General features: G+C 38.9%; 7 protein-coding genes and 1 pseudogene across 13 annotated transcripts; 2 read left to right on the forward strand and 6 right to left on the reverse strand.

Moving 5' to 3' along the window:
* The first annotated feature begins 25,366 nt into the window (after positions 1-25,366).
* Positions 25,367-53,309, forward strand: adam28 (ADAM metallopeptidase domain 28). Its single transcript, XM_059338073.1, has 22 exons — positions 25,367-25,424; positions 32,152-32,240; positions 32,358-32,434; positions 32,687-32,765; positions 33,824-33,900; positions 34,181-34,370; positions 34,509-34,571; positions 34,703-34,774; positions 36,631-36,800; positions 38,627-38,708; positions 39,495-39,628; positions 40,523-40,700; positions 43,808-43,897; positions 45,163-45,358; positions 46,885-46,990; positions 47,067-47,226; positions 47,355-47,435; positions 48,655-48,748; positions 49,378-49,483; positions 49,585-49,651; positions 50,708-50,803; positions 52,817-53,309. The coding sequence occupies exons 1-22, from the start codon at positions 25,367-25,369 to the stop codon at positions 52,847-52,849; spliced, it is 2,298 nt and encodes a 765-aa protein (XP_059194056.1). The 3' UTR covers positions 52,850-53,309.
* Positions 53,310-56,620: 3,311 nt separating this feature from the next.
* Positions 56,621-58,647, reverse strand: LOC131975413 (natterin-3-like). The gene has a single exon (XM_059338087.1). The coding sequence runs from the start codon at positions 58,035-58,037 to the stop codon at positions 57,000-57,002; it is 1,038 nt and encodes a 345-aa protein (XP_059194070.1). The 5' UTR covers positions 58,038-58,647; the 3' UTR covers positions 56,621-56,999.
* A 2,860-nt stretch (positions 58,648-61,507) lies between these two features.
* LOC131975414 (natterin-3-like) lies at positions 61,508-72,781 on the reverse strand. 2 transcript variants are annotated; one of them, XM_059338088.1, is made up of 3 exons: positions 72,696-72,781; positions 65,579-65,613; positions 61,508-63,240 (listed from the first exon to the last, which is right to left on the reverse strand). In XM_059338088.1, exons 2-3 carry the CDS (start codon positions 65,592-65,594, stop codon positions 62,237-62,239), a joined length of 1,020 nt encoding a protein of 339 aa, XP_059194071.1. In that variant the 5' UTR covers positions 65,595-65,613; positions 72,696-72,781; the 3' UTR covers positions 61,508-62,236. The 2 variants fall into 2 exon arrangements, with proteins under 2 accessions (XP_059194071.1, XP_059194072.1); XM_059338089.1 differs by lacking the exon at positions 72,696-72,781 and having other exon boundaries at positions 65,579-66,257.
* LOC131975532 (U2 spliceosomal RNA) lies at positions 67,304-67,476 on the reverse strand (annotated as a pseudogene).
* A 4,756-nt stretch (positions 72,782-77,537) lies between the features above and the next one.
* Positions 77,538-78,656, reverse strand: LOC131975416 (natterin-3-like). Its single transcript, XM_059338092.1, has one exon. It carries the CDS (start codon positions 78,649-78,651, stop codon positions 77,674-77,676), a length of 978 nt encoding a protein of 325 aa, XP_059194075.1. The 5' UTR covers positions 78,652-78,656; the 3' UTR covers positions 77,538-77,673.
* Positions 78,657-81,535: 2,879 nt separating this feature from the next.
* LOC131975411 (natterin-3-like) lies at positions 81,536-84,735 on the reverse strand. Of its 6 annotated transcripts, none has more exons than XM_059338085.1 (3): positions 84,598-84,694; positions 83,196-83,232; positions 81,536-82,838 (listed from the first exon to the last, which is right to left on the reverse strand). In XM_059338085.1, the coding sequence occupies exons 2-3, from the start codon at positions 83,206-83,208 to the stop codon at positions 81,859-81,861; spliced, it is 993 nt and encodes a 330-aa protein (XP_059194068.1). In that variant the 5' UTR covers positions 83,209-83,232; positions 84,598-84,694; the 3' UTR covers positions 81,536-81,858. The 6 variants fall into 6 exon arrangements, with proteins under 6 accessions (XP_059194068.1, XP_059194069.1, XP_059194066.1 ...); XM_059338086.1 differs by lacking the exon at positions 84,598-84,694 and adding an exon at positions 84,499-84,573; XM_059338083.1 differs by lacking the exon at positions 84,598-84,694 and adding an exon at positions 84,499-84,517 and having other exon boundaries at positions 83,109-83,232.
* A 3,842-nt stretch (positions 84,736-88,577) lies between these two features.
* LOC131974956 (natterin-3-like) lies at positions 88,578-91,374 on the reverse strand. The gene is made up of 2 exons (XM_059337464.1): positions 91,300-91,374; positions 88,578-89,566 (listed from the first exon to the last, which is right to left on the reverse strand). The coding sequence occupies exon 2, from the start codon at positions 89,553-89,555 to the stop codon at positions 88,578-88,580; it is 978 nt and encodes a 325-aa protein (XP_059193447.1). The 5' UTR covers positions 89,556-89,566; positions 91,300-91,374.
* A 6,805-nt stretch (positions 91,375-98,179) lies between these two features.
* On the forward strand, positions 98,180-100,563 carry LOC131975410 (natterin-3-like). The gene is made up of 3 exons (XM_059338080.1): positions 98,180-98,283; positions 98,544-98,598; positions 99,309-100,563. The coding sequence occupies exons 1-3, from the start codon at positions 98,281-98,283 to the stop codon at positions 100,400-100,402; spliced, it is 1,152 nt and encodes a 383-aa protein (XP_059194063.1). The 5' UTR covers positions 98,180-98,280; the 3' UTR covers positions 100,403-100,563.
* Positions 100,564-144,179: the final 43,616 nt, after the last annotated feature.

The following is a 144,179-nucleotide window of genomic DNA, read 5'->3' on the forward strand; positions in this document are numbered from 1 at the left end:
TAACAAGGGTCAACCTTGACTCACTAAAAACAGCTGAATTATTTGGTATTTGTTGTTGTATCAAGGGTCTTGTGAAAGCAGGGGGCACAGTGAGGCAATAAAAACTGGGCCAATTATGGTTAATAAGAGTTGAAAATAATAGTTGCAAACTGCAAATCAGGGTCAGATTTCCCAGAAAAGAGTAAAACGGGACCATTTCACTAGAAGTATATTGTGACACAGACTATAAACCCAGCAGGACTCAGAGTTTCTGATTATCATCAGACAAACAGAAATATGTTTACAGCTGCCTCATAAAGAATCTGTTTGGTTCTGGTTTTATGTCTCGCTTATTTCTAACCTAGAATGCAGTTAAAGAGCACATCTCAGGGTAATTATTGTGAGACCTGCAGAAGGCTGAGAGGACCTGGTGTTTCATGTTTAATGAGGCTGCAGGTCGGAGAGGAGCATGGTTCACAGCACCACAGCCTCAATAGAGCAGGCAGCGCTATCACTGGCACGCTAACACTGGCACGCTAACGCTAACACTGGCACGCTAGCGCTAACACTGGCACGCTAACGCTAACACTGGCACGCTAGCTACAGCTCATGTTTCCTCTTCCCTCGGCCCCTCCCTCTGACCGGCCCCCCGCCCAGGGACCGCTCTGTGCAGATTAAATGACTGAACCACCGAGGCAAGGCAGCGCTACACTGAATTTTATATTAATATAATAATGTAATATTTTGTGTCTTTTTTTAGTCATTTTGTGTCTTTTTTTAGTCATTTTGTGTCTTTTCGTGTCTTATTTTGGTCATTTTGTGTCTTTTTTTAGTCATTTTGTGTCTTTTTGTGTCTTTTTTTAGTCATTTTGTGTCTTTTTTTAGTCATTTTGTGTCTTTTCGTGTCTTATTTTGGTAATTTCGTGTCTTTTTTTAGTTATTTTGTGTCTTTTTTTTAGTCATTTTGTGTCTTTTTTTGGTAATTTTTTTCTTTTTGGGGTTATTTTGTTTCTTTTTTTTGTCATTTTTGGTCAATTTGTGTCTTTTTTTGGTCGTTTTGTGTCTTTTTTTGGTCATTTTGTGTCTTTTCTGGTCATTTTGTGTCTTTTTTTAGTCATTTTGTGTCTTTTTTTGGTCATTTTTTTCTTTTTTTGGTCATTTTTGGTCAATTTGTGTCTTTTTGGTCGTTTTGTGTCTTTTTTTGGTCATTTTGTGTCTTTTCTGGTCATTTTCTGTCTTGTTTTTGTCATTTTGTGTCTTTTTTTAGTCATTTTGTGTCTTTTTTTGGTCATTTTTTTCTTTTTTTGGTCATTTTTGGTCAATTTGTGTCTTTTTTTGGTCGTTTTGTGTCTTTTTTTGGTCATTTTGTGTCTTTTCTGGTCATTTTCTGTCTTGTTTTTGTGTCTTTTTTTGGTAATTTTTTTCTTTTTGGGGTTATTTTGTTTCTTTTTTTGGTCATTTTTGGTCAATTTGTGTCTTTTTTTAGTCATTTTGTGTCTTTTTTTAGTCATTTTGTGTCTTTTTTTTGTCATTTTGTGTCTTTTTTTGTCATTTTGTGTCTTTTTTTTACTTTCAAAACACTATCATGCTCAAATTTTTTTTTTAATGTTGCAAATGTGAACAAAGGTTGCAAATCTAACATATCATAGGGTTCCATCCAGTTCTATCATTTGATACTAAATATATTTGAGCTTGTCTCCAGTTTTAGTCATTTTGTGTCTGTTTTTAGTCCTTTAGTCCAACATAAAATGTGATTTTTGATCTTTTTTTTGTGAACAAAGGTGTCGAATCTAACATATAAGAGGGTTCCATCCAGTTCTATCATTTGATACTAAATCTAAGCCTCAATAGAGCGAGCACTAACACTGGCACGCTAGCTACAGCTCATGTTTCCTCTTCCCTCGGCCCCTCCCTCTGACCGGCCCCCCGCCCAGGGACCGCTCTGTGCATGCAGATTAAATGACTGAACCACCGAGGCAAGGCAGCGCTACACTGAACCGGCTCCATCCGGCTGCTGCTGCTGCTGCTGCTGCTTCATGCTCTGCAGGGGCCCGAGGGGATCAGATCTACTGTATCTGTCCACATGATGCTCAGTCAGCTCTGAGCTGCATGTCCAGCCCACTGGTCAGGTGGATCAAATTAAGGTCACGGCTCTACGAGGTGGCTGCTGGAACATCCATGCACCCATAGCACATATTAACTCTGTGGAGTCTGGGGCTGTTTTGGCCATTTTTGAATCATTTTCATGTCTTTTCATGTCTTTTTTAGTCATTTTGTGTCTTTTTTTTTGGTCATTTTGTGTCTTTTTTGGGTCATTTTGTGTCTTTTTTAGTAATTTTGTGTCTTTTTTGTCATTTTGTGTCTTTTTTTAGTCATTTTGTGTCTTTTTTTGGTCATTTTGTGTCTTTTTTACTTTCAAAACACCCGTTTCACACTGGACGGCACCTTTTCAAAATAAAAGCATCACAAATGTACATACATGAAAAACAAGCTATATAATACAAAAACACAAATAGGAAGCTTACTAAAGGACATTTACAGTTGTGTTTAAAATAAATGTTAAAGTGATATAGTGATTGGAGTATTTACTACTTTTTACTGCTATATTTGATTTACTCCACATTAACAGTCTTATCATAACATGTATTCCTATCAGTAGCAGCTCAAAACCAGATAATTTACTGTATTTTATAAAGCGATTACATTAATATTTAGCAGAATTTAGTTCAGAGTTTTGGTCCGGCCCCTGCAACCTTCGTGGTGTTGGTCATGTGGCCCCTTGGGGACATTAATTGCCCACCCCTGCTTCAGGCTGTATTTACACAACATGCACACCCTCATCAGTTCACAGCTTGTATCAGTATGAAGCTATAAACACACAGTGTTACAGTTTGTGTTGATGATTAGCTGAGCAGCACGGTGAAGCTTTCTTCACCCGTGGGTGAGCTAACCTTGGCTTCACTGCTGCTGATCCCTTACTGTCTCCATGGCAACATAGTGGAGGGCAACAAGACAATAAGTGGGTGGAAGTGGAGACAGGGAGGGTTGGACTGGGTCACCATAACACCACCAGCAAACAACCAGTGACTCAGTGTGTTCCTGTTATCCTGGAGCTGGGTGAGTCTTATACTGAGGGAACTGGAAACGCTGACAGGATCATTATGTTGCATTTATTCCTAAATTAGGTGTACAGGTGGTTGATTTTCAATTACTTACATACAGTTTGGCTCATAAATAAAATATAAAATATATAATAATAAAATACATAATTGGTATGAACAACTGTAAGTCATAAATAACTGTAACTTAATATTTCCCCTGTCATTTTAACCCAATCATTTCTTCATCGTATCTGTTTTTCAGTTGGTTGATTCACATGTGAAATCAACATGTGACATCAGTAGAGCAATAACGGATTACCTTTTTTTTTTTTTTTTTTTTTACATAAATGACTAATAATTATCAGGTTTTATCATCAGCACAGAGGCAGTATTGTTTATGATTTTTCTACTGATGTGATTTTATTAGGGCCAGGACTCGATTAAAAAAATTAATCTAATTAATTAGAGGCTTTGTAATTAATTAATTGAAATTAATCGCATTTTAATCATATAAATATTTGACCTGAGAACAGTGAGAAGTAATGTTTTTCACATGGATTTTTAGTATACCATTGAATAATGACTGAATACATAAGCTTAAGCAACAAAAATATTGTTTGTTTTTGTTCAAGTCCAACAGACCAGTGACATTTTTGCCATTAAGTGTAGCAATAGCATATTTATAAATATAGTACATTTCATAAATCCAGGTAGCCTATAGGTAGGTAGACCTTCTGTAAACTAGAATACTTTGTTTTTTTTAATTACTTACATACAGTTTGGCTCATAAATAAAATATACAATATATAATAATAAAATACATAATTGTTATGAACAACCGTAAGTTATAAATAACTGTAACTTAATATTTCCCCTGTCATTTCAACCCCATAATTTCTTCATCGTATCTGTTTTTCAGCTGGTTGATTCACACAGACACTGGTAGATTTCCAGTATAACCACTTTCTTGGACTCGACACATATTCACGGATGTGAGACGGTCCAATGTGCCGACCCCACATCAAGTTAATAGTCCAACAGAGAGCCATGAATTGATGGGTTTGGTCCAGCGCCAGCTAAAGGAAAGTGGTGGAGCCGGTCGACAGCAGGCCCATTGTTCCTGCTGGCGGGAGGGCAAGGTCATACTGGAGAGACTGGAGGGAGGAACACGCAAGTCTGAACTGATGAACAAGTCATCTGCAGCAGGAGTCCTGATAAATCTAAGAGAATACTCCCTTTCACAGGAAATGTCCCGCTGAGTGTACTCGTGTGTCTAAAGTTGTCTTTTTAGTTAAATGCTGAATGAAAACAATGCTAACAGGAATCTAAGGGCAAAACATCCAATTCAAGCAGAAAGCTTCATTTTACACACATTACATTAAAGAGTTTGATTTTAAGTTTGTTACCATTCTATGTCTGTATGCAACATAAGAAGCTGCAGAGAGTTAGCCTAGCTAGCTAACAGCCTGCCTGGCTCCGTCAGCAGTTCTTCTTACGGATTGGAAAAACATAATGTATAATTAATAAGCTTTAGAAGTGCTCATAGATTTCGTTAACCTAACTGTAGCTTCTTATTGAACAGACAGATATAATAATAATAATAATATAACAATAATAATAATAATAATAATAATAATAATATAATAATAATAATAATAATCCAATTCTTGGCAAAAGATTGTTTTAAAAAGTGTGTTTCCTGAAATGTACTTTTTCTGGTAGTGTGTGTATGGCAGGACGATCATTCACTGTATCCTGTCACCACAGGGGTTCCCCAGGGCTCAGTGCTGGGCCCCCTGCTATTGGCTATCTACACCACCTCTCTGGGTCAGATTATCCGCTCACACGGCTTTCCCTATCACTGCTATGCAGATGACACTCAGCTCTATCTGCCATTTCCTCCTGATGACGTCCAGCTGGACCTTCCAAAAACTGAACTGCTGCTCCTCCCTGCTAAACTTACAATACACATCAAAACTGACTCCCTGTGTCTTGCCCCCAGGGTGCTGAGAAATGCCTCAGTTACCCGGTCATGCCACTTTGCACTTTACAACATCAGAGAAATCAGACCTTACCTAACTCAACATGCTACTCAACTCCTGAAACAAGCTGTTGTCATCTCAAAACTTGACTACTGCAACGCACTCAATGTAAATTGTTTAACTAAAATGCTTTAAATTAAGATGTACAGACCAACCATGGTTAGCTTAGCAAAAGATAGTTGAAAAAAGCTAAATATATGGACATAACCATCAAAAGTGAGGTCATTACGTATGTGTCAAAGGGTGATGAAAGTTAAATTACGTGGCTTCAAATAACTGTTGAATTTTTGTTTCACACAGGATGGTAAATGGGGTGCACTTATATATAATAGCGCTTTTATCCAAAGAGCTTTACACGACACACTATACGCTCATTCACCCGTTCACACACACATTCCTACTGGTGGCAGAGGCTACCCTAAATGGTGCCACCTGCCACCAGGATACGCTCACTGGGCTCCTTAGGTCAAAGTCCTTTGTAGACCTTGTAATTCTTCATATTGCATATTCTTCTGCCTCGGCATCATTCATAATTATTGCTGCCACGGGGCGCTGCTACATAAAAACTTCATATTGGCTGCTGTTCAAACAACACATGGTTTTGTACAGCAGCTGTGCTGTTTTGAAAAGAAAAAAAGGAGGTTAAAAAACTTCAAATAACATGGAGGTTAATGGTTTTGCACTTGCCACCACATCTGTTAACCTGAAGCAGACACACAGGTACCAAGAAACTGACTCATCTCTTTTTAAGAGGCATGAAGGTTAGTAATACAATTAAACTGCTGCTGAGACAGAAAGGAAAGCACCACTTGTGTTAAATAAACCACTTCTCATTTACCGTCATTGGACATGTATTAGACTGAAGTGAGACTGACTGTAATGTTGGATATTACGTCTAATGTTGGCTTGAAGTGACTCTTGCTGCCAGACAATCCCAGTTTCTGGACGCCAAATCAAACAAAGGCAAGAGTAATTTTTAATAGATAATAAACATATCTATGAACATTCCCTATGTGACATCAGTACTGAATAATAAACATGAAACTAGACAGATTTAGAGGAAGTTCATCAGCTGTTCTTTTAGGAAACTGTATGAGCTCAGGGAGGTTTAATGATGCTTACTGTGGTAGCCTGCATGTGGAACTGAGAGCTCATCCAGTTTCAGCTCCAGGCTGGTTCAAACCGGTTTGTAAGAGGAATCAGTCTAGTGTTTGAGTTAACTCACCACTAGGGCCGTGTGCATTGTGTTCATGGCAGAGAGAGAGAGAGAGAGAGAGAGAGAGAGAGAGAGAGACAGAGAGAGAGAGAGAGAGAGAGAGAGAGAGAGAGAGAGAGAGAGAGAGAGAGAGAGAGCTGGTAGGAACAATGGGGGAAGCAAAAAGTAAATCTCTTATCTGAGCTTTGGCTTCTTCATCTCATGTGAAACGCATTGTAAAATATGTGAGAACAACAAAGGGGAGAAGGGCAGAGAGGAGAGAGTGGAGGTGAAAGATAAGATGCAGAATGAGGTCAACAGTCACTCAGTTATCCAGCAGCAGGGAAACACTCAGTCAGTCTGCAGACTGTGATGCCTCATCAGGCAAAAGGTTTAGCATTAGTCTAAAGGACTTCTGACTCATCGTCCATGTTTCTGCAGGAGAACGGACAGCAGGCATCATCATCCCCGTGCTCCAGTTTGGGCAGCAGCACGTGGCATGAATAAATAAATAAATAAATAACAGCCATGTGCACTGTAAAAAAAAATCTGTTTAATTTACGGTAAGATACCAGCAGCTGTGGTTGCCAGAACATCACCGTAAAAAATACAGTGAGCGTATGTAAATGTAAATATCAGCAAAAACTGTAATTTATACAGAATAATCCCATTACTTTTAGGATAATTGTTTCATCATGGTATTTCTCCATTAACTTTACATGAAAATTTTATATTTTTACAGCAAAACTGTGTGTTTTTACAGTTTATGACAGTAGAATTTAAAGTTTTTTACTATTCTTTGATTGACAGTAATTAAAAGTATCTACTACGGTGATGTACAATGTTTAATTTTACAACCTATTTCTGATGCAAATTGACAGTTTTTTATTGTAAATTCTACAAACATTTTTTACAGTGTGTGTGTGTGTGTGTGTGCTAATGCAGAGCGAGCTTTCATCTTCAAGCTGTCAGCAGCATTTCTCCAGCCAACATCTAGTAGAAATACAGAGAAAACATCACTTCTCCTGACATGTGTATTGTTATACAACCGTTCAGGAATAATTGCACAAAGGACAAGGGATAGATAGAAAACAAGCCAGGAATGTCTCCAGGATGTGTCATAAATATAGCCACTTATAAACATTATGAAGCTGATCCTGCAGGGGCAGATTTCTAGCAGAGATTGCACACGAGAATGGCCAAACAAAGAAAGACAGATTGATTTCTGCAGGCAGCATGTGTGGTGTTACATATTTACAGCATCCAGGCAACAGAAAGGCTGTTAGTTATTGGGCAGCTGTAACATTCTGCACTAGATCATCACAAGGAGTGTTTTGACATGAAAAATAGGCTTCAACTTCAGCTTCCATTCATTTTCCTTTTGCTTGTATTTCTCAGTTTATTTTGGTGTCTCTGCCCTGCAGGGTTCATAAAATGTTGAATGACTAGTAGTCAGAGCATTACTTCACTAAGCCGTCAGTCCCTGCTTTCATGTTATCTGCTGCTTAACCGTCCAGAGCAGCTTTCATCAGTAGAGCAATAACGGATGACCTTTTTTTTTCTTTTTTTTTTTACATAAATGACTAATAATTATCAGGTTTTATCATCAGCACAAAGGCAGTATTTTTCTACTGATGTGTTTTTATTAGGGCCGATCTAATTAATCTAATTAATTAGAGGCTTTGTAATTAATTAATCGAAATTAATCGCATTTTAATCGCATATAAATATTTGGCCTGAGAACAGTGAGAAGTAATTTTTTTCACATGGATTTTTAGTATACCATTGAATAATGACTGAATACATAAGCTTAAGCAACAACAATATTGTTTATTTTTGTTCAAGTCCAACAGACCAGTGCCATTTTTGCCATTAAGTGTAGCAATATCATATTTATAAATATAGTACATTTCATAAATCCAGGTAGCCTATAGGTAGGTAGACCTTCTGTAAACTAGAATACTTTGGTTTCTGAAGTAAAACACAATCCACGCTAGCTAGCACACTAGCCGCTAGCTGCTATATGTTTAGCATTGAGGTGATACTTGAGGCTGGATGTGCTGCTATGGTGATATGTGAATTCCTTGTTGCATAGCAACATAACCAAACTTTATTGTCATTTAGGCTAAAGTACATACAGATACACAGCAGTGTAGTTAATAGTAGTGCAGTACCCTTAGGAGGTATGAATACTATTCTGTGGTGTGAACAAATCCATGCAGTGATAGTGTTGCTAATGCCTCTTGCTAGTGTAACCTTAAATAACACAGAAACACTATCTTTTCATTCGTATTATACTTAGCTGTCAGTTAATAAAGTTTTGTTTTTACTGTTTTCAATGGATCAAACTGATCCATTGCAGAAGAAAGGGCTTAAATCTTAGCTTAGCTTAGCATGCTAATGGTGAGATAGCACATTACACAGTATGCTGCACTAAAAGTACATTAACATGAACCCAATTAGCTGATTTACTATATTGTATGTAAGTATCTCGTATCAAATGATTATGGGCATTACACTAAGCAACATGAATGTCATCCCTGAATTACATAGTAATGCAACATAAGAAGTAAATAAAGCTAAATCTCCGCTTAGCATGCTAATAGCGCTACATCTGCAACTCCATTAAACACTTTTAATAAGGTACCACACCATCCAGCACATACACATTGAACATTGATATTCACTGGTAACTATTAGAATATTATTGGGAAACCAAACCTTGTAGCCACTTTAAACTCCTAAAGATAGGTAGGCTAAATAGAGTTCAGATGAGATGAGTCAGGGTGTAAATCCAGAGAGAATGACTGTGTTATGACCAGGTGGAGGCCTGTCACACAATGGGGCGGAGCTGTCAGGGTTTCCAGCAACTCTTAGTTCAATTCAGTTCATTTTGTTTTCATGCTGTATCATTATTTCCCCTGTCATCTCAGATCCTGCCAGGTAATCAGTTCATTCCCTTCACCTGGTTCCCTGCTCATCTCCTCACCTGCAGGCCGCTCCCTCATTAGTTCTCCTGTATTTATACTGGTCCACTTCCACTGGTTCTCTGTATTTATGCTGGTCCACTTCCACTGGTTCTCTGTATTTATACTGGTCCACTTCCACTGGTTCTCTGTATTTATGCTGGTCCACTTCCACTGGTTCTCTGTATTTATACTGGTCCACTTCCACTGGTTCTCTGTATTTATGCTGGTCCACTTCCACTGGTTCTCTGTATTTATACTGGTCCACTTCCACTGGTTCTCTGTATTTATGCTGGTCCACTTCCACTGGTTCTCTGTATTTATGCTGGTCCACTTCCACTGGTTCTCTGTATTTATACTGGTCCACTTCCACTGGTTCTCTGTATTTATGCTGGTCCACTTCCACTGGTTCTCTGTATTTATACTGGTCCACTTCCACTGGTTCTCTGTATTTATGCTGGTCCACTTCCACTGGTTCTCTGTATTTACGCTGGTCCACTTCCACTGGTTCTCTGTATTTATACTGGTCCACTTCCACTGGTTCTCTGTATTTATACTGGTCCACTTCCACTGGTTCTCTGTATCTATACTGGTCCACTTCCACTGGTTCTCTGCCAGATGGTCTTGTGTTTCACCAAGCCTTCCAGCGTTCCCTAGTCTGTTTTTGCCTGATCTACCTGTTCTGAACCTGCCTGTTTATTGGATGTTGGATTCCTGCCTGCCCCTTCTCGGATTAGTTTGCCTGTTTGGACTGATCTCCAGGTTTTTACCTTTTTCCTGAACATTTAAGTAAACAGAGTTTCCTGCTGATTTACTGTCTCTGTGTACTGGTGATCTTTACAGGAGCTCCTCTAAAAGGCGTCTGATCGGCAACGGTGCAATGACGCAACGCGTCCTACGTAAATAATGATATGTTGAAAAATGAATTCAAAAATCTTCAAAATCAAGGATGCACACCTACGAAATCTGAGGTCAGTCTGACTAACGGTCAGAGAGATATGCCCTAGACACACACACACACACACACACACACACACACACACGCTTCTTGCTTTACAGATGGATATTGTCACATCTGGTCAGACTCTATAGACTCCCATGTGTAAGACATGTTTTGATAACGATGCATGTACACTGTATGATATTATATTTGGTTGTGTATCACTTGCTCCTTTTGACATAACAAGTAGGAAACAGACGGCAGCTGGCAAACCTTATAGTGGCAACGCTAAATCAGTTACTAACTTATTAACAAGAGTTTGGCTCCCTCTTTCCCCAGGCTGTGATGTATCTGGGACCCTATATGCATGGGTTCCCTATTCGCCTTTAAAGCTCCAAATTTGATGAAAATAACTGAAAATGTCTTTAGAATACAGTGAGTACAAGTGAAGCAAAGGGGGTTTGTGCCCTTTTTGCAATTAACAGGGAAGAGATTACATCTGGATTACTGTAGACTAAGATTTGTCCATTTTGAAAAGTGATTTGAGGCTGTTGAACAGAATGATGTGATATGGATCAAGGCCTGCAGGGGAACTGGAAAAATCCAGCAGCCGGTTCATCTGTGATGACCAAGGTCAGACTGGCAGGAACAGACTGTGTGTCCCTGGCAGGACTCCATCAGGACTCCATCAGGACTCCATCAGGACTCCATCAGGACTCCATCAGGACTCCATCAGGACTTCATCAGGACTCCATCAGGACTCCATCAGGACTCCATCAGGACTCCATCAGGACTCCATCAGCATCATAGTTTACATTGTCACACTTTCTGTGTGTTCAGTCAATAAAGTCACATTTTTCCACAGAGGCCTGGTCACGCAGGCCAGTTGTCCTCTCACAGCCACCAGCAGTGGTGGAAAGTAACTAAGTACATTTACTCAAGTACTGTACTTAAGTATAATTTGAGGTACTTGTACTTTACTTGAGTATTTCCATTTGATGTAACTTTATACTTTTACTCCACTACATTTAGAGGCAAATATTGTACTTTGGTAACACTTTACAATAACCATCTAAGTGATGTTTATAGATGGTTTATAAACCAATTATTATTAACCATTTACAAAATTCTATACATATTTAATCTTTAAATGGTTTCAAGCAATTTCTTAAAGGTATAAGAATCATTTTTAAATAATTTACATACTTAATATGGTGTTAAAAATGTTATAATGAGTGTAAAGCTATTAATAAACTAATAATTATGCTTGTTTATGGTAAAATAATCTATTTGGCATTTATAAATTATAGTTCAACCGTATTACATTTTCTATTCACCATTCTAAATGGCGTATATATGGTTTATAAATGATGATTAAACATTAATAGACTATCTGTTTACCATTTATAAATGATCTATTTACCATCTATAAATGATGGTTATTGTAAAGTGTTACCTGTACTTTTTACTCCACTACATTTAACTGCCAGCTTTAGGTACTTTACAGGAAGAGATTTAACATAAAACATTTAAGAGTGATTTTTCTAAATGCTATAAAGTAAACAGTATATTAAGTAGTTAAAATGAGAACCAAGTATCTTGATAAAATCAAATGCTGCTTACATAAATGCATTAATAATAATAATCCAATTATATATTTGGAATGTATAAAACAATATGAGTGGGTTCATTCTGCATAATGAGTACTTTTACTTAAGTACATTTTGACACTGATACTTTTGTACTTGTATTTGAGTAAGTTTTGAATGCAGGACTTTTACTCGTAGTAGAGTAATTTCACAGTGTGGTATTAGTACTTCTACTTGAGTAGGTGATTGAATTTAACTTTTCACATATTAATACAGTGACACTGTTGTAGGAAAATGGTCATAAAAATTACCCACATTATGAAATTATTGTTGAACATGACCTGAAGACTCCTGATGAGACGTTTGATGTGTGACCGCCCCCTGCAGGAAGCACTGACTCACTGCAACTAGTGGATATTAAATGAAGAGAGCGCCCTCTGGTGGTGGAGTTACACACATACACAAAACATGGTATGAATAAACACTCACCAGCCACTTTATTAGGTACACCTGTTCACCTGCTTGTTAACTCAAATATTGAATCAACCAACCACATGGCAGCAACTCAATGCATTTAAGCGTGTAAACATGGTGAAGACGAGCTGCTGGAGTTCAAACTGAGCATCAGAACGGGAAAGAAAGGTGGTTTAATGACTTTGAATGTGGTATGGTTGTGGCAGTTCTCTGGGCCAAAATGCCTTGTTGATGGAACCAAGCTAATCTATTTTAACCCATTGAGGCCTGAAAAATTGCTGGGCGATTTTAAAATAAGCCTCTAATTTTCTGGAAATTCTGGAAAAATTCTGAGGAAAAAAAATGTCAACTCTTCTACTAAATAATAGATTTTTCAGCCTCTGTAGCAGATAGAAATGAAATTCAGAAAGTATTTGAGAGCTTATACAAATACTACAAAACGACGTAAACGCTTTCCATGCATCAATGGGTTAATCTATCTAATTTGGAATATCTATATTAAATCAGTCTCATAATGAATAAATAAAACATAAATATAAAAAAAGAAAATATGTTGTGTTATGTAATAAAAATATTCAGTTTAGATTATACACTTGAAAGAAAGGAAAGGCTTCTGAGAAACAACATGCATTTAGTTCATCAAATGAATCTTGTTTATATGATTTATTATGATGCTCTCATCACAGGTAAGACAAATATCAAATCAAATCAAATCAATCGCAAATATTGAATCAGCCAACCACATGGCAGCAACTCAATGCATGTAAGCATGTAAACATGGTGAAGACAAGCTGCTGAAGTTCAAACTGAGCATCAGAACGGGAAAGAAAGGTGATTTAATGACTTTGAACGTGGCATGGTTGTTGGTTCCAGAGGTCAGAGGAGACTGGTCAGACAGGTTGGAGATGATAGAAAGACAACAGTAACTCAAACTAGAAAATTTCCTCTGGGGAAATTCTGAAAGGGCCACGGGGGCTACTGCCGGTGTGTGTACACTATGATGAGACTCTTCAGAGATTTAAAACTATGTCCTTTAACCTCAAAGTGTGTGTGTGTGTGTGTGTGTGTGTTTGTTTGTTTGTTTTTACTCTTCCTGTAAGTCGCTTTGGATAAAAGCGTCTGCTAAATGTAAATGTAAATGTAAATGTGTGTGTGTGGGTGTGTGTAATTAAAATCACATAAAGTTACTGTGTGTGTGTGTGTGTGTGTGTGTGTGCGTGCGTGCATGTGTTTGAAGCATGTGTATGCATGTGTGATGAGTGTGCATGCTTACGCATGTGTGTGTGTGTATCTGTAACTGTAATCACATCAAAGATCAAAGCAATCAACTGAATTAACGACACCTGTTCCGGCATAGTGACAGCAGAGATAGACAGACTGGAATTTCTGGCCTCGAACAGAAAGCATTTTTGGCAAAACCATAATACCTATCATTGATCCGACTTCACTTTGAGCGTCCTGAGTTCTTCCTCAACGTCTACATATGGGTTTTTTTTAAAGAAAAATGAAAAAATAGCTTTGTTAGAGCGATCTAAAAAAACAGTTTTTTTGCCTTTTTCAGAAATCTTCCTGCGTTTTTAATATGGGAGCCAATGAGGCTGTTGGTGGTGTTGGTGGATCATCTCTGCGTCTTACGCCCAAACTATAACTCTGACAGCTTTACCAGAGGATTGTGAGGGAGAAGACAAATTTTCCTACGTTTCTATGTATAAATTATTTCTGTAGAGTGGAATTTGCGGCCTGGAGCGCAGTTTTAAAATTTATTTTTTGACAGTTTTACCTCTCCCTCTACACTCTGAGCGATGACATCACACACTCTGACACGAACATTCCGTGCAATACACACCCATTATAATCTCAGAATTTCTCCCAAAATAAAAAACTATATGACCTATCGAAACGTGGATTAATACACCGATACACAAGACTTGTGTCTACTGTTTAAAGTTTAAATGGAGTCTCTAGGTGAAATTATGCCGGAGAAGTAGACGCTTAAAAATCTCCAATGATTGTTCTTTTTTGCTAATTTTTTGTCGGCCGTCCCATTCATTTCAATCCAAAATTTTGAGCAGTTTTTCGCGACTTACGTCGCGAAAAATTTGTATTCTGTAGAGAAAAGTAATAGCACACCGATCCCGATCAAACCGGACGTTTTGATATATAATTTGTCTACTACTACTAGTCCGCTACTAGTCCTGCAACTCTTCGAGTTGTAGGACTAGTAGCGGGACGAAATTGCGTCCGCAAGAGGAATAAGAAGAAATCCACAGTATAACAGTAGTGCTCGGTGCGATTGCCCCGAGGCCCTAATAACCACTTGTTACCACCAAGGAATGCAGAAGAGCCTCTCTGAACGCACAACGTGTCCAACCTTGAAGCAGATCGGCTACAGCAGCAGGAGACCACACCACCACTTTATTAGGTACACTTTGCTAGCTAATAAAGTGGTCAGAAGTGTATTGGTTTCTAGCTGCCGCCATATTGGGTTTTTGCAACCAGTCCATCTGCTGCTAATTCATGTTAGCATTAGCTGGAGCATTAACTGGGATGTTAGTTTTGGCAAAAAACAAAACTAAATGTTTGTTACTGACCTCAGAAAACTGAGCAGCGACTCCCTGGAGTGTCTGTTAGTCCAACCAAACACTGAACAAGACATTTAATGAACAAAACGTTCAAATAAACAAAATAAAAACGTTCAAATAAAAGTCATTAAGTGAAAATACAGTGAAAGGGTCAAAGTTATGAAACCGAACGTCCTCTTTTCTATCTATATATAACGTTATATATAACTTTATTGACACGTTGCCGTGGATACGCATTGTTCTGCTTCTCTCCTGGTGACGGCTCGCCTTGTTAGCTACCTGTCAATCAAAGGTAGCCCCGCCCCAAATCATACGATTCTTTATCTTCTACTTTCTTCTAAATGGGGCCATTATTAGAACTATTGACATCAAATTGTCTTGAAGAAGATGTTTTACTAGTGATTGAGACCATAGTGTTATCCTGAAAAAAAAATCTGAGGTTATAAATTAAGGGAGAAGTTTTCTCATTTTGCATTGAAATGAATGGGCAGATTTTTTTTGCAGCCAAACTTAGCGCCCCCTGCTGGATTTTTTGGTAGAATGCAGCTTAAGTCACTTCCTGGTTGGCCTCCCTGCTCAGACCAGGAGGTTACCGCCTGGTTGGTACATCATGTCGACATGTGACATGATTTGATGAAACAGCTGCAAGAATAGACGATGTTATAACAATGCAAATAATTAATGCATGTTTGTACTCTTCGCGTACCTTTTGTTGCACACCAGCCTCTGTCCTCTCATCACACTGCTACTGATGAGTTTACACTTGTCATCATCAGTGAAAATGCTGGTCAGTCTGCCCAAAATTGCATCGGCAAGGGAGCCGGCCAGCTCCAACTGAGTCTGTGTAGAGACGTCTGTGGTTTCATCTGCTTGAATTGCCAATCGAGCCAATTTAACTTCTTCCACGATATGATCTCTGATGACAGATGACAGTTTCACTAATGATGAGGCTGCTATTAAACACCGTAACTTTGGCAGGTTTAAAATGTAATATATATACACCCTAAACATAAAGCTGATATAAAAATGACAACACTACATGCTCTCTGCCTGCAGGTGGCACTAATGTCAAAATTACAACTACAGTATTAATGAAAGCCTACAGTGGGAGTACTACTACATGTGAGTGTGTATGTATGTATGTAGTCTGCCTCTTTCCTGTCAACACAGCATTGACACCTGCGTAAGCTTTTGATGACACTCATCATCAGTGGTGGGTTTGATTGGAGCATGAACCGCTCAGACGGCTTTAATGACAGTTTGACAGAATCTATCACCAGCCAAGCAAGGAGTCTTCATCAAACATCATCAAACACTAATCTGTCCCGCCACAGCCTCACATTTCAAGCTAGTGAAAGTATATCTACACTATTCATAATATAAAGTTATTTGGCATTGTGTTCCCGTTTCCTCAGCAGAATGTCTGTCAAACCCCGACCACCTCTCTGTCTGCCTCCGAGACATGTGAGCATTAACACACTAAGGCCCCGTTTACACCAGGACGCTTGCAGGTAAAAACAACAAAATATTTTATCGGAAGTGCCTTTCGTTTAGGCGGTGACGGTGTTTTTAGGGCTTAAAAACTCAAAAATGTGAAACCAGCCTCCAGAGGGTAAAACTTAGATCCTCTCCTCCGTAGCGTGTCGTCTACACTGACAAGACACAAAACTCTGATCTGATCTGTACGTGTTTACGTCACATACATGCTCCAGGACAGGAAATAAAGAAACGTGGGATTATTTCCATGGTGGGACCTTCAAGCTGCTCTGGCAGCTCTAATAAACTTACAGGAGTCTTTCCACCAAATGTCCAGGATATGTACAGATAGTATTAGTGAACAGAGAAGGATCTGGAATTACCTCCATCACATTCTGGATGCAGCGATTGGTGGGAGGAGCCAGACGGCTGTGAACGAGACCTGGGAGATCTAGTGATGGAGGAGAACTTTGTGGAAGGAGTAGCTGATGAAAATGTGTGGCATGAAAACTTCTGAATGCCCAAAGATGCTCTTATGGCTTTAAGTGATGCCGCCTGGCTGCATACAATCCAATTTCACACACTTTAGATCACCGTATCAGCAGATTTCCTCCTGGAAACACTCGTCTAAACCAGGAATAAAAAGTGAAGACGCAAAGCCACTTTTGCGTGCCCTTGCGTGCGTTGCCTGCCCTCCTACCTGTCTGTATCAGTCCCGTCCCCACATCATCGCTCCGTGTCAAACCGTCTGCATGTTAGCGCGCCCAGCTAAATCCTATCAACCTGTCCGGGCCATCAGAGGTCCAAATGCACTGTTGAATATGCTGTTCGTTAGCCGCAAGCTAACATTAGCTAACAGTTAAAGTTATTTTAATCACACTAAACTGTAACTTACTGTTGAATAACTTCCTGTTGCTAAACGCATGCAGCTTTCAAAAGCGCAGTGTGTTAACAGAATCAACCACAGAATTTAGACTGTCCAAATAAGATGCCTTAAATAAAATATACAAGAACCCTTATTCTCCTTTGAAATAATTCTTAAAATATACAATGATTAAGATCCTTAAATTAAATATATATATATATATATATATATATATATATACATAAATATATTTATACACATACATACTTAGAATTAGTTATTGATTCGTAAATTAACTAACTGCTAGTGAACCAGTTAATGAGTCATAGTCATAGACCGCAAAAAAAAGAAAAGTTGGGTGAACTCAAAATTTCAAGGCAACAAACTTCGATAACATTTTAAGTTGGACAATTAAACTAAATATTCTAAGTTTTGTTTTTGAGTTTGCTCAACTCCGAATTCAGATTTTTGTCAAACTTAAAACTAAGTACTAACTTATAATTTTACATTGTAATAACTTTTAATCCTTACTTCTGCTAACTTCTGCAATGTGCTGAATTGGCACGATTGTAACGCCGCTATGAAATGTCAGCTAATGTTGCGACCACAATTTTGAGTTAGCATTGATACGCTAATGGCTACTCTTGTAGCTGTAACAAGCAGCGCTGCTAGCATCTGTTAGCCGCTAGCATCAGTTAGCCGCTAGCTTTCGCTAATGACCTCTTTTCCCAACAAAGAAATAAGAGTTATCAGAACTATTGTCCCTTGTTGTGAACCCCAACTTAAAGATATAAGTAACAACAACTCACCAACTTGTTTTTGAGCAGACAACTGGCTTCCTTTGTTGTGCTAACTTACATTATTGCCCTAAATGTCAATAATTTATATCTCCAAGTTTTACCAACTTAAATCACTGTTTTAGGCCAAAAAATACAAGTTGGCTTTTTTGCAGTGTAGATTAATCCTGAACTAATTATGTTATGAATTATCAATGTAATATCTTTTTGTCGAGCAACTCATCATTACATATTATATAGTGAGTAAGTTGGAATCATAAAGGAAGTACTTACTGAGGGTTTATCAGGTATCAAGTCATTACTGAATTGTTCCTCACACATTCCTCGATTTGAATGGTTCACTCACAGTTTCTTCCTTATTCATTCCTCATACCTTTCTCAATTAATAAATCATTAACTATTCAGAGATCACTCTGTGTGATAAGGAGTTCCTCACTAACTAATGAGTCACTAGCAGTTAGTTCCTCACTCATACTGAATCAAAAACCACTAACTAATCATTAGCTACTCTATACATTTGATCATTTATTTATTATCAGTTATTCATTAACTTTTCTGTTCGTATTTTTTCGTCATGGTAACTACTCAAAATGTGTGTGCCTCAGTTTAAAGGGTTACCGAAATGTGTGAAAAACCTAAAAAAAACAACAACAAAAAACTTTTGTGGTCCTAGCAGCTGTTTGAAATCAAATGATTTTCCTTAACTGACTTAGCACTGGTTCAGTCTGAAGACTACAAGTTTGAAAAAGAAATGGAGATGTTTTATTGATGATTAGAAAAAACTGAGTTTACCAGAAATCATAATTCAAAGATTCCTACAACACAAGGGCTGTCTGCACACATTGAGTCATTAGACTCAGTATGAATGATTAAATAGGATAGGTCACCACCAAATAAACTACAGTTTCTAGTTCTACATCTATATAGTTATGTGACATATGTTTCATTTATTGGTAAAAACTTGAATTTGCTGTGACACCTGTCTGAACCTGCTGCAGGAGGAGGAAACCAAATAACTGGTGGCATTCAAGAAAGGGCATTAACCGAGACTTTCTTTTATCTATACTGAATATTGTCAGTTTTGGCTGACTTTGTATACCTGTGCAACAAAAAGAATCATATACCTTGGTTGCTTCAAGAACTGGCTGCTTTTTCACATTTGGCTTCCATATTTAGACATTTGAGTGAATAATTTTTTTTGTTGGTTTTTTTTTTTTTTGTTTGTTTTTATTGTATTCATGCATATTTTATTTTGTGCGGGCAGTACATTTTACATTTTATTTTATTTATTTTTATCCCATTTTTAATTTATTTTATCTTATTGCATCTTACTGATCTATTGTTTACTACATCTCTTTGTATTGTGTTATGTATTTATTGTTGTGCAGCACTTTGGAAACCTTGTATTTGCTAAAATTGTGCTATATCAATAAAGTGGATTGGATTGGATTGGATTGGATAAATAATTATGTAGGCCGAAAAACATAGTTCAGTATAACATCTGCACTAAGATGGTGATGTCTGAATACATTTTTGTACCTTTATTTGTCAGTAGTTGTGACTCTTGATGTGATGACAGCGTGACAGTCGTGGATGTGAAAATTATCAAAAAAGCTTTGTTGGGTTTTTCATATGGCTCAAACCTGAGCAACACGTATGTGCATTTCACAGTCCAACTAGCTGACTAAATTAATAATTATGATCAAATTACCATATTCATATTTAGTAATGGTTGAATGAATTTGGAGTTATTTTCATAGAAGAGGTTGGCATCTTACTCATACAACATTAAATGGACAGCATGTGTATTTCAAAAAGGTATTTATTCTAAAAAAAAACAACAAAACAAAGTAAAGCCAACAAAACACACAATATGACATATTATTCATAATGTGAAGTGTGTGTGTGTGTGTGTGTGTGTGTGTGTGTGTGTGTGTGTGTGTGTGTGTGTTTGTGTGTGTGTGTGTGTGTGTGTTTGTGTGTGTGTGTGTGTGTGTGTGAATGTGAGCATGTGAGCATGTGACAAAATGGCCGTCTGAGTCAGGTCAGAGCAGCTGCATGGTCTCAGTCACAGAAATGAAGGTGGTTGAAAGTGGGATGGTCTTTTGTCTTGCAGAAAAAAGGAACATGCCAACTTTGAATTCTTCTTTAAATATATGTGTCTGTTTGACAGCCAGTTCAAAGTATACTGCCTCAAAGTATAATGCCTGATTAAACTGATTTAGTAATTCAGAGTTTAATTGCATGCACAAATGTATGTCCTTGTAAAACAAGACTGCAGAGACTGCAGGAGAAGAGAGTGAGGCAGTTAATGAACGAGGCTTTAACTTCCTTTAGACTTCCTGTGATGTCAGAGGTTTTTGTGGCCAATGTGGTTCTCACACCTCTTTTAGATGCAAATATCCTTGAGCTGCGACAGAGGCCCGGGGTGGTGTCCCTTTGTTCTCCATTTCGTAAAGGCTGAGATGAAAAATGGTGCTGCATTTTCCATTCAAATCAGTTCAAATACACAAATGAACAAAATCCCATCCGTGGCTCACATGTGATTCCAACAGCTCACTGTAAATCAGTCATCCACTACACAGGATCAGTCAAACTGCTGACTTGTGGCTGCAAAAAAATAGCTATCATTTGAAGACATTTGAGTTAAGACTGAATAATGACACGCTCAGACTGAAAAGACTGCTGAAGCCTCATATTAACTTCAGATAAAGTTAGTGCATGAAAATAGAGCTAAATGGTCCATTTTTTTCCTTTGGCAAGTGGCCACCATATAATTATAGATATATTTTGTTGGCTGCAAAGAATGTAATGCCCAACTAACACATCTCAAATGTAAGACTTTGTTTTAAGGTTCAGATTCACTAACATGAGGCTGCAGCAGTCACCAGTAAGTAATGAGTCAATGTATTGATGGTAATGTCTGTTGGACTGGTCAGCTGATCAGTTGGTCTATCCAACTCCCAGGTAAAGACTGAAATACCAACAACTGAATGATTCAAATGAAATGTGGTTTAGATATTCATGGTCACCTGACAATGTTTTCTTTTTATTTTGTGATCAACTGCCTATTTCTTAAACACTGTCTACTAATTCTACAATTTGTAGAATTAATAGTTTTTTTCATTTGACCTCTGAACTAAAATGAAGGAAAAGAGCCAAAAAGTGATTGCTGGTATTTCTTTTCCTTGCACATAAAACCTTAACTGTTAAAAAAAAAGGATGTTCAGTGGTTTTATTTAATGACACCTCAGTACGCAACTATTTTCTGTTGCTACATGTATGTTTGTCATATCAGACTGAGTCGAGTGCCATGAAATTTGGGGTAGACATCCATTTCCCTCACAGGATGAATCGTTTTCTTTGGCAATCCCCTGACTCTTCATCTTCTTCCATCATCAAACCAGATTTTTATTTTGACCAAAACTTGGGTTCATAACTCAGCTGATCTTTGTGTTTAGTGCAGCAGCTTGTGTCTCCTTTCAGCTGTTATTCCACTCCAAGATACTCTAACAACATTCGTCAATTCAGTTACATTTCTTGGTTTTACTTCAGAAACAGCATTTTTGATGTCACCAACAAGTTCTCAACTGGATGAAGGTCCACTCCATAACATCAATGTTGCTGGTTTGAACCAGATTCTGCTGGTTTACTAGTGTGTTTGGGCTCATTGTCTTGGTGAAACACCCATTTCAACGGGATGTTTGATGTTTTATTAAAGGATCCCTGTTATCTTCTACCATGGCAGTCCTCCTGGGGTCAAAACATTCCAACAAGTAACACTCAACAGTCCTACAACACCTTTTACAGTAAAAATACATCAGAAAAGTGCAAAACATGGTGCATTTAATCAGAAAACAAATAAAATACAAAAAAACCCAAATCCAGCTTTAACCAGAATCATTGGTTGTAATCCTGGACATCATGGATCCAGACAAACATCTCTTCTATAAGAGTCTCGTCCTTTCAACCTAAATAAATAAAATAAAACACCTGACATTAACCACTGACAAATCCATCTTTAATTCCTTTTTGAAGGATGTTTTGCTTCTTGTCCTCTTCAGCAGAAGGCACCATGACCTCTTCAAGTATTCTGACATATCCAACTGATCCATGATCCTGGTATGAGATAAACAGGCCCAGCACCATAGTAGAGGAACATCTCATGATGCTTCATGTCTTCACTGTGTGCTGGGGCTGAATTCAGAGTTTGGGCTCGTCTCATAAACTGTCTGCGGCCCTCGGACCCAAACAGAACAGTTTGACTCTCATCAGTCCACTAAATGTTCCTCCGTTTCTCTTCAGGCCAGTTGATGTGTTCTTTGGCAGATTGTAACTCTTCTGCCTGTTTATAGCAGAGGGACTTTGTGGGATTCTTGTAACTAGATTATCTTCACACAGACGTCTTCTACCTGCCACAGCACTAACAGGTAACTCCAGACTGTCTCTGATCATCTGGAGCTGATCATTGGCTGAGCCTTTACCATTCTGATTATTCTTCCATCATTCTGATGGTTTCTTCTGTTTTCTGCCACGTGTCTCTGGTTTTCTCTCCATTTTAACCCATTGAAGCCTGGAAAGCAGATACGTCGTTTTGTAGTATTTGTATAAGCTCTCAAATACTTTTTGAATTTCATTTCTATCTGCTACGGAGGCTGAAAAATCTATTATTTAGTAGAAGCGTTGACACTTCTGTTGAATTTCCAGAAAAACTTCAGGTTTTAGGGGCTTATTTTAAAATCGTCCAGAAAAAAAAAAAAACCTGATTAATCTGGTTAGTCACACTGGACTGCTGTTATATTGAACACTACTGTATATAGGCTATAGGTATAATATTTTTTTATTTTTTTATTTTATCTCCTATACCTCTCTACTTTTCATTTTGAGATAAGTTAATACAGCTTAAATTACCTTTTTGTGTAAACGTGTACTTGTTGATGTGTATGGTGTCTGTAGTGACTGATATGTTTTAGTTTTATGTTCAAAATGAGGAAAATCAATAAAAAGAGTTGGGGAAAAATATGTCAGAACCAGTGTTTGTGATGACTTGCACATTATCTGAACTCATATTCCAGATGTGCTGTTTTCAATCAGAGTCCAGATCCATAAAACCAGTGATTGTGACTTTAGGTTTGGGTGCAGTGTGGCACAATACTCTACTATAGTGTGTGTTATAGTGTGTGTTGTGGCACTCAGTGAGACAATTGTTCAGTTAGGTTCAGTTAGGTCATGTCCTCAGGAAATGAATCATGAAATCATAAACGTGGATAAATAAAAAGAGCACTGACTGCAAGATTCTCTCTGATTGCTAAACTAATCCAACCAGCCCTGTTTTACACAATTTATTCTGTCACAATATATCCTGTGAGACAGGATGTACAGTTGTTGCTGCAGTTGATGTGAAATAACTGTGTGTCTTATTGGTGCTTTCTAAGAAGTTCCATGAAGTGATTGTTATTTTGGTATAATAATGGTGCAAATTCAACTAAGACTACTTGAAAATTACTTTTTATTGCACAGTTAGGTGCTGTGTTGTGTGTGTCTTGTCTCCTCTATGTGTATCTTACTACGGGGGCCCTGAAGGGCAAAACACAACAGCAAATCAGAAAACACAACAAATCAAAAAACACAACAGCAAAACAAGAAACACAACAACAAAACAGAAAACACAACAAATCAAAAAACACAACAGCAAAACAAGAAACACAACAACAAATCAAAAAACACAACAACAAATCAAAAAACACAACAACAAAACAAGAAACACAACAACAAATCAAGAAACACAACAACAAATCAAAAAACATAACAACAAAACAGAAAACACAAGAACAAATCAAGAAACACAACAACAAAACAGAAAACACAACAAATCAAAAAAACAACAACAAAACAGAAAACACAACAACAAATCAAAAAACACAACAACAAATAAAAAAACACAACAACAAATCAGAAAACACAACAAATCAAAAAAACAACAACAAATTAAAAAAAAAAAAACACAACAACAAATAAAAAACACAACAACAAATCAGAAAACACAACAACAAATCAGAAAACACAACAACAAATCAGAAAAAACAACAAAAAATCAAGAAACACAACTGATTTGTCGTTGTGTTTCTTGATTTGTTGTTGTTATTTGCACTTCAGGGCCACCGTATCTTACCTATGAACTTGCTATCTTTTATATTTGTATTTATTTGTATTTTTTTAGGGACTACAGATGCAGCTTTGCTATAATCCTGCATGTTTACAAAGATGTTTTTCGATGTTCATTAATGTGCACTGTCCCTATCCAACAATAAAGTATTAAAAAGTAAAGTAGAAAGCCAACCTGACACTTGCTGTATGTATAAATGTAAATGTATGTATGAAGTGTGACCCGGTGTGACTGTAGCTCCAGATGCTCCACCTCCTGAGACTCTCTGACTCTCTGATCTGTGTCCTGAGGCGTCCCGGTCACTCCAGGCTGCAGCACATTGGCCTTATTGTCTTCTGACACTTTGTCTCGGCTGAGACCAGGCATGTGTTCAGTGGGAGCAGCAGCAGAGGAGCATGGAGCAGCATCACAGCGGAGCAAAGGGAGATAAATATTAACACCTTTATTTGGATTGAAGTTGTGACACTTTGTGATGTGGTGATGACAGCACAGGAAGTGATGTATGAGACGTATGTGGAGTTAGTCAGCCACAACACCATGAGTCAAACTGATTATTTATGGCTCATGTGCAAAAAAAGAAGAAGCGGCTAAAATTTGATCGAGCGGAAAGGTAGGAGCTTTATTGAGAGAAAATGTGTATTATTATTATTGCGCTATAATCCTAAAGACTGTTTGTTTGTTTGTTTTTATTGAGATCCCCATTAGCTTTTGTAAAGCAGCAGCTAATCTTCCTGGGGTCTAGCATCAGATTTCAGTTTGACAAATACAATGTTGGAATACACAGAATGATAACAGACATGACATGCATTATATGAATACATAATGTGAAACAGAAAGAACAAACTGACAATAAGTAATTACATGTCACATAAAACATAGTTGACATCATAAATCAAATACAAAACTGTCAGACCTGAACGTGTGTTATGGGATTATATTTTAAGAGACTGCGTGTTAAGCTTTAACCACAGCGCTCTCAGTAGTATTCTTCCTGCATTCTTCAGGAAGCAGGGCGTGTTCAGACCAGTTGTGAGCGTGCCGTGAGTTTCTGTCATGAGGAAGTAGCTGTGACAGGTTGAGGAGCAGCAGCGAAGGTGTGGCCTCACAACAACAGCAGCACAGCTCACAGGTAGAGAGCATAAAGGCTGGTCAGAGCAGCGATCTGCTGTTACAGCGACTGTCTGCACTGGGACAATGACGCCAACGCTCCTATTGTGGCTCCTCATCCTACATGCCTCCCTCCAGCCCTCAGGTAAGTCACTGGATACTGCTGCCTACTGGCTAATTAATAACTAAAGCCTTGTTTACCCTATCCTACTTATTCATACCACTTTTACCTGTTAGTCTGAGCGTCTAAGGTTCAAAACGTCTAAAACACGTGATCAAATGTGATGAGATATATTGGATCTTAACCCTATAAAGCCAAGTGTATCATATTAGATACAGTAATTTTTGAGGCTTCTACATCATCATAAACCTGATGTATACATGTGTTGAAGATAAACAAACTGAGCAACAAATTGCACAAAAATACCGGATGTAGCAAAAATGATATGCAGGTTCCACGAGTGGATCAGTCATTGCTGCATTAAAAAACTTCATATCAGCAGATGTATGATGTTGTGTTATATGGAAAAAATATGTATTTTGCATGTTTGAGGAAAAAGGAAAAGTCAAAGTCTTAATAGGTTAAAAATTTTAGGTTTTATATGTTTTTGTTAGTTCGAGAAAAACAAACTGTGAGCAACAAAATGCACAAAAAGACCTGATGTATCAAATATGATACAAATTAGAATTCATATGCAATTTATTTATTTCTTAAAATTCGTCAGCAGGTTAATAAGCACTCGGTTTTAAAAAAAAAATTGAATTTTCTGGCAATTATTTCATGGTTCAGGCTTTATAGGGTTAATTAAAATGACGGTGGATTTTCAATCAAGAGCTAAAGTTCCTATATGCATGTTACTCTCCATGAACATATGGTTACGGTATGTTTATCTGCATTCCTGATGATGAAAATGTTTGGCCTCCAGGCATTTGTTTGTGTGACATATAATTAGCCAGGAGCAGATTGTCTATGAGCCTTTATCCTGCTGATATAAAGTCCTCCTAATTACTGTCACTACACTGTGAGCACGCTGAGTACCACTTTATAAAGCCCCCTAAGCCAAGACAAGTAGGTTTAGTAGGGATTACTTTAAACGCATTGCTGATGTTGATACACTCCCGAGGCTGGAATTCACAACAACGCCACCAGCCTGATCAGGTGCTGCACGGCGGCAGGTAACCATGACTCAGAGCCACCAGCCTTCTCCTGCTGCACACTGGGAAGTGAGACAGCAGCTGGTAAAGACGACTGGAGATGTCAAACCAGCAAAACAACACTTCCCTATTTCAAAATCAGGAACTTATGAAATCTACAGAGAGTGCAAATATTTCAGAGACTTGTGATTGTTTTCCCATGAAGTCTTATTAATATGACAGACTCCAGCTGCAGATAAGGGGTGTGCTTTATTTCTCTTTTCCCAGATAAGTGGATAAAAATGGATGGATTGATGGATTTCTCTTTTCATTTTACAACTACAGTGTACCAGTACACTGTAAAAAATGTTTTTTAGAAATTACAGTAAAACACTGTCAAATTGCATGAGAAATAGGGCGTAAAATAAAAAAGTGCATATCACCATACACTGTAAGAAATGTCTGTAGATTTTACGGTGAAAAACTGCCGTAAAAAAGAGGCCGTAAAATGATAAATGGGTTAATTCAGTTTCAGTAACAATGAAACACTGTAAATGTATAAATCAGCCAAAACAGTATTTTTTACAGGTGTAAAATACACTGGCAATATACTGAAATATATAAATATATATAGCTATAACTGTTATTTTTGCATTTTTGTAAAAAACCTTTTTCTCACTGTTAAATGTACTAAACACCATATCTCTAACAAAATATACTGTAATATTTAATGGTAAAAAAAAGAAGTAAATTCTAGTCAATTATATGGCAGAACAGCGTTTGTTTTGATGGCAAAACATTTTTTTTACGGTAAAATATGGAATAAAATGGCAATCTTAAACATGAAATCAACAGTGCTAATATCTTTTTTCCATAATATTAAAAAAAGTTCTACCGTATTTATTACGGTAAAGTTCTGGCAACCACAGCTGCCAGTTTTTTACCGTAAAAACAAAAAAAATGTTTTCAGTGTAGAGTGAAGTTACACTCTTATTATTAAACTATACCAGGGGTGGGCAACCTGAGGCTCCGGAGCCAAATGTGGCCCTTCAGGCCGTCTGCAGTGGCTCCCTGTGGCTGTCACAATGTTTTTTAATTTTTATTGGTGTAGGCCCAAAGCTAGTTGTACTCTTCAACTGTAAAAATGTATAGCTTTTATAAATTATTATTATATTGTATTTAAAAAACATTTTTTTTTACATTTTAGTCAACTAAATTGTGTATTATAGCTTACAGAAGTCACCTTAACCTCTAAATGTTGCCAACTTCAAGTGAAGTTTTGAGTTTTCCATAACGAGACAAGCTTCTGATTCCACATTTGCACTTGGCTCCTCGCTGCATTCTGATAAAATAATATTAATAAATGCCCATTATGACCTATTAGTAATGTTTGTAGGCTAATTTAGACTCAGTAGGCTGTTTCATCTTCATTGCAAGGCTCAAAATAAGGTTCCAGCATGTTTTCTCTCTTTTTGGGCAACAATGGCTCTTTTAAAGGTTGCTGACCTCTGACCTCTGAACTATAAACAGCCTGGTCACAAGCCTGTTAGTGTATTTTCATATATTTACATATAGTTAATATGTTCTTTCATTCCAGTGTAGCACATAAAACATTTTCTATATTAGTTACAGTGAAATAAAACATAAATTAATGCATGTAGAAATGTTATATTTCCTTAATGTATGAACCCTACTTAAAATAATGTAGTTTCATTGATCACATCTTTATTACGAGGAGATAAACACGCTAGTTTGTTTTCCTTCTGTTCCAACAAAATAACAACGTTGTCATATTTCCAGTTTAAACTACAAAAGTCTGCATGTTCTCCATGTGTATAACCCCCACACACATTCTTTCACACGAGCAAATTAACCTTTATATTTAAGATAAGATAAGATATGACTTTATTTATCATACTTGCCATTGCTATCATGATAATGTGGCATTATGAGTATGATGTGGCAAGTATGATGTGGCATTATCATATCCATTGGTCAACGATATGGTCATTTTAACTTTGACTAAATATACCGTTTGCTATTTGTCTGAAAAATATGCAAAGTAGATGGTCTGAAATGTGATGAAAACAGAATGCAATGATTTGCATTTCCCTTTCAGCGCACATTCTATTGAATACACACTTCCTGTTTTACACGTCTTACCTCTTTTGGAGTCGGGGTTGTATATATATTGTCTGCAGATATTCCTTTAGGCTTGATTACAGTCCCATTAACCTTCACCAACCAGGTAGAGCCGTCTGTAAGCCAATGTAACCTGAGAACGAGGCCATTAGAGAACAATGTTCAAAGAGATCTCAGGAAGAAACTCAACCAGAATGAATAAAAGGAAGAAATGGGATTTTAAAAAGTGAGAGCACTGCAAAAAAAGAAAAGTTGGGTGAACTCAAAATTTCAAGGCAACAAACTTTGATAAAATTTTAAGTTGGACAATTAAACTAAATATTTTAAGTTTTGTTTTTGAGTTTGCTCAACTCTGAATTCAGTTTCTGTCAACTCAACTGTTTAATTTTACATTGTAATAACTTTTAATCCTTACTTCTGATAACTTCTGCAATGTGCTGAATTGGCACGATTGTAACGCTGCTATGAAATGTCAGCTAATGTTGTGACCACAATTTTGAGTTAGCATTGATACGCTAATGGCTACTCTTGTAGCTGTAACAAGCAGCGCGGCTAGCATCAGTTAGCCGCTAGCATCAGTTAGCCGCTAGCTTTCGCTAATGACCGAATTTCACCGCTTTCCCGCATTTGAACCCCAACTTAAAGATATAAGTAACAACAACTCACCAACTTGTTTTTGAGCAGACAACTGGCTTCCTTTGTTGTGCTAACTTACATTATTGCCCTAAATGTCAATAATTTATATTTCCAAGTTTTACCAACTTAAATCACTGTTTTAGGCCAAAAAATACAAGTTGTTTTTTTGCAGTGAGTGAGGTGTGGCCATCATACAACAAGGATACAGCATGCTTCACTGATTAGTCTGATATGAGGCTGTACACTTTTTTCCTGCTCACAAAGCCTTTGCTGTTCCTGCTGATAAGGTTTTCAACTAACTCCTTCATTACTAGTTTCCATGGCAGACCTTCGGGTGCTGTGTTGACACTGTATACACCTCATATTAATGTGTCATGGGCTGGTAAGCAGAGGCAATAGAAAATCCCATAATTACTGTAGTGGTTGGTTGCCCAAGTGTTTGAACTCCAGCCAGAAACACCCGAGGTCATCCAGACGGTTTAGAAACAGTTTTGCATGAATCCTCTCCAGTGAGTTGTGATAGACAGCAAGGTTATGATAGTTAAAGAAATTAATGAAATAACGAAAACTAGAATTGAAAAAACATTTTCGTTAACTGAAATAAAAATAAAAACGAGAGTTTTTAAAAAAAAAAACATAATTAACTGAAACGTTATTGTGAGGTTACAAAACTAACTAAAACTAACTAAAATTATAGTGAAATGTCCTTCGTTTTCTTCTTTGTCAATTTTTTTCATACATAAACCTTTTTGGTTGATATGAAATCTATTTCATCTATCTGGTTTTATGACTTAATAAACTTATTGGGGCTGAGATGGATCAGACAAAGGAAATAAAGGAAACATTTATTGTGACCTTATTGAATCTGGACCCAACAAATACCCCATTACAAAACAACTACAACTAATAAAAACTAAACAAAAACTAAGCATTTTCCAAAAAATAAAAACTAATTAAAACTAGCTAACTCACTCTAAAAACAAATTAAAACTAACTGAATTTGAAAACAAAAAATCACAACGAAATTAAAACTAAAACTAATGAAAAATGTCTTATTAACTCCGTTTCACCTGTCCTCAACCTACACACGATTCTATCAATTCTTCCTGGACGCATGAACCAAAGAGCCTCGTAGCCAGCCATGGACTCGTGTGTTTTCCTTCCGACTAGTCAAAACCCAAGGACCCCGCAGCTACGCTACCTGGGGCTGTCCTGAAAGGTGCCTGAGTGAAATTAGCAATACAAATAACGGACAGAACACCTGGACACTAGCCTCACTGGTGCAGTTAATGTGCGCTCAGTGCCGTTGGTCCCACATGGCATTCTTTTTTTTCTTTATATATTTTTTATTGGAAATTAGCATTCATTAGCATCAGTACAAGACATAACTTATTCCACAGCTGTTTTCCACATTTCTGTTTTTTAAAGGGTACATTAGAACAAAGAACCACAAAAGAAAAATAAATACAATACAAAACAAAAAACATAGTATTATAATAATATATAATAATATATAGGGAGGCAAAAAAGCAGAGAAACAGAAACATTAACAATTATGCTAATAATACCAATACATAAATAAACACAGGATGCCAAGTATGCTCATTAAAAAAAAAAAAAAAAATATATATATATATATATATGTATATTTTAAAAAATACCTTAATAAATTGAATTAAAATTGGATGCATCAGGTCAACTCAGTGGGGTCCAGAGAGGTGAGGGTTCTCACATATGTGATGACAGGCTGCCATCTTTTATAAAAAATTGGCTGCCCACATGGCGTTCTTAGCTAAAACATAACAAGTCCCTCAACGAACTCCAAAGCTAACATGCTCCCTTCTCATCCACATCCACCCACTTCCTTGCTCTGCTGCCGGAGACATGTTTTTAACTGCCAGTTTCAAGCTCCGTCCATGAATACCCAACTCGCTTAGCAGAGCAAACACAGACTTTGCAACAAAACCACGACAGCCGACTTCTACCGGTGGTACACAAGCCCTCCAACCCCTCTGCTCTGCATCTGCCGCTAGCTCACAATACCTATTTTTCTTGCGCTCGTTGGCTTCCTCAACTCTGTCTTCCCAGGGGACAGTGAGCTCAATAAAGTACACAACCTTCTGTGGATCAGACCACAATAATGAATCTGGTCGTAGCTTGGAGCTAGCAATATGATTTGGAATGGTTAGCTTCCAGTCTCCGCCCCCTATTAAAGTGTTAACCATTACAGCGTACAGTACAGGCCAAAAGTTTGGACACACCTTCTCATTCAATGCGTTTCCTTTATTTTCATGACTATTTACATTGTAGATTCATCAAAACTATGAATGAACACATGTGGAATTATGTACTTAACAAAAAAGTGTGAAATAACTGAAAACATGTCTTATATTCTAGTAAGCAAAGGGTGGTTACTTTGAGGAATCTAAAATACAAGACATGTTTTCAGTTATTTCACACTTTTTTGTTAAGTACATAATTCCACATGTGTTCATTCATAGTTTTGATGAATCTACAATGTAAATAGTCATGAAAATAAAGGAAACGCATTGAATGAGAAGGTGTGTGTCCAAACTTTTGGCCTGTACTGTAGATTAGAATCAGAAATATTGATTTAATAATAGGCATAGACATGGGATGACATGCAAGTGTCTTGTAGACACATTTAGTGTCTTATCTACTGAAACATATGCTCAAACCCTGACAGAAAAAATAGATCAAAAGTAAAATGGTTTCCTTGGCTTCCTGTAACCTCTATACCAACAATATCTCTCTAACCTCTTCCGTTTCCTTTACTTAACCAAGAACTCTCTTAACCTAGCTATGATTTGAAGGCACTGCCAAACAATGTATTTTTTTTTGTTTAGTTTAAAATACTTCTAATTTGTTGTACAATATATCTCCTCTGACATCACTTCAGCATTATCTTTCTTGATATGATGCATGTTGTATCTCCACAGGAAGCCATGGTGGTGACTTTGAGGAGGTGAAGGACTATGAGGTGGTTCGACCTGTCAGACTCCACACAGTCAGAAAAAGACATGCAGAGGTACATTTTACCTTTTCACATTTTACTGTCAGTGTCACAGAGACACATTGGTGCAAACATATCCAAGCTACAGTCTGGTTGTGATGTTAATCATGACTTAATCCTGTTTCCCCACAGAATATCAGACCAGAAACTCTCAAATATGCAATGACGGTTGGAGGAAAGGACATTGAACTGCAACTAGAAAAAAATAAGTAAGTCATCACTTCCCTAAAAGCATGCATGTGAGTAGTATCAGGAACAAATAGATACTTAATGGTTATAATACCAACTTCAAGGTTCACTCTATCATAATGCCTGAGACAAAGCAGGTCCTATTGAGGTTGAGTCAAGGGTTTTTGTCATTGTTTTGTATCTTTGCCATTAGACTCACTATTGGTGTGTTTTCCCAGATCCTGAACCAAGACAGATCATAAAATCACATGTTCATTTCTTTTCATCATCAGGGAACTACTCACCAAAGACTACTCTGAGACGTATTACCGAGAAGACGGGACTCAAGTCACCACAACTCCGAATGACATTGTAAGTGTTTTTCATGAGTAGGCAAGTTTTAGTTCCTCATACTAAAAATGTAACTCAAAAGAAAAACATGTCCTTGACTTTTGAATGGTTACATTGTAGTGTAAATTACTACCTCTCTTGAGTGAGACGATGAATCAAAGATCACGTCTGGTTCCTTTAAGCTTTCTTTATTATCAGAAATCAGAATACACTGCCTAGGTACAGGAGGAGAACACTTTTTTCAATTTTTAAGGCTGCTGAAAAAAGGTGTCCCCAAGTCCAATGAAGCCTTGTTCTCTCTGCTTTTTCTCTCTGTGTCAGATCACTTAATCAAGTCAATTGATACATCCCACACCCAATGTATGGGGCACGTTTTACGTGAACGTGCACGCTGCTAGGTCTACTTTTCACCTTAAAAGGTATAAACTTATACTGTTTATATTCTGCCCCCATTGAACAAGACAATATTTAAAGTCTGATGCCAAAAATGTGATTGACATCCCCTCAAACCCCTGGAAAGCCACTAATTAAGTATTTCCAACTTCCAATTTTAGGGGAAACCCTGTTTTATTAAAAAAACTACAACTCCCTAGACCTCTCTTCAGTACTTATGTCGACATCAGCACCATAGTTGTAGTTCTTCCGTTTTAGGGTTGTGCTAAAATGATGGCTAAAATGTCACTAAAAATGAGAGAACTGTCCGCCATGTTTTTTATTTCTGACCGCCGGAACCTTGAAAGTCACGTGACTTTGAAAAAAAACCAATAGGAAAAGGCCACGGGATATGACTGTCATTAACTTGCATTGTGGAGAAATCCGTGTCAGTTTCACAGAAACTTGAGTGATGCCGTGGCTATTTCACGGATTCCTGTGAGACCATGTTGAATGTCTGACAAATCCCAGATCTTACAGCACGTTATCTCTGGTTTAAACCGGCTGTCACATGATCTGGAGGTCAGACTGGGGCCTTTTAGTAAAGCAGAGGACTTTAAAAAAATATATACCACAAGATAGTTATAGTAGGATAGTTTGGATTTTCTTATTCAATAACCCAGTCATCATGTTCATGTCTTTATCAGGATCACTGCTACTATCATGGGAGGATTGTGAATGACAGCCAATCATCTGTTAGCATCAGCACTTGTGACGGACTCAGGTGAACCATCCTCTATTTATTACTCAATTACTCAGTGAAAGTTAAGATAAACCAAATATATACCAAAATAATGTAACTGGCTGAACTCCTCAAAGATGACAGAGGTCTTGATACGGACTGACAGCAGAAATAAGCTGTGTAACAGTGGTGGAAGTAAATTTAGCTAGTTAAAAACAAGTGTGTAGGTTTGGTTTTCTTTTCCTATGAGACCCAACCGATTTATTTCTGCCTCAGCAATGTCTGCACAACTAAAAGACTAACGGACATGATCTTGGTTTAGGGGTTACTTCAGAATGTCTGCCCAGAGGTACCTGATTGAGCCCCTGTCTGGTGGCGATGAGGGGGACCATGCTGTGATGACTTTTGATAACAAGACCTCCACGTTCACGCCTGCAGTGTGTGGAGTCACCAACACCACCTGGGATGATGACTTTGAACCTCCAACAAGCCGGAGCCGCTCCAGATCAGCGGTAACACCACTGCACTGTCATAACACGCTGCAAAGAAAATCCTATTCTGTCTTGACAAGACAAGACGAGACAATCCTAAAGCCTAAAGAAGACATTAACTACAGCCGTCTTTATCCGTTGTTCTCTTTTGTCCTGCAGGGTATATCCATTGTCCAGCAACAGAAATACCTTCAGCTCTACCTGGTGGTTGATAATCGTGCGGTAAGATTTACACATGGAATATTACTGTGAAAACTACAAGTACAGATAAAACAGGAAATCAATTTCTGGATAATTCCACTGTAGCGAAACAGGATGTGGGCTTGTTGTAACATGTCGTCATGCTATTTCAGTATGTGAAGATGAAGCGAGATCAGACAGAGACAAGAAAGAGGATATTTGAAGTTGTGAACTTCGTCAACATGGTGAGTCAGTACTTTATTATTTCTGGGAAAATTCCAGAGCACAAATGACACATAACCACTGTCAGCTGTGTATTTCTTGTGATGACATGCAGTCTTTTCTATTTTTGTTACATTCAAGCCACAGATGTCTATATTTATTAGCCTGGCTAACGCCAGACTATATCACAAATGAGATCTAGTCTGGATGCCACCAATTCATTTCTCCGTAGAGGAGGTGTGGTTTACGATCCTCCAGAGCCGTTTATTGGGCGCTTAGAATGTCTATCAAAGCGTCTGTAGGTAGCTCTTAGCCAATCAGATCAGTTATACCAGATGACGTACACTGTAAAAAATGTCTGTAGAAATTTAAGTAAAACACTGTCAAATTGCATCAGGAATGGGGCGTAAAATTAAAAATTATGTATCACCGTAGTAGGCACTTTTAATAGCACAATTTTTACTTTTACTGTCATGAACTGTAGGAAACTCACAGTTCTGCTGTAAAAATATAACATTTTCATGTAAAGTTAATGGAGATTTGCTATGATGTGTGAATGAATGACACAATTACCCTAAAAAATACGAGAATATTCATTCTAAATTTCAGTTTTTGATAGTTACATTTAAATCTACAGTAGAAAACCCCTTCACTGTATTTTTTACGGTGAAGTTCTGGCAACCACAGCTGCCGGTAATTTACCGTAAATTTAACAGATTATTTTTTAGAGTGTAGTAGAGCGACAGAAATTGATGTTTACATAGCCAGACTAGCCCATCTCTAAAATGTTAAATTCTGCTTCTGCAACGTTTTTCTGCAGCATGTTCTGACTCTGGCTGCTCACAGTCTACCAGCAGTGTGTGTGTGTGTGTGTGTGTGTCAGAGAGAGTTGCTTGCTGCTTTGCTTCTCCAGTTCTCGCTTTCTGCAAGATTATTTATTTATTTATTTATTTATTTTTTAACCAATATTTTATTCATTTTTAAACAGACACAAAACAGAGAACATGCATGACAGCAGAGGCAATTAAATACTTCACATAGACTGAATGATATATAGAAAGAAAAAATAAACTAAAATAAATAAAATGAAATGAAAAACAAATAAAATAAAGATACAGGTTGAATTAAAACAAACACAAGAATAGCAATACTATAATGGACCTTACATGGAGAGTTCTAGATTATTTATTTTTACTCCTTATTCCCCCTCATGTCATTCAGCCTCACACATCCACTGATTTTATGGTCAATAGACGAGCTGCTAGGGGTTACTGGGGGCTCCGCTGTCCCCCGGCTCGTAGCCAGATCACCGTGGTTACAGCAGCGAGCGCTAGCGGGGCTATTAGCGGGGCTATTAGCGGGGCTATTAGCGGGGCTATTAGCGGGGCTAGTTGGTAGATTAGGCTTTGGCCAAATCCTGTCTGAAGCAAGGCTAAAACATCCTTTTTGGTGGTGAAACAGGAGTTTAAAGTCAAACGTTGTTCTTCTTTTAAAATCAACTTTCGCTCTAAACTATTTAAAACGCTGTCTACAGCTAGATCCAAAGAGAGTTTTGCGTCTGCTGCAGCCATGTTGGATCCGTAAGGAAACTACAAAACTACTAGCTTCCGTCTGCCGAGTAGTACACGTCATCGTCTTGCCGTCCCTCCCCGCTCTGTGATTGGATCCTAAAACAGGGCTAAGAAACGGCTATAGATGCCAGACCGCCTGCAGGTCCGAAATGAAATCGAGCGTGCAAGGCAGTCTGGGTAAAACCAGGCTATGTATTTATAGCAAAACCTGTAAAACTTTCCTGAAGATTTAGTCTCCTTTTTTGAACAAAGTTAACAGTGTAACTTTTATCATGATTTATTTCTGGTGATGTTCTGCTTGTTTGCAGGCATACAAGCCCCTGAGGACCTTCATCGCTCTGGTGGGGCTGGAGATCTGGACTACGCGTGACTTGATTACTGTGACGCCCCCTGCTGGCGCCAACCTGGACGCTTTCAGGAACTGGAGGAACTCTGAGCTGGTGTCAAGGATAAACCATGACAACGCACATCTCATCAGGTCTGGACGGGCTCTATAAGTAGAAACAAAACAAATTATTAATTGATTAATTAATTAATTCTTTCCATTTTCAATTGGCAATCAAAAATCAAATGATGAAAAATGTACTGGTTATTTTGTTATTTGTTTTTTATTATAAAACAAAAAACGGGAAAAAATGCTTGTTTTTTCATATTTCAATATTATGGAAAAACGAGCACCAGGACTAAATTTGATTTTAATATTTAATTAGTCGGGTTTACGTGACCTGGAAGTTTGACTGAGGTCAAGTGAGCCGTCACTCGCTTCTCTGTAGTCAAACCAGCCGTCTCTATATAATGTAGTGACCCGTATTGTGATATTTATGGTAACTATATAATGTAGTGACCCGTATTGTGATATTTATGGTAACTATATAATGTAGTGACCCGTATTGTGATATTTATGGTAACTATATAATGTAGTGCACCTGTATTGTGATATTTATGGTAACTTTATCATGTAGTGACCCGTATTGTGATATTTATGGTAACTATATAATGTAGTGCGCCTGTATTGTGATATTTATGGTAACTATATAATGTAGTGCGCCCGTATTGTGATATTTATGGTAACTATATAATGTAGTGCGCCCGTATTGTGATATTTATGGTAACTATATAATGTAGTGACCCGTATTGTGATATTTATGGTAACTATATAATGTAGTGACCCATATTGTGATATTTATGGTAACTATATAATGTAGTGACCCATATTGTGATATTTATGGTAACTATATAATGTAGTGACCCGTATTGTGATATTTATGGTAACTATATAATGTAGTGACCCATATTGTGATATTTATGGTAACTATATAATGTAGTGCACCCGTATTGTGATATTTATGGTAACTATATAATGTAGTGACCCATATTGTGATATTTATGGTAACTATAAAATGTGGTGACCCGTATTGTGATATTTATGGTAACTATATAATGTAGTGCGCCTGTATTGTGATATTTATGGTAACTATATAATGTAGTGACCCGTATTGTGATATTTATGGTAACTATAAAATGTGGTGACCCGTATTGTGATATTTATGGTAACTATATAATGTAGTGCGCCTGTATTGTGATATTTATGGTAACTATATTATGTAGTGCACCCGTATTGTGATATTTATGGTAACTATATAATGTAGTGACCCGTATTGTGATATTTATGGTAACTATATAATGTAGAGACCCGTATTGTGATATTTATGGTAACTATATAATGTAGTGACCCGTATTGTGATATTTATGGTAACTATATAATGTAGTGACCCGTATTGTGATATTTATGGTAACTATATAATGTAGTGACCCGTATTGTGATATTTATGGTAACTATATAATGTAGTGCACCCGTATTGTGATATTTATGGTAACTATATAATGTAGTGACCCGTATTGTGATATTTATGGTAACTATATAATGTAGTGCACCCGTATTGTGATATTTATGGTAACTATATATTGTAGTGATCCGTATTGTGATATTTATGGTACTATATAAGTTTGACCTTGAAACTTCCGGGTCACGTAAACCCAACCAATTAAATATTAAAATATTTAAACAATTTTGATCTGATTTGATTGCCAATTGAAAATGGAAAGAACGAATGATACACGGATATTTATACAGTAACTCCTACTATTTTGTTTGCACACTGTTGTTACTATCAGGGTAAATAGTTAATAGTTTTTCATCTTAAAACTGCACAACCATGTGACAAGTCATGTTTAAGCACTTTGGTGCATCCGTTCTGCAAGTGTTAGTGTTTCTAACGTTGCTGATGTCTGACTTGTCTTTAGTGGGATTGACTTTGAAGGATCCACTGTGGGACTGGCCTACATCGGGACTCTGTGCTCAGGTCACTCTGTTGGAGTAGTACAAGTAAGTAAGGTGTCCTGACAGACATCAAGATTTGTTCCATCTGTTATTTGGTTGCTATATCTTATACACCATAGCCTTAGCTGGGTATAATGTTACCAATCAATGAATGTATGTTTAGCCATGCAAACTATGGTCCAGACTGATAAATATCACAAACTGTTGGATGGATTTCTTACAGACATTGATATGTATCCTAATGGCTTCATTAGTTTTTCTGTAGCACCATCATGAGTTTTACATTCATGGTTTGTATTAAAATACTGACTTGTTATTCTAGGAGCACCAAAATCTGAGACAGTACAAAAACTGAAGACAATTTGCGTCTCTGTGTTTAGTGGATGTAACTCTCTCTCTTCTACAAAGTTACTTTAGTATCAGAACATGATCAAATATTCATAATACATTCTTTAAAATGTCATTATCGTATTGATTTCACCAACAAGGAACCAAAATCCTAAGCCTCTGTTATCTATTATTTAAAAAAATGAATAATACATTCTTTAAATTGTCATTATGTTGTTGTTTTCATCAACAAGGAACCAAAATTCTAAGCCTATTATTTTAAACAGGAAGTACTTTACTTTTAGGTGATTTTTAAGCCTTCCTGCAGTGCTGCCTACGTCTAAACTCTCTGGTCAGACAATCAAGAACAAACTAGATTGAGGAAGAAATATTTCTATCTATCTATCTTTAGTTACTAGGCAACCATTGGTGCATGTTTGCTTTCAACCAGTTTAAAATGCTGATAAAAGTAAAGCACTAAATGTAAAGAGTTCCACCTCTCAGGATCACAATGACCGGGCCATAGCAGTGGGAGCGACGCTGGCCCATGAGATGGGCCACAACCTGGGCATGAACCACGACGACTCCAGCGGCTGCGCTTGTTCAGGTGATAGCTGCATCATGGCCGCAGCACTCAGGTAAGCACAGCTCTTAAAGAAAAACTCAATCAAAAGGCTTATTCACACAGGTTGGTCAGACACTGCATTAAAAAAAGAGTTGTTAGTATATAAGTATATAATAACAGATAAGCTCACCTAGCGGTAACTTCACCTAGCGGTAACTTCACCTGGCGGTAACCTCACCTGGCGGTAACCTCACCTAGCGGTAACCTCACCTAGCGGTTACCTCACCTAGCGGTAACCTCACCTAGCGGTAACTTCACCTAGCGGTAACTTCACCTAGCGGTAACCTCACCTAGCGGTAACCCCGTATAAATATAGCTTAGAGTTTAAGATCCTCACAAATCTTTACAACAATAAGGAGAAGAGAAAGAAAGAAAAGAGAGAAAAGGGAAAAAAATTGTATTCGATGACTTGATGTAACTCTTTGTTTAACCCTTAATAGGACACTCATTGAAATACATGCAAATTCCAAATTTCAACCCTAGAGAATATTGGAGGATATTACATACTGCCAGAATGTGTAAAAAAAAACATATGGACCTGGGGAGGCGGGTCTTAATTTGTGTGGCAAATCTACGAGAAAAAATGCGCAGATTTATGAGATTTAAAGTGGTGAATCTGCGAGAGAAAAAGCTTTTTTCTCGTAAATATGCAACTTTTTTTCTTGTAGATTTGCCACTTTAATCTAGTAAATTTGCAACTTTTTCCTCGAAATATTTTTATTTTTTATTTTGGACATCCGCTGAAGTTACCAAATACGGTTCTTTGCCCGATAAAGGGTTAACGACTCAACAATATCAATTGAGTATTCTTTCAACCATCCAGATAGCAGAAAATACAGAAAATAGAAGCTCATAGAATGAGACTTTGAGCGTCAAAGTTTGTTTGTGTTGTTGTTTGTTTCCTCAGCTGGAGAATCCCTCGTACATTTAGCAGCTGCAGCAGCAACAACTATGAGAAATACCAGCTGAGCCGAACGCCCAGCTGCCTGCTGGACAAACCTGACTACCACACTCTGCAGACTCCGGCCGTCTGTGGGAACGGCTTCCTGGAGGTTGGAGAGCAGTGTGACTGTGGCAGTCTGGAGGTAAATGAACCAGCTAGCATCATCCTAGCATCATCAGCTAGCATCATCCTAGCATCATCAGCTAGCATCATCAGCTAGCATCATCCTAGCATCATCAGCTAGCATCATCCAACACTGATCATCTGCTGGAGGAACTTCTTTAACTTCTCCCTCTGCTAGTAGATCAAAGTGTTGAAGAATGAACCTGGTCTCACAGGAATCCGTGAAATAGCCACGGATTCGCTTAACTCAAAATCCGTGGAAAAGCCACGGAATCACTCAAATTTCCGTGAAACTGACACGGATTTGGCTACAATGCAAGTTAATGACAGTCATATCCCGTGGCTATTCCATGGATATTTGTTCCTATTGGTTTGTTCCAAGTCACGTGACTTTCAAGGTCCCGGCGGTCAGAACAAAAAACATGGTGGACAGTTCTCTCATTTTTAGTGAAAAAAATCAATATTTTGACTTAGTTTCTGCATAAAAATGGATTTTGATCACATTTCTAGTGAGAAATATGTTTTATTTTCTAAATATTCACTCAGTGAATGTACATAATCACTTTGTATGTTGGAATAGCCACGGGATATGACTGGCATTAACTTGCATTGTAGCCAAATCCGTGTCAGTTTCACGGAAATTTGAGTGATTCCGTGGCTATTCCACAGATTTTGAGTTAAGGGAATCCGTGGCTATTTCATGGATTCCTGTGAGACCATGTTGAAAAGAATACCTTAGGGCCCAGATTCACGGATAGGGAGTGTATTATTTACATATAATTTACATATTGAAATTAGCAGGATCGTAAAGGCTTCATGGTATAAAATACTATGCAAGCTGCTCTGACAGCAGACTGAATTAAATTAATTCCCTGGAATAACATTGGAACCGTGTCTGTAACAAGGTTATTATAGTTAACAAAAACTAATAAAATAATGAAAACTAGAATTTAGAAAACATTTTCATTAACTGAAATAAAAATAGTTACAAAACTAACTAAAACTAACTAAAATTATAGTGAAAATTTCTTTTATTTTCGACTTTGTACATTTTTTTCATGTATAATCCAGTGTTTCTATTCTCCGCCGCTGAGTTTGTGTATTCCTGCTTTGTGGGCAGAATACATATCGGGTTAACACTGCATAATCCTTTTTGGTTGATATGAAATTTATTTATTGAGCTCCGACCAAACAGCTGCTGGTTAGTGAACCTGCAGGGAACAAAATTCAAATCACCCAGAACTGTAAGAGTTAACAACCTTATTGGGGCTGAGATGATAAACCAAAGGAAATAAAGGCAAAATGTATTATGACCTCTTTGAATCTGGCACCAACACATAGCCCATTACAAAAAAACTAAAACTAAACTAAAACTAATAAAAACTAAACTAAAACTAAAGAATTTCAAAAAATAAAAACTAAACTAAAACTAGCAAACTCACTCTAAAAACGAATATAACTAACTGAATTTGAAAAGAAAAATTAAAAACTAAATTAAAACTAAAACTAATGAGAAACCCAGAACTATTCTAACCTTGGTCTTAGGGCTATTCTTTTCTCAGTCTCAACACTCTGTTGTCCTTGTCTGATCTTGACACTTTTAGTTGCCTGGAGGGTTTTTAGCGAATAGCTGTTTGACTTGCAACAGCATGTTTGAGTCTTCTCTTTAAAAATAGATGAAGGCAGACACATTACAGCTTTTCTCAATTGCTTAAACACATTTTACAAATCCTCCTGTTCCTTTTCTCAGAATTCTAAACCCAAATCTCTTTCCTCACACTACATTCACAAAACGTCTGATTCTTTTAGTAAAACCATCCCATCACCTCAAAATAGTTTGACCTGTTCTCAAACAAAACATGTTGTCAGATCTTGAACTAATTGGTTAAAATAGAAAAACAGCTGAGCAGTCATTACACACTACACCAAAACACAGTGGCATGTAGCTCATGGAGTTTATTGGTCACATTAAACTATAGCACATGCATTTTGAATCTCAAAAGTAAAAAAAAAAAATATTGCACAACTCAGTGGATTCAGCATTTACTCTGCATTGAAACATAGCTACTGTGAAAAAATCATCCTGAAATTGACAAAAACAAATGAAAGTGTACAGCCTAAAATGTACTGTAAAAGGTTAAAAATGTAAAAAATAAAAACCCTCAAACCACTTTACACATTTGATGGGATGGGACCAACCTGCTGCACTCTGAACTGGTTTATATTGGTTCATGTTGTCTTGACATGATGAGAAACAATTGTGATCAATTTTGAATCGTTGTGTTCAATGGATGACACGTGTTTCATTTGTGTTCATGTTTTGTCACTTGTTGTTTCCGTTATGTATCATAGTGCATCACAGTGACAACTGTGTCTTATTGCAGCAGAATTGTGTTTAGAGTTTTTGCAAAAGGAACGACTGAGATCTGCAAATAGTGTTTTACTAGATGAAGATAGTTTATGGTTTTGTCAAAAGGATGTTTGATTCGGGGAATAAGTTTAGACAACTGAGCAACTGATTCACACAGCAGGAATGATTAGTGTTTTAGCAACTGAGAAAAACTGTAATGTGAACTAACACAGTGAGCTGATATGAAGTTTTAAAACAATTTTACAGATGTTTGGCTTGAACATTAAATGTATAGAATGCAGGAAACAACGTGTTGACTCAAGAAGAATCCCTTCATCACTTACACACAACTGGATGACTTATATTATATTATTATATTATTATATTATATTATATTATTATTATTATCCCAGTCACCACTGATGCAGCACCACCAGTGTGTAGTGATGTGTGTGTGTTGTGTGTAGTGATGTGTGTGTGTTGTGTGTAGTGATGTGTGTGTCTCTTGTGTGTAGTGATGTGTGTGTGTTGTGTGTAGTGATGTGTGTCTCTTGTGTGTAGTGATGTGTGTGTGTTGTGTGTAGTGATATAATAACTTGTGTGTTGTGTTGTAGGAGTTACCAGTGTGTAGTGATGTGTGTGTCTCTTGTGTGTGTGTTGTCCTGTAGGAGTTACCAGTGTGTAGTGATGTGTGTGTCTCTTGTGTGTGTGTTGTCCTGTAGGAGTTACCAGTGTGTAGTGATGTGTGTGTCTCTTGTGTGTGTGTTGTCCTGTAGGAGTGCACCAACCCGTGCTGTAACGCCACCACCTGCAGCCTGAAGGAAGGCTCCCAGTGTGCTGAGGGAGAGTGCTGTGATAACTGTAAGGTGAGTGAATATGAATAATAAAAGCTGCTCTACCTCTTCTACTGTTGTTTGAGCTGCTGCAGCCCTCTTGTGGGGATTTAAGGTATTACACATATTGAACTGGAGTTCTGTATTTCTTACAGTGTTTTTTTACAACCGCTATGACCCGTTGGTCAGAACCTTAAAAACTTTTTCAAAACTGTTAACACACATCACACCTGAAACACACAATTCAGAGTTACACAGTTCATTTCATGCTCAAAATCACACAGTGTAACTAAACACAGACACACACTTCCAACATACAATAATACACTAACACACTTTTTTCCCATCATGCTCTTAGTAAAAACGTACGAATGGAGAAGCAGCTTGTGGCTCCAGCTGCTCTAGTGTGACTCAGTGGTTTGTGTTGAAAAAAAGAAAAACAAAGAGGAGAAGACGCCACAAAATGCCCCTCACAAAGCTGAAAAAGTTTCTGTTTTTATCACATAAAAAGTTGACTATTTTACAGTAAAAATAGTTATAAGGAAGAATAAAGGAAAGGAACATTTAGAAATGAATTCATGATATACATGTATGTCCAATTTAATTATAATGTGTTTAATTGAATACTTATATTTATCAGCTCTATTAACTTTCATTTAGTTAATCATACATTAATCATTGATTATTTATTACTTATTTATGTATACATTTATTTATAAATTGTAACTGGGTCTCCTTACTGTTCTCTTTACTTAGAAACATCTAAATATATGACATCACTATATTTTTATTGAGGCATTATTGTGATGTTCTTTTTCCTGGTGAAGTGGTTTTACTGGTTTTACTGGTTTTACTGGCCGGTCTGAACCAGGACCTTTCCCTGCTCATCTATTGGTTGGTGGTTGTGTGACGTCACTGAGACTTGAGATAATATCAAACACGTTGATATGATCCAAACCCAGACTATAAAGACTGATATGAACCAGATTACTGCCTTAAAGTAACCATGGAGATGACTCCAGTAAAACTAGATTTACTAAAGACGTCCAGTTTCTAGTCTGGGACTACTGGGGACATCTGTTGGTGTAACTGAACTTCAGTGACTGTTAGTGTACAGATGAGATCATCTCAGAGCATCACAGCTGGTTTGTGGCCCAGTTTGCTAATTCCAGATGTGACAGATGTGGGAACATGAAGCATCCACTGAGAATATTATTGATATTGAGCCGACAGCTTGTATCCAGCAGCTGAACTTCATAAAATAATAATAAATGAATAAAGTGCCTGGTCCTCCTCAGATCTCTCCTCGCAGCGTGGAGTGTCGGCGGCAGCAGGATGACTGTGACCTGGCAGAGTTCTGTGATGGGAGGACCAACACGTGTCCTGAGGACGTCTTCGCTGTGAACGGCCTGCCCTGTGATGAAGGACGAGGCTACTGCTTCAATGGCCAGTGTCCTCAGAGACCCAACCAGTGCATCAAACTCTACGGACCCAGTGAGTGTCCTGTTCTACATGATGTGTTGTTGAGTTCTGTGTCCTATAACATTAGCTTTTCATTAACCCATTGACGCCTAAAACTTCCTGTTAAACCTCTGGGCGATTTTAAAATAAGCCCCTAAAACCTGAAGTTTTTCTATAAATTCAACAGAAGTGTCAACGCTTCTACTAAATAATAGATTTTTCAGCCTCTGTAGCAGATAGAAATGAAATTCAAAATGTATTTGAGCTTATACAAATACTACAAAACAACGTATCTGCTTTCCAGGCTTCAATGGGTTAAGGAAAAGAGATTGTGTTAGTGTTAGTTGAGTGTTAGAATAGGACAACTATCCCTCTATCTAAAAAGACTTATGACATATAAAAGGCTATCGTATTTTTCGGACTGTAAACAGGATTATAAGGTGCATTACAGTTTTTCTCGATAGCTCTTTCTCGAAGAACAGAAAACCCAATTTACAAGCTACTTTCACAAAACGTCAGACTCTTCTTGCAAAACCAAACTTTCACCTCAAAACAGTTCAATCTGTGCTCAGAACTGAACTGAATGTTGTCAAATTGTGCCCGGAGTCAATCAAAATTAAAAACACTGAGCAGTCACTAAACATTACATAGAAAAATAGAAAACACAACTCAGGACATGAAGCTGGAGAAATACATGTTTATTGTTCACTGGAGGCTAAATGCATGTTGCAAAACTAAAAACCTGCATCTAGCACGTGCACAAAAAGACAAAAAACTGAAATCTTGTGCACTCAGATTTCTATCCATTGTAGGGCCTCACAAACCAGTGCTCTCCCTCACATCAGGGGTCTCAAACTCGCGGCCCACGGGCCAATTGTGGCCCTCGTGGCGATATTTTGTGGCCCCCACCTTGATATGAAAGTTTAATGTGAGTTTTATATGAATGGCACTTTACTGTGTTGTGTGTGGAAGGTCCCTTTACAGTTTTTGAGCGCCGTGCACCACATTAAATCAGTACGAGGTCAGTAAGCACAGCCAGAATTAATACATAAGGCGCACTGGTAACACTTTACAATAACCATCATTTATAAATGGTAAACAGAATGGAATGGTAAATAGAAAATGTATTAATGTTGAACTATATATATATATATTATATATATCCTTTATAAATGCCAAATAGATGGAAAAATACTATAGTATATATAGTTACTTTACCATTAACAAACAATTACATTATAATTATTAGTTTAATAATAGTTTTGCACTCATTATAACATTTTTACCAACAATGTTAAGTATGTAAATTATTTCAAAATGATTCATATACTTTTAAGAATGTTTTAAAAAACATTTAAAGATTTAATATGTATAGCACTTTGTAAAAGGTTAATAATTGGTCTATAAACCATCTATAAACATCATTTAGTTGGTTATTGTAAAGTGTTACAGGCGCACTTTCCATTTTTGAGAAAATGAAATGATTTTTTAAGTGTGCCTTATAGTCTATATGTGATATAGTATAAACACACAGTAATGTAACCCCCTCCTGTCTCCAGGTGCTACTGAGGGCAGTGCAAAATGCTTCAACTACAACAAGAGACCAACTTACTACTCCTTCTGCAAACGCACGGGACAGGACACGTACATCCCCTGCCAGCAACAGTGAGTTTCACTCAGTTGAAGTTTGTCTGCAGAAACAGTAGAAACAGAATTGAATCAAGCAGGTTGTCCTCTGCAGAGACGTGTACTGTGGGAAGCTCTTCTGCCACAACGGGAACGTGAACCCGAGCTACGGCCGCATGGTCAGAGTCGGCGGGGACTGCAAGGCAGCGTTCTTCTCAGACTACACCAAAGACTACGGCCAGGTCAACACAGGCACCAAATGTGGGGATGGAAAGGTAAAAGTTATAGAGCAGTTACTCATTTATGTTCTGAAAATGATCGTCAACACCCACATGGTTGAATGTTGCATCACTCAATCTACGAGTTGTATCAAATGAAGAAATCTCTTTGTTCTTTTGTCAAGGTGTGCAGCGAGAATGAGTGTATGGAGCTGGCAGCAGCATACGGGAATGTAAACTGTTCAACTAAATGCAGAGGCCATGCTGTAAGTACACACACACACACACACACACACACACACACACACACACACACACACACACTAAACTGCTCTGAGTTTGTTTTTAGGTAACAAGAACAAAACATTAACCCTCTGGAGTCTCCAAAATCCAGACATGCAGCGTGGAGCCATACTGTAAATTTACCTCTAAAGTTCTGGCTGTAAACTCCATGAGGCCAGTTTCAGTTTGATGATGATATACCAAGTAAAACTGGAGACAAGCTCAAATAGATTTAGTATCAAATGATAGAACTGGATGGAACCCTCTTATATGGTAGATTTGACACCTTTGGTCACATTTGTAACTTTTAAAATTCTTAATTGAGCATGATAGTGTTTTGAAAGTTAAAAAAAAGATTAAAAATCACTTTTTTTGTTGGACTAAAGGACTAAAAAAGACACAAATGACCAAAAAAGACACAAAATGACTAAAAACAGACAAAAAAGACACAAAATGACCAAAAAAGACACAAAATGACTAAAAACAGACAAAAAAGACACAAAATGACCAAAAAAGACACAAAATGACCAAAAAAGATCAAAGGGTCAAAATCACATTTTATGTTGGACTAAGGGACTAAAAAAAGACACAAGATGACCAAAAAAAGACACAAAATTACTAAAAACAGACACAAAAAGACATAAAATGACTAAAAAAAGACACAAAACGGAAATGACGCTCGCGACAGCCACCGCAGCTCGTCACCCGCCAAAAACATCCCGATTTGAACGGCGAAAAAATGACCCTTTGTGTTGTTTAATCTTTACTTCTACAATCTGGTAATATGGCTCCATTAACGCAGCAAATGTGGAGAATGTGCCGGCGTCGCCAGCAACGTTACCTACCGCTCCGCTGTCATTTCGGCCGCCATTACAAACATTGTTTTGGAGCTGAGCAGCTCTGCCTGGCTCCGCCTCTTCCGCTACGTAGACAAGATGGCGGCCGTTGAGTGCGTATAGTGAACATCGTTGCCAGTCAGCGTTTTGACCGTTCTGAGGGCAACATCCGGGTCCTTTAGGTTCACTTCTTTACGCCGCGATCAGAATCAGAACACCCTGCGTACTCAAACTGAGTATAGTAAGTACAGGAAGTATGGGTATACACGGAACACAGCACAAGAGAAGAAACCTTGTAGAAAAACAAAATGCTGGAGTATTGATCATGTGATCAGGTCTGATGATGTAGACTTCCTCTGTGTTCCAGGTGTGTAACCACAGGAGTGAGTGCCAGTGTGAGCCTGGCTGGATGCCTCCTCACTGCAGCTCCACCGATGAAGCTTTCACTTCTCTCTCTAAAGGTATGACCTACAGGTGGACATCAACACAGAGAGTATTAAAAATAAAAATGGCCATTCTGCACAACTAATTAGGACTGGGCGATATATGGATATAAAAGATATATCGATATCTTTTTAAATGTGATATGGAATTAGACCGTATCGCATATATCGATATAGTTTTATATATAAATGGTATGTAAATGGTCCTTACTAGGGTTTGTCATATTTAGTTATTTTGTAATGTTCGTTCATCTTTTCTTATATCAATATTTTTATTTCAGAAAAAGATTGGCCTATTTAATTTAATAGGCTATTTTTATTTAAGATATTTTTTATTTAAATGTGCACTTTATGGCGCCTTTTTTTTCTCATCTTCTACAGTATTTATGTTCAACTTAAATAAACAGTTTTAATAAAACTACTTGTGACATGTCATATTTGACTTTTACTGAACATTTGCTTTCACTTTGCTATAAAAATATCAGGATATATATCAAATATCGGGATTCAGCCTGAATATATCAGGATATGACCTTTGGTCCATATCGCCCAGCCCTACAGCTAAGACTGAACTTCAGATTGAAATGTAAGAAACTAATGCGCCTTGTTGCATTCTAACAAATCTGATTTCTATTCCCTTTCTCCAGGAGCAACTATTGCCATAGCAATCTCAGTTGTCCTGGTGGTTTTAGGTGCTGTTGCTGGTGTGGTAGGGTTCATGTGGAAAAAACGACAAAGCCCCATGTTGCCAACGTAAGTAACAATCCCCCCATGTGTGTGTGTGTGTGTGTGTGTGACTTTGTAAATGTAAACTCAGCTTCAGCAGGCAGACTAAGTCTCTCATGTTATAACAGGTCACACACTCCGAGGAAGCCGCCAGCAGTGAACAGCGCCCCCCACCGCCAACCCATGCCAGTGCAGGTAATGTGTTGGAATAAACAGTATGACAAGCGATGAGCTATATCCTATGTCGTTAGCCTCGTAGCATATTTGCCTAAGTCATATTTGAACGTTTTCAGGAAACAAGAAAAAACACAATTTTTAGTGAGCCCATTGGTATTTTTAATTGATATTGATATTAAGTGTGAACAAGTTTGCATAAAAAATTAAACACATCGATTTCATAACAGATAAAAGTGACTTAGGCAGAATATGCCCTGACTAAGGCCATTTTTCTCTTACGTATAAATAATGTAGTTTGGTTTGTACACTACTGGTCAAAAGTTTTAGAACACACCAACTTTTCCAGAATTTAATTGAAAATGATGCAGTTTAATGTCTCAGTTTACTCTGAAATTAATGCACATTTGCAACATTTAAAATTCTTTATTGAGCATGATAGTGTTTTGAAAGTAAAAAGAAGAAAAAAAAGTAAAAAAAAAGATTAAAAAGCACATTTTATGTTGGACTAAAGGACTAAAAAAAGACACAAAATGACCAAAAAAAGACACAAAATGACTTACAAAGACATGAAAAGAATTCAAAAATGGACAAAATAGCCCAAGACTCCATAGAGTTAAGTTGTTAACCCATTTCTTGTTCCCTGAAAAAGGCCTACTTGTATAATTCTGAAATGTACATTATTTTCCAGTTTTGGTTAAGCTTACCTTTTTTTATTTACCTCTGGCAGTTCACCACTTACCTTTGGACCCTTTCAAGCTGTTCATTTGACTTGAACTGCTTGAATTTCAATAAAAAACTGGAAAAATTGGAGTGTTCTAAAATTTTTGACCGGTAGTGTATATAGCGGCAAAAATGCCTAAATCAAGGAGATGACTAAGGCAGAAAGTGATTTTGGACTCTAACAAGTGTTCTGATAGGCTGAGAACATTAGGCAATGAGGCAGAAAGATGCAGCAGTGGTAGGAGAGAAAAGTTAGGCAGATATCACAATTTGGCCAAAGAATGACATAGGCAATTATGCTATGAGGCTAACGATATGATGAAATTAATTTAATAACAATGCTTGACGTTTTAGGCTGGAAGGCCAAAACCCAAAGGAGCTCCTCCTCCACCACCTCCAGCAGGGAACAGACCCAAACCTCCAGGCCAGAACTACACCGCTGCACGGCAGGTAACTGTTCAGTCATAGGACTCTGACCAAGGTTATAGTAGTTTTAAATTTTTCATTAGTTTTAGTTTGAATTCCGTTGCAATTTTTTGTTTTCAAAATCCAGTTAGTTTTAATGAGTTTTTAGAGGGATTTTGCTAGTTTTAATTCGTTTTTATTTTTGGGAAAATGCTTAGTTTTAGTTTAGTTTTTATTAGTTTTAGTTTTTTTTAAGGGCCGGGATTCGATTAAAAAAATTAATCTAATTAATTAGAGGCTTTGTCATTAATGAATCGAAATTAATCGCATTTTAATCGCATATAAATATTTGACCTGAGAACAGTGAGAAGTAATTTTTTTCACATTTATTTTTAGTATACCATTGAATAATGACTGAATACATAAGCTTAAGCAACAAAAATATTGTTTATTTTTGTTCAAGTCCAACAGACCAGTGACATTTTAGCCATTAAGTGTAGCAATAGCATATTTATAAATGAACCTGGTCTCACAGGAATCCGTGAAATAGCCACGGATTCGCTTAACTCAAAATCCGTGGAATAGCCACGGAATCACTCAAATTTCTGTGAAACTGACACGGATTTGGCTACAATGCAAGTTAATGACAGTCATATCCCGTGGCTATTCCATGGATATTTGTTCCTATTGGTCTGTTCCAAGTCACGTGACTTTCAAGGTCCCGGTGGTCAGAACAAAAAACATAGCGGACAGTTCTCTCATTTTTAGTGAAAAAAATCAATATTTTGACTTAGTTTCTGCAAAAAAATGGATTTTGATCACATCTCTAGCGAGAAATATATGTTTTATTTTCTAAATATTCACTCAGTGAATGTACATAATCACTTTGTATGTTGGAATAGACACTATTTCTTACTAGCCATTATAGACTTGAAATGTAGTATCCCAGAAATGCAACTCCTGCAGGGTCAAATCTCTTTTTGTACATTTAATACTAGAATTGTATCTCACCTTTCTAGAAAGGGAACATAAAATTCAGAAAGTTTTGTAGAGACCATATTATTTGTAACATTATAGTACTTTAAATGAACATTCTTGAATGGTAACAAACAAAAAAACAGTAGTATCATTCCTCTCATCTAACATTTGATACAAAGGTAAATACACACATTTCAGAAAATGTCAAACTATTCCTAGCCTGGCTAACACCAGACCAATCACAAATGAGATTAGTCTGGAAACCAGCCGTTCATTTCTCCGTAGAGGAGGTGTGGTTTACGATCCTCCAGAGCCGTTTATTGGACGCTTAGAATGTCTATCAAAGCGTCTGTAGGTAGCTCTTAGCCAATCAGATCAGTTATACCAGATGACGTAGTAGAGCAACAGAAATTGATGTTTACATAGCCAGACTAGCCCTCTAGCATCTCTACTTTGAGACTAAAATGCTGATTTCTGCTTCTGCAACGTTTTTCTGCAGCATGTTCTGACTCTGGCTGAACCTGATTTCCTCATGCTATTCAGCCTCACACATCCACTGATTTTATGGTCAATAGACGAGCTGCTGGGGGTCTCTGGCGGCTCCGCTGTCCCCCGGCTCGTAGCCAGATCACCGTGGTTACAGCAGCGAGCGGTAGCGGGGCTAGTTGGTAGATTAGGCTTTGGACAAATCCTGTCGGAAGTAAGGATAAAACATCCTTTTTGGTGGTGAAACAGGAGTGTAAAGTCAAACGTTGTTCTTCTTTTAAAATCAACTTTCGCTCTAAACTATTTAAAATGCCGTCAGCTAGATCCAAAGAGAGCTTGGCGTCTGCAGCAGCCATGTTGGATCCGTAAGAAAACTACAAGCTTCCATCTGTCGAGTAGTACGCGTCATCGTCTTGCCGTCCCTCCCCGTTCTGTGATTGGATCCTAAAACAGGACTAAGAAACGGCCCTGGTTGCCAGACTGTGTTGCAGTTCGAAATTAAATCGAGCGCTCAAGGCAGTCTGGGTATACCCAGGCTAAACTATTCCTTGAAGTTTAGTCGATTCATGCACATATGTCTGGTTTGTCTTCCAGGCTCTGAGGCCAGTCCCTCCTCCAAAGGCCTGAGGTCTGACACATCGTAGTAAACCTGGGCTCCACCTTCGTCCACTGACCCCAACAAGGTCTTCTGGGAACCCAGACACGTTTTTGCTGGAGGTCTCCTGCCACAACTCTTCCTCTGAAGTGTTTTTTCTGAAGCACAATGTAATGTTTGTACCAATGATGTGCAGAGAAGAGACTTTCAGGTGTTACTTGCTTGCCATGCACTGAGGACTTCTTGTTACAGGGATTATCTGTTTGTTTTTTAAGGCACTTTTTATACTATAAGGTTCGGGTTAGTGCAACAAGATACAGCTCTGGCCCTGAATGTGAGCCATATCATTTCATACATGTTGTTTGATTTTGTGCATTATTCTGCACCATAAATGTGACGAGATTGGATATAAATGTCAAACAGTATTCAGAGACTGCAGTAATTTGTAAATGTTTTATTTTTGTGTTTCAAAGATATTCTGAACTGCTTTAAGTCAAGTCAATTTTATTTATAAAGCCCAAAATCACAAATCACAGAAGAAGAAGAACATTATTATTCCCACAATGGGGAAATTCAACCTCTGCATTTAACCCTTTATCCTTTTTACACACAAGTGAACACACCATGCAAGGACATTACTGCTCCCGGGGAGCTGTGGGGGGGTTAGGTGCCTTGCTCAAGGGCACTTCAGTCCTAGACCTGTCAGTACTGGGATTCAAACCGGCAACTCTCCAGTTACAAGCCAGATTCCTAACCTCTAGGCCACGGACTGAGGCCACAGATCAGCCTCAAAGGGCTTCTCAGACTGTACATGGTAGGACATCCTCTGACCTTAGAGCCTCACAGAAAAACTCCTCAAAAAACCCTTTTAACAGGGAAAAACTCCTCAAAAACCCTTTTTAACAGGGAAAAACTCCTCAAAAAACCCTTTTAACAGGGGAAAAGAAGAAGAAACCTCAGGGAGATGTCGTTGTACAGATCAACAGAGTAGAATAGAGTAGATAGAGGATGAGGGGGGAGAGGGAGGAGACAGAGAGGAGCAGGAGTTCTGGGAGGAGACAGCAGCAGGAGGTGAAGCGCCACCATTGGCCAGTAGTGATGGTGAGTGGACCAGGAGAGGAGCATTCCCATCTGGGGCCCAACCAGATCCACAGCAGTGAGACCAGCAGGAGTGATGGAGATAGAGCAGAGAAAAGTGGAGGACTCTGGTAAAATAAAAGCTTGTGTCATGTATTATTGGGACAGAGAGAAAGAGGGCCCCGGTGTATCGTGTCCCCCGACACATTGGGCCTATAGCGGCATAACTAGGGCCTGGTCCAAGGCAGGCCTCGGCCAGCCCTAACTATAGGCTCTGTCAAAGAGGAAAGTTTATAGTTTCTGGGAGATGATTCCACAAGAGAGGAGCTTGATAACTGAAGGCTCTGGCTCCCAGTCTAGTTTTAAGAGCCTAGTATTTTGGGAGCGTAGTGCTCTAGAAGGGTAATATGGCATTATGAGGTCTTTAACACATGATGGTGCCTGACCATTTAGAGATTTGTAAGTAAAAAGAAGGATTTTAAACTCAATTCTGGATTTTACAGGGAGCCAGTCAAAGCCTCCATGGGGCCCGAAGCAAAATCCAATTTTGGGGCCCTCTGTTTCTGCCAATAATATTGATTGTTGATCATTCACACACCTACTATAAACTCATTGCGGCTCTAGCAGTGTTGTTACATTATCCTATTGTCAGCCTGATATGTCTTCACACATTCAGGGGGTGGCCCAGTTAATTACATCAATAATACCAATAAATGAATGATGTCCAGGGTGTCACACATGGTTTTTAATCTCAAAATGTAGCACATTCAACTACAAGAGTGACCTGGGGTTAAGATTAAGATTAAGAATTCTTTATTGTCATACCAACAACACACGCATGCACATGATGAGATGAAGTAGTGAGGCCCGGTCAAGCCAAACATACAAGTAAAAAGAAACACAATACAATACAACACAGTGAAATATAAAATACATATAAATATAGTGCACAGAGTCAGCTAATCTAACCAATTGCACCTGTCCATGAGGGGGGCATGGTGATCATTGCACATGTTCCTGGTGAGGGGGGGCAGGGGTAAAGCTTGGGGGGTGGGGGGCCTTCAGGGGGGTTGACAGAGTCCAGCAACCTAACAGCCTGGGGATAAAAGCTGTTGCTCAGTCTTGGTGATTTACACAACAATCCAAATGGTAAAGCATTGTATTTACTGTAACAGTGTCATCTGGTTGATTATATGGCTTCAAAAAACTACAACAGCAATGTGCAAAAATAAGTTGTAGTGTAAGAATAACAATAAAGTGCAACAACAAATAAAATCACTTAGAAACATCTAAATCTATCTATCTATTTATCTATCTATCTATCTATCTATCTATCTATCTATCTATCTATCTATCTGCCTGCCTGTCTGTCTATAATATATATATATATATATATATATATATATATATATATATATATATATATATATATATATACAGTATATGAGCCCATTATGAAGTATGTATTATGGAGTGCAGGATAAGATAAAGTAAAGAAGAAACAGCAACTTCTCAGTAAGCTCTGCCCTCCAACCGATCACACTGTATCAAAGACCTTTTTTATATCAGGGACTCATCACTTCGCCTGTAAAACAACCTAATAAATGTTGAGAAATCACTATCGACTCACAATAAAGATTTACTGTGGACCCTAAAACTCCACACTTTAAGGAAATGGTAAAAAGTCTGGCAGGAGTAAACAACCATACATTATTGAACAGATAATTCCTTTAAAAATATTATATACAGTGAATATCTCTGTCGAAATATAAATCTAGAATTTTCGTTAACTTTTATATGATTATAAACATTTGGCAACTTTTTCCTGCCAGACTATATGGACTTTCTTAAAATTATTACTTAGTAAAAACAAATTACATTAAATTTAGAGTTTTACTCTAAGAAAACATTTGTCTTACTTTCAACAATATGAATTGTGTATTTTTTATTTGATTTTTTTAAAATTATTTTGATTTACAGATTTCACCTTCCATTTTATGGTTAATATTTGTGATAAAGGTAAAATGTAAAATGTTTTATGGCATTTGCACTAAATGTAAAATCCTGTCAATCAATGCAGCACATTTCTGGAAAAATAACTTTACATTATGTAGGCCTTTTATAATAGATTATGCAACCAGACAGTAAGGTTTTTAAAACTAGCTTTTACCAGCTACAACATTAGTGATGCTCACATTAAAAAGCACCAATAACAGAAATCATTATAAAATATTTATTAAATTATTGGTTGTCCACTTGTATTTTTACTACTGCTAATGTACTTGAGATATTAAATGTTTTACTTGTAACAGAGTAATTCTACACTGTGATATTACTACTTTTTCTCAAGTAAAACATCCGAATACTTCTTCTCGCCTGCATCTGAACCTTCACCATGTAACTCAAGAATAAACTAACATTGATATTTAAGGGGAAACAGGGAACTTAATTTCAGTAGCTCTTCAAGAAACACAAACATAATAACACACGTTTTAAAATTATAATTTGTAAGTATTTGTAAATGTAAATGTATGTGTGAATAAGCTTTTGTTATGTATTATATTATTTATATGATACACTGCACTGCTGTATGAGATAATTAGCTCTAACTTTTGATCCTTCACTGCCACCTGCTGGATATCTTAGATATTTCAGCTCGGGCCTTATTTCTTTGACTTTATATTTTGGCTTTGAAGCTGTGATTTGTCTTTTTGAACTTCCTCTAGGGAACATCTAAAGAATATAGTTGCAAAATGTCATGGCATTAAATAGTTCATTGTTGGACCACAGGACACAGGAGGACAGACTTTACTACAAGCAAATATTCTGTTTAAAATGAAAGAACAAACACAAAAAATTGAAATCGTTTGATTGTTTATGCCTCAAAACATTCATCAAGACACATACAAACACAGAATAAACTTCTTTTGAACAATGTGAGTGTATTGCAGCATTTCAAAATGTGTTGTAGTCTCAAAGAATAATCTTTTCATCCAGGATTGACTTCTTTTAGCAACCACCGTGAACAAGAACAAGTAGTGATGGAAGGAAGATGGCAATGCAGGACTGTCATTTAATAGATTATTTTTGTGCTCCTTATTATTCTTAGGGACAGGGTTTAGGATGAGGAAGAGGTTCACATCGGTTCACCTCAGCCCGGATTTCTCCCATTTGGACGCCTCTGTAGGTCCCAGAGATGGATGTGGAAGTGGTCCTCCCGTTTCTGTAGGTACGTTGGACATTTGCAGTGAAAGGGAGGTCTGCAGTGTGCTTTCGTCCCACCATATTGACAGAGCACGAGTGGTTTGGTGGGACTGTGTGCTCAACAGAAAGCTTGTAGGTGGTTGACTTGGAGATGGTGGTCCCTGTGGTGAACTGGAAGGTTGTCTCGAGGCTAAACCCAATAGTAGTAGAGGCGATATCAGGGATTCCTGCAGTCATGCTAGTCGTGACCCCCGTTGTGATGGAAAAGCTGGTGTCCCACCTTTGGTCCTCTTGTTTCTTCTTTTCAAGGCTAGCTGTCCCTGTCACTTCCTGGCAGCCACTGTTAGTGATGACTGACGTGTCCAGGGACTCTGGAGGATCCTGAATGATTTGAACCCCATCTGTGATATACTTGACATCAAGAATATGCTCCCTGATAATATCTCTGTTGACGGTCAGGACCTGGTAGTGCTTGTACCAATACTCAGAACCTCCCCAGGCAAGGAAGAAGGCCTCATTTTTAACATGCACCTTTCCAAGACCATACTGGTTCTTCCCAACATATATGCCTTTGTTGGAGGAGGTGTAGACTGAATTCTGAGGAACTGAACCATAGGAGCCGTCCTTCCATTCCAAAATCTCAAAGTTGTCTTTGTTCACCAGGATCTCAAACGGGGTAATACGAAGCTCGTGTTCTGCGTAGGGGTAGTGGCAGTAAGGATCCAAGCTAGGACTGTAGAAGCCGGCCTGCACCCCGTATTTGCAAACGTAGTCGGTGCGTCTATCGTTTTGAATGTGGACTGCTCCATTGGGGAGAGACCCATCAAAGGTCTGCCATTTCAGGTTGGTCTGATCAAGGTCCAACATTTCAACCCCCTTGAGAAGAACCAGCAATATGGAGAATCCATACTGAAATGGTAGTTTTAGTTTACCCGCCATTATCAGCAGCACTCACAACTTCAGCTGTGAGTGCTGCTGATAATGCTGCTGATAAATCAATGTTATCTAGCGCCAGTTTGTTGCATTAAACCAACCTTAAAATCCAGCCTTGCTAAAAATATCAGAATGTTGAGATACAGATACAGCTGAATATGAGCACATGGGAACAAAACTTTCATCATGAGAAGGACCAGCATCTTTAGACTGTCTGTTGTTGGCATCTTTTCAGTTAAATGTCGAACACAGAATCTAATATTAACCATTAACCCTCCCAATTCGTATTTCAAGCAGTGTTTAAATGGTTGCTTTTGAGTTAGTTTAATGGAATTCAATTGCTTGCTTAAAATGATTTTCTAAGACTAACCTAGAACTTCTGAACTACGAGATTTCAAACAAGTCAACATATAGATAAGTGGTTGAGATCATAACAAATACTCACTAGATAATCAGAGGACTCATCAGATTTAAGAGCCAGTTCAGTGTGTGCAGGTTTATATAGCTACCTTATCACTGAATAAACCAAATAAGCAGTCTTACCTAATCTGGACTTTGACTTTCAAATATTGGAGAGACAGTTTAGTGTGTGTAGGTGTAATTACCTTATTGCTAAACAAAACAAATATGCACTTTCCTTCATCTGGACTTTAAATATTGTGTCCAACCTAAGGTGACCAGGTTTCTGAAATGAAAATTTTAATGTTATCAAGATGAAATGAAGAAACTGGGACAATTACGGTTTTACTTATTTGGACATATTTATTTATATTTAAACAATAATAATCAAGTGCAGTGTTTCCTCAAGGATTTTTTTCAGCAGTGGGGGTAAAGGGTTACTTGTTCCCTGGATGGTGTGTCAGTATCAATCAGCAATTTAGAGAGCATAGAAAACGACACTCGGCTGCAAAACAAGCTTTAGAACCAGTGTTTCCCACAGGATTGTATGAGACCATGGGGCAGGGAACTGAAGTAAGTCGGGAGGTACGGGGGCATCCTTCCCAACTGAAAATGTTTGCTCTAAAGGATAAATTAGGTGGCCTCTCGCACATTCTAATGCCACTATTCCATCAATATATTTTTCAGATAAAAAATCTGATCTCATAAAAAAAAAAGTCTTGGATATTTCAAATATTAGCAACAAAATGTATTTGATTGCATTAGTGTTTTTATGTAGTGCCAGATATTCCCTCTGGTGACCCTCGTTGCCATAAAAGGCCATGCATGCTAAAACTGCAATTAAATCACCATGCATCAAGATGTTTTTCAGATCATTTTTCATAAATCTCTTGAACAATGTAAGACTTTTTCAAAACTCCCGAACATTGAATCATTTTCAGAATTTTAACCCTTTATATGCCAGTTCTCTCGTGACCATCGTGGCCAAAAATGCCTCATAGACTTCCATTCAAACCATGTTTTTTTAATCTCACTGCCATTATGATATAAAACATGCATTCTGTAATGCCAGCATTTCATTTAGAAGATAATTAGTGATAATTACTGACATCTTTTGAAGGGTGTGTTTCATGTGTCTTTGAAGAGGTGCTTGAGTTAAAACATGGTCGTCTGCCTTTGCTATACTCAAAAACAACTCAATCATCAATTTGCAGCCTGATCTCAGTTTCAGTGTTATATATTTAGGAAACCAAATGAGATAAATAAACAAGGCAGATACCTATTACAACTATTATTGGCTAGTAGCAAAAAGGCAATAACCAGGAAATGGCTGAGCAAGGAGTGTCAATTCCAGACTGGATAGGAATAGTTGAAGAAATCTATAATCTGGAAAGGTTAACATTTTCCCTGAGATACAATACTGAAAAAGGTGACCAATACTGGAAGAAATGGAGGGACTACATATATGAGAGGTGATTACATATTCTGTGTGGGAAAATCTGTATATTTTATTTTATATTATTTTATTTTTCCCCTGGGTCAGGAGTGTTTCTCCCCTAGTATAAATATGTGTATATATATATATATATATATATATATATATATTCCATTTCCGCTTGTTATGGGGTATTTTTTTTTGGTACCAGTGACCTTGTGGACAGCACAGAAGAAGGTAATTTGTGTCACTGTGGACCGAGAGAGACTAGAGAACTGTGGGTGCCTCAAAACCTCTAGACCCGATTCATCAGCCTGATTTCTGCCAGCCCTTTGTTTAGAACAAAACCTGCCATTGTGTTTTGCTGTAGATGACTCTGTCTGATGTACCTGTTCTGTGTGTATAATAATATGCTTGTGTTTTGTTTTTTCACTGAAAAATCAATTAAGAGTTTTAAAACAAAAACCCCAAAACAACTGTTAGTGTGTTTATGAACCTGGCTGCTTTCACAGTCGATAGATAAACCTCAAGCTTGGCCCTGGCTGCCCTGCTGGTGGACTTACAGACCACTTGCTGCCCTGCTGGTGGACTTACAGACCACTTGCTGCCCTGCTGGTGCAGTTACAGACCACTTGCTGCCCTGCTGGTGCAGTTACAGACCACTTGCTGCCCTGCTGGTGCAGTTACAGACCACTTGCTGCCCTGCTGGTGCAGTTACAGACCACTTGCTGCCCTCACAGAAAACCTCCGACACCATCATTGCCACTGCTGTACCAGCTCAACCAGAAGGAGGTGTGTGCTGGTTGTGCACACACCTAAAAAAGAGGTTTTCTATTCCTTATGGTTGGGTCTTGAATCCCTGAATATTCCCCCTGTCATCTCCCTCCATTCTCCCCTGGCTCTGAATCCAGATTTACCAGCACAGATTGGGAGTATTTGTTTGATGGAGTGGGCATCTAAGGGCCTGTCAAACTTTACTGACTCTGTCAAGTCATTTGAGCAAATCAGGGCTGATTTTAATATCCCCCACACAAATTTTTATAAGTATCTCTCTATAATTCGTCACTTTATACGGTCTCAAACACTATAGTTCTGGCCAAATCTCCCAAAGGACTGATTTCCGAGATCCATTCATCGCTACTTTACTCTGATTCTTCAGGCTATGACTCTCCGAACCTGTTGTGGGAGCTCAATCTGGAGGTGACATTTAATTCTGTAGACTGGGATAAGATATGCAGTGGAATTTTCCCTAAATGTACTTCCATCTCTGTACATGAACAGAACTTTACATTTTTTCGCTGAACTTATTACACACCAGTTCACCTCCAGAGAATGTTCCCCAACACCTCCAACCTTTGTTATAAATGTAAAATACACAAAGGTACATTTATCCACTTGTTTTGGTCATGTGAGCGCATCCAGACTTTCTGGAAGGGGGTCACTCTGTAATCCAGGAGGTCACTGGTAGACAGTTTTTATTGACTCCTTCTTTCTGTCTACTTAATCATGCTCCAGACAATTTCTCTGGCACAGACACCAAATCTCTGTTGATAAATCTTTTGTTTTTGGCTAAAAAATGTATCTCGCTGCAGTGGTCAACTCCCCAGATCCCTACAGTCAACATGTGGTAATATTTAGTATGAGAATAACGATAATAATAAATCAATCCATATCATAATTATAGTATTGTAATAATAATGCAGTGATGCTGTTCTAGGAATATTACCACCACAGTGGGTGAAATAGAAACAATAGTTATATTAATGATAATGGACTTTATTTATTTTAGTCACAACTTACTGCTAGGAGGTCCAAGTGCTCAATCTCCTTCAACTCCTCATAAAAATGTAACAATAATAATTAAAAAATAACTAAATAATAATAATAATAATAATAACAATAATGAATTTAGTTACAAAGTAATAATTTCTTACAAATACCTTAGGAAATAAATAGGAATAACGACCAAAAGAAAAATAAGTCTTTATTTGTAAAGCACCTTTCAAAATAAACTTACAGAAAAAAATTGAGTTTATGACAAAGCCATTAAAATAACAGTAAAACATCAAAGTAAGTATTATTTGTTTTTAGTCTGTTATAAAACTAAATAAATTACATTTAAAAACTTCAGGTGCAGGTGTGGACATGAGTATAAACTTGGGCGTCATGCTTCTAAAAAACATCCCATCTTTCCAAACAACATATATAAAATATATGACTTCTTAGCAAAAATGAATTTTAGTTTAACTTTTAGCTCCTCTAGAAACACAAATATCATAACTCAAGTTAAACCAGCATGTTGTCTTACAATGTGTGGTGACCAAACGGTGATCCTTCCCTGCCACCTGCTGGATATCTTAAATATTTCAGCTCAAGGCTTATTCTTTGACTTTGTAGTTCGGCTTTGGCCAGAATCAGGTAGAAGTTCACAGCGACCCACATCAGCCTGGAGTTGTCCCATTTGGACGCCTCTGTAGGTCCCAGAGATGGATGTCCATGCGGTCATCCCGTTTCTGTAGGTTCGGCAGAGACGTGCAGTGAAAGGGATTTCTACTTTGTGCTTTCGTCCCACCATAGTGACAGTGCAGGAGTGGTTTGGGGGAACTGTGTGCTCAACAGAAACAATGTAGGTGGTCCACTCGGTATGGGTGGTCCCATGGGTAAACTGGCGGGTTGCCTCTATGCCAATCTCAATATCTGTAGAGCTGATTAAAGGGATTCCTACAGTGAATTTAGTCGTGGCCCCCACCGTGAAGGAAAAGCTGGTGTCCCACCCATGCTCCACCTGGATTGTCTTTTCAATGGTAGTTGTCTGTGTCACTTCCTGGCAGCCATTGTTAGTGACGATAGACGAGTTCATGGTCTCTGGAGGATCCAGAGTGACTTGAACCCCATTAGTGTTATACCTGACATCAGAAATGTCCTCACTGATTATATCTCTGTTGATGGTCAGGACCTGGTAGTTCTTGTACCAAGTCTCCTTCCCTTCATAGGGAAGGAAGAAGGCCTTATGTTCAACATGCACCTTTCCAAGACCATACTTGTTCTTCGCAACATATTTGTCTCCGAGCGGGGGGGTGGAGACTGAATTCTGAGGTACTGAACCATAGGAGCCGTCCTTCCATTCCAAAAACTCAAAGTTGTCTTTGTTCACCAGGATCTCAAATGGGTAACCTCTCCTCTCCTCTCCTGCGTATGGGTAGTGGCAGTAAGGACCCATGCTAGGGTTGTAGAAGCCGGCCTCAATCCCGTATTTGCTAACGTAGTCGGTGCGTTTATAGTAGTCATTGTAGATTGAAACTGCTCCGTTTGGTAAAGAGCCATTGAAGGTCTGCCATTCCAGGTTGGTCTGATTAAGGTCCAGGTTCTCAATCCCTTTGAGAAGACACAAATAGGAACAATGTTTAAGTATAAACCATATGGCATCAGTAAGTAATCATGGAACCAAGTTGGGCCCAGACTGTGGCTGTACCTGCTGCTGTGCTCCTGCTAGACCCACTACTACTATCATGGTCCTGCTAGACTCCCACTACTACTATCATGCTCCTGCTAGACCCACTACTACTATCATGGTCCTGCTAGACTCCCACTACTACTATCATGCTCCTGCTAGACCCACTACTACTATCATGGTCCTGCTAGACTCCCACTACTACTATCATGGTCCTGCTAGACTCCCACTACTACTATCATGGTCCTGCTAGACTCCCACTACTACTATCATCGTCCTGCTAGACTCCCACTACTACTATCATCGTCCTGCTAGACTCCCACTACTACTATCATGGTCCTGCTAGACCCTCATTACTACTATAATGGTCCTGCTACTCAGAAATGTTGCAGATGATGGTCTACATATCACCACTTTAACAGGACACAGTATTGAAAAGGTTTCAGAATTCAGATATCTGGGCATCTGTTTAGATCACAAACTCACATTTAAATTTAATATTGACATAATTGCAAGTAAATTAAAACAGAAGATGGGACATTTATACAGAAACAAAACAAACTTCCCCCTGTTCTGTAGGAAACGGATCAGTTCTGGATTATGCTGATGTTATCTATAGACATGCTTCTGCCTCCACTCTCGCCTCACTGGACTCTATCACTCTGCACTCCCTTTCATCACTGGTGACAGTTACTCCACCCATCATTGCAAACTATCCAACAAGATGGGATGGGCACCTTTATCTGTGAGATGAGACATGCACTGGCTCTAGTGATTGCTTAATGCTCAATGTTCCCCAAACTAATACTGAATTTGAAAAAAATTCTTTCAGTGCTGCATCCATCTCACTATGTACACTCAAACTCAACACAATTACAACTATGGGCCAGTTTAAAACCATGATAACCAATAACTTTTGACTGTAACTGGCTTTAATGCTTTCAAGTGTTTTGTCTGCTGTTGTTTGTTCTTTTTATTGTGTTTTTTTCAGAGCTCTCAACATCATTGTAAATGAGGGCTTGCCCCCAATGATTCCTCGAGATATAAATAAAGGAAAATGAAAATGAAATGCTCGTCTCCAATTACCAGGATCCAAGTCCTGCTAGACTCATACACAAGTAAAATTGCCTTGTTGTAAATAGAAAAATGTTATAATTGATGATTGATGTATTCTTTCCGCATCTTCTTTCGGCAATTTATCTTCAGTTGTTGTTGCTGAAAGATTGTAAGTAATCTTTTTTTCTAGTTTTACTGTTTCAAGGGTTGATTTAAATTTACTGTTAAAGTATCTACAATTAAATCACACGTGGTGGATAAAATGTCTGCAGGAGTTTCGTGCAAAAATTAATACAATTTGCAGCCATTTCAGTAGTAAGATAGCGTTTCCTGACAGTTTGTTCTGGAAGATCTTTGAGTATAAAACCATTGACAGTAAAAAAAAATAAAACAAAAAAGACACATTCCCAGGTCTAATGTGGGGCCTCTGCCATGAGTGGGCTGAATATTAGTGGTCGACCGATATGGTATTTTAAGGCCGATACAGATTATTTTGACATCAGTCTTAACCGATCCCCGATATGTGCTGCTGATTTTTTTGGGCTGATTCTTGAAGCCGATATTGCCTTTTCTCCTCCATTTACATGATAAAAATGACACAATGATAACAAATGTTACACAAGTCTCAATTTCAACAACAAAAGAAACATTTATTAACAAAACATATTAACATATTAAACAGTGTGCATGTAGTTCTAGGCCTGGAGGTGGTGGCGCCTCAGATGATCCACATATTTGATGTGTTTTTCTTTTTTCTGGTATCAGCAGCAGCTCACCAGAGAATGGAGATGTTGCAGTGAAATGGGATAATTGATCGGCGAACGCACGCACATATCGGCTAATGCCGATACAAGTAAAAAACGCAAATATCAGCCCGATATATCGGCCGGCTGATATATCGGTCTACCTCTACCGAGGTAAGTTAATAAAATACAAGTACAACAAATTCAAAAATTCCGAAGCAAAAGAGTCTGATTGATTGTTCATGTGCAGATTAAAATCACCTAAAATAGCAATTTGTGATGGTTTATATAGCACTGATTTAATTACCACTGAGATGTTAAGCTTGGATCCAGAGAGGTGTTTTGGTGAACTGACCTTCAAAGTAAAAAAGTACACCCCATTTAAAGTGACACCCAAATGGGGGTACTCGGAAAAGAACCAGCAACATTGAAAATTCATAATGTAATGGTAGTTTGAGTTTACCTTGGCGGTCCATCATCAGCAACACCCAGTTTCAGCTGCAGATGAAACACAGAATAACATCAATATTATTTAGTGGCATTTTGTAGCATTAAACCAACCCTAAAATCCAGCCTTGCTTAAAATATCTGAATGTTAAGGCACAGAGACAGCTGGCAGTGTTTGTGTTAAAGTACGTGAGCACAGAAGAACATACTTTGACCATGAGAATGATTCAGAGTCTGCTGAATCTAATATAAGACAATACGTCTCCAGTTCTAACTTTAAGCAGTGTTAAAATAATAGCTTGCATAAATGCACAGTGAACACAAAGATGGCTAACATAAAACAAAACCACATGTGGCATTTTTGGCATGTCTGTAAATTTAGATTGTATGGACCCAGTTGAAGTGAAATGATGTCCCTTGTCTCTGACTCTGTTTGTGGTCTTCATGGACAGGATCTTAAGATGCAGCCAGTGGGAGGAAGGGATCTGGTTTGGTGACCTTAGAATTGCATCTCTGCTTTTTGCAGATGATGTGGTTCTTTTTTGCTTCATCAGACCAGGACCTCCAGCACTCACTGGGGCGGTTTGCAGCCAAGTGTGAATCGGTTGGGATGAGAGTCAGCCCCTCCAAGTCTGATGCCATGGTTCTCTGAGGGAAAATGGTGGACTGCCCCCTCTGGGTGGAGAGAGGTACTGCCCCCTCTGGGTGGAGAGAGGTACTGCCCCCTCTGGGTGGAGACAGGTACTGCCCCCTCTGGGTGGAGAGAGGTATTGCCCCCTCTGGGTGGAGACAGGTACTGCCCCCTCTGGGTAGAGAGAGGTACTGCTCCCTCTGGGTGGAGAGAGGTACTGCCCCCTCTGGGTGGAGACAGGTACTGCCCCCTCTGGGTGGAGAGAGGTACTGCCCCCTCTGGGTGGAGACAGGTACTGCCCCCTCTGGGTGGAGAGAGGTACTGCCCCCTCTGGGTGGAGACATACGCTGTGTCCCAATGTCAAGGAAGGATGCTCAAACGGCTGGATTTGAAGGACACTACGTCATCGACATCCGCCGAAGGACTGTCCCAATGTCGAGGATGCTCCAGAGGACAGAGTCCTTCTTTTGCCCAAATTCCAAGGATGCATGTGTGTATCCTCCGTGCGCTCCGACTACCCATAAAGCATTGCGCACACCGGTCTACCGGGAGATTTAAAAATGGCGAGCGTAAAAACAGCGACGCCGGCGGCACAATATGCATTTAAATATATATAATAATAATAATATAATATAAGTATTTCCAGTTTACACTGAATGTTATCACATAACTTACAAAACGTGTGTTCAAAGTCAAGCAAAAACGAATAAGCATATGCCAGAATATTAAGCTAAAGATAATAAACGTCATCTTGATACATTGCTGGTTAAGTTAATTAATGCCGTCTCAGTCGCTAAAGTTATTGTTTATTAATTTATATGCGTCCGATGATGATGTACTATGTGCAACTATGCCATTCAGAAAGTTATACATTTCTTTATTGTGTTTACAGGGACCGAAAGTCCGCTATTATCCGTTATTGTTATTTATAAATAACTGTTATTGTACTGTACTGTAAAATAAAAAATCATAGAACATATTTCCATGATGAATTATGCGCCGCTGCATTCATGGCACTAAGTAGCGGCCGAATTCAGCCAGGATCAGTTAAATATTCAGGTTTAATCCACTTTATGGTTTTTACTTGATAAATCGTGGAGATTCAACCTTAAAGCATCTTCTTCCATTTTCACAAATATGTGTCGGATGTGTCTCTGGCATCAGCACTCTATGTCGTGAACTGATTTTGAAATTGCGGCGCTGAATTTATTTATTTATTTTTTATTAAACTGATAAGAACAGATACTACACTTGATCTTAGCCAAAGGGCCGAGATCGGCGCTGAAGTTAAGCAGGACGTCCAATTACACAATGATGCACAGCTGCACACTCCGAAGGCTGTCCCATTTGTGCATTACAACAGTCAAAGGAAGGACTCTTGCCTTGCCTTCGGAGGACCCGACTCTGAAGGAAGCATCCTACCAAGGAAGGATCCTTGACATTGGGACACAGCCAGGTACTGCTCCCTCTGGGTGGAGAGAGGTACTGCTCCCTCTGGGTGGAGAGAGGTACTGCCCCCTCTGGGTGGAGAGAGAGGTACTGCCCCCTCTGGGTGGAGAGAGAGGTACTGCCCCCTCTGGGTGGAGAGAGGTACTGCCCCCTCTGGGTGGAGAGAGGTACTGCCCCCTCTGGGTGAATAGAGGTACTGCCCCCTCTGGGTGGAGAGAGGTACTGCCCCCTCTGGTTGGAGAGAGGTACTGCCCCCTCTGGGTGGAGACAGGTACTGCCCCCTCTGGGTGGAGACAGGTACTGCCTCAAGAGAAGGAGTTCCAGTATCTGGGGGTCTTGTTCAGCAGTGAGGGTAGAACGGAGCGTGAGATGGACAGGCGGTTTGGTGCGGCGTCAGCAGTGATGCGGGCGTTGTACCGGACCGTCGTGGTGAAGAAGGAGCTGAGCCGGAAGGCAAAGCTCTCGATTTACCGGTCCATCTACGTTCCAACCCTCACCTATGGTCATGAGCTTTGGGTAGTGACCAAAAGAACAAGATCGCGGATACAAGCGGCTGAAATGAGCTTCCTCAGTAGGGTGGCTGGGCTCAGCCTTAGAGATAGGGGGAGGAGCTCAGACATCCGGAGGGAGCTCGGAGTAGAGCCGCTGCTCCTTCTCTAAAGGAGCCAGCTGAGTTGGTTTGGGCATCTGGTAAGGATCCTGCCGGGCGCCTCCCGTTAGAGGTGTTCCAGGTCCAACTGGTAGGAGGCCCCGGGGAAGACCCAGAACACGGTGGAGGGATTATATCTCTCTCCTGGCCTGGGAACGCCTCGGGGTCCAGGAGGAGCTGGACGTTGTGGCTGGGGAGAGGGAGTCTGGAATGCCCTGCTTAGCCTGCTGCCCCCCGCGACCCGGCCCCGGATAAGAGTAGGAAAATGGATTGATGGATGGATAATAATAATAATTGTGTTGATAGTCAGCGCAGACACAACAGGTAGTTGAGACACCTGGATCATCTGACAGATCTGTCACTTCCTTTGAGTCTTTTCCACAAAACTCTCCGTAGTCAGCTTGTTCATCAACAGCCTCTCTCTTTCTGCCTCTTCTTCTTATCTCCTTTGGCTCCACCCTCATATTCTGTATTGGTACTGGCACTGAACTTTGTCTTGTCTTTCTCTCCTGAAAACCTGACTTTCTCCCCATTGGCTTAAACATGGTGCTGCCACAGAACCGGCACTCCTCCTGCACACTTCCCGCCAGCAGGAAGCACATGTGCAAGTCTGCAGGACCGTGTGTGTGTGTGTGTGTGTGTGTGTGTGTGTGTGTGTGAGTGCAGAGCTGATTAGAAAAATATCTCGGAGATATTATGCATTTCATTTATTTTACCCAGCATGCTTTGCGACCGCATGCTAAATGTTGTTGCAGTGTTTTATTACTTAAAATATTGTTTTAAATGGTTCGCAGTGTTAGTGTTACGGCTTCCTTTCCAGAACTCGAGCTCTGGAAAGGATGTGCACAATAGCAAACATTCTTGATAAAACCATAGGCTACAAAATATAGTCATGGGAAAAAGATATTAGACGACCCTTGTTTTCTTCAATTAATTGGTAATTTAATGCCAATGATCAAAAGATTTGTGCGTAAGGTCGACACATGATTTCCTGTTTTGTTAGAGTCCCCTTATCTCGATCAAGCAGGACGTACAGGGAGTACAGCAGTGGGCAGGGCTGGGGAACTTTTCCTGCTTTTCCTGAGAGCCACTGAGTTTAACTCTCTCTCTCTGTTGCTGCTAAATACTTTTATTGATACAGTCATGGAAAAAAATATTAGAGCGCCCTTGTTTTCTCTAATTTTTGTTCATTTTAATGCCTGGTACAACTAAAGGTACATTTGTTTGGACAAATATAATGATAACATCAAAAACAGCTGATAAGAGTTTAATTTAAGAGTTGATATCTAGACATTTAACATGGTTTTCTTGATAATGATTTTGGTTATTATCAATAAAAACATGTTAAATGTCTAGATATCAGCTCTTAAATTAAACTCTCTTACAATATATGTCTAAAAAATTTCACATAAATGACATAAAAGCAGATTTTACCCCAAAACAATAGTTATGGTAGCTACTACCAAGAATATCTCATTTCCTCACACTGTTAAAATAATCAGCTATGTCATTTTTTGACAAAATTGTTTTTTTTTTGCCTAAATCATCTCCTCATGACGCTGGCCAATCTCCTCCATCCTCAGTTGATCAGATCATGTGATTTTACCCCTTTAAGATAATGGCATAATGGCATGTGACATAAGCAGATTTATTATAGTCAAAATAAAGTCAAAATAAAATGTGACATAGGCAATTTTTTGAACATGCCTTTGTGACTTAAGCAAGATATGGCAACACTTTATTTTGAAGGTGTCTACATAAGAGTGACATGAGCGTGTCATAAACATGACATGGGATGTGTCATGAACATTAATGACACTTTGAAGTAACATTAATGCTCATGATACTTGTCATGCCATGTTTCTGACAGGCTTGTGTGACTTTTCATGTTCACCACCACAGGGCCACATAGGAGCATCACTTCACCAGATATGATGAAACTGACATTTTAAATATGTTTACAGTGCAGTAACTTCACATATTTCATGCTCAAATGCATGTTTAACAGTATAAATCTCTCTCACCCCCTCTACAAAACAATGGACAATTTAAAAAAACAGCTTCAGCAACAGACTCATCCAACCTGCTGCTCCAAGGAACCAGACAGGAAGTAGTTCCTTCCAACTGCAATAAGACTCTATAACTCATCTACCTCTGTCAGAGCCAAAATACTGAAATGCACTAAATCTACGCACGACACATTGCTATGTTATTATTAGGGCCTCGGGGCAATCGCACCGAGCACTGGTCCCATACAGCAATATCTGTAGGGACCAGTGCTGCACTACTGTTATACTGTGGATTTCTTCTTCTTCCTCTTCCGGACGCAATTTCGTCCCGCTACAAATTATATATCAAAACGTGCGGTTTGATCGGGATCGGTGTGCTATTACTTTTCTCTACGGAATACGAATGTTTTGCGACGTAAGTCGCGAAAAACTGCCCAAAATTTTGCATTGAAATGAATGGGACGGCCGAAAGAAAATGAGCAAAAAAGCAAAAAAGCAACATTAATTGAAGATTTTCAGACGTCTACTTCTCCGGCATAATTTCACCTAGAGACTCCATTTAAACTTTAAACAGTAGACACAAGTCTTGTGTATCGGTGTATTAATCCACGTTTCGATAGGTCATATAGTTTTTTATCAATCCCTGTTCAATGACCATGATCATTTTTGGAGAAATTCTGAGATTATAATGGGTGTGTATTGCACGGAATGTTCGTGTCAGAGTGTGTGATGTCATCGCTCAGAGTGTAGAGGGAGAGGTAAAACTGTCAAAAAATAAATTTGAAAACTGCGCTCCAGGCCGCAAATTCCACTCTACAGAAATAATTTATACATAGAAACGTAGGAAAATTTGTCTTCTCACTCACAATCCTCTGGTAAAGCTGTCAGAGTTATAGTTTGGGCGTACGACGCACAGATGATCCACCAAAACCACCAACAGCCTCATTGGCTCCCATATTAAAAACGCAGGAAGATTTCGGAAAAAGTGAGATTTGAAAGTTTTTTTAGATCGCTCTAACAAAGCTATTTTTTAATTTTTCTTAAAAAAAAACATATGTAGATGTTCAGGAAGAACTCAGGACGCTCAAAGTGAAGTCGGATCAATGATAGGTATTATGGTTTTGCCAAAAATGCTTTCTGTTCGAGGCCAGAAATTCCAGTCCACCTCTGGCTGCTGTCACTCTTTCATTAACAGGTGTCAGTTATTTCTGTTGATTGCTTTGATCTTTGATGTGATTACAGTTACAGATACACACACACATGCGCGTAAGTGCGCACACTCCTCACACATGCATATACCTGCTTCAAACACGCACACGCACGCGCACACACACACACACACACACACAGGTAACTTTATGCGATTTTTCGCTACACACACACACACATTTTGAGGTTAAAGGGCATAGTTTGAAATCTCTGAAGAATCTCATCATAGTGTACACACACCGGCAGTAGCCCCCGTGGCCCTTTCAGAATTTCTAAAAAGGAAATTTTCTAGTTGTTATTATTATATACAATATGATTTTATTTATTTTATTTTATCATATTGTTACTATTATTATATTACATATTATTTACCGTACTATTATTATATACTATCTAGTCACTATAGCATTGTTACCATCATATTATCAGTATAATTACCATCATCTTGCTCCTGTAGCAACTCATCTTCTTTTTAACGTCATCATTCCTTGTTCTATTCTGTGTTTTTTTCTATTGTACTACCTCAGTATTTTATTGTACTTAAATACCGGACTGCTGTGACAACTGAATTTCCCTTCAGGGATGAATAAAATTATCTATCTATCTATCTATCTAAATAGGAATACAAAAGGTTTGAAGCAAATAAAAAATAACAGCTTACTGTGATGTATTTTTTTATCAGTGCAAGAACAGCAGACCAACATTAATTACAAGAAGTATTTTTTTTACACTGCACTTTTAAGATTTCATGCTCAAATGCATGTAGTTGTACTGAGGGCCACTTCAGGTGACGGTGCGGGCCGTATGTGGCCCCCGGGCCTCCGGTTGCCCATCCCTGACCTAACTATTCAGATAGAAAACAATGTTCCTCTGATGACTTATGGACAGCATTGTGAATATTCTGAGGCTACCAAACACAAAAAGTTTACTCCATTCTCTTCATTTCGACTTTTTCTCGAAATTGTATTTCAGCTTTATTCTCGTTATTTCAACTTTTTTCTAGAGCTGCATAACGATGAAAAAAAATCCTCCTGTCATCATTTTCCCCCCAAATCCTCTTCTGTATTTAATGCAACAATCCCACCACCAGAGCACTAAACAGAGTTTCTATTGTTATTATGTATTACTATTGTTAGCAGCACGACTGAAAGCTCCTTTTCTCTAGAAAGAGGAGAAACTCCCCTACCTTTCCTGTTTGCGCTCTTCAGCCGTACCTGAAGGGGGCCCGACCCCCCAGACCACCGGAAAGAGAGACTACGGTCCAGCGATCCGCTCCTCCGGAGTCAAACAGAAACTAACTACTAACGGCTGCAGCGGGGGGCGGGGCTAGACCGTCCAGCCGGTCAAGCCCCGCCCATTACACGCACGTCACACGCCAAGCTCTGCCTAGAGTGCGCTACGTTATCGTGGTTAGTTCAGGGACAGTCGGGATTTCGGAAACTCCGTAGAAACAGCTCCTGGATGGAGTATTTTCCCTACTGCTGTACATTTACTAAACGACTATTTGACTGAAGATTGATCTAAAATTTTAATAAAACTGCAGTGAACATAAAAACTTTCTTTGCAATGTCTTTTGCAGCGACATATTGTGTTTTTTATTAATATTAATAACTAGGTTTGCCATTGTTTATGTCATTAACGGAAACCCGAGAACAGCAAAATGCAGAGAAGTGAGTGATTATTTTATAGGCTACATAAATGATCATGTAGGCATCATCAATCAGCAGACTGTACAACAATCAAAGAAAGCATGATATAATATTCCTATCTTCCAATGATGTAGGTCTGCATCAGTCTAAAAAACACCTTGGAAAACTTTTTTAACCACTTCTCACCTATGCAGCGTCATGTCCTGTAATGATGTGTCATAGCCTTTGTTACTGTATGTGCCTGTTTGTGTGGAGTGTATTTTGGGACTTGTCCAGGTAATCAAGAGCAGTCTGTGGTTCTCAGCTGACTGGTTAAGTAAGTAAAAAAGTGTGGAATTCACTGTGGAAATTCATAATAACATTTTTAATATAATGTCACATTTTACTGTACAGTAAATATACAAGTGCATTTTATTCTTATATTCCACTGTGAAACGTTCAGTAAGTTTTTTAGAAGATAGCTGAGGTCCTGTAGAATGTAACTGAAGTTACTAATGTTACATTTTTACTGTACAGTAAACATCCAAGTGCATTTTAATCATGAATTTCCAAAGTGAAACGTTCTGTAAATTTGTGAGAAATACCTGAGGTCCTCTAGAATGTAGTAGACATGGCATTATTGATTGGAAACAGACAGTTTTATTATATTTATTTTTTTTAATATAATGTAATATTTTACTGTCCAGTCTATATCCAAAGGGGTTTTATGTTTAAAAAATCCACAGTGAACAGTTCTGTGAATATCATGACATTAATCTTATTTCCATATTTATCTGGTATTTGGGCCTGGTTGTGTAACACTTTATTCTGAAAACTGAAAACCGGACGTCGACATAACAAATACATTTTCGGCGTGACGCAATCTGATTATTTTATGTGGTGTGTTCATGTAAAGATAATACTTCATCTCCTCTCTGCAGATAAGAGTTTTATACTTACTACTACTCCGAAGGATGGAGGGTTATGTGTTTGCCCAAACAATATTAAGTCACAAATCAAATAATATAAAGTTAATAAACAAGACACATTTATAAGTCTTTATAGTTTGTCGATGATTTCCAGTGACGTCACACATTTGTTTCAATATATTTATAGTATATTACAATTTTAAAAATCCCGAATTAATTTCTCATCAACTAAAAGGCCTGATAAGAGTTTGAGATAATTCCCTGCAATAATATGTATATAATACAAATATATATATAATTAATATCAAATGTGATGATTGAGTTGAAATCTACTTTCATCATTTCCTCAATTCTATTGTTATTCTGGGTTATATTATTATTATAAACAGTCAGTTTGTGATCATATAATGTTTTATAAGTAACAACTGCTCTCAGCTAACTGAATATGAAATAAAAAGTTCAATATTTGAGTTTGAAATGTAAAAGAGAAAAACAGCAAGTAGCAAAAACTGGAAATACTAAATTAACAGTGTAAAATAAAAGTAGCCAAAAAAAACTTTTACCTCGAACAGAATTTTTAATGCTTCAGTATTAATAATCTAATCGTATCATATATAATAATATATCAGTCACAGGAGATATTTACTGCTGATCTGGTGGTTTTACTTTGATGCTTTCAGTACTTTTAGCTAATAATGTTATTAATAAAGGACCTTATAATGGAGTATATACTACTGTTAGTTTTTCTTATTTAAAAAAAACTCATCACACTCATAAAATCCTTAATTTATTCTATTATTTTTCACAATAATCTATATAATAATGTATAATGCAATAAGTACTTTTTGTGCTATGTGGAAAACGTGTCAGTCTAAACTCTCTGTGGAGCATTTACATTCAGATTTCCATTCAAAAGCCAGAAAAAAAACATATTTGATATCAGAATCAGATTGTTTCTTTTCCCAAAGAGAACAACAATGTGTGGAGACTAACTAGTGATCCTTCACTGCCACCTGCTGGATGTTTTAGATATCTCAGCTCAGGGCTTATTTCTCTGACTTTATATTTTGGCTTTAAAGTAGAAGATTTTCCCTCTGTTTCTTCTGCAGGAGAAGCATAGTGACTAATCCAAGTAAACTATTTTCAATTAACCTCCAATTACTGGAGAAATAAATAAAGCACTAGACTAAAGTATAGCTGAGGCTGAGGATGTAATGTCGTGATGGGAATGCAATTAGTTTTGCAAGTTCTTAGTCATTAACTAGAGTACTGAGCAACTTAAATTAATAATTCATCATTTTGACCTGATGATGGTGCAAGAGGAAACATCAGAAGATCACAACAGTCATTGCAATTTATCCTTTTTATTATAAACAAAAAGTTACAGCCTGACAAAAATGTTTAAAAACACACAAAAAAAATGTTGTTTTTGTCTTATAACATTTATAAAGGCAAATAAAAACAAAGAATAAACTCCTTACAAACACACAAATATATACAAAAAATAAACCACAGCGAACCAGAATCAACTTTACTTACACTCTTAAATATTTCAAATATTAAACAATATGTTAGTTTCTTTTTAGATTAATTTTGGGCACTTTGGCATTCATTCAAATGTTTTTTAACTGAGCGATATATCCTTTAAACTATTTATTAAGCCAGTAATGAAAGTGAATCATGTACATGGACCTTAATCTGATCAGAAATCACAGTCTGTAAGACAGTTAGCTGCAGCCACCGTCAGAGAAAGGACGACTATCTGACTGTTACACAAAGTTATATAATGTGAATGTACAACTATCTTATCGGTCAAAAAGCCCTTCGTCTCCTGGTGTTACTGCTCAGCCTGTTACGCACATTTCTCCTTATCTGGCCTTCTCTATCTCTACCTAGTCTCCCTCCCATAACACTGGGAGTATCTTTATGGATGTGTCTCTGTCTTACATCTGCTTTCCCTCAGGGATGTGCAAAAAGTGTTGTATGCTCTGTTATATTGAATCTGTTTTTTAAGCTCTTGTTAGAATAATTTGAATATTATACTTGTTGAAAATGAAATGTTACTGTCTTCCTCTCTTTTCCTCTTTGTGATTTTTCTCCCAACAGTCATCACAGGTCACTATGCATGCGTAATTCACTAAACCTTGATAATGTCTATCTCTATGCATTTATATTAATCAGGTAATATGATTTTGATACATTGATTGTGTTTGTGTGTTAATATTGATGTAGAAAACTATGATTACTTTAATTACATATATTCCATTTGCTTAAACTAATTAAGATTCTATAATCACAAAAAATAGTATTGTCTGTTTACAGATTACAGCGGTCCACTATGGCCCAGACCTCTCCCATGCTGATGCCGTGGTACGTCCCCGTGACGATGGACCATGAACTTAGTGTTGTTGCTGCTGTGTTTCTTAATAGTATCTGTTCTTGTGAAGACAGTTAGAAAATAATAAAACGAGAATTTGAAGTGCAAGAAACGTGATGACACCTACAATTATACATGCCCTTCAGGGAAAAGCTGAAAAACATGATCATAAATGATAAAAAAGTAAAGGGCAACTTGTTGTTTCCTAAGGAAGTAGAGACACATGATCACGTTTGGATTTTATTAATTCCAGCCAGGTGTCATAAAGGTTGTAAATGATTTATGGATTAAAGAAAACCGAAAGATTAGACACACAGTAACCAATCATTGATTAGGTTTGAATCAATCAAAACAAAACTCAGGTGCTACTTGACAAACTGTTAAATGTAATAACAATTAATAATTAATACAGTCTGGCATGCATTCTTGCACATGTTGAATACACATACAAAACATTAAGGACATGGATTGTAATTATGGTCGCAAAAAAAAAATGTTGTTCTACATAATATAATATAAAATGTTAAAAAACATTAAATTTGGAGTATTTTGTCTTTTTTTTTTTGGCTGAACAAAAGAAGACTGTGGAAATTGCGACAAAAGAAGTGACAGAATACTTGATAAAAATTGTATTTGTCTTTTTTAAATACTTGAAGTGTATTTATATTTATTTTCACATCATTCTCAAATTACCTTCTTGCTCAAAGTATCAACAAATGACCAACCCATTATGGTAAAGCAGGCTTCTGTTGTTATGCACCTGCATCTGTAATAAGAGTTATTCAGTGTATCAGCGTTTAGAATATATGAAAAATGTATGGCTTAATTACATTTCCATGCTCAATAATGTCCCATAAATTGCAGCAAGTTTTGGGTTAATATCATTTGCTACACACATTTGGTGTTGATTTTAACAATTTTAATGAGGAGTACATGTAACAATGACATTACATGTACTGTGTTTCAATCAAGATACATAATATGTTAATTGTTAAAATAGATATTACAAAAAACATTCAATGCCAGTTGTAACAGAATACTTCTACTACAATTTTTTTAGTTAATTTCATTTGTTGCTTGGAAATAAATTTAAAGAAAATCTGAAGAGATAGATACATGTCATGTCTTATGTTATGAAAGACGTTAAGACATATAAAATATACAAGCTAGTTTATTTTTAGCTTCTCATTACAATGTTTCAGGTATCTGATATACAATATGTCAGATATTCTATCTCTTGGATCGGCATGCTGCGGCACCGGGTATAGGTACACTGCGACCCACCACAGACTGGACTTCTCCCATTTGGACGCTTGTGTAGGTCCCAGAGATGGATGTCCAAGTGGTCTTCCCGTTTCTGTAGGTGCGGCGGAGACGTGCAGTGAAAGGGATTTCTACTTTGTGCTTTCGTCCCACCATAGTGACAGTGCAGGAGTGGTTTGGTGGCACTATGTGCTGAACAGAAACCTTGTGGGTGGTTGTCTTGGTGTGGGTGGTTCCTTTGGTGTACTGGCGGGTTCCCGACATGTTAAACCCAACATTAAAAGAGGCGATGCTAGGGATTCCTGCAGTGATGGTAGCCGTGGCCCCCAGTGTAAAGGAAAAGCCGGTGTCCCACTTTTGCCCCACTTGGCTCATCTTTTCAAGGGCAGCTGACTGTGTCACTGGCTGGCAGTCTTTGTTAGTGATGATAGATGTCTCCATGGTCTCTGGAGGACCTTTAATGATTTGAACCCCATTAGTGTTGTACTTGACATCAGAGATGTCCTCACTGATAATATCTCTGTTGATGGTTAGGACCTGGTAGTACCTATACCAAGACTCCTTCCCTTCACAGGGAAGGTAGAAGGACTTATGTTCAACATGCACCTTTCCAAGACCATACTGGTTCTTCGCAACATATTTGTCTTCGAAGGGGGAGGTGTAGACTGAATTTGGAGGAACTGAACCATGGGAGCCATCCTTCCATTCCAAAAACTCAAAGTTGTCTTTGTTCACCAGGATCTCAAATGGGTAACCTCTCCTCTCCTCTCCTGCGTATGGGTAGTGGCAGTAAGGACCCATGCTAGGGTTGTAGAAGCCGGCCTCAATCCCGTATTTGCTAACATAGTCGGTGCGTTTATAGTAGTCATTGTAGATTGAAACTGCTCCGTTGGGGAGAGAACCATTGAAGGTCTGCCATCCCAGGTTGGTCTGATCAAGGTCCATGTTCTCAATCCCTTTGAGAAGACACAAATAGGAACAATGTTTTTAGAATAAACCACTGGTCATCGGTAAATAATGATGGAGCCAGGTTGAGCCTAGACTGTAGCTATACCTGCTGCTGTGTTCCTGCAAGGCTCCAACTACTACTATCATGGTCCTGCTAGATATAATTATTAATATAATATAATAATTAACTAATATAATATAATCGTTAAGATAAGATAGTTAATAATATAATTATTAGAACCTGGTCTCACAGGAATCCGTGAAATAGCCACGGATTTGCTTAAATCAAAATCACTCAAACTGACACGACAATATAGTTACAATGAAAGTTAATGACAGTCATATCCCGTGGCTATTCCAACAAACAAAGTGATTTTGTACATTCACTGAGTGAATATTTAGAAAATAAAACATATTTCTCGCTAGAAATGTGATCAAAATCCATTTTTATGCAGAAACTAAGTCAAAATATAGCTTTTTTCACTAAAAATGAGAGAACTGTCCACCATGTTTATTGTTCTGACCGCCAGGACCTTGAAAGTCACGTGACTTGGAACAAACCAATAGGAACAAATATCCATGGAATAGCCACGGGATATGACTGTCATTAACGTGCATTGTAGCGAAATCCGTGTCAGTTTCACGGAAATTTGAGTGATTCCGTGGCTATTCCACAGATTTTGAGTTAAGCAAATCCGTGGCTATTTCACGGATTCCTGTGAGACCATGTTGAAACATTAACTACCCTATCGATGAAACAAATATGCAATCTATCTGGAATGTGACTTTTAAATATAAGAGTCGAAGTATTTGCTAAAATTATAAGCTAAGACTCAGCATGTAGCCGGGAATAACACATTGCACCTATATTGCCTGTTCGTCCCATCATTATTATTACTCACTATCAGATTTAAAGATAGACAGATGTATAGTCAGTACAGTTAGTTGAGACACGTTATTAAACATAAAACAATTCTTGAAAAAATAACAAGAATTAAGTGAAAGTAAAACATTTCTGTTATTAGAACATCTTCTACTATTACACTCTGTGCATGCACGTGTGAGAGAACAATGGAAAGACGTAAACTCAAACAAAAGCAGAAAGAAAGAATCATTCAAATGGATTTATGGAAAATCTTGCAAAAACATACTCTTACAAGGGTGGAAAATCCAGTGAATAAGGTCAGGCAGGTCAAGAGCTAGGCAACAGGTTACAGTGTCCCAGAAAAGTAACAGAAGCTAGAAAACAACAAATGGTGCAACTTTGCTCAAAGGTCTGTGACTGGGGTGAAGAGGGTGATATAAGTACTGCAGAGCTGATAAGGAAATCAGGTGCAGGTGGGAGATGGGCGGGGAAGCTCAGCTGGAGGAATCTTTATGTTATCTTCTCCCTGGGTCATGCTCGTAAAAATGTCTGAATAATAAACTTTGATAAAACGGCATCTGCTCGCAAGAACACAATGATTTAAAGATTTAATCATCCATGCATCCATCATCCATTTTTCATCATCATTGTCATACTTTATTGACCTTGTCGTGGCAATTTTGACAACTGCACTAAGTTAATGGGTGAGCTGGCTAAACACAAAGCACTCAATACTCTTTTCAGCAAGTTTTATTAGCACCTTCTTGTTCCATACACCGCACAATCCCGAATGGCTATTTTACAGTACAACAAAGTCCCGTACACCGCTCGACTTATGACTGTTGCACTTTTCAGCATTGGCTTTTCAGCCAGACTCAATGTGGCCCTATCTTCCTGCCCTATACATCACATCAGGACAGAGCCCACTGGTCTACATGTTCCCCTCAAACATGGTGTTATCAGAGTTAAGGCCCTAGTGAGTTCCCACAAGGCCTTGTGTTTTGAATATCAAGTAGGTCGCCGCCTACTTCTTGTACCACCATGACAGGAAACACCAAATTTCCTTCACAACCATCAATTGCTGGGGTGGATGTATAAATATATGGAGTAATAAAACCAAAACTATCATCATGATATATAGAAGTGTGTTTAAATGTCAACATGCTAACAACTATATTGTAAACAAATATGTGCATCATCTTATAATTGAGCGTGTTGGGTCGGTGTTATTTAGTTTATTTGTCTTTTCAATTCATAGTCACAGAAAGACAATAAAACAAATATGCCTATTTTCCGAGTGAAGGACACATACAGTCGCTATGCACTTTATGTGTTTTTTATGCACACTGTTCATTGCATCTTATTTGTTTCACGGCACCAACATTTTTAAACTGCATATTCATATTTATTCTGCACTGGAATTCTACTCCTTAATGGGCCGGTGGAGAAAGAGGAAGAAGATAAGGGGTGTTAGCTCCTTATAGTAGACCACCTATGGTGTCATATGTCTCCTGACCAGTAACTCATCTGGAGGTGTCATAAACGCCAAGCATCATGGGAGAAGAGACATCTGACTGTCCCTTGTCAGAGAACCAAAATAAGGTGAGATGCCATTTCGGGAGGTGAACGGAATTGCTGCTACATTAAATCTATATCCGTTTAAATTCACAAACCCAAGATTCACTTGTGGCAAGGTCCCAACATTACTCAGTTAATTAAAACTATCAAATTGTAAAAGGGTTTAGAATGTATGAAGAAAGTGGCTTTTCTAAATGAATTTCCATGCTCAATAATGGTAATAAGGAGAATGGAGAAAAAAAATAATGAAATACCCCTCCAGAATATTACGTCAATACACCAAGACATCAAGACATATTTCATCTCTTGAAATGTCTTATGCATGATAATTGATCAGTTGAATGATTGTGACACAGATTTGATTTGCATGTAGATTTATTTTACATGTAAGAATGACATATTCAATGTACTGTATTTCAATTAAGATACATAATACATTGTTAATTTTAAAGAAAACCACAGATACATTTGAGTATTTTGTCATTCTTATTTGGCTGAACAAAAAAAACATACAATGCAATTTGTAACAGAATACTTCTATATTTTTTTATTAATTTCATTTGTTGCTTGGAAAGAAATTTGAAGAAAAAAAAACTAAAGAGATGGATACATGTCAAGTTATTTTCTTATTTGATGAAAGACGTTAAAGCATATAAAAATATACAAGCTAGTTTATTTTTTTGTTTCTCGTTACAATGTTCCAGGTATCTAACATACAATATGTCAGATATTTTATCTCTTGGAGCATCTTCATCATTCTCTCAGTGACAGGGCATGGCACCCGGTAGACGTACACATCGACCCACCTCAGCCCGGACTTCTCCCATTTGGACGCCTCTGTAGGTCCCAGAGATGGATGTCCAAGTGGTCTCCCCATTTCTGTAGGTGCGACAGAGACGTGCAGTGTAAGGGATGTCTGCCCTGTGCTTTCGTCCCACCATAGTGACAGTGCAGGAGTGGTTTGGTGGCACTATGTGCTCAACAGAAACCTTGTGGGCGGTCGACTCGGTATGGGTGGTTCCTTTGGTGAACTGGAAGGTTGTCTCCATGCTATACTCAATATCTACATTGGCAATTAAAGGAATTCCTGCAGTGATGGTAGTCCTGGCCCCCACTGTAAAGGAAAAGCTGGTGTCCCACCTTTGCTCCACTTGGCTCATCTTTTCAATGGTAGTTGTCTGTGTCACTTCCTGGCAGCCTTTGTTAGTGATGATAGACAAGTTCATGGTCTTTGGAGGATCCTGAATGACTTGAACCCCATTGGTCTTATACTTGACATCAGAAATGTCCTCACTGATTATATCTCTGTTGACGGTCAGGACCTGGTAGTACTTGTACCAATACTCAGAACCTTCCCAGGGAAGGAAGAAGGCCTCATGTTTAACATGCACCTTTCCAAGACCATACTTGTTCTTCCCAACACATACATCTTTGTTGGGGGAGGTGTAGACTGAATTCTGAGGCACTGAACCATAGCAGTCATCTTTCCATTCCAAAAACTCAAAGTTGTCTTTGTTCACCAGGATCTCAAATGGGGAACCACGAAGCTCCTTGTCTCCGTATGGGTAGTGGCAGTGAGGACCCTTGCTAGGGTTGTAGAAGCCGGCCTCAATCCCGTATTTGCAAACATAGTCGGTGCGTCCACAGTATCCATTGTAAATTGAAACTGCTCCGTTGGGGAGAGAACCATTGAAGGTCTGCCATTCCAGGCTGGTCTGATCAAGGTCCAGGTTCTTAATCCCTTTGAGAAGACACAAATAGGAACAATAGTTTAGTATAAACCACTGGTCACCGATAAATAATGATGGAGCCAGGTTGAGCCTAGACTGTAGCTGTACCTGCTGCTTCCTGCAAGGCTGCAACTACTACTACCATGGTCATGCTAGACCCTCATTACTACTATCATGGTCCTAGTAGAAATTATTATTTTCACCGAATAGTGAAGCATTATACAATATTAAAGACATTTTTTACTAGCTACTGTTTGTGGAAAAGCAGTTACTGCTCTTATCCCATTTTAAGTGGAACATAAATGGAGCCACTTCGAAAAGAACCAGCAACATAAAAAATGAATAGTGTAGCAGTAGTCTGTGTTTACCTCCCTGGGCCATTATCAGCAACACTCACAGCTTCAGCTGCAGATGAAACACAGAACAAAATCATCTTTAGATTTTCTGTTGTTGCCATTTTTTCAGTTAATTGGGAAATACAGAATCAAATAAAAGACAATATCTCCAATTCCTATTTCAAGCAGTGTCAAGAGACAAAGAGACTTGCTTTCTAATTTCTGCCAATATGAATTCAATCAAAGAAAGAAACATATCAAAGAGCACAAGAATCATACAGCCAGTTGGTGGCACAGTGAACACAAATATGGTTAACATAATACCAAGTTAATGTTTTAGAAGTGAAATTACGCCCCTCATTTCTTTGGCGCATGTGGCCAAGAATTAGACAAATATTGGTGGGACTGTTGGAAGGGACCACTATGAACGGGCCATCAGGGCGAAGCGGGATGTTTGAGGTTGCGTGTGACGTCCAACACACATCTTGGTCCGACAGTCATCAAATCACTGTTCAGCTGCACAACAGCTGCGGCCGCCGTCGCTAACTGTGCATAGCATCCGCCACTAATTCCGCTGCTGATCATAAAAAAACAAACCGGCGTCGCTAACTGTGCACAGAGTGTCCGGTGCTTGTTGTAAACAAACAGAGGTCGCTAAGTGAACACCTCCTGCAGCAGCAGCACATACACACTGTACTGCTACAGAGCTAACTGTTAGCCTGTTAGCACTGCGCTACTGGGCAGCACTGCTGCTGCTCTGTCGCACGTCACTATCATCTCCTCCACCGTTCTGCGACGTCAGACTGCACTATGAAAGGGCACGAATATCACGCCTTTGCGGGATCACTATGAACGCCCTAAGGCGTTAAGCAGGCACAGATCTTTCCAGCAATATAGCGGGACATTTGCGGGACCACACTATGAAAGGGGCTAATGATCTTCAGCTGTGGCACCAGCCTCAAGCTTCCACGCCCACAGAGTCTCCGGAGGAAGCCCAAAAACCCAAATCCAAAACTACCAAAATTAAAATCATAAAACCCAGAACAAAACTAGAAACTAAAAATACAAAAATAACCAAAAATAAGTTCAAACCATGACAGTTATAACTCACAATCAATTTAAACACAGTAAAATCAGTAATAATAATATAATAATCATAATAATAATTATTATGATTATTATATCACAATTGTGTGAATAGTCACTGCAGATACAACAGGTAGTTAGGACACTTAAACATAAAACATTTGATTTTATGTTAAAGATTTAAAAAAATCAGTTATTTTACATTTTTAGAGAGAAAATCTACTTCTACTATCACTCTACCAATGTATACCTGTATTTGTGAGGCAACAATGGAAAGACGTAAACTCAGACAAAAGCAGAAAGACAGCTTCATTCCAGTGGATTTATGGAAAATTTAGCAAAAACGTACACTCACATGGGTCGAAAGTGAATATGGTCAGGCAGGCCAGCAGACAGGCAACAGGTTACAGTGTTCCAGAAAAGACAAATAACAGAAGCTAGAAAACAAACAAATGGTGCAACTTTGCTCAAATGTCTGTGACTGGGGTAAGGAGGCTGGTATGAGTGCTGCAGACCTGATAAGGAAGTCAGGTCCGGGTGGGGAGATGGGCGGGGAAGCTCAGCTGGAGGAATCTTTATTTTATCTTCACCCTGAGTGGCAGTCATTGATCACTTTGATTAGAATAACTTTAATCTTTCCACCTCAGTGGAAGTTTGTCTTTGCCTCTGATGAGTTATTGCAGAGACAGATGCTCTTTCTCCTCTGCATTTCATTGTATAGCCTAAGGATTATTCTTGTATGAATTAAAAATATAATTTTGAATGTTTTACAGTGTTCATAAGTTCCACAGGTTCACCCCACTTGCCCCTATTACTTTGCCATCTTGTTGAAAGCAACACTTTTGATGGGTAAATACCTTCCAGCCAGACGTCTACTCTCACGCTGCACCACTGACTGTCTACTGTTCATTGTCAGAGCCAAAACAAAGTGTTTAATGACTTGGCCATATATTTTCAACATTCCGTGTCCTTTTCTCCTGTGTCTCCCAAAAACTGATGTCAGTACCCACCATCTTGTCAGCTCTCTGAAAACCGCAGGGAAAAAAATGTCATGCAGGACATATCAAATTGTGATGAAGGTTTCATCACAATTTCACAGACATCCTAATAAATTTTACTGAAATGTTCATTGCCCATTAAGATGTGATGAGCTTTGATGATTTTGTCTGAAACTCCAAAAAGAGGATTTCAAAGACTTCTGTCATGCTTCTAAATAAAACTATTTTCCACAAGCACTGGTAATGGAAATGTCTTTACCCCAGGAACTTTACCAACAACTCAAAAAAGAATACAATAAAACAAAATAATAATATCATTATGAATGGTTGCAGTGTTAAGTGTTACAGCTCTGCACGTTTTTAAAGCATCACTTCCACCAAGTCATGACCTACAAGTTCATCCAACTAACCCCTGAGGGGTTACTTTGTTATCTGGTTGAAAGCAGCATTCTTGATGCGTAAATACCTTCCACCTACACGATCACGCCACTTAATGCCTACTGGTCTTTGTTGGAGCCAAAACAAAGTGTTCAATGTCTCGGCCATATCTTTTCAACGTCCCGTGTCCTTTTGTAAATTCTTCAGTTATCTCGTGTTTCATGCCAAGTATGAAAAATGTTTTGAGCAGTTTAGCATTGACCAATGGCACAGCAGATGCAATCCAAAGGGAGGTAAAGAGAAGACAGTCAGCTAACTTAACTACATCAACCCACAGACTGTATATGAATAATGGCCGTAGTCAAGGCGACATCACCTGTTGGTTTGTGGCCAGTTTGAAGCATCGAGTTCAGTGTTATGTGCGTCTCCATCTTTGTTTGTTGAAACCAGGAGAGACCATATTTGGACTGTTAATGCTGAAACTAAATATTTGTTACTTACCGTAGAAAGTGAACAACGACTCCTTGGAGTCTTTTAGTCCAACCGAACGCTGAACAAGACATTTTTAAAAGAACAAAATGTTGCAGTAAACTTTGATGAAGTGAAAATTCAAAGTTCTGTTTAGATGTTTACGTTGCCGTGGATACGGACTGTTCTGCTTCTCTCCTTATGACCCTGTCAATTAAATGTAGCAACGCCCTAAACCACCCATTACTTATTAACATCATATTGACTTGAAGAGGACTTGAAACCAGAATTTTTCCTCGGTGATAAATCAAGTGAGAAGTCATCTCATTTTGTATTGTATAGTATATTGTATAGTATAGATAGAATGTTTGTTGAAGGATTGCAGGCTGAAGGCATTTCCCGTTTGCTTCACTACTCAGGCCGGGAGGTTCCCACATGCATAAATCCCACAAAACATGAGAAAAGATGTGAAAAGAAAAAGCTTCTCCCCCCCGACAGCTACCAGGACTGCACGGTCATATTGGGAGGCAACATCAAAATCCTTCTTTTCCCTTCATTTAAAACCTCATGATTTTTTACAACGTGTCTATAACGTTTACATAAATGTTTCTAATCAAATCTAATTTATGTTGACTAGCTCCACAGCCCATCACATTAAACTGTTAGTTGGTGAGTTATAGTAGCTAGCATAAAGGTCAGAGGTATCTGTTTTGATTTAAGTTGCCCAAAAAAAACTTTGTTTGCATATAAAAAGCCTGGCGTTAAGGTGTAAATGATTACTTTCTCTCTGTCCTCCTGATCTAATCATTTGGATTAGGAGAGTGATGGTGGAGGCATTCACAAGATCCTTATCTCTGAATATTTCATTGACAAGTAAAAAATATAGTTTTGTCTCAGTTATCTGAAGCCCAGCTGCTTTCCCTGTAACATGCTAATGTTTGAGTGATTGTGACACAGATTTAATTTGAATCTGACTTAATTTTAATCTTGGAACAATTAAACATTTAAAAAACTTACAGTCACAAGGATCAGGCAGAAGGTCAGGCAGGTTAACAGGAAATGGGTAATCATGTAAATCAAATGGCCTTTTCCGACGCCTAACCCTAACAGAAGTGTAATGTAAGGAAACACAGGACAGTGATTTATTGGGCAAGACAACTATTAGTACCATTTGAATGGGCTGATAACGATCTGCTGGCCTGCCAGCAGGTGGAGCAGAGCCCTACTGGTCCATGGGTTGTTTAGTTATGAAAAACACTAATTCAATCAGTGTCAAGATTTGTTGATACGGCCTGTATTGGGTGGTGATGGTCTGTCATATTTAAAAGTGGCTCTCCAGAAACAGTTGTAGTAGAAAGTTGTTTCTGTGACTCCTCCCCTGCAATGTGAAGAATGTTGGAGAGCTTGTTGTTCCTCTTTACACTCCTGGAGCTGAACAACAGGTCATTTCTTTCTTAAATAAGACGTGATTTTTACCCCCAAGTTTAAACTGGCTTGCTCAAAGTATCAACAAATGATGGACTCACTATGGTAAAGCAGCCTTCTGTTGTTATGCACCTGCATCTGTAATAAAAGTTAATCAGTTAATTAAAACTATTAATAATTAAAAAAAAGTGTACAAGGATTTAGAATGAAAGCGTTTCTGAATTACATTTCCATGCTCAATAATGTCCCATTAGTTGCAGCAATTTTGCATCATTTGTTAAACACATTTGGTGTTGATTTTTACATTTTTTAATAACAAGAATGGATTAAAAAAAGATGAAATGCCCCTCCAAAAAATTACATCAAAACACAAAGACATATTTCATGTCTTAAAGTTACCTATGCATGACAAATGAACAGTTGAATGATTGTGACACAGATTTGTTTTGCATGTAGATTTATTTTACATGTAACAATGACATAATAAATGTACTTCATTTCAATTAAGATACATAATATATTGTTAAATGTTAAAATACCTATTCCATTTTGAGTATTTTGTTATTTTTATTTGGCTGAAAAAACAACAACAATTTGTAACAGAATACTACTACACATTTTTCATAAATTTTTTAATTTTTCACAAAGAAATTTTTAGAAAAACTGAAGAGATGGATACATGTCAAGTTATTTTCTCATGTTATGTGTAGGGGTCACAGCTATTCCACAAGTTTCATTTGGATGTATGGACTGAATGCATTATGAATTGTGGGAGCATTTTCTTGATTACATACTTCAAGATGGAAGAGGTGGTGCCCTGAAAATAACTTGAATTCATTTAAAGTGTTAAATATTAATTCAGTCAATTTCTGATAGCAAAATTGACATAAATTAGCTTTTACCTGTAAATATTTTGGTGACCCTGCTGGAGGCAATTTGTATCTGCAACCAGTTACCCCTACATATGAAAGACACTAAGGCATATAAAATATACAAGCTATTTTTTTTTTGTTTCTCATTACAGTGTTTCAGGTATCTAACATACAATATGTCAGATTTATTATCTCTTGGGTGGACAGGTTGCTGCACCCGGTATAGGTACACTGCGACCCACATCAGCCCGGACTTCTCCCATTTGGACGCCTCTGTAGGTCCCAGAGATGGATGTCCAATTGGTCTTCCCGTCTCTGTAGGTGCGACAGAGACGTGCAGTGAAAGGGATGTCTGCCCTGTGCTCTCGTCCCACCATAGTGACAGTGCAGGAGTGGTTTGGTGGCACTGTGTGCTGAACAGAAACCTTTTGGGTGGTCGACTTGGTGATGGTGGTTCCTTTGGTGTACTGGAAGGTTGTCTCCATGCTAAAACTAATACTAGTAGAGGCGACATCAGGGATTCCTGCAGTGATTGTAGACGTGACCCCCGATGTGATGGAAAAGCTGGTGTCCCACCTTTGCTCCACTTGGATTGTCTTTTCAATGGTAGTTGTCTGTGTCACTTCCTGGCAGCTATTGTTAGTGATAATAGACGTGTCCAGGGTCTCTGGAGGACTTTTAATGATTTGAACCCCATTGGTGTTATACTTGACATCAGAAATGTCCTCACTGATAATATCTCGGTTGACGGTCAGGACCTGGTAGTGCTTGTACCAAGTCTCCTTCCCTTCATAGGGAAGGAAGAAGGCCTCATTTTTAACATCCACCTTTCCAAGACCATACTGGTTCTTCCCAACATATGTGTCTCCGAGGGGGGAGGTAGAGACTGAATTTGGAGGAACTTTATCATAGGAGCCGTCCTTCCATTCCAAAAACTCAAAGTTGTCTTTGTTCACCAGGATCTCAAACGGGGAACCACGAAGCTCCTTTTCTCCGTATGGGTAGTGGCAGTAAGGACCCTTGTCAGGGTTGTAGAAGCCGGCCTCAATCCCGTATTTGCTAACGTAGTCGATGCGGTCATAGTAGTCATTGTAGATTGAAACTGCTCCGTTGGGGAGAGAACCATTGAAGGTCTGCCATTCCAGGTTGGTCTGATCAAGGTCCATGTTCTCAATCCCTTTGAGAAGACACAGATAGGAACAATGTTTAAGTATAAACCATATGTCATCAGTAAGTAATCATGGGACCAGTACAATCATGGTCCTGCTAGACTCCCAGTAATACTATCATGGTCCTTCTAGACTCCCAGTAATACTAACATGGTCCTTCTAGACTCCCAGTAATACTATGATGGTCCTTCTAGACTCCCAGTAATACTATGATGGTCCTGCTAGACTCCCAGTAATACTATCATGGTCCTGCTAGACTCCCAGTAATACTATGATGGTCCTGCTAGACTCCCAGTAATACTATGATGGTCCTTCTAGACTCCCAATAATACTATGATGGTCCTGCTAGACTCCCAGTAATACTATGATGGTCCTGCTAGACTCCCAGTAATACTATCATGGTCCTGCTAGACTCCCAGTAATACTATGATGGTCCTGCTAGACTCCCAGTAATACTATCATGGTCCTGCTAGACTCCCAGCAATACTATGATATTCCTGCTAGACTCCCAGTAATACTATGATGGTCCATCTAGACTCCCAGTAATACTATGATGGTCCTGCTAGACTCCCAGCAATACTATGATGGTCCTGCTAGACTCCCAGTAATACTATCATGGTCCTGCTAGACTCCCAGTAATACTATGATGGTCCTGCTAGACTCCCAGTAATACTATGATGGTCCTTCTAGACTCCCAGTAATACTATGATGGTGCTGCTAGACTCCCAGTAATACAATCATGGTCCTGCTAGACTCCCAGTAATACTATGATGGTCCTGCTAGACTCCCAGTAATACTATGATGGTCCTTCTAGACTCCCAGTAATACTATGATGGTGCTGCTAGACTCCCAGTAATACAATCATGGTCCTGCTAGACTCCCAGTAATACTATGATGGTCCTGCTAGTCTCCCAGTAATACTATGATGGTCCTTCTAGACTCCATTATTTTTACACAATATTAAAGTTAAAAAAATATTTCTATTCAGAATGACTTTAGTTACTATCCTCCTCTAATTTTAAGTGACACATAAATGGGGGTAATGAATAGTGTAGCAGTAGTGTGAGTTTACCTCGCTGGGCCATTATCAGCAACACTCACAGGAAAAAACAGAATCAATTATAAGACAGTATCTTCAATTCTTATTTCAAGCAGTGTCAAGATGGTATGGCATGCCCCGGGAGCCCCCTACATGGTTTGGTTTGATGGTTTTAATTGTCAGTACCATATCATTGATTACTTTGATCTGGATCTCTGTTTAACTTAATGCCAATCGTCATCAAGAATGAGGACTATTTCATCATACATGATGCATCACAGCTTTTTACTGCTGGTGGGACCAGATGTTGTGCAGAATGTGTCCCTTTTATTTTTTCGCCCTGCCCTTCAAACAGTCTGAGTCTGCCACTGGTTGCTTTTCATTTAGGTAGGTGGGTATATATCCCAACTGGCCCCAGAATTGTTATTACTCACAATCAGATTTAAATCTTTAACATTTCTAATTATAAGAAGAAGAAGAAGATAATAGTGAATATGCAGTGCAGATACAGCTGCTTAAAAATAAAAATTTTCAACTAAAAGACTTTTACTTTTTTGTTGAGAAAATCTACTTCTACTTTCACTCTACTGATGTATATGCGTACATGTGTGAGGCAACAATGGAAAGACCCAAACACAGACAAAAGCAGAAAGACAGAATCATTGGATTCAATGGATTTATGGAAATGTTGCAAAAACTTACGCTCACAAAGGTCGAAAGTCCAGTGAATAAGGGCAGGCAGGCCAGCAGACAGGCAACAGGTTGCAGATGCTTGAAACCAAAGGAATGGTGCAACTTTGCTCAAATGTCTGGGATAAAGAGACTGGTATAAGTACTGCAGAGCTGATAAGGAAATCAGGTGCAGGTGGGGAGATGGGCAAGGAAGCTCAGGTAAGGGATTTTTTTCTTCACATTTATCCGGCCAGGTTCCTCATTCTCCCTCGGGGTTGCGAAATATTTCCTGATGGTGGACTCACCTGTCACCTGTGAGTGATAGTGGAACATTTAAGACTCTTCAGCAGGTAGAAAAGTGCACTTTTCACGCTGTTTTTCCTGAGGAAGCTGAGGAGTTTTAATGTCGACAGATCGATTTTAAAAATGTTTTATTCATCTTTTATCGAGTCAATTTTAACATTTGGAATGATCTGTTGGTTCGGTAACCTCAGTCTGATCAATAAGAAAAGGCTTGGAAAAATTCTTCTGTTATGTCAAAAGATCATTGGCCTTGACCTGGAACACATTGGCAATATTTACCAGGTCAGAGCCACGAGGAAGGCAAAGGCCATACTGTCAAACCTCCTACAGCCTCTACATGCAGAGTTTCAACTCCTGCCACTAGGAAGGAGGGCCAAAACAAACAGATATCTAAAATCATTTGTTCCCTCAGCTGTTGGCTTCCTAAACAAACTAGGGTAGTAGCTTTGTTTCTTAAGCAATGTAAATGATTATATTCCATGATGTCTCCCATATGCTTTTATGCTTTAATGTTTTTATGTTCTGTGTTTTGTATTTATTATGATTATTTGTTTGTTGTGTGACATTTTTAACTACTGAATGCAGAACAAATTGCCCCTCGGGAACAATAAAGATTTATCAAATCAAATCAAAAACGTATTTTAGTAAAACCAGGAGGAACCACAGCAGCAATTCAGTTTTCCTATTTCTCTCATATGATAAGGCTGGGGGCTACATGGTGGAGTTGTGGTTAGAACCTTTCCTGCAGCTCTTCTGTGTGGAGTTTGCATGTTCTCCCCGTGTCAGCGTGGGTTCTCACCGGGTACTCCGGCTTCCTCCCACACTCCAAACACATGCACGTTTAATTGGTGACTCTAAATTGCCCATAGGAGTAAATGAGAGCGTGATTGTCTGTCTCTTTGTGTCTTGCCTGCTATAGTCTGGAGATCTGACCCAATGTCAGCTGGGATCAGCTCCAGCCCCCCACCACCTGAGTTTGGGTAATCTGGTTAAGGATATTGGATTTATGAATGAATGAATGATAAGCCTGGATAGAATCAAGATTTAGAGAGGTTAAGTTATTCAGTCAAATTAGATTGACCTTGTTGCTGACCACAGCAAAGGTTCACACAGTACACTTCCTTTTAAAGATAAAACATATACAGTTTATAATATGGAATATTGCAGAAAAAACGAGACTGGGTTGGGACCACCATGTGAGTCACAGAAGATTTTATTCGAAAATGTCTTCCGTAATGCAATGCTAAACAACAAACAGGCCCAACCATCACATTAGCAAGGCGTAAGTAAATGGTTTCTCAATGTTCAAATTGATTGACTGACAATAGCTGCACTTAAACACAAGCCTACTTGTTCTGGTACTACAGTAGGTAGGAGGATTTCAGAAATCTTTCAACAAGAAGCTGTTTTTCTTCGTACTGTTCTGGTAACTGTACTGAGGCTACAACACTGAATATAATATGAAGGAGAGCCTGAATAGATTTACTTCAAACAAACCCTGGACTTTTAACCAAGAGGCCAGGGTTTGTGTCCAGCCTTAAACAAAAAGTCAGCAATGTGGTTTGAAATCATTTCACTCTACTTTAGTGTGTCCCGTTTAGCCAATATAAGTGTGTCACTTCCAGTATTACTGTCATGCTCGTGATTACTTCGGCTTCCACATTTATGTGTAAAAATCAGTCTGGATTTCACACATCAGTGCAGAACATTTTAACCCTAACCTTAGAGAAGTAGTTGGGCTGTGTATATCAAACAAACCTATGATCTTTTTGGGTGCCGAGACCTAAACATTGCCCTTGGGACCCTGACTGTGCGTGAGTGTGTTGGGTCTGCAGTTCTGTTTTTGCCTTGTTGTGTACAGCTCTGTCTGATGAAGTAGAAACGTGTTTCTGTGACTCCTCCCTTACAATGTGAACAATGTTGGACAGCTTGTTGTTCCTCTTTACAACCCACGTAGGTGACGGAGAAAGAAGGAAGTATCAGACAGAAAATGTTAAATGAATAATCACTTGTACTCTTGTTGTACTTCACGTTTCCTGCTTGGCGGTTAAACATTCCTTCATTCTCCCTGCACAGCAGCGTGGCTGGGTTGGCCTCAGTGCATCACGTTTAACCACCATAACTGTGTTACTTCTGGTGTTATCATCGTCCCTGGAACTACTTCAGTTTACTACTACATTTAGAGTTATTCTGCTGCATAAATCAAATGGCCTTTTCCGATGCCTTACCCTAACAGAAGTGTAATGTTTTACGAAACACAGAACAGCAATTGAATGGGCAAGACAACTATTAGTACCATTTGAATGGGCTGATAACGATCTGCTGGCCTACCAGCAGGTGGAGCAGACCCCTACTGGTCCATGGGTTGTTTAATTATGAAAAACACTAATTCAGTCAGTGTCAAGATTTGTTGATACGGCCTGTATTGGGTGGTGATGGTCTGTCATATTTAAAAGTGGCTCTCCAGAAACAGTTGCAGTAGAAAGTTGTTTCTGTGACTCCTCCCTGCAATGTGAAGAATGTTGGAGAGCTTGTTGTTCCTCTTTACACTCCTGGAGCTGAACAACAGGTCATTTCTTTATTAAATAAGACGTGATTTTTACCCCCAAGTTTAAACCGGCTTGCTCAAAGTATCAACAAATGACGGACTCACTATGGTAAAGCAGCCTTCTGTTGTTATGCACCTGCATCTGTAATAAAAGTTAATCAGTTAATTAAAACTATTAATAATAAAAAAAGTATAAAGCCTTGAAAAATGGCCAAAAAAATATCAAAAAAATAATAATAATAATAATAATAATAATAAAAAGTGTACAAGGATTTAGAATGAAAGCGTTTCTGAATTACATTTCCATGCTCAATAATGTCCCATAAGTTGCAGCAATTTTGCATCATTTGTTACACACATTTGGTGTTGATTTTTACATTTTTAATAACGAGAATGGATTAAAAAAATATGAAATTCCCCTCCAAAAAATTACATCAAAACACAAAGACATATTTCATGTCTTAAAGTCACCTATGCATGACAAATGAACAGTTGAATGATTGTGACACAGATTTGTTTTGCATGTAGATTTATTTTACATGTAACAATGACATAATAAATGTACTTCATTTCAATTAAGATACATAATAAAATGTTAAAATACCTATTCCATTTTGAGTATTTTGTTATTTTTATTTGGCTGAAAAAAAACAAAACAATTTGTAACAGAATACTACTACAAATTTTTCATAATTTTTTTAATTTGGAGACATGTCTTGCAAAAACGTATGCACACAAAGGTTGAAAGTCCAGTGAATAAGGGCAGGCAGGCCAGCAGACAGGCAACAGGTTGCAGATGCTTGAAACCAAAGGAATGGTGCAACTTTGCTCAAATGTCTGTGACTGAGGTAAGGAGGCTGGTATGAGTGCTGCAGGGCTGATAAGGAAATCAGGTACAGGTGGGGAGATGGGCAAGGAAGCTCAGGTAAGGGATTTTTTTCTTCACATTTATCCTGCCAGGTTCCTCATTCTCCCTCGGGGTTGCGAAATATTTCCTGATGGTGGACTCACCTGTCACCAGTGAATGATAGTGGAACATTTAAGACTCTTCAGCAGGTAGAAAAGTGCACTTTTCATGCCTTACCCCAGGGGTGTCAAACCCAAAATTTAAAACTTGGACAAAGTCACGGGCCAACATTGATATTTATTGAAAGAATTGACCTAAACAAGTTCAAACTAAATGGAACAAGCAAAGCTTGATATAACTTTATATTGCAAACATGCAAAATCGGATATCAAAGAAAACAAACAAACACATCAATGGCATTCATTTCTTAAATAAAATTTAAATAAAAATCGTATGTCCCTTTATTTTATATGCGGCTTTCTTTAAATTTAAATTTAACAGTAATCTTTTTCCACAGGCTAAAAATAAATGTGAGAATAAAATAACAATAATAAACCAAATGACTAATAATAATAATATCCTTCAATGAATGTGCAGCCATTCAAGCCTTGGACTAGCAAGAAAAAGTGCATAAAGACAACTTTAATTGTTGCTCAGTTTGCTCCACACTGATCTACTGTGTTCAAGCCAAAACACCAGCAGAGCATTCTGGGATTTGTAGTATTATTTGCGCTGTATAATACCAGAGGGCCAGCTCTGGTTGTCATTTGGTATTTCCTCGCAGGCCAAATATAATTATACTGCGGGCCAAATTTAGCCCACGGGCCAGAGTTTGACACCTCTGCCTTACCCTAACAGAAGTGTAATGTAACAAAACACAGAACAGAATTTGAATGGGCAAGACAACTGTTAGTACCATTTGAATGGGCTGATAACGATCTGCTGGCCTGCCAGCAGGTGGAGCAGAGCCCTACTGGTCCATGGGTTGTTTAGTTATGAAAAACACTAATTCAATCAGTGTCAAGATTTGTTGATACGGCCTGTATTGGGTGGTGATGGTCTGTCATATTTAAAAGTGGCTCTCCAGAAACAGTTGTAGTAGAAAGTTGTTTCTGTGACTCCTCCCTGCAATGTGAAGAATGTTGGAGAGCTTGTTGTTCCTCTTTACACTCCTGGAGCTGAACAGTGATTGAAGACAACAGAGAAAGAAGGAAGTATCAGACAGAAAATACCAAACTAATGATCACTGACATGTTTCCTGCTCGGCGGTTAAACATTCTATCATGCTCTCTGTGTTTTTAGTTTTGACCCTCGAGTTCTGAAATAAAGGCCTAAAATGTGAAATATTCTTCAGATTAAAGAATCAGGGGTTAATGTTGATGGCCTGAAGGTTTTGTAGTTTGTAGTTGGTTTACTAATGTTGTTGAACATTTTTTTTAAAAACCCTTATTTATATTTATTAGTACTGTAACCCTTATGTCTTGTAGCATTCTCCAGTCTCTCGGGCTGATGGGGGATGAGCGGGCTACAAGATAACTCCACACTTAATTCTGAATCTTCTTTAATAACCAACATCGACACGACAGCATACAGCATTACACTGGTGGTTCCAAAAACAACCAAGTAGGACTTCAATGGGCAAGATATATAGATATGTCTAAGTGATTTTATTTGTTGTTGCACTTTATTGTTGTTCTTGCACTACAATTTATTTTTGCACATTGCTGTTGCAGTTTTTTGAAGCCAAAAGTAATAAACCAGATGCCACTTTTACTTAAATATATATATATATTATAGTTTTTTTTTAATATAATGTTTGACCATTTGGAACGATGTGTAAATCAACCCTAGCTCACTCTTCTAGGTGAATGTGCTACATTCTGATATTAAAACCCATACACCCTGGACATTATTCATTCATTGGTATTATTTGTATTATTATTGCAACTGGTATTATTTATGTTATTTACTTGGCCACCTCCATAAATCTGTAAATACATTTTGCAGCTCTTTACATTATCATTTTGTCAGCCTGATGAGTTTATAGTAGGTCTGTGAATGATCAACAATCAATATTATTGGCAGAAACAGAGGGCCCCAAAATCGAATTCTGCTCAGGGCCCCATGGAGGCTTGGGCCGGCTCTGGACATTGTAATATATTTTATGCTACAAATGGTATAACTTATGTTACATATAAGAGTTTCTTCTTTACTAAGAGAAGCCACAGTCTGACCTTTTGTTCAGAACAGAGTCTCCAGGTACCAACCGGTTTAAACCAGAAATAAGAGGCTGTAAGATCTGGCAGTTGTCAGACATAGAGGCGTTGCAATTTGGTTATAAACAAGTACAGGCCGCATCCTTTTAAGGTTAAAAAGTAGGTATAGCAGCATGCACGTTCACGAGAGAGTGCTCTGTAGGTGGAGCCATGAGCTGAAACATTTGAATTAAATAATCTTACACACAGAGAGAACACGGACACCTTTTTTTTCAGCAGCCTTGAAATTGACAAAGTTCTCCTCCACTGTAGCTAGGCAGTGTATTCTGTTGATTGATAATAAAGAAAACTAAAAGGAGCTTCTACTTGATCTTTAAACCACTTTTCTCACTCAGAGAGGTAGTAAATTTATACTGCAACATCTGACTCAAATGGTCAGAGGCGACATAAGGCTTGTTCCTCAAATACACATTCCTAAGGAGCAGGAACGTAAACAAGTCAAAGCTCATGATTTATGCTCTCATGCTGGAGGGTTTGTTTGACAAGAGAGCTCAGAGGCAGCTAGAAGTTGGTTTACTAATGGGAGGTCTCTGTAATAGTGGGTCCTTCCTCTGTGTACTTCACTTGTCTCCTTTTGCAAGGCTCTTAAAAAGCACGAAGCTTGAGGAATCAACTTGTGGCTCTGCTTCAGTGGCGGTCGACCACAACTGCAGACATGTCAGAAATGTATTTGGACATCTGGCGTCCGGTCGGGTCAGGAACAGGCTAAATTGTACAGTGCATGCAGCTTAAGAAGGCCAGGGTGTGCTCTTTATCTTTCCTTTCCTTTGAATAAACCTGGTTTACAAGTTGCTTTAAATCATTAATAATGTGCATGTGTACACGTATTCTGATGTCTTTATAAATGTATAAATGTTGGGACATAACACACTAATTCTCTCTCTCTCTCTCTCTCTGTTTTTACACCATTATTGATTTCAGCTTCTACCCAAATATTTAATGGTCAAAGTCAAAGCGCAGATAAAGTGAGAGTGCGTCTTTGTTTTTGATTCAGCAATAAGTGAGTTAAATACACATTTGACTGGTTTTTAAATCTGATGGTGAGTACTTCTTGTACATTTTCTAACCACTTGTGTTGACTAATATGAACATTTGTAGTTTAACAGTTGTTGTTTTAGTCACAAAATGGGGGATTTATCACAGACTAACGTGGGATTTATGTACGAAAGAAAGAAAGAAGACGCAGCCCTCGAGCAACATTTGTGGTTCTGATGTTATCTCCAAGTTTGGGTCTAAGAGCTGGTTAATGCTAGCGACTGATGGTTATCACCAGTGATTTTGTTCTGTGTTCCAACTGCAGATGAAGCTGTTAGTGCTGCTGCTGTTGGCCCTGCCAGCTCTGTTCACCAACCCAGGTAAACTGGTGACAGTGATCATTTTTTATGTTGCTGTTTATTACAACATGAAATTCCTTTTTCAATTATTTAATTTAGATTGTTTAAAAATATTTAAGTTGCTAGTATAACAGCTGTGCCTTTTGATTTTAAAGGGTCAGTTCGCTGAAATTACTTTTGCGGTACCAAGACACTGACACAGTTTGATGTTTTGTACTTCAACATGTGGACAGATCCAAAGTTAGACAGACTGCTGCACCTGGTTGCTGACCTTTAGTTTGACAAACAAGTTTAGTTAGCAACTGGTCAGTTTGGCTGCTGCTAAAATTCATGGCAACAGACAATCGGTCACTGACTTCCAATGTGATTAAAAATACTCCCAGGGTAACTGTTTGCATGCATTTTGCTATGGAAGCCCATTTCCACCAGTTATAAAAATCAAAATGAAAACTTTAGGTTGAAATTATGAGATAAAAAGTTAAAATTATGAGACAAAAAGTCAAAATTATGAGATAATAAGTCGTAATTATGAGATAAAGTTGATTATGAGACAAAAAGTCATAATTATGAGACAAAAAGTCAAAATTATAAGATAAAAAGTGTAAATTATATATATATATATATATATATATATATATATATATATATATATATATATATATATACTATGAAACACAGCTTGTTGTCATTTGATTTATACTTAAACACCGTTTTGATTGTGTGTTTTACAGTGCTGTCACTGGACCCAAGTCTGGGGGGCAGAGTTCCAAATATTACAGCCAACAACTCTACTTATGAAGCTCGTGCAACTCCGGTGGAGATTGACAACGAGCTGAGTCCACCTTCCCTGTTCAAGTTTGAGCAAACCAACCTGGAATGGCAGACCTTTAATGGCTCTATCCCCAACGGAGCAATTTTAATCCACAATGATTATGCCAAGCGTGTAGACTACGTTTGCCAGTTCTGGTGCCTAGCCGGCTTCTACAACCCTGACATGGGTCCATACTGCCACTACTCCGACAGAGGGAACACGTATGTTAATCTTTTTTGGCCATTTAAGATCCTGGTGAACAAAGACAACTTTGAGATCATGGAATGGAAGGACGGCTCCTATGGTTCAGTGCCTCAGAATTCAGTCTACACCTGCATCCCCAAAAACATCTATGTTGGGAAGAATGAGTATGGTCTTGGAAAGGTGGATGTTAAAGATAAGGTCTTCTACCTTCCCTGGGGAGATTCCGAGTACTGGTACAATACTTACCAGGTCCTGACCTTTGACACGGATATAGACAGCGAGCACATTTATGATGTCAAGTATGAGACTGCTGGGGTTCAGATCGTTCAGTATCCTCCAGAGGCCATGGACAAGTCCACCATCACCAACCATGAGTCTGAGCCAGTGACAGGGACGGCGACGCTCTCAAAGACCATCCAAGTGGAGCATAAGTGGGACACCAGCTTTTCCATCACAGTTGGCGTCAAAACTAGCGTCACTGCAGGAATCCCCATAATCGGCTCTGTAGATATTGAGTTTAGCGTAGAGACAACGGTCGAGCTCACCTGGGAGACCACCTACATCGAGTCGATCACCCACACCGTTTCTGTTCAGTACAATGTCCCAGCAAACCACTCCTGCACCATCAATATGGTGGGATACAAGTACGGGGCAGACATCCCTTACACGGCACGCCTCAGCCGCACCTACAGCGACGGACAGACCACAGGGACATCCATCTCTGGGAACTACAGCAGCATTCAAGTCGGAGAGGTCCAGATTGTGGCGGATCCCTGTGTACCTGTACCTGAGCCCACACCCAGTCCCTGAAGGACTGATGGAAGAGGCTCCAAGAGATACAATACCTGACATATTGTATGTTGGATACTCATAACTTTATAATGAAACACTGAAAAATAAACAAACAACATTGTTTACAACAAATTAAGTTTTATAACTAAGATCCTTACTGCCAAGATCCTCACCCCCTCATCCCCCAAGACCCTCACCCCCTCGACCCTCATCCACTCAACCCTCACCCCCCTCATCCCCAAGACCCTCACCCCCTCGACCCTCATCCACTCAACCCTCACCCCCAAAACCCCTTGACCCTCATCCCCAAGATTCCCATCCCCTCACCCCCTCGACCCTCATCCACTCAACCCTCACCCCCAAAACCCCTCATCCCCAAGACGCTCACCCCTTGACACACTCAAACCTAAACCGTCATCCCCCTCAACCCCTCACCCACTCAAACCTGACCCCCTCATCCCCTCGACCCTCATCCCCAAGATTCCCATCCCCAAGACTCTCATCCCCTCATCCTCAACATCCCCACAACCCCTTGACCCTCAGCCCCTCGAACCTCATCCCCAAGATTCCCATCCCCTCACCCCCTTGACCCTCATCCACTCAACCCACACCCCCAAAACCCCTAATTCCCAAGACCCTCACCCCTTAACGCACTCGAACCTAAACCCTCATCCCCTCAACCCTCAGCCCCAAGACCCTCATCCCCCTCAACCCTCACCCACTCAAACCTGACCCCCTCATCCCCTCGACTCTCATCCCCAACATCCCCACAACCCCTTGACCCTCATCCACTCAACCCTCACCCCCAAAACCCCTTGACCCTCATCCCCAAGATTCCCATCCCCTCACCCCCTCGACCCTCATCCACTCAACCCTCACCCCCAACACCCCTCATCCCCAAGACGCTCACCCCTTGACACACTCAAACATAAACCCTCATCCCCCTCAACCCCTCACCCACTCAAACCTGACCCCCTCATCCCCTCGACCCTCATCCCCAAGATTCCCATCCCCAAGACTCTCATCCCCTCATCCTCAACATCCCCACAACCCCTTGACCCTCAGCCCCTCGAACCTCATCCCCAAGATTCCCATCCCCTCACCCCCTTGACCCTCATCCACTCAACCCACACCCCCAAAACCCCTAATTCCCAAGACCCTCACCCCTTAACACACTCGAACCTAAACCCTCATCCCCTCAACCCTCAGCCCCAAGACCCTCATCCCCCTCAACCCTCACCCACTCAAACCTGACCCCCTCATCCCCTCGACTCTCATCCCCAACATCCCCACAACCCCTTGACCCTCATCCACTCAACCCTCACCCCCAAAACCCCTAATTCCCAAGACCCTCACCCCTTAACACACTCGAACCTAAACCCTCACCCCTCAGCCCCAAGACCCTCATCCCCCTCAACCCTCACCCACTCAAACCTGACCCCCTCATCCCCAACATCCCCACAACCCCTTGACCCTCATCCACTCAACCCTCACCCCCAAAACCCCTCATCCCTTCTTCCCCAAGACCCTCATCCCCTCGACCACTCACCCTCACCCCTGGACAAACTCGAACCTAAACCCTCATCCCCCTCGACCCCTCACCCACTTAAACCTGACCCCCTCATCCCTTAACCCCCTCAACCCTCATCCCCAAGATTCTCCTCCCCAAGACCCGCATCCCCCATCCCCTCAACCCCACATCCCTTCATCCCCAAGACCCTCACCCCCTCGACCCTCCTCCCCTATCCCCATCATCCCCTCAACCCCTCGACCCTCATCCCCCTGACCCTCACCCGCTCATCCCCTTGACCCCTTTACTATATTTTTTTATTGATTTTATAACAACACACACATTTTCTGGGTGACCCCAAACCTAGGTAGGATTAGTATGTGTGGTGCTTTCACAATAATGCATCAATAATTTCTACATAATGAGTACTTTTTTACTTTTGGTACTTTAAGTATATTTTCATGCAGTACTTTTCCTTGTTAGAATACTTCCACATTGTGGTATTTCTACTCAGGTCAAAGATCTGAGTACTGTGTGTCTGCAGGCAGCAGGTGGCAGCAACACACTGAGGAGGGAAGATGGCTTTGGACATTTAAAATATATTTATATATATATATATACACAGTATATCTAAATGTATTTTATTGTACAGAGTGAACACGATTGATAAGGATTTCGGTTTTTATCTCATTTAAATACCAAAATAAATATCAAATCCATTAAGGTGGTTCTATATAGAAAAAAAAAGAATTAAAAAAAAAAAGAATCACAAATAACTACATTTGATTTAAGATTTTCAAATATTTTTTCATTCCCTGGGTTGATTATTACAGCAGTTTTAATGATATTGCACTAAAACATGTCGAAATGCTTGCAGGAATTATGTGTTTTAGCTTTACAAAAAGAGAAATCCTCCCTGCAGGTAACAGGCGCTCTGTTGTTCCACTGAAATGGTTTCACTGCAGCTCTCACTTGCACTTAACCAGACATAAATAAAACATGGACTCCATCTTTCTCTCTATCTATATCTCCCTGTCTCTTTGTCTCACACACATACTGTACACACTCACAGCTCCCATGTTTCTCTACATCTTATAACACGACTCTCCTTCTGCTGCTTCAGATTTCAGAAAATGGTTCATTTATCAGCCTGTAACATGTGAACACAACCAAGCAGGATAAAAGCTGAAGTGGTAATAATTCTACACATCAGTGATGGAGTACATTTACGAGTACATATTTAAGGTACTCCAACCCCAAAGAGACGTTTCAGGGTGTTTCTCTTTCTCTTTTTACATTTTAACTCTCTGTGTCCTTGTATTTCACGTCAACATATAAAATCTCTTTAAATCTATAAGTCCTGCAGCTCTGTGGAATCAGCTCAATCATGGCTAGAAGAGGAACAACTCAAACCAGTCTTTGTGTAGAAAAACACAGTTAGAATGAGAGAAATCAGAAAAAAGTTATATTTCTCTGATACATTATTTTACAGTGTCATGAATGTTGTTACAAACAAAAGAAGACACACAAAAGACACAAATGCAAAAAAAGACACAAAATGACCAAAAAGACACATAAAACCCACAAAATAGCAAAATATGTCGCAAAATGATCAAAGAAGACACAAAAAAATATGTAAAATGATTTTTTTTAAATTTTCCATATATTGTGTATTGAAGAATTGTCATGTTTCCAGCCTCTCCTGTCCTCTCCTCTCTGCTCTGTGTAAACAGCCTCTCCTGTCCTCTCCTCTCTGCTCTGTGTAAACAGCCTCTCCTGTCCTCTTCTCTCAGCTCTGTGTAAACAGCCTCTCCTGTCCTCTCCTCTCTGCTCTGTGTAAACAGCCTCTCCTGTCCTCTCCTCTCTGCTCTGTGTAAACAGCCTCTCCTGTCCTCTCCCCTCTGCTCTGTGTAAACAGCCTCTCCTGTCCTCTCCCCTCTGCTCTGTGTAAACAGCCTCTCCTGTCCTCTCCTCTCAGCTCTGTGTAAACAGCCTCTCCTGTCCTCTCCTCTCTGCTCTGTGTAAACAGCCTCTCCTGTCCTCTCCCCTCTGCTCTGTGTAAACAGCCTCTCCTGTCCTCTCCTCTCAGCTCTGTGTAAACAGCCTCTCCTGTCCTCTCCTCTCTGCTCTGTGTAAACAGCCTCTCCTGTCCTCTCCTCTCTGCTCTGTGTAAACAGCCTCTCCTGTCCTCTCCTCTCAGCTCTGTGTAAACAGCCTCTCCTGTCCTCTCCTCTCTGCTCTGTGTAAACAGCCTCTCCTGTCCTCTCCTCTCTGCTCTGTGTAAACAGCCTCTCCTGTCCTCTCCTCTCTGCTCTGTGTAAACAGCCTCTCCTGTCCTCTCCCCTCTGCTCTGTGTAAACAGCCTCTCCTGTCCTGTCCTCTCCTCTCAGCTCTGTGTAAACAGCCTCTCCTGTCCTCTCCTCTCTGCTCTGTGTAAACAGCCTCTCCTGTCCTCTCCTCTCAGCTCTGTGTAAACAGCCTCTCCTGTCCTCTCCCCTCTGCTCTGTGTAAACAGATTCTCAGTCTTCTCAGTGATCCTCATTTATCAAGCGAGCGTAGAAACGAGCAGATCTGAGTGTATATTTGTGTTACGACAGGATCCACGTGTGATTCATCAAACGATCGTATCTCTCCAATCACAATTGTTTTGTTTTCTTTCTATGATAAACAGTATTTTTTTTTTGCGATTCTCGAAAGAAAACATACTTCGCAAGTTCTTTTTACCTAACCTTATCAATTATTTTTACTTCTGCAAAGGAGGTTTTGTTTTTGGTTCAGGACCGTTGGAAAGTTCATACTCAGATGTTAATGCCTGTTTTTACAGGTTCTTTCTCCGATAAACTGTTTAAAGAAAACAAACATTTAAGTGGTTGGGTGTAACTTTTTACATTTTAAATATTTTACTTTTTGCTGCATTCATTTGTCTGACAGATTTTGTCAAATGACACTTATTTTTCCTCCTCTGGAACAGATTCTGCAAAATCTGCTGCTGCGAAGCCCTGATAAATACTTGAATTTAATTGTTTTATATTGTTTAATTATGATTTGCGAAAGGTGAAAAGGTCACAGGTCATGCTCCCCGCGCTGTGAACCGTCGCAGCAGCAGATTCTGACTCTCTGACAGACTCAGCAGGTCACAGCCAGCGGGCCAGTTTAAGGCGAGCCTGCACTTTGCCGCCCTTGAAGGTCCGTCAGGCTTCGTTGGGCTGAGTGAGCTGTTGGGTTGCTGGGTGGCTGGATGATGTCTGCCTGATCTCAGGGTGACAGCGATCAGGCGAGCAGCTGGTTAAAGGCAGCAGAACCACCAGGCCGAGTCTGTTTTAATGAGATCCTGACTGGAAGGAGCAGCGTCGAGCCTCCAGCCGCTGAACTGACTGATTATCTGTCACTCAACGACATAAAGACTCTGATACACTACAAGGTTTCTACATTTCTAAACAAAAATAAATACAAGAAAATACCAGTTATTTATTTATTAGGGCTGGGATTCTATTAAAAAAATTAATCGAATTAATTAGAGGCTTTGTAATGAATTAATCAAAATTAATTGCATTTTAATCGCATGTAAATATTTGACCTGAGAACAGTGAGAAGTCATTTTTTCACATGTATTTTTAGTATACCATTGAACAATGACTGAATACATAAGCTTAAGCAACAAAAATATTGTTTATTTTTGTTCAAGTCCAACAGACCAGTGACATTTTTGCCATTAAGTGTAGCAATATCATATTTATAAATATAGTACATTTCATAAATCCAGGTAGCCTATAGGTAGGTAGACCTTCTGTAAACTAGAATACTTTGGTTTTTGAAGTAAAACACAATCCACGCTAGCTAGCACACTAGCCGCTAGCTGCTATATGTTTAGCATTGAGGTGATACTTGAGGCTGGATGTGCTGCTATGGTGATATGTGAATTCCTTGTTGCCTAGCAACACAACCATGCTCTTATGGACGCTTCCATCCGTTGGTTTTTAGTAACTAAATGTCCCATCATCCACGGGGCCAACCAAAGGTCTCATCAGCTTCTTCCTTCATGTTCACTGTGGTTTGTTGTTGTCTCAACTCATCAACGCTAGTTGGTGCTCCAGTATAATCGCTCCTCCTGAAACTCATCCAGTGAGAAACGTTCCGCGCTGCAAAAATAAGTGTGATTAAAATGCGTCAATTTTTTTAACGCGTTAATTTTTGTGTAATTAATTCATCTTAATTAACGCGTTAAAGTCCCGGCCCTACTATTTATATGCCAGTAACATTTTAGTCTTCCTATATTATTAAGCATCATAATGAATAATGTTATATTTAATAATTTGTCTGTACTAACAGTAGAGTTTTGTGGGGTTTTTTTTATTATTTTATTTTATTTTATTTGTTTTTAATATTTTTTTGTTTGCCAGATTAGTTTTATTTATTTATTTTTATCTCATTTGATTTTTTTTTAATTACACATTTATTTATTATTAATATATTATATATGTAGGGTATGTTGTCATACATCTTGTTTATTGATGTATTTTATTTTTATTTTCAGGTTATTATGCTGTCACAGATCATTGTTGTTATTTAATAAACATAAATGTTATTTATTTTATATATTTTCTTTGCTTAATTAATTGTATTTGTTGTTGTTTTTTGTTTGTTTGAATCTCACTTTATTTATTTTTTTACATTTTATTTTCAGGTTTTTATGTTGTCACAGATCATTGTTGTTTTCTTACTTTATTTTTGTATTTATTCAATTATTTATTTTCAGCTTATTTATTTTATATTTTCAGGTTTTGTTGTCACGGATCCTTGTTATTTTATTTATTCCTGATTATTTATTTTTAAAATAATTTTATTTATTGTATTTTAGGGTATTTTCTTGTTGTCACAGATTATTGTTGTTTGATTCTTTATGAAGGTATACATTTGTTTATTTTAGTGTCTGTAGTTCTCATGTGGATTATTATTGTTAATGTTAAATATTGTAATTATCAGCTATTACTGAATATTGTGGTCATCTCAGCAGCATTTTATCATCAGTATTACTGTATTATTATATATACTCATTATTATATAAGCTTGCATGCAGCTGTCTGGCTGCTCGGTGATGCGTCGCTGGAGGTTTGTTGGTGGCCGTCCACAGCCTGAGAGGCAGAACTCAGGGCTAAACCCTCCGCACAGGCTCCTCACAGTTTCTGTGTGGGACGTGTGTTGTTTGTTGTGTGTTGTTTGTTGTTTGTGATCATTTCTGGCGTCTCTATCGAGCTCGTCTCCTCTGACGTGTGCAGCGGATCTAACGTGAAAACACAAACGACCCCGAGGCGCTGCAGCATCTTCTTATTCTCTCTCACACAAACACAGAAATATATATATAAATATAAGACATGAAACATTATTGAAGGCAGCAGAGAATTCCTTTTAAAAGCAAACGACTGTTTCAGTCTGTCTTTAAATTCACAGGTAGATCAAACTCTGACTAAAACAATAAAAGACATTTAAGTCTGACTGAATTATCTACTTTTTTATTGGTCTTTCATTATGTTTTATAATAGATAATAATAATAATTAATTAATTGCAGTTTTTTTAGCGATTTAATTGGGTTTTAAGTTAATAATGATACTAATAATAATCATTTATTTTAGATTTTTATTGTCATTTACTGTTTTATTCTGGCTTTTAATAGAGCTTTATTTATTTGTATATGTGTATAATCATTTACTTAAAAAAAACCTTTTTTGTGCAGTCTTTAACTAGGTTTTATGCTATTATTATTATTATTATTATTATTATTATTAATCATAAGAAATATTTATTTTAATTATTATTATTTATTTTAGTATTATTGTGTATATATATATATATAATTATCAATTTTATTTTATATAAATGCTTTTATCTGAAAGCTGAACGCTTTCACACAGAATGTGAACTTTACATGGCAAAAAAACAAACACAACAACAACAACTTTATAATTCAGGGTGAATCCTGTTGATCCTGTTTTTTTCTGCAGCGCCACCATGAGGTTCATATTTATGGCTTTAAGTGTCAGTAAAAATGGACAAATATTGAATAATTTTTCCATTACATGTGGTGCAGATAGCCATGATGTCCAGACAATAACTTATGAGTTTTGGTGGTGTTGCTTTAATGCATTGATCCATCTTCTTCTTTAGAACAGCTACATGAAGCTTCAGGGCCGACAGCGAGGTGCGGAAAGCGTTTGTGCATGTGGTCGCACGCCCAGCTGAGCACGATCAGCGCTCGCTGTCGTATCGGAGTAGAGAAGCTGCTGTGTTCACCATGAAACATGCATGGCTCCATCTCTGAGCACATTCACCTTCCAGAGCCTCATCTCACCTGGCATCTCACGGCAGCATGGCACCACTCGCCTCTCTGTGGCTCCACGGTGTGTGTGTGTGTGTGTGTGTGTGTGTGAATGTGTGTGTGTGTGTGTGTGAGTGAGTGTGTGTGCAACTGTAACTAGAGGGTCACTGTGCTTTCCACATAGCAAATATAAAGAGCCCAACAAGCACATTTAGTTCTGTCTGAAGCTCCATTTCCATTAGTCCTAAATTCCACCACATGTGTAACGGCTGCAGATCCGTCGGTGGAGCCGTTACGCACTCATTACAATCACTGTGTGAGGTTCCCTCCGTCAGCCCTCCAACACTGGAGCAGAGCTTCTTTTTTTGACGGACGACGGAGCGCGGCGGGGTCTGTCCCCTCATGATGGGCGGGGACACACCTGAAGTCAACAGGTTAGAGGTTTTCACCCCACTGACACCGCTCACTGTGGTGCTTGTTGTAAACAAACAGAGATCGCTAAGTGAACACCTCCTGCAGCAGCAGCACATACACACTGTACTGCTACAGAGCTAACTGTTAGCCTGTTAGCACATACACACTGTACTGCTACAGAGCTAACTGTTAGCCTGTTAGCACATACACACTGTACTGCTACAGAGCTAACTGTTAGCCTGTTAGCACATACACACTGTACTGCTACAGAGCTAACTGTAGCTAACTGTGGCTAACGAGGTCGGCCGGCTCGTTAACAAGCCGGCCGACCTCGTTAGCGCTCGTTAAGACGAGTCGCTGGATTTGTCTCCAGTCATTAATGAGTTGATGTTGATTCTCTTCCAGTTATATCACTTCATTACGCGTGAGTTCGCGAGATCTCGTGTGTCCTCGGGACTCCGCAACAGCTGGACACAGAGGGATCCGGTGTGTGTTGACATGTGTGTCTATTTCAATACTACGTAATCATTTATCAACTGTTTTGATTGTGACGACACTGACGCGACCGGGCTAACTCAGGAGTGAAATCCTAAAGGAAAACAAGGACATGGACATGACAGTGAAGACTGGTTGGTTTCCAGTTTCCTGGTTGTTGTGTTCATGTGTGTGGTGATGTTAGAAGGGAGCAAGAGCTGGAAGAGGAGTTTGAAAGGCGCCTCCTACGTCCTACTGACGTCAAGACCGCAGCAAAAAAATAACCGCGAAAAAAGTCCAATCAGCGTGAAGGCAATTACTGGACGTTCCAAAAGACCAGTTCTAAAATCTCTGGGATAAATCACCCATAGGGCACATTTCGGGGCGTGTCCTCTCTCCCTTACCACACCCAATCAGATGAATTACCCGGGTAATCCGCGAAAAGGAACCGGGGCTATAGGAATGGAAAGATAAAGACCTCCTCTATGGAAAACAATGTGTTATTGTCCTAGAAAATGTCTGATCTCCACGATACTGACTTGGATCTGTACATTTGTTTTCACATTGCTCTACTGAAATTGCACCACAAACGCACACACTTGTCTTTTTTCTTGGTTGACGCTGTGACAACTGGCGGCCACAGTTAAACTCCACGCGACACAAAGACATAAATTTGCTTTGCAACCGGATCTAGATATTTTAATTCGCCCCTTTGCTCCTGTAAAATACAAGTGAACAGGATCAAGCTTGATTAGTCGCTCGGGTGTTTTGAATTTTGTTTCGAGTGAACTTACAGTCATGTATAATAACCTTGGTCCAAATATACACAAACGTATGAAAACAATAGGAATAAAAAACAAAAACAATTGTAGCCCAGTGATTGGGCTACAATTTTTGCAAAAATAAATAAATTAAAAGATTTGTTTTCTAGCTCAATACAAGGAAAAAAGAAGCTAAATTGTTCTTCCTGATCCCTCGACTTAATCAGGATGAAACATATTTGGGGGCTCGTCCATGAGTTTTAAAAGAGGAAGCAGAATTTTTTTCCGCGGAGCTGAAAACTACTGAAGCTAGCAGCAGAAGACTTACTGGCTGTGATCCATCAGATCCCTGTTGCTGGTCTGGGTGCTGCTCCCGCTCCCTGTCAGGCCTTCCCGTGTCTTGCGTGACCCGTCTGGTTCATGAAAGTAATGAATGCCGACCTGCTGTCCCCTCGGGCGCCGATCGGCCCACGCTCTCTCTCTGCTGCCCTCTGAGTCATCTGCTCCCCGTCACGCTGAGGTTGATGTCACTGGCTATGCTAATATCCTGAACAATATGCTAATAAAAAGGCCCAATGCATATTCATGACCTGATTAGAATACATTCAGGCTGACAGCTGCGAGCCGCGACTTCATGTCATTGGAGGAAAAAAAAAAAAAGGTATGGCTAAACTTTGTGACTGCTCCGTCTGAACTGGCTGTCAGGATGACTCAGCAGGTAACGGAGGTCGCTGGTTTGATTCTCAAACGTTTCAGCTTGTGACCATAGACTGTATATAAATAACGGACGTAGTCACCGTGACGTCACCCGTTGGTTTGTGGCCCATTGGAAGCATCGAGTTCAGCGTTACACTCGTCTCCATCTTGTTTCCGATACAGGAAGCAGACCATATTTGGACTGTGGAGGAGGAGAGGGATCTGATCACTGACTACAGCCTCTCTACACCTCAACCTGACTGAGAGAAGCTGCTGCTAATTCATGTTAGCATTAACTGGAGCATTAACTGGGATGTTAGCTTTGGCTAGCAAAAAAACAAAAACAAAATGTTTGTTACTGACCTCAGAAAACTGAGCAGCGACTCCTTGGAGTGTCTGTAAGACGACCCGCTCTACCAACTGAGCCACAGTGGCCACAAACTATTTAATCTTTGGGTTTTGGGGAAAGTAGCAAGGGTCAAGCTCGGTCCCTCGCTCTCTCCCTCGCCTCCTCTGCCGAACACCGTTTCATAGGTCTTTTTGGTGGCTCAGCCATGATGAACATGAACAGCTTGTTGTTATAGCTAGCCGGCGTGGCTAACCGGTGCTTCAGGGGTGTGTGTGTCAGGGTCAGGGGTTATCATGACCAGCAACACCAACTAAAACATGTACCATTCATTTTCTTGTATTTGTTTAATGGGCTAGAATGAGTTTACAACACAACAAGTCTTTTAATTAATTAATTAACATCTTACATTCAGTTAATTAAAAAAGTTATCGCCGTCCATTGTTAGATGTCATGAAATGAAAAGTCAGGTAATATCTCCGACGACATCAGTGGCAGAGAAGGCTCACATCCAATTACTGATACTTTCTCTGCAACCTTTTCTTTTTTTGCTATCTAGGTGTGAATGACAGCGTCATAAGTCATGTGACTGCAACGCTCCAATTACCAACTAATAAATGTTTCCAATGCCTTTGAGGTATCATTTATTTCAGCACAACCTGACCTATATGACCTGATCATTATTTTTTCACTTTGACTTACTGGATCCACATTTTGAACACAAAAAAAACCCATAAAATCAGATCAATCAGATTTTGAAAATTACATTTTTTACTTTCTAATACAATCATTCTCTAATTAGCCAGGTCACTCTACCGTAGGACTGGTGTCAGAACAATCATTTGGAAACTGATGTGGTGAAAACCAAGGGGTGTCAGTAACATGGCCCCTGTTATATCTAACAACCAGCATGTGGAAGTAGTGCAGCATTTTAAGTACCTGGGCATGACTTTAGATCAAACTAAGTTTTCATGAAAATCCGGTGAGTATTTTTAAGAGAGCCAGCCAGCGACTGTTTTTAATCAGGAAGCTGAGAAGCTTCCTGATTAAATTAAATTCCTGAGATGGTTTACAAGGGACCAGTTGAAAGTATTCTACAGTTTGATATAACTGCTTGGTTTGGTAATCTGAGTGTGAAGGACAAGAACAAGCTTTCCACAATTGTTCAGACTGCAGGGAAGGTGGTTGGCGAGCCACAAAGAGACCTTGATGACATCTTTAACAGTGCCGTGCTTAGGAAGGCTAAACAGATATTTGTAGATTCTTCACATCCCCTGAACTCTGAGTTTGAGTTGCTCCCGTCTGGTTGCCGGCTCAGAGCCCCGACGGCGAGCCGGAACACATATAAGAGGTCTTTTATTCCCCGGGCCATACAGGCAGTGAACGCCAAATGATGAAGACCTCAGTATCTAAGGCCTCGTTCAGACTGCCAGCCAAAATCTTTAGCCCATCCAGATTGGAACTGGATGGCTCTTTTGAAGTCTGAACAGTCACAAATCACATGAAATCCGATTTTTGCAAACCGTATCGAAACCACCTTCGGACCTAGTTTCAAATCACATTTGGACAGATGCGTCTCAGTCTGAACCTCCAAACACTCAGATCGGTTCTGACTGTCCGTGACGTCACTCTACGGAGACGAGGTGTCCACCGGCAAACTCATGCGGCCCGACGGGGGCGCCATCCGCCCGGTTTCTCCCCTGGTGATCTGAGATGTTCTGCAGCTCTACTGGACAGAGATAAGGCCAATATACTGAGATGACCTGCCTCCATCATGTTGTTGTTGTTCTTGACGCTTACGCAATTATATGACGTCAGACGCTCTGACGCCGTTACTATGGCAACCTGTCAGATCAGTCGATAATGTGGCCCAGTCTATCCCATTTGGACACTTGCTAAAACAGTGTGGACAGTCAGCCCTAAAAATCAGATTTGAATCCGATTCTCCTGCAGTCTGAACTAAATGTGTTGACCTGCTGCTGCTGCTGGTTGCTGCCCATTCGCACAATTGTTTGTTGCTGTTTGTTTTTTATTGATGTTTAGTTTATTGCTAGTGTGTTTATTACTTATGTGTATTTGTTCATTAAGAGATTGTATGTTTTTATGTGTGTCATGTTTTTATCTTATACATTGGAGAAGCCAAAGAGAAATTTCCACCACGGGGGACAATACAGTCCTATCTATCAACGTTAGAGAGAGAAAAAACTCAACACAGGAGCTGCTGCTGATTGGCCTTTAAAAAAGAAATATTTTAGTTTTCATTCAAATGAACACATTTTATTTTAAAAGCCCTAACTATGAGCTCACAGCGGTGCTGATAAAGGGCATATGTGCTCAGAAAGTGGAAGTTGTTTCTTTCACCTTCAGTTTCATGCATGGTTTGTTAAAGTGATCTCACACCTTTTTTTTCCCCTTCACCTGATTTGCATATCTTAATAAATCGCCTGACCTTGTTCTGTGACAAAGTTTCTAATGTTCATTTATTCATGGAAGACTTTTCCAGCTCGGTGCTGACAGCGTTTTAACACCATTCTTTTTTTTTTACACTTTCCACGCGTTTCTCCAGCTGATGGGAGGAAATTCTAATCGTTTTAACCCAAGAAGACATTTTCCAAAGTATGTTTGCTCTCATCAGCTGTGACCTCAGACTGAAACTCTCTGCATGTCATTATACCTGCAGGGTCAAACACCTGCCAGGTGTGGCCACTTTAATCTTTAAGTGCAACATAGAAATACTGCATCTAGAATCACCTCACAGACACAAACAACCCTCAAATTAAAGAGGAGAAGCAAAAGCCAATCAGTTACCTTGACTATATTGATAATTTGAACATACATAAATTAAACCATATTGCAGAACAATGTGATGATGAATTAATTATCAAATTAAAGCTGAAAATATTTGTAAAATGGAAAAAATTGATTGCCACATTTTGTTCATATTGAAGTATTGTCATGTTTCCAGCCTCTCCTGTCCTCTCCTCTCAGCTCTGTGTAAACAGCCTCTCCTGTCCTCTCCTCTCTGCTCTGTGTAAACAGCCTCTCCTGTCCTCTCCTCTCTGCTCTGTGTAAACAGCCTCTCCTGTCCTCTCCTCTCTGCTCTGTGTAAACAGATTCTCAGTGAATATTTGTCACATCTGGTTTATTTTAAATGACACATGGAGAATAAAGAGATTCTGACACAAATATCAACATTTTAACACAAGTTTTGGTCAATTTTTATAATGGAAATTTTTCAATCTATGACCTGTTCAAGGACTGTGGAGAGGAGACAATAATGCCTGTTTAACGGTTTCTTTTTTACGGTAGATGGTGCATTTTTGGCAATCTTTCACACATTGACAATTCTTTTATCCCACAGTTGGATGGTGCGGTTGACATGGAAAAGTGTTGTCTATATATAATGATTCCAATTTTAAATGATAATCAGAAATTCAACTTGTTTTTTTTTTCTTCCTTTTTTCTGATTTCTGTCATCCTAACTGTGTTTTTCTGCACAAAGACATGTTTGAGTTGTTCTCACTTCTAGCCATGATTGTGCTGATTCTATAAAGCTGCAGGACTTTGAGATTATATATACTCTTTTTTACATTGCAGTGAAATAAAAGGACACAGTGAGAAGAATCTACTCTTCCCCGATGAGCTTCTTGATGCATTATTTCTGTGTCGACTTAATGACTTGAGTGTCTTCACCTGCAGGTGCACATGCTATCTGCAAACTCTGATGAATTGGCTTATTGAGATGTTTTTTTAAAAACCCTTATAAATAAATCACAGCAACTAGAGAGTTCTGCTTCATCATCTGTGTGAATGTTTCACAACATCAACCACGTTTCCATGTCACATTTCCACATCAAGTCGATGCAGCTGAAGAGATTCTGTTAGAGTAGAAAGAATAATCCTGATATCTGACTGTCAGCGGGACAGAAGATGGCGCAGGGAGGCGGGAGGATGGTCGGCGCTCTCAGGCTCCATCTCCAATAAAAGCCTCTTCAAACAGAGATGCTCTCCACGCGCTTCACTGGAGACGAGCTGGAATATTATTTGAAAAAGCCTTTTTCTTCTTCTAAAAGTGGGGTCAGAGCATCAGAGAGAGGGCCAAACCATCAAATAGAAACCTTTGTGTTACATTATTAATATCGCTGCAGAAGCGGGAGGGGGGGTCTTAGATAGAGGAACTCTGGAAACTACAGCACACGTTTCTATGATACTGCATATAAAATCGGTTTTATTCTCTGCGTTAAGCCAAAAAACCTATAAAAGTATTTGACGTGACAGAGAGAAAAGAAGTAAATGATCATATTTGAAAAGATGTTAACCTTAAACTTTGGTATTTTTATTGGAAAAATGAGAAATTATTCTTATAATTCTGCCTCATTCTAGTAGTTTCAGAACAATTTTCTACGTCCAGTTACATTTAAACAAAACGAATCACAAATTTTACATTTATTCATTTAGCAGACGCTTTTATCCAAAGCGACATACAGGGAGACAATCAAGGTCTAGTGCAATAAGAGCCATTAGTGCAGCGATAAGTGCTAGTGAGGATTCTTTAAGGAGTAGAGTTATGGTGTGGTCTAGGAGAGAAGGTGCTCTCTGAAGGTCTTCAGGAGGTTTTTAAAGGTAGAGAGGGATGCCCCTGCCCTGGTAGGAACTGGTAGTGGTTCCACCAACGGGGAACAACAAGCGCAAAGAGTTTGGATTGCCTTAGACGAATGAGTGGCAGAGCCAGGCGCCGTTCATTGGAAGAGCGCAACAGTCGTCATGTAGAGATCATCTGAGGCTCGGTCGGTAGAGCGGTTGCCCACTGATCGGAATGCTGGTGGTTCGATCCCTGACCATGGCAACCGACATGTTGAAGTGTCCTTGTGCAAGATACTGAACCCCAAATTGCTCCTGATGCTGCGTTCATCGGTGTGTGAATGAATTCCCAATGGTGGCAGGTGGCACCATTTAGGGTAGCCTCTGCCACCAGGATGAATGTGTGCGTGAATGGGTTAATGAGCGCAGTCGGTAGTGTAAAGCGCTTTGGATAAAAGCGCCATATAAGTGCAGCACATTTACCATTTTTTACCATCTGAAGGGGTTTCACTGTGCAGACCCGTCAGCAGGGCGTTGCAGTAGTCAAGTTTTGAGATGACGACAGCTTGTGTCAAGAGTTGAGTGGCATGTTGAGTTAGGTAAGGTCTGATTTTTCTGATGTTGTAAAGTGGCATGACCGGGTAACTGAGGCAACATGACTGGAAAAGGTGAGTTGGTCCTCGATCATCAGCCCTGGTGTATTGTAAGTTTAGCAGGGAGGACCAGCAGGTCAGTTTTTGAAAGGTTCAGCTGGAGGTGATGTTCCTTCATCCATGTGTTGATGTCAGAGAGGCAGTCGGAAACCGATGGGTCATCAGGAGGAAATGACAGATGATAGGACATCTAGGTATGATATGCTATGATAGGAGCAGATAATCTGACCCAGAGAGGTGGTGTAGATAGCCAATAGCAGGGGCCCCAACACTGAGCCCTGGGGAACCCCTGCACTGAGCCCTGGGGAACCCCTGTGGTGAGGCAATGCAAAGTAGACAACTGATTCAAACCAGGACAGAGCCAAGCCAGAGATGCCCATTTTAGAGAGTAAACAAAAAAAAAGACAAAATAATCCAAATAATCTGTAATTGGTTGTATTATTAATATTTTATCTTTTCGAGAAGCTGTCTCATTGTTAAGATGTTTCCCTTCTTGTTTTATAATTTAGCTGTTTACTCTGAAAGATACATGCAGGAGCACTTTATGTTGTCTCACATTAGCATTTTGTTTATGCGCCGGTCTTAATTCAACTCTTTTTTTATACCCTCGTGTGCCTGGCCTCATTAAAGCAGCAAAACTGCATCATCCTTTCGAGGGAAAAATTTTTTCTGGGGTTCTGGGTTCTTAGAGTTCAGTTCTCTGCAGGTGAGAACACAGTCAGAACCAAATGGAAGGACGCCGACCAGAACACAGAGCATTCTGGGTTGAATTTGGGCAGAAATGTGAGAATCAGACGTTAGTCGCAGGATGAAAAGTGTCTTGTGGACAGACGTGATCTAATGAAGTAAAGTCCCTTATCCAAATATGGTCAGACCACCACAGAACAATACATTTAACTGTGAAAAGTGAAACACTTCACAAAAGAGACTCAAAACAACCTCAGAGTCAAACAGCATCCTCATAATGAGACACAAAATGACCACAAAGAGACAAAACAGCCTCAAAGAGCCACAAATCAACCCCAGACTCAAACCACTTCAAAGTGTCAGGAGGATGAGGTTTCGGACACAGTTGTGGACTCAGTGTATCTTAAAGTTTTCCCAGAGAGAAAACTAAAGAAATCGCATGTGATTGGATGGAAGAGGGGGATATATCTAAATGAGGCAAAATGAAAAGGAACAACAAGCTCCTTTAAATAAAAAGACATGAGAAACAAACTCAGGAGTTAAAAAACAGCCATGTAAGAGATACAAAATGACCACAAAAATACCACAAAGCATCTTCAAAGAGACATAAGAAGACCTCAAAGAGACATAAAAAGACCACAAAATGACCTCAAAGAGACACAAAAAGACCACAAAGCTACTTCAAAGAGACATAAAACGACCTCAGAGATACAAAAAGACCACAAAGAGACACAAAAATCCCACAAAGAGACACAAAATAACCCCAAAGAGACACAAAAAGACCACAAAGAGACACAAAATGGCCTCAAAGAGACACAAAAAGACCACAAAGAGACACAGAATGACCTCAAAGAGACACAAAAAGACCACAAAGAGACACAGAATGACCTCAAAGAGACACAAAAAGACCACAAAGAGACACAGAATGACCTCAAAGAGACACAAAATGGCCTCAAAGAGACGCAAAAAGAACTCAGACACAAAGTGACATCAAGGAGACACGAAATGACGTCAAAGAGACACAAAAAGACCACAAAGCTACTTCAAAGAGACATAAAAATACCTCAGAGACACAAAAAGACCACAAAGAGACACAGAATGACCTCAAAGAGACACAAAAAGACCCCAGAGAGACACAAAAAGAACTCAGAGACACAAAGTGACATCAAGGAGACACGAAATGGCCTCAAAGAGACACAAAAAACCCACAAAGCTACTTCAAAGAGAAAAAAAAATACCTCAGAGACACAAAAAGACCACAAAGAGACACAGAATGACCTCAAAGAGACACAAAATGGCCTCAAAGAGACACAAAAAGACCCCAGAGAGACACAAAAAGAACTCAAAGATACACAAAGTGACATCAAAGAAACATGAAATGACATCAAAGACACTAAAAAACCTCAGATACTCACAACAACCTCAAAGAGACACAGAAAGACCACAAAGAGACACAAAGTGACATCAAAGAGACACATAATGACCACAAAGAGACACAAGAGACTCAGAACAACCGTAGATAGACACAAAATTACCACAAATAGAAACAAGTCAACCTCAAAGAGACACAAAATGACCTCAGAGAGACAAAAAGACCTCTGAGTCCACCAGACTTTGGGTGTGTACTGTGTTAGTGCTCCATGAATGTGAAGAGAGATTTCACATGTAGTGGATGAAGAAGAACCTGCTGAGCTGTCAGCTAGACGCCTGAGGAGCTTCATGTGTCTGTTCCAATGACTTTACACCTTCAAACCGCTGGAAACACATCCAGCAGGGTCAGACCAGGAGCTGGTGTCTGAGGACAGGAGAAGCAGGTCTTTCCTGTGTTTTGTCTGAAGGCGAGGAGCTGTTTGTGCAGCGTTCAGGACCAGACCGCTGAGTCAACCATCCAGACTGACCTGAGCTGCTGGTGACGCAGGGCCGGGGCGCGGTGCGGCGCTCTGACATCACGGGGCCGTAACATGAGGATAACTCTATATGTTTTATAAATATTGGGGTTTTGTGGGGAAGACGGGGAGGGCTAATTTGTTCACCACGACGCCGAGGCCTTCAGGAGCCTGACCTCTCACAGACAACCTGCAGCCTGATGAAACGATAATAAAGCGGCCGGGTGCCAGGCGCTCCTCAGACAGGTCGGAGGCTCCTCTCAGGCTGGAATCCCTAGACTAAATAGGAGGTGAAACAGTAGACACCTGGAGGCTCTGACGCTCTCACAGCTGGAGCAGGAATCAGGCAAACAGCGAGCAAGTTCAGACAGCAGCGAGCTGCTACGAGCATCATGTGTCACATCTGAACAGTTCTGAGTTGTTATCTGGAGCTGGTTAAAGACCTGAGGTGGGATAAACATATACAGAAAAATACAAATACATAACATTTAGTGCCAGGACTTTAACACGTTAACTAAGACTAATTAATTACACAAAAATGAACGTGTTAAAAAAATTGACGCATTTTAATCACACTTATTTTTGCAGCGTGGAACGTTTCTCACTGGATGAGTTTCAGGAGGACCGATTATACTGGAGCACCAACTAGCGTTGATGAGTTGATGAGTTTTACGTTTTTTACGTAACTTGCGGTAGTCATGTGACAATCGTAACCACCTCACTTATGGCATTTTTTTTTACAACCATTGACCGTACGTGTGCTTTTTTTTTTTTACGTGCCGCGATGCGTTCATGTGTTCTGTAATTTGTGCTACTGACGACGATCTTCTGCTGTTTATGTTGGAGAAGTTGTTGGATAATTTACTTCTGGCACACAGTCGCTTTTTTTAATAGTGAAAGTGAGTATGACTGCTTGATTTGTGGACTCATAAAAGTCAAAATGTTTGATCATCAGCCTTTTTACAGTGCGTTTTGTTTTCTTTCGCAAATGATTTGTTAACATCTCTGTTTCACAAGAATCTGGAAAACTGGCAGCAATCAGGGTTGTAATGCAGCAAGTAAAACATTTTATCTGTGAGAAATTAGATTATCTTGGTTAATTTCACAGATTATTTTCTAACCATAATGACATTTTTTTAACACGCTGATATTTAGAACATGTCAGGTGTGATGCTTGCCTGTTTACTACTATAAATTATGTGTTTCCAATGAATGAATTATCTTTTATTTCTTACTAACTCTAAAAAGTTATGAACTTTAAATACAAGAAGCCCAATGGATTTTACTTCATTTTATACACATTTTAATTCAGCACGACGTGACGTGTGGATTTTTTCTGACTCATGCATTATTCATATCGACAGATTGTCATTAAGTTTTTAATAACAGACCCATGCATTTTTATTAGGGTGACAGAGCTTTAACCTGCTGATTGGAAATTATATCCTCTCTAAAATTCAAATCAGCTGTTCTGAGCCAGAAGCAGCAGCTCTGTAACGACGATAACAGCAAATACTTTACTGAAGTTCAGCTTCTGGTTTTTATACAGTGGATCTCTCATTCAGGAGTGAAGCTTCTCATTAACATGACATGAGTTGTGATGACATTAAAATGACATTTTGTGGCATTTTCTCTGTTTCCAGACGGCTCACAGAGGTGACAGACAGGATGAGGAGATTAAACACAGAATGGAGAGGCTGCTCTCGTTTACTATTCATACTGATACCTTCGGAAAAATAATGCAGCATAACTTGTATGTAACCAGTCAGGAATTGCAGTTATTATGACCCATATTTACCTTTGGGTTTAAGTGATGACCTCTAGTGGCCATAGTTATTATGACTGTAGCAAAGGAAGTCAGGCGACTCAGTATAAAGAGCAACAAAGTCTGTGAGAGGACGAGGTCAGGTGGATGGATCGGTCAAAAAACGACCCATGAGACTGCTGCTTGTTCCCCCTTTGTAACCAAAAGTAACTACATCAGTTTCTGTGCTTTAAGAAGTTATTTATGTTTATCTGGAGCCGGGTCGCGGGGGCAGCCGGCTAAACAAGGTATTCCAGAGGTTCCTCTCAACTACAGTCATTAGAATAGATTAGATTGAACTTTATTGTCACTGAACAAAGTAACAGCTACTTGGACAACAAAATGCTAAATATAGGCCACCGACAGTAATGCCAATAAATTAGTATAGGAGTATGAGTTGTTACTGTTTTGCTCGCCACTATTCACTATATATCAATTTATTGTTGTTATTTTCTCACCTGGTTCTTCCTGCATGCTCTCCCTTTCCCTTTCTCCTTCTCCATCTATCTCTCTTTCCCTTGGCACTGACAATCATACACAAATATATTGTAGCAGACCATTTCCTACATTTTTAGTTATTTTGTGTCTTTTTTTGGTCATTTTGTGTGATTTTCTTTAGTTATTTTGTGTCTTTTTTTTGGTCATTTGTGTCTTTTTTAGTTATTTTGTGTCTTTTTTGGTCATTTTGTGTCCTTTTTAGTTATTTTGTGTCTTTTTTTGGTCATTTTGTGTCTTTTTTAGTAATTTTGTGTCTTTTCTGTCATTTTGTGTCTTTTTTGAGTAATTTAGGGTTTTTTGGGTTATTTTGTGTCTTTTTTTAGTAATTTAGTTTTTTTTCTGTCATTTTGTGTCCTTTTTTGGTAATTTTGTGTCTTTTTTGGTCATTTTGTGTCTTTTTTTGATCATTTTGTCTTTTTTAGTTATTTTGTTTCTTTTTTTGGTCATTTTGTGTCCTTTTTAGTTATTTTGTGTCTTTTTTAAGTAATTTAATTTTTTTCTGTCATTTTGTGTCTTTTTTTGTAATTTTGTGTCTTTTTTTTGGTCATTTGTGTCTTTTTTAGTTACCAAACAAGGTATTCCAGACGTTTCTCTCAACTACAACGATTTCCAGCTCTTCCTGGGGAACCCTGAGGTGTTTCCAGGCCAGTTATATGTATCCCTCCAGCTCCTCTTACAAGTTACCTAAAAAACACAGCATAACATTATAAAGAGCAACAAAGTCTGTGTACGGACGATGTTGGGGTGGATGGATGGGTCAAAAAACACAAGACCTTGACCCAGGTAACTGCTCTTTGTTTCCCCTGTGAAACCAAAAGTAACTACATAACGTTCCTACATAAAGTAACCTCCATTACTAACCAGAATAAAAATAATTTAACAAGCTCATATTTAGGGCTTATGGAGGGTGGAAAAGCTGTATTTTTTTCCAGTGTTAAGGCCTTTACGCAGTGGGGGCGTTTTTTTCATCCATCCAACCGTTTTCTTACGCTTATCCAGGGCCGGGTCGCGGGGGCAGCATACTAAGCTGGGTATTCCAGACTTCCCTCTCCACAGCAACATTTTCCAGCTCTTCCTGGGGGACCCCGAGGTGTTCCCAGGCCGGGGGAGATATTCCCTCCAGCGCCTCTTACAAGTTACATGAAAAACACAGCATAACATTATAAAGAGCAACAAAGTCTGTGTACAGACGAGGTCGGGATGGATGGATGGATGGATGGATGATGGATGATGGATGGATGGATGGATGGATAGATGGATGGATGGATGGATGGATGGATGGATGGATGGATGGATGGATGGATGGATGATGTATGGATGGATGGATGGATGATGGATGGATGGATGGATGGATGGATGGATGGATGGATGGATGATGGATGGATGGATGGATGGATGATGGATGGATGGATGGATGATGTATGGATGGATGGATGGATGGATGGATGATGGATGGATGGATGGATGGATGGATGATGGATGGATGGATGATGGATGGATGGATGGATGGATGGATGGATGATGGATGGATGGATGGATGGATGGATGGATGGATGGATGGATGGATGATGGATGGATGATGGATGGATGGATGATGGATGGATGGATGATGGATGGATGGATGATGGATGGATGGATGGATGGGTCACAAGACTTTGACCCAGAGGACTGCAGTTTGTTCCCCCTGTGAAACCAAAAGTTAACTTATATACAGAACTACATCATGTGTTATGTTCTAAATGGTAACTTAAAAACAAACCAAGATCATTTTTCTAAACAGTGTATTGTCAGGAATTTGGCTTAAGACCGAGAAAATTCAACTCACTGATACATTGATTAGTTGTAAAATGATTTCTCTGGGTTTGGAAATTGTTGGGACAATTTGTAAGACCAACTTTGTCCCATTACTGTGAATGTGATATCAGGAATTCCTGAAGGGAATTACTTCAAAATCTAAGTCCATCCTTGAGTCCAGATAAATATTTGTGCCAAATTTGGAGGCTAGAAATCTAGTTCTCTGTACTCTGACATCTCCTGTTCCTGTGATGGTGATATCTCAGCAAAACTTGACATAAATATTCATTCGGCCTCAAGGATGAACTTAGATTTTGTCATGACAAACTTCAGTTTAACTGTCTTCACTGTGACATCAGATGATTGTAAAGATTTCCTCTTTGAAACAACCCTGAGTATGCTCTCTCCAGTTTCCTTCCTTCCTTTGTGAACTGTTTTTACTCTCACTCAAACTGATGAGATCTAATTAGAAAAATGTTAATAGCAGACAGGTTAAATAGGCAAAACCACTAACTTGGAAAAAAATACTTTTACTGGAAATGACTAAATTCATGGTTTCTCTGTAAAAATCCAGCATGAGTTTGTTCCGGTGATTTGTTGGGACAGAAAGTGTTTCTGTCAGGGAAGTTCGTCCTGCAGGTCTGAGTCACATGGAGCGCCAGGAGCAGGAGGAGTCACTGAAAACAGACAGGAGCAGGAGGAGTCACTGAAAACAGACAGGAGCAGGAGGAGTCACTGAAAACAGACAGGAGCAGGAGGAGTCACTGAAAACAGAGCGTTTTAATGAGACTTTGTGCTTCCCGTCACTCTGAATCACTGCAGAGTGGATCGTTCTGCTGTGTTTACTCTGTCCTGAGTGTTGAAACATGTCTGAATGAACTGCTGCCTGTGATTCTCTGTCTTGATTCTATTCAAAACATTTATTTTCAATAAGAACAGTTGTTCTTTTCTTCTTTTACTATGTATTGCGGTGGTTCTAATTAAGCTGAAAAAGGACACAAATTGTAAAATTGTGGGAAAAATATTTCAGTCTCATATCTTGTGATTGTTGCAATGTTATTGTTATCTTAGATACACGAATAGATGTTTTGGATTACTCCTCTGGACCGTATGTCTGAAATGTATGTAATCTTTATAAAATTACCAAAAATACACCACTTATTGTAGGAAGAAGCTGTAAAAGCAGCTTTATCGTCCACATTTGACCTTTCCAACAGTTCTTGAACAGATCATAGGTTTACAAAAGTTCTCGTGAGAAAAAGCGACAAAAACTTTGTTGAACTTTGTTAAAATGTTGATATTAGTGTCTCTTTATTCTACATGTGTCATTAAAATAAAGTGTTTGCACTAACCAGATCCTGTTAAAAACATTAAATTCTGCTGAGACCAACGGTCACGTGACAAAAATTCACTGAAAACCTGTTTACACAGATCAGAGAGGAGAGGACAGGAGAGGCTGTTTACACAGAGCAGAGAGGAGAGGACAGGAGAGGCTGTTTACACAGAGCAGAGAGGAGAGGACAGGAGAGGCTGTTTACACAGAGCTGAGAGGAGAGGACAGGAGAGGCTGTTTACACAGAGCTGAGAGGAGAGGACAGGAGAGGCTGTTTACACAGAGCAGAGAGGAGAGGACAGGAGAGGCTGTTTACACAGAGCTGAGAGGAGAGGCTGGAAACATGACAATACTTTAATACTTCAATATGTACAATATGTGGAAAAAACTGTTTTTCCACATATTCACGACACTTGTGGCACTTGGAGAAGTGTTTATATCTAAATTTATTCCAATTTAAATATTACAAAATGTCCATTAAAACAGACAAAGACATGCATTTGTCTTTTTCTTACTCGTCATATTATTAGGGCCTCGGGGCAATCGCACCGAGCACTGGTCCCATACAACAATATCTGTAGGGACCAGTGCTGCACTACTGTTATACTGTGGATTTCTTCTTCTTCCTCTTGCGGACGCAATTTCGTCCCGCTACTAGTTATTTATACTAGTTAGTTACAAATTATATATCAAAACGTGCGGTTTGATCGGGATCGGTGTGCTATTACTTTTCTCTACAGAATACGAATTTTTCGCGACGTAAGTCGAAAAACTGCCCAAAATTTTGCATTGAAATGAATGGGACGGCCGAAAGAAAATGAGCAAAAAAGAACATTAATTGAAGATTTTCAAACGTCTACTTCTCCGGCATAATTTCACCTAGAGACTCCATTTAAACTTTAAACAGTAGACACAAGTCTTGTGTATTGGTGTATTAATTTGCATTTCGATAGGTCATATAGTTTTTTATCAATCCCTGTTCAATGACCATGATCATTTTTGGAGAAATTCTGAGATTATAATGGGTGTGTATTGCACGGAATGTTGGTGTCAGAGTGTGTGATGTCATCACTCAGAGTGTAGAGGGAGAGAAAAAACTGTCAAAAAATAAATTTGAAAACTGCGCTCCAGGCCGCAAATTCCACTCTACAGAAATAATTTATATATAGAAATGTAGGAAAATTTGTCTTCTCACTCACAATCCTCTGGTAAAGCTGTCAGAGTTATAGTTTGGGCGTACGACGCAAAGATGCGCCACCAAAACCACCAACAGCCTCATTGGGTCCCATATTAAAAACGCAGGAAGATTTCGGAAAAAGTGAGATTTAACTGTTTTTTTAGATCGCTCTAACAAAGCTATTTTTTCATTTTTCTTTAAAAAAAAACATATGTAGAGGTTCAGGAAGAACTCATGACGCTCAAAGTGAAGTCGGATCAATGATAGGTATTATGGTTTTGCCAAAAATGCTTTCTGTTCGAGGCCAGAAATTTCACTCTGCCCACCTCTGGCTGCTTTCAGTCTGCCAGAAGATTCCACAGCTGTTAATTCCGTTGATTACTCTGCTCTGATTGGTCGACCCCAACGCTTTGATGCTTTGATGTGATTACAGTTACAGATACACGCACACACACACACACACACTGGTCATTTAATGTAATAACAGTTAAAGATACACGCACGCACACACACACTGGTAATTTAATGTAATATCAGTTAAAGATACACGCACACACACACACACTGGTCATTTAATGTAATAACAGTTAAAGATACACGCACGCACACACACACTGGTCATTTAATGTAATAACAGTTAAAGATACACGCACGCACACACACACTGGTCATTTAATGTAATAACAGTTAAAGATACACGCACGCACACACACACTGGTCATTTAATGTAATAACAGTTAAAGATACACGCACGCACACACACACTGGTCATTTAATGTAATATCAGTTAAAGATACATGCACGCACGCACATATGCGCGCGTAAGCACGCACACTCCTCCAGATACAAATGTTTCACACACACACACACACACACATTTTGAGGTAAAAGGGCATAGGTTGCTGTATAAATAAATATTTGAAGAGGAATGTTTGTTGTAGGTGTGCTCCTTGTATATTATATAGTATCATAACATTACTAGTATTAATTGTTTGAAATCTCTGAAGAATCTCATCATAGTGTACACACACCGGCAGTAGCCCCCGTGGCCCTTTCAGAATTTCCCCAGAGGAAATTTTCTAGTTTCCATTGTTAGTCGTGGGAAACGTTCCCATCTGGCCGTCACCTCCTCACCACGTCTGACCTGTAATCCTGCTGAGAAAAAACAATAAAAACTGACTCAGTGTTTTCCTTTTGTCAAGGAGGAGATGCTTTTGGTTTGTTTTATGATTGTATCTTCATAATTCCAGTCTGGTTGGTTTGGTGACAGAATAAATTCTGGTCATAAAAAGTAAAATAAATGAAAAAAAGGCCTTTTTTTTTAGAATCACAGTTTTATTTCAGTTTGTTTTTATCCTTTGTTTGAATAAAACAAGTGGGGTTCAATGTAAGAAAATCAGAGTTTCATGAGGCTGCTCCGTTAAATGTCTGGCTGTGTGTCAGCTTGTTGTGGCAGTAAACAGAGTGTTGAAGCCGGAGGGACGTGGAGACGACGTGTTGGGACGATGTTCTGATGTTCTGACTGAGAACAGGAGCTGAGAGGAGGCGCAGCGAGGAGGAGCTGAGAGGAGGCGCAGCGAGGCGGCGAGGGCAGGATGAGAGATACAAACAGCAGGAAGGACGGCGTGCGGCGGGTATCATCACGTCTGTCACATTAAACATTCTGCAGCTTCTCCATGTCAGGATTATGAAGCGGAGTGGAACAAACGCTGCAGAGAGACTTCAGACTAAATTCACACTCAGCGACCAGAAGACTGGCAGCTTTCACACAAACCAAACAACTTTAAAGGGTTTAAACCCAGACTGGAACAGAGCAGAGCTTTATTATGGAGGGAAGATGAACTGGAACACCTCCTTTGCTTCTCTTGTAAAACAGAAAACTGCTCCTTTTCCTTTTCCACCCTCGTTAAACCCCCACGTCAAAAACCTGAGTGTCAGAATCACTTTATTCTACATGTGTCATGTAAATGTGATTCAGATCTGCTTCAGATTTTTTTGAGATCCAAGCTTCATCTTTTCACCAAGTTTCATGAAAATCAGGCCTGTAGTTTTTCTTTAACCCTGCTGACAAACAAACTAACCAAATCAAAAACAAAACCTCTTTTTTCAGGAGTAAAAATGTGTAAAAATGTGTAAAAATGTGTAAAAATGTGTAAAAAGAGCATAAGAGCAGAAAGTACTCAGAACTTTTGTGCTTTTGTACATTTGATTCACAAATATGTTGAAAATTTATATTTCTGAACTGTTGCAACCTGTTTACTTTTGGTAAGGTTTGATAAAAAGAACTTGCAAAGTATGTTTAAAGAATTGCCCAAAAAATACACTGTTTATTATAGTAAGAGACTATAAAAACTGACATTATCATCAGAAACTTTCAGAACTGATGGACCGCTCAAGGATAAAAAATTCTGTTCTAAAAAGTGACCAGAACTTGTGTTAAATGTTGATATTAGTGTCAGAATCTCTTTATTCTCCATGTGTCATTTAAAATAAACCAGTTAATCCTGTTAAAAACATTAAATTCTCCTCAGAGACACTGAAGACATGATTGATTCTGCTGAGAATCTGTTTACACAGAGCAGAGAGGAGAGGACAGGAGAGGCTGTTTACACAGAGCTGAGAGGAGAGGACAGGAGAGGCTGTTTACACAGAGCAGAGAGGAGAGGACAGGAGAGGCTGTTTACACAGAGCAGAGAGGAGAGGACAGGAGAGGCTGTTTACACAGAGCTGAGGGGAGAGGACAGGAGAGGCTGTTTACACAGAGCAGAGAGGAGAGGACAGGAGAGGCTGTTTACACAGAGCTGAGAGGAGAGGACAGGAGAGGCTGTTTACACAGAGCAGAGAGGAGAGGACAGGAGAGGCTGTTTACACAGAGCAGAGAGGAGAGGACAGGAGAGACTGCAAACATGAGAATACTTCAATATGTACAATATGTGGACAAAACTGTTTTTGTCATTTTTTTGGTAATGGTATGTCTTTTTTTTGGTCATTTATAACTTTTGGGTAATTTTATGTAATTTTTTTGTCTTTCTTATTTGTAATTTTGTGTCTTTTTTGGTAATTTTATGTCATTTTGGGCCATTTTGTGTTTGTATCAACATTCGTGACACTTGTAAAAGTGTTGTATATTTTCATTCCACTTCATTCTAATTTATTAAAGGAATTAAACTTTTTTAAAGATGTCGTTATAACTGTATTCTGCAAAAATAAATAAATGTGCTTCATAAATAAGTTTGACTCACTTAACGTAGTGAGTATAGTTTTTTTTCTTTCTGCTTGCAAAGTGGAAGAAATAAACCAATCACCACCTACTGTATATATTCCTCCTCCTCCTCCTCCCCCTCCTCCTCCTCCTCCTCCTCCCCCTCCTCCTCCCATGGCTCGATAAGACCAACAGGGTCTCGGGGTAAAGTCCTCCACTCAGCATTGATCTCCTCATCAGGCTGGAGGATTCTGTTACAGTGAAGGTCAGGTACCAGGTCAGCACTGATGAGACCGGGGCCGATACAGACGATGCGTTCAGGGGCGTCAGACACAGAGAACTAACTGACAAACAGTCTATTCACCCTGAAGCACATGTTAAAAGGACTCAGTTGGTACCAACCAGGTCTTGATGTGTTGTCAGGTGAAATAATGCTGCAAAGTTACATAAACTTTAAGAAAGGAAAAACTGACGTTGCTTTTCTCACTGAAATTTGACATGAAAGACTATTAAGCAATAATATAATGCTATACATTTTCTTTTTGGAGTGCAGAAAACAGCTTTTTCAACCAATTTCAACATTTTTTTAAAAAGTTAATTTGTTGTGTTGTGTTGTAGAGTTTATTTGGAGGTGATTTTGTCTGTGCACACAATTCAAAAACTCTATGTGACGTTAAGATAAGACGTTGTGGCAGGATCATATATTTCTATTGGCTTCCAAAATTATATTACATTATATACATTATATAGACATTTTATATGGTTTTCTTGATGATTATTTTGGTTATTATCAATAAAACCATGTTAAATGTCTAGATATCATCTCTTAAATTAAACTCTTATGAGCTATTTTTGTTGTTATCATTATATTTGTCCAAACAAATGAACCTTTAGTTGAACCAGACATTAAAATGAACAAGAAAATAAAGAAAACAATGGTCTAATGATTTTTTCCATGACTGTATTTTTGATCATATTGTGTCTTTTTCTGTCATTTTTACATCTATTTTGGTCATTTTGTGTCTTTTTGAAATAATTTCTACAACTATTTTTGTTCAATTTGTTTCTATTTCGATAATTTTGTGTCATTTTTTGGTCATTTTGTATCTTTTTTAGTCTTTTTTACATCTACAGTCATGTAAACATTCTTGATAATAACCAAAATCATTATGAACAAAACCATGTTAAATGTCTACATATCAGCTCTTAAATTAAACTCTTATCAGTTGTTTTTGTTGTTATCATTATATTTGTCCAAACAAATGAACCTTTAGTTGAACCAGACATTAAAATGAACAACAACTTGAAGAAAACAACGGTCTAATAATTTTTTCCATGACTGTTCATATGAAATATGTAACGGAGTGGAAAGATGGTCTCTTCACTCAGAGAACCAAAGTTACAATGTAACCGTAAGTTACGTTTAGTTTGAAGACTGAAGTTTTGTTACAATTCTGCTACGAAACCACTTCTCTAGACCAGCTATTCTCAACCTTGGGGTCGGGACCCCAATTGGGGTCGCAAGATGATTTCTGGGGGTCGCCAAATCATTTTGGAAGTCAGCTCTGTCTCCACTGTGTTAAAGGGTTCATGTGTTAATGTGTTTTTTATCATTTTGTCTTTTCTGGTCATTTTGTGTCTTGTTTTTGTCATTTTGTGTCTTTTTTGGTCATTTTGTTTCCTTTTTGGTCATTTTGTAATAATACATTTTTTATTTTTTTATTTGGAGGCGCCTTTCTTGGCACTCAAGGACACCGTACAAAAAAGATAGAAAAGATTCAGCAATAAAATACACAGAATTAATAACAATACAATACAATAGATTGGACAGGGTAATTGTGATCAGAGGGAATAAGCAGTTTTAAACAGATGTGTTTTGAGTTGTGATTTGAAATGGGGGAGTGAGTCAATGTTCCTGAGTTGGGGTGGTAGTGAGTTCCAGAGGCGTACTTTTGTGCCTTTTTTTTAGTCATTTTGTGTCTTTTTTTGGTCTTTTTTGGTCAATTTGTGTCTTTGTTTGATCATTTTGTGTCTTTTCTGGTCGTTTTGTGTCTTTTTGGGTCATTTTGTTTCTTTTTTGGGTGATCTGAACTGTGCGTGTGAGATTGTGTTCAGTGAGCGGGGGTCGTTGACAACATGCATGTTAAATTGGGGGTCGCAACTCAAAAAGGTTGAGAACTACTGCTCTAGGGTTAGGGCTAACATGTTCCTGGTTCGGGGTTCTAAAAGATAGCTTCAACAGTAAATTAATGCACGTAAAGTGACGTAATAATGACAATGTTTATATCAGAAGTGACACAGTTATGCAATCATCCAACATCTGAGTAGGACGCCATGAATGAATGCAATGAAGCAAACTCTTTTTTCCATGACTGTAACTCAATGTGTGACTCCATGCTGCAGGAAAAACTCTTTATGTCCAACTATGTAAGTATTGTTTGTGTGTTTAATGTGACCATGATGATGGTGGACTCCCTCAGACTTTCTCCACCGTCCAGGTTGACTCTTATTTTCTTGCTTTTACTGAAAAGTCGTGATGAAAGTCAGCGTGTCCGCTGGTGTCGCTGAGGTTCTGCAGGTTTGACCCGTAAATCTGTTCCTGCAGCTCTAACCTCTAACGTCTCCACTCATTAATATTACAGCTCTTGTCTGTACAATACAGTGGAATCTCAGCCTGCTTTCACCTCTAAATTATTCACTCAGTAAAATCTTTTCTTTCTCAAACTCCTCGCTGCTGCTCAGAGTGGAGCGATGGACGGAGCATCAATACTGTTACTGGTTCAGTTTCCTTCTTTCACCACAGACACACAGAGAGTCTGCACATCCTCACATGGAGAGTTATCTCTGTCTGAGAAGTCATTCTTTATCTACAGATTAACCTTACTGTCTGGGGCCAAAAATGTGTTTATTTAATCTGGTTTCAAAGGGGTTTTAATGTTTCCTGATGCTTTCAAAACTGAAGCTAAGACACTTTTGTTTTGTTTGTTTTATAAGAGATGTTCACTGCCCAGTTAGTTTCTGTGTCACGTGAGTTCAGTTCCTGCCACGCCCCCTTCAGGAGACCAGCAGACACTAAAAAGATACAAAAAAGATGGAAAATGACCACAAAAAAGACAAAACTGACAAAAAAATTAGGGAAAAAAGTTTTTCTCCACATATTGAAGTATTGTCATGTTTGCAGCCTCTCTTGACCTCTCCTCTCAGCTCTGTGTAAACAGCCTCTCCTGTCCTCTCCTCTCTGCTCTGTGTAAACAGCCTCTCCTGTCCTCTCCCCTCTGCTCTGTGTAAACAGCCTCTCCTGTCCTCTCCCCTCTGCTCTGTGTAAACAGCCTCTCCTGTCCTCTCCTCTCTGCTCTGTGTAAACAGCCTCTCCTGTCCTCTCCTCTCTGCTCTGTGTAAACAGCCTCTCCTGTCCTCTCCTCTCTGCTCTGTGTAAACAGATTCTCAGTGAATATTTGTCACGTGACCGTTGGAATCAATCATGTCTTCAGTGTCTCTTTTTAAATACAAAGTGAGACCAGCAGCAGCTCTGTTGATTCCAATGAGAAAAGAAATGACAGTGAGCTCAGATTATAACCAGGTCTTTTGTCCCAGTGTCACCAGTAAATACTGGCACTATTTTTCCACAGGAACAAATTTTTTCCTGAGCATTCTGACACAAAATTTGCATTTTTCTGACAGACAAATCAGGAAAAATTAACTTTGTTCCCAACCTGTCTCCGTCTCAGCAGCTCACTCTCTTGCAAATGCTGCCTGAAGAGCAAATTTAATTCTTTTTTTTTTTTTAAAGGCAACAGCTGCACACTGTGGAGCTCCAGCATGCAGAAAATTCTGATGCATTGGTGCAAAAAGGGGTCTCTTGACCTCTGACCTGTGAAACCTTCCTGCACTGCATGTTCATATTACACTAGAAGGCACACTCTCTGCATATAGCAGTGGACACTTGAAGGGTTGTCTGTGCACAGAAAAAGAAATCAAGAGGAGATATACGGTGTCCAGCCAGGCGGCAACCTCCTGGTCTGAGCAGGGAGGCAAACCAGGAAGTGATTTAAGCTGCATTCTACCATAAATTCCAGCAGGGGGCGCTAAGTTTGGCTGCAAAAAAAATCTGCCCATTCATTTCAATGCAAAATGAGAAAACTTCTCACTTGATTTATTACCTCAGAAAAAAAATTACATGGTCTCTATGGTCTCAATCACTAGTCTTCATCTTCTTCAAGACAATCTGATGTCAATAGTTCTAATAATGGCCCCATTTAGAAGAAAATAGCAGATAAAGAATCGTATGATTTGGGGCGGGGCTACCTTTGATTGACAGGTCACTGACAAGGCGAGCCGTCATCAGGAGAGAAGCAGAACAATGCGTATCCACGGCAACGTGTCAATAAAGTTATATATAACGTTATATAGATATAAAAGAGGACGTTTAGCGGTTTGGTCTCATAACTTTGACCCTTTCACTGTATTTTCACTTAATGACAGTTTATTTGAACGTTTTGTTCAGTAAATGTCTTGTTCAGTGTTTGGTTGGACTAACAGACACTCCAAGGAGTCGCTGCTCAGTTTTCTGAGGTCAGTAACAAACATTTAGCTTTTGTTTTTAGCCAAAACTAACATCCCAGTTAATGCTCCAGCTAATGCTAACATGGATTAGCAGCAGCTTCTCTCAGTCAGGTTGAGGTGTAGAGAGGCTGTAGTCAGTGATCAGATCCCTCTCCCTCTTATTGATATCCAGTCTATGTGTGCAGCTGAGGCTTCATTTACATAAAGAATGAAGGTGAATGTTCACAACAAAACAAGGACCATAAAAACAAAGAAAGTTGTGCAGGTGAGATCACAGAACGAGCAGATTTGAAGAGTTGGGAGTGAGAATGCAGCTTTATCTCACAAAATTACAAGACTTCTTAACATTTAATTCCATGCTGATGGCTTGTAATGTAGGAGAATGACATGAAACAGTGACATCATTATCCATTATAGCAGTAGTTCTCAACCTTTTTGAGTCGCGACCCCCAATTTAACATGCATGTTGTCTGTGACCCCCGCTCACTGAACACAATCTCACACACACAGTTCAGATCACCCTAAACAGAAACAAAATGACCAAAAAAGACACGAATGGACCACAAAATGATCAAAAAAGACACAAATTGAGCAAAAAAGACACAAAATGACCAGAAAAGACACAAATTGACCAAAAACGACACAAAATGACCAAAAAGGACACAAATTGACCACAAAATGATCAAAAAAAGACACAAAAAGACCTAAAAAAAAAGACACAACATGACAAAAAAAACCCACAATGACCAAAAAAAGACACTAAGTGACCAAAAAGACTAAAACACATTAACACATGTGGAGACAGAGCTGATTTCCAAAATGATTTGGCGACCCCCAGAAATCATCTCGCGACCCCAAGGTTGAGAATAGCTGCATTATAGGTACGTCTCATGCTCAAGCTGCAGTTTCTGTGAATTTAGGCTACAAAACCACTAACGTAGGTTTGGAGCAAAAACCTTCCAGGTAAGACGTTCTAAAAGACAGTTAAAACAGAAAATAAATAATGTTAATGTACTGGAGTTATGTACAAATGTAAGTTGCTGTTTGTTCAGCACGTCATTTTCACAGATTACGAGCCACCAGCATGGAGTTCATGGTCAGAAGTCATGGTTATTTCACCTCGTTGTTGTGAGATCAGGCTGAGAACATGTTGGTTCCTCCTGCAGAAGAACAAGCTGCAGGAGGAACCAGAACCTGACAGCTGGAGAACACCAACACAGCACCAATAACAGTCTAGACGGAGCTGTCCAAAAAGTGAAAGTGAGGAGCATTTATGGGTACAAGTCAGGAACTGGCCTACTTTACTTATTTCAAGGGTGCTGAATCCAAAAAAAAAGGTTCCCAAGCGAAATTTTGAGTTTTTGACCTTCTAATTTGCATATCAAAATGATGGCCGTTGGTCGTTGGACCATTTCCCCTTAGTTTTTTTGTAAGTAGGCAATCAAAGATGAGGAAATTAAGTTTCTGGATCTATAGTCTAGGGTCAGAGCAAGAATATAGTGGAGGCTCAGTGTCTTTTTTATGCATATATATATAAATATATATATGCAAAATACCAACTTTTAAGGTGAAATTAAGCATTATTTGTGTCATTTTTTTAAGGACGACATAAATATTCAATCAATATCACTTTTAAATGTTCCAGTTGGTGTTTTGCATATATATATATATATATATATATATATATATATATATATATATACATAAAAAAGAAAGCCACTGAGCCTCCACTATATTCTTGCTCTGACCCTAGACTATAGATCCAGAAACTTAATTTCCTCATCTTGATTGCCTACTTACAATAAAACTAAGGGGAAATGGTCCAACGACTGAGCAAGATGGGTAATTTGGTGGCCATTTGATATACAAATTAGAAGGTCAAAAACTCAAAATTTCTTTTGGGAACCATTTTTTTTGGACTCAGCACCCTTGAGATATGTAAGGTAGGCCGGTTCCTGACTTGTACCCATAAATGCTCCTCACTTCTTACAGGAGGCTTTTATTCTGAAATCCGTAGAGACTATAATATCCACCTGTGATTCGTCGCAGCACATATAAAGTCGCTGTAATTAACTAAAAGATGCATAAAGCTTCATATCCCTGCTCCTAGATGTTGAAGTGCAACTCACACAACACTGAATCCACCTGAAACAAGATTCAATGCAAGAAAATCTACATTTTATGGAGAAATTCAGGAGAAAAAGCTCTAAAGTGTTTATTTATCTAAACAAACAAAACCCTGTGCATAAGTTGAGATAATTATTCTTTTGAATTCCCCTGAGAGAAAGTTAAAATGAGTGCACTGGTGAAATCATTAATAATGTATGTTATATTATTCATATTGTCATTAGTTCTGCAGTCCTTGATATTATAGTACATGTACCAAGTTACTTGTGAATTGCAGGTAAAATGTTTATTTTCTTAATTAAAGAAGCAACAGTTTTTTGTTGTAATATTTGGAAAAATTACCAAAAAACAAACAAACACAAAAAGACCCAAAAAGACTCAAAATTTACTAAAAGACCAAAAAAAGACATAAAATAACAAAAAAGGACACAAAATAACCAAAAAATACTCAAAAATTACCAAAAGACATTTTTTTTTAAAAGACACAAAAAGACAGAAAAAATCCCAAAAGACACAAAATAATCCAAAAAGACACAAAATAACCCAAAAAGATACAAAATTACCAAAAAAGACACACAAATTGCCAATAAAGACAAAAACACACTGAAAAGACACAAGAACACACAAAATAACCAAAAAAGACAAAGAAATGACCAAAAACAAAAGCTAAAGCCACCTGAAGCTCAGTGGCTCCATCAAATCTACATTTGAAGGAGAAAAAAGAAGCTCTAAAGTGTTTTTTTTTATATTTGGAAAAATTACCAAAAAACAAACAAACACAAAATGACCAAAGAAGACACAAAATGACCCAAAAAGACTCAAAAATTACCAAAAGACAAAAAAATTCCAAAAAAAGACAACAACAAAAAATCCAAAAAGACACAAAATAACAAAAAAGACTCAAAAATTACCAAAAGACAAAAAAATCCCAAAAAAGACACAAAATACTCAAAAAAGACACAAGATGACCAAAAAAGACACCCACATTGCCAATAAAGACAAAAAAACACCGAAAAGACACAAGAATACAGAAAATAACCAAAAAAGACACAAAATGACCAAAAAATACAAAAAAAATGACCAAATAAAGACACAGAAAGACACAAAATAACAAAAAAAAGACTCGAAATGACCAAAAAAACACAAAAAGCTAAAGCCACCTGAAGCTCAGTGGCTGATTCAGGAGAAAAAAGAATAGAATAGAATAGAAAAGAAGCTCTAAAGTGTTCATTTTTTTTTCAGTAGTTGAGATAATTAGTTTTGTTCCAGGGGTTGAACGTGTTTTTCTATTTATTAACGGTCTGATCAGCTGATGAAGAGGATGATGAAGAGGATGATGAAGAGGATGATGAAGAGGATGTGAAGCATCCTTCAGGTGTTTCTGCAGCGCTGCTGTGACGTAGGACACACACATCAGGTCAGCATCACCACACAACAGACAGGATGAGACCGGATCTCACACACACACACACACACACACACACACACACACACACACCAATTAATTAGAGCGGACCAGAGGTTTCTCCTCCGAGCAGCCAGCCTGGTCAGCCTGTCCCCCTGTTGGATCATCTGTTGGGACTAAAGCAGAATAAACAGGACCTGCTGGGATTTTACCACATTTGGCTGTTTTTTAATATCTGCAGCTGCACGTGGAGCCTGAAGAGAAGCGGAGAGGAAACAGTGGAGACATGAAGTGAAAGTTTCCGGCTGCGGACCGAAGCTCAGCTGGTGAAACAGAAGAAATGTGAGAAAGACTCGCTGGACCGAGACAGACCTCTGATCCTGGTTCCTGCTGGTCTCATGTGTGTCTGGATGTAAAAACGCTGCTGAGAGGTCCCGGTTCGGTTCCCCCTCTCCCAGGAGAAACTAGACCCTCAGACCCGCCGCAGCTGCCCGCAGGACCCGGGGAGGGGGCGCCCCGAGCCGGAGGAGCAGGAGGAGCCGGAGGAGCAGGAGGAGCAGGAGGAGCAGGAGGAGCAGGAGGAGCAGGAGGAGCCGGAGGAGCAGGAGGAGCAGGAGGAGCCGCCATGGGACGAGCCGAACCCTGTTTGATGGGTGAGATTACTGCTTTATAGGGGACGGAGAGGGAGTTACACAGATGGAAACAAATAGAATAAAAAATAAAAAACTCTACATAAAACTGTAAAAAGTAATTTACCATCAAATAATAATAATAATAATAATAATAATAATAATAATAATAATGATAATAATTAATGTTATTTATAGGCACCTTTCTTATCTCTCAAGGTCAACGTACAGTAACAACAAAAAACAACAACTAATAAATTACAAATAATAATGGAACAATTTAGTAAACAGAATGGGGTGTAATGTAAGATATGAGAAATACCAGTAAAAAACTATTTTACAGTTTATAAAATAGAAATATGTATATATATATATATATATATATATATATATATATATATATATTACATTTAATGTACATTTTACTGTTAGAAAACTTTCAGTAATATGCATTATTTATTTTGTATTTTTATATGGAATTCACTGTAATTTAACAATTAAGACCGTTAGTAATTATGACACTGTAAAAAATATTATATTATATTATATTATTAATTTAGATCTCCTTTTAGTCGTTAATATTGGTAGTAAAAGTAATTTACCCTTTTCATGGCATTTGCACAAATGTAGAAAAAGAACAAGAAAAACCCTGTGAAACAATAATACAGCATTCCCGGGAATTAACTAGTTATTAAATGTGTTATTATTATTAGAAAATAAAGAGATTCTCAACCAGTTTTAGGTTGTTTTTGTTAAAATTAATTTGGTGAGTTGTATAGTAATGTTTGACTACGGTTTTGTTTATTTGGGGTCATTTTGTCTGTGCCGGCAAATATAGAAGTGGAAATAATTTCAGGGCTTAATTGCGCGCGCGCGTGCGTGTGTGTGTGTGCGTGCTTGTGTGTGTGTGTGTGTGTGTGTGTGTGTGTGCAGTGCAGAAGAAAGTTAATTCCCCTAAGAGAAAATTAAAATGAGTGCACTGGTGTAATCATTAATATTGTACGTTATGTAATTAAAAATGTTGTTGTTGTTACTTCAGTCCTTGATATTATAATAGAAAATGTTTCTAAGTTACTTCTGAATTACAGGTAAAATTTTTATTTTCTTAATTAATTAATATAATAACTAATATTTGTCACAGAAACATGTTTGAATACAGATATTTAAGTCTTTTAAAGAAAAAAAGAAGCAAATTTGCAGTAATATCATTACATAACTTAACATTAGTTTATTATTATTCATTTATTTATTCAAATTATTTTGTGATCATTTGTCATTTTTAATTTGTTTAATTATTATTTATCAGTAGTCATCATATTTGTTTATTATTATTTTTATTAATATTTATTTATTTTTTATGTATTTAATTATTATTCAACATAGTAGCTATATATTATTTTTTCTTTGTATATTATTAGTTTTGTTTATATTTATTAAAATGTATTTTGTAATAAATTCATATTTGTTTAATTATTACGACTGATCAGAAGTCGTCATATTTTATTATTATTTTTGTTTAATATTAGTTTTATTAATATTTATTTATTAAAATTGATTTGTGATTATTGTTATCATTATTTTCTTTTCATTATTTTTTATCAGTGGTAGTCATATTTTTTTATTATTTTAATACTTATTTTATTAAAATGTAAATTTTAATTATTTTTTTCTTATTTTTGGTAGTAATAGATGTACATTTATATATTCAACAACAAGAAAATTACAGATAAAAAAAATATTGAGAGTTATTTAGGTCTAAAAAGAGAGAAAAGTTGCCCTGAAGCTCTCAGTCAGCTGACCTTTGAGTGTGTGTGTGTGTGTGTGTGTGTGTGTGTGTGTGTGTGTGTGTGTGTGTGTGTGTCACACATGATTTATTGATGTTTTATAATAATGACATCACATCTGTAGTTCTTTGAACTCACAAAACTTTGACAGCACCTGAAATAAAAAAGGTCTTATTCTGTTCAGTGTCAGCCATAAAACTGGTGAACAAAAACTGAATAATTTAATTACTTTAATTACTTATTAAATTAAGCACTTTAATTTGAGTACATCTATACGACTTCTTGATTAATGGCAGCTCTGGCCCTGACTCTCTTATGATGTAATACTAAATGGTGTGAGATATATATATATATATATATATATATATATATATATATATATATATATATATATATATATATATATATATAAAAATACTAAAGCATGAATCTGGAGTTTTCTAATTGTTAACAAATCCAATGAAAACACAAAAACCAATAAGTTAAAGCAAAGATATGTTCAAATTAGAACCCCAATGAGACGCTTCAGGATATTTTTTTGCTCTTTTTACCTTTTCCTCTCTGTGTCCTTGTATTTCAGAAAAAAAAGAAATATACACATTGAATAATTCTGATAAATTGTTTTTTTTAATTGGAATAAAATGTAATATATATATGCAGCATGTTTCCAAATGTCATAAATGTTGTTACAAACACATAATGGCCAAAAAATAACGTAAAATTACCTAAAAATACACAAAATTTGACAAAAAGTTATAATATTACCAAAACACACAAAACAAAAATGACACAAAATTACCAAAAAATATTTTGGTACACAAAACAGACAAAAAACAGTGTACATATTGTACATATTGAAGTATTGTCATGTTTCCAGCCTCTCCTGTCCTCTCCTCTCTGCTCTGTGTAAACAGCCTCTCCTGTCCTCTCCTCTCTGCTCTGTGTAAACAGCCTGTCCTCTCCTCTCTGCTCTGTGTAAACAGCCTCTCCTGTCCTCTCCTCTCAGCTCTGTGTAAACAGATTCTCAGCAGAATCAATCATGTCTTCAGTGTCTCTGAGGAGAATTTAATGTTTTTAACAGGATCTGGTTTATTTTAAATGACACATGGAGAATAAAGAGATTCTGACACTAATATCAACATTTAACACAAGTTCTGGTCACTTTTTATAACAGAAACTTTTGTCTCCGATGACCTCAGAGAGGACGACATGTCCTCTAAAGTGTCGGTCAGTGATGTCATCAGGTGTCATCAGCAGGAGCTGCTGTCATGGTTATCTAACCCTAACCCTGTAATCAGCAGAGCAGAACACATAAAGTGACCTTGATCAGCAGCCTCAGATATCTATCTGATCTATATCTATATAAAGCTGCAGTATTAATGACCTCTAGTGCTGCTGCCGCCGTTTCTCTCTGTGTATCCACAGCCGTAGTATATCAGTACAGTATCAGTAGTAGAGGCTGACTTTTTATTAGTTTTTATTAAGATAAATTATTTAATAAACATTTTGTGATGATCTGATTATTTTATAATTATTATTGTTAGTAGTAGTCGATGTACATTTATATATTTAAAAGCGAACGAAAAAATTACAGATTTTTATAGAATATTATTCAATTGAAATTTATTTAGGTCTAAAAAGAGAAACAAGTTGGACTGAAGCTCTCAGTCAGCAGGGATGGACGCTGACCTTTGAGTGTGTGTGTGTGTGTGTGTGTGTGTGTGTGTGTGTGTGTGTGTGTGTGTGTGTGTGTGATGCTGACTGGCTGTGTGGGTGTAAACGACTCTTCGGCCCTCGGAGTTGCTGATGTCTGCGGCTCCGTCACCATGGAAACGCCATGCATTAGCCAGTGATGAGTCTTCCTCTGGGGGTGAGGAGGGTGAGGGGGGTGATGAAGGGTGAAGGGGGGGTGAAGGGGGGGCGGGGCAGGTAGCTGGCGGTCCTGCTGGCGGTCCTGGTGGCGGTCCTGCTGGCGGTCCTGCGTCTGTCTGGGTTCTTTAGGCTTCGCTGAGCTCCACTAAACTCTTGTCAGAGTTCATGTGGATTCTTGTGACTGAATGTGATCTAACATGTGATGGTGGTGCTGTGCAGCTCAGCGGAAGTGTTTTTATTTTTACTTCAGGGAGGTGAAGGGGTGCAGAACGAGTTCAGGCAGAGGAGGCTGTCTGAAGAGCAAACAACATTTTCAGACGCTTGTTGTGCAGCTCCAGCCTGCAGAAAACTGATGCACTGGTGCAAAAACTGACTCAACGAGTCCCTTCACCTCTGACCTCAAGATATCTGCACAAAAAATGGGTTCTATTACAGACACGAAACCCTTTTTAACCTGCACTTAACGGCCACTTCATTAGGTACACCTAGCTAATTCCAGGTTGGACCCCTTTTTGCCTTCAGAACTGCTTTAATTCTTCGTGGAGATTCAACAAGCTGCTGGACAACAGAAGTTTTGCTGCTGTAGCTGTGAATCTCCCTGTTGGACTGAGATCTGGTGACTGAGGAGGCCAGGAGGTCTTCGTCATGTTCAAGAAACCAGTTTGAGACTCTTCTCAGGGCGGCTGTGGAGTCTAAACCATGGCCAAGTCAACTGGTACCAAAGGGCCCAAAGTGAATCAGGAGAATATCCTCTACATCATTACACCACCAGCAGCCTGAACTGCTGATACAAGGCAGGATGGATCCAAGCTATCAGGTTGTTTACGCCAAATTCTGACCCAACCATCTGAATGTTGCAGCTGAAATCCAGACTCATCAGACCAGGCAACGTTTTTACAAACTGCTATTGTCAGATTTTAATGAGTATGTGCAAACTGTAGCATCATTTTCCTGTTCATAGCTGACAGGAGTGAGCCAGGTGTGGTCTTAATCTGCTCCTGATGTTAGACGTGTTGAGCTTCAGAAACGGTCTCCTGCAGACCCTGGTTGTAATGAGTTCCTGTTGAACCAGCCTCCATTCTCCTCTGACACCAACACTGGACATTTTCTCTGTAAACTCACAGATGGTTGTTAGATCAATAGACCAACAACCATGCCACAATCAAAGTCGCTTGAATCACATTTCTTCTCCATTCTGATGCTCGCTGTGACCTTCGGCAGCTCGTCGTCACCATGTCTACAGCCCTCAATGCATCCAGTTGCTGCCCTGTGATTGGCTCATTAGACGTTTGCTTATATCGGGCAAAGAACCACATTCGGTAACTTCAGTGGACATCCAAATAGCGTCCCCCAACTCTCCGTGAGGTCGTAGAAACGTTAGTGTCGTAGTGACACCATGGCATCTGACCAATCAGTTATAATAAAAACATTAGCCCCTTTCATAGTGCCGTTCTGCAAATGTCCCGCTATATTGCCGGAAAGATCTGTACCGGATTTTTGCTTTAGGGCGTTCATAGTGATCCTGCGAAGGCATGACATCTGAAAGCTGGAAACCTGCAGATCAGCTCAATTATGTCTCATAAGTTGTTGCAGCATTTGTGTTGTTGCACAGATTTGACACGAAGACCTTTGGAACAACGTAGAAATATCCATGATTTGATTTGTGCATTTAGTAGATTTGTGTATTTTGTGCGATTGTTTGTTTACAACAAGCACCGGACTCACTGTGCAGCTTATTGTAAACAAACCGGCATGCTAACTGTGCACAGAAAGTGACGGCAGCCGCAGTTGTTGTGCAGCTGAACAGTGATCGGACCAAGTGGGAGGTGTGTGTTAGACGTCACCCACAAATATCCCAATTTGCCCCAATAGCCCGTTTATAGTGGTCCCACTTCCAACAGTCCCACCAATTTTCCGCCTCTACTACCTCTGGAGGTGTAAAATTGGTGGGACCACATGATCCCGGCATCCCGCTTCTGGTGCGCTCACGGTGCGCAGACGTAAATGTTGAGGCATCAAATGGAACTATGAAAGGAGCCTTTAGCTCAATTGACCTCGATTTGCAACATAAAAGGGATACATTTTGAAATATGTTGCAAAAGGAAAAAAATTTGTAATATCCTCCAGTAACACTTGGTTGAGTTGCCCTGTAAAGGGTTACCAGGTGTACCTAATGTTGTGGCTGTGAGTGTATTCCAGCCAGTGGAGTCGCCCCCTGCTGGCCGTTAGAAAGAATGCAGGCTCATTTTCTTGACCCGGGGGTCGCCACTTGCGGCAGCTCATGAATCAGCCTTTGGATTGTCTCTGTCTGTTACATCTGAGTCCAGATTTTCCTCTCGGCTGTCTGTGGCGTGCTGGATGGCGTGCTGGATGGCGTGCAGCTCCACATGCATCACCGTGTGACGCTCCTCCGACTCGACACACTCCTGCCGACCCTCATCACGCCCACACAGGAAGCGGAGGAAATGAGATGATGATGATTTCACTTCATTTCTTCTCACGTGACTTTCTGTCTTCCTGCCAGTGTTGCTCTGATTTATTGTATAAAACATGCTGAATATTAGCGGTTCATAATAGTCATCTAGCATCAGGGATGAGTGGTTTCTGTCTTCAGGAGGTCTGATGAGATCCTGCAGGGGAACTGGTTACATTTACATCCGTCGTCACATTACAGGCTGAACCTTTGCTCGTGTCCCTTTACTGTCTGGGTTTTTTAATTTCCATTTGCTAATGCACGCTTAAATCTGGTTTGGGACCACATTTATTGCATAAAACATGAAGTGAAAGTGAATAATAAAATGTAGAATGCCTCTCTCTCTCTCTCTCTCTCTCTCTCTCTCTCTCTCTCTCTCTCTCTCTCTAAAGTAATTTCAAGAAGATTATCTTGACTTGTCCCCATTTACATGTGAAGAAAATAGGCAAACTGAAGAAGTTCCTTGTGTTCCCTTTTTAGATTCTGCAACATTTTGATTAGAATTAGGGTTTGGGGCAGGGTTGTTTTAGGTGAGATAGCAGGACAACAGCAGATGCCACATAGAAATGGTGAACAGACCTTTGGAACAACGTAGAAAAATCCATGCTGTGATTTGATTTGTGCATTTAGTAGATTTGTGTATTTTTCAGTGATTGTATGGTATCACTGTGTTGTGTTTCCTGCTGAGAAACCCCATTATCGTGAATCTAGTGTCTCAGCATCTATCCTCTGAATGCTCCAGGTCTCTAGTTGGTGGTTGTAAAGTTTCATGAGGCTGTGATTATCCTAGAGGTCACAGCAGCTCATGTTAT

The sequence above is a fragment of the Centropristis striata genome, chromosome 7, assembly GCF_030273125.1.
Source record: "Centropristis striata isolate RG_2023a ecotype Rhode Island chromosome 7, C.striata_1.0, whole genome shotgun sequence".
Taxonomy (NCBI): Eukaryota; Metazoa; Chordata; class Actinopteri; order Perciformes; family Serranidae; genus Centropristis; species Centropristis striata.

Excerpts from the sequence above, each read along its gene's own strand:
- LOC131975410 (XM_059338080.1), top strand. Across the intron at positions 98,599-99,308 it reads AGCTCTGTTCACCAACCCAG|TGCTGTCACTGGACCCAAGT; the intron begins GTAAACTGGTGA and ends TGTGTTTTACAG.
- adam28 (XM_059338073.1), top strand. The coding sequence starts at position 25,367 with ATGACGCCAACGCTCCTATTGTGGCTCCTCATCCTACATGCCTCCCTC. Across the intron at positions 32,435-32,686 it reads CTGCAACTAGAAAAAAATAA|GGAACTACTCACCAAAGACT; the intron begins GTAAGTCATCAC and ends TTTCATCATCAG. Across the intron at positions 50,804-52,816 it reads ACTACACCGCTGCACGGCAG|GCTCTGAGGCCAGTCCCTCC; the intron begins GTAACTGTTCAG and ends TTTGTCTTCCAG.
- LOC131974956 (XM_059337464.1), bottom strand. The coding sequence starts at position 89,555 with ATGGACCTTGATCAGACCAACCTGGAATGGCAGACCTTCAATGGTTCT.
- LOC131975413 (XM_059338087.1), bottom strand. The coding sequence starts at position 58,037 with ATGGCGGGTAAACTAAAACTACCATTTCAGTATGGATTCTCCATATTG.
- LOC131975411 (XM_059338083.1), bottom strand. The coding sequence starts at position 83,208 with ATGGCCCAGGGAGGTAAACACAGACTACTGCTACACTATTCATTTTTT. Across the intron at positions 82,839-83,108 it reads TATGTTCCACTTAAAATGGG|GGATTAAGAACCTGGACCTT; the intron begins ATAAGAGCAGTA and ends GTCTTCTCAAAG.
- LOC131975416 (XM_059338092.1), bottom strand. The coding sequence starts at position 78,651 with ATGGACCTTGATCAGACCAACCTGGGATGGCAGACCTTCAATGGTTCT.